The 144,179-nt window shown below is 39.7% G+C and overlaps 5 protein-coding genes across 5 annotated transcripts in view; 2 read left to right on the forward strand and 3 right to left on the reverse strand.

The window, feature by feature from the left end:
• The first annotated feature begins 1,241 nt into the window (after positions 1–1,241).
• ccnb3 (cyclin B3) lies at positions 1,242–15,062 on the forward strand. The gene is made up of 12 exons (XM_055228841.1): positions 1,242–1,409; positions 1,621–1,725; positions 2,609–2,692; positions 4,695–4,813; positions 6,202–6,541; positions 7,443–7,541; positions 7,625–7,717; positions 8,823–8,960; positions 9,613–9,768; positions 10,165–10,314; positions 10,753–10,883; positions 14,508–15,062. Exons 2-12 carry the CDS (start codon positions 1,642–1,644, stop codon positions 14,599–14,601), a joined length of 1,488 nt encoding a protein of 495 aa, XP_055084816.1. The 5' UTR covers positions 1,242–1,409; positions 1,621–1,641; the 3' UTR covers positions 14,602–15,062.
• A 3,210-nt stretch (positions 15,063–18,272) lies between these two features.
• On the reverse strand, positions 18,273–62,218 carry LOC117386692 (uncharacterized). Its single transcript, XM_055229240.1, has 25 exons — positions 62,091–62,218; positions 59,901–59,921; positions 57,480–57,654; positions 55,223–55,488; positions 54,773–54,915; positions 52,893–53,316; positions 49,976–50,053; positions 49,616–49,630; positions 45,338–45,514; positions 44,824–45,081; positions 43,167–43,309; positions 42,012–42,392; positions 41,484–41,547; positions 40,260–40,274; positions 39,096–39,273; positions 38,437–38,684; positions 36,837–36,982; positions 35,485–35,733; positions 27,933–27,948; positions 27,519–27,617; positions 27,081–27,095; positions 25,244–25,427; positions 22,879–23,141; positions 21,964–22,103; positions 18,273–21,180 (listed from the first exon to the last, which is right to left on the reverse strand). The coding sequence occupies exons 1-25, from the start codon at positions 62,146–62,148 to the stop codon at positions 19,660–19,662; spliced, it is 5,277 nt and encodes a 1,758-aa protein (XP_055085215.1). The 5' UTR covers positions 62,149–62,218; the 3' UTR covers positions 18,273–19,659.
• A 6,177-nt stretch (positions 62,219–68,395) lies between these two features.
• On the reverse strand, positions 68,396–81,623 carry LOC117386718 (uncharacterized). The gene is made up of 5 exons (XM_033984127.2): positions 81,551–81,623; positions 75,753–76,016; positions 75,363–75,626; positions 72,006–72,164; positions 68,396–70,008 (listed from the first exon to the last, which is right to left on the reverse strand). Exons 1-5 carry the CDS (start codon positions 81,618–81,620, stop codon positions 69,944–69,946), a joined length of 822 nt encoding a protein of 273 aa, XP_033840018.2. The 5' UTR covers positions 81,621–81,623; the 3' UTR covers positions 68,396–69,943.
• Positions 81,624–82,418: 795 nt separating this feature from the next.
• On the forward strand, positions 82,419–100,255 carry LOC117386430 (uncharacterized). The gene is made up of 7 exons (XM_055228847.1): positions 82,419–82,541; positions 92,412–92,756; positions 92,843–92,875; positions 95,108–95,155; positions 95,485–95,604; positions 96,884–96,916; positions 97,436–100,255. Exons 1-7 carry the CDS (start codon positions 82,484–82,486, stop codon positions 97,489–97,491), a joined length of 693 nt encoding a protein of 230 aa, XP_055084822.1. The 5' UTR covers positions 82,419–82,483; the 3' UTR covers positions 97,492–100,255.
• Positions 100,256–132,721: 32,466 nt separating this feature from the next.
• LOC117386693 (uncharacterized) overlaps positions 132,722–144,179 on the reverse strand; it is a 20,058-nt gene continuing 8,600 nt past the window's right edge. Inside the window, exons 2-6 of the mRNA XM_033984103.2 lie at positions 142,566–142,922; positions 138,248–138,467; positions 136,504–136,568; positions 135,639–135,755; positions 132,722–133,995 (exon numbers count right to left, since the gene is read on the reverse strand). Of these exons, the coding sequence (XP_033839994.1) occupies positions 133,301–133,995; positions 135,639–135,755; positions 136,504–136,568; positions 138,248–138,467; positions 142,566–142,922 (1,454 nt within the window). The 3' untranslated portion in view covers positions 132,722–133,300. The remainder of the gene's footprint in view (positions 133,996–135,638; positions 135,756–136,503; positions 136,569–138,247; positions 138,468–142,565; positions 142,923–144,179) is intronic.

Here is a 144,179-nt window from a genome sequence, read left to right on the forward strand (position 1 = left end):
TAGAGAGTGGTTATTCCTTAAAATCCCAAACTTCCCAAATTTAAATGTTAATCATATTTTATATTGGGAGAATGATGTGGATAAAAATGTAATTGACTCTGTGAATGTTGTTTTCCTATTGGCTAAATACCATATTCATTGTTGTAAATGGAGAGACTCTACCCCTGCTTTCAACATTTTATGAATGAATATAAACAATTTTACTCCTCCTTTAAATTTCTTAAATCTGTCTGTGCCAAGAAAATGTTGTGTTAGAAGCCTCAGGTCCTTTTGTTTTGATTTTGTGTCTGTGGTCTGGGTGTGGTGTGCTCCTTTTTTGTGCCTCGCAGAAGCTGTATTCCCCATGTTCATTGCTTGTTGATAGTTTGTATGTTATTGCCTCATTGTGTTTTTGTAATAATAACGCAAAAAAAAAAATAATAAAAAAAAGTTTGGGCTGCACTGAGAACAACAGTCTATGGAACAGCAGGAAGGACAATATTCAATCATGTGAGATAAGGCGTCCTCAGTGTTTGGACTAAATATTTGGGAAAAATATCTAATTGATTTTAGTAATAGGATTCTGTTCAAAGTTCACATTTTAAACACGCCCAGAAGAATTGACAAAAACAATTAAATATGAACTGACAAACTAACGCAAGAATCACATTTCAGAGCATGTTTGTACAGATCTAAACTACAGGGTTACCAGTTTTTATGCAGAATAAATTAATTTAGAGCTCCTTCTGCAAAACAAAAAAACAAAAAACAAAACCACCTCCTCCTCCTCTGCACGCCACACGGACCAAAACATCAATAAACCGTGAAGTTTCAAAAATCCACTGGTCCTGACTCTGAGGGTGCGTTTGATTTAAAACTTAGGACAACGCGCTGGGACGTTTTTTCAATTTCTGCTACTCGTTTTATACACATTACAATACAAAAAATATGGTATCAAGTTATGTTTATTAGTAATAAGTCTTGAGTGTATAAGTGTGCAAGACAATACACTTAAAAAAAAAAAAAAAAAATTACGTGAGATGGGCGGTGAGCAGTTAACGCCGTGTTTAAACGCTCTCTTTCGAAATATTACAAATTTAAATAGTAATAATAATAATACATAAATTCATATTCGGAAACTAAATGACAAATTCATTCAGTTAAAATATGTTAAATTTTGGATTTCTTTGTTTCCGGGCTCAGTTGTGACACAAAACAAACGCCTCCACAACGGCATCCCTAGCAGCGCTCTGATTGGTCGAGAGCGCTCAAATTCCACTCATTCAAATCTGCGCAGCGGAGGACTCGGCTCCTTCGTTTCACTGCTCCAAATCGCAACAAAGGTGGATTTTAAACGGCTTAACTGAATCACACACGGATTTACGAGCAAATAGTGAATAAACGAAGACGCCTAAGATAGTTTTGTGCAGGTAAATGCGTCAGATCGTGCGTATTTTCTTGTAAATGTTGTTCACATGTTCCAGACCTGCCCACACTGACGCGACTACTTCACTTAACGCGGATTGTTGTGCCCCAATATCAACCAAAAACTAGCTTTAAATCACAAAAGCGGATAGAAGACGGGCTGTTAGCACTATTAGCGTGTGCATGAAGTTATATTGGTGCGTTTTTGTTTTGCAGATCGGCGGAAAAGGACAAAACATGCCGTTTACGAGGGGGAAGAAGCCAACTGTGTCTGCAGCGAGTAGACTGCCCAAACTGAGCTCAAGAGCCAACGAAAACCAAGTAATTCTCAGATAGAATTTATTCATATTTTTTTATGTATATTTTTATATTTATTTATATTTTTTTATTTATATTTATGTACATATTTATTTATACTTTATTTATTTATATTTATTTTTTTATATTTATTTTTTTTTAATTTATATTTATATCAGTAAGTTGTCTAAGTTTCAATATAAATTTTTCTCTATGTGCATATTTAAATTGTATTATTTAAAAATGTTCTGCTAGAAATCTGCTCAGACTACTGTACTTTGTTCATGCTTTATGTTGCTTGTTATGTTGCTTATATTGGTATCAAAGCTGGACAACAAAAGGTTAAATGTTATTTGATTATGAAGTTTAAAGTTTGTATGACAGGCTTTCATGTTTTTCTACTTATCTACTTATGACTTTGTTTGATGCTGTAGTGCCTGTGGTGAATATTTATCCTAGTTTTACATAAGTTAAGTGGAGGAAAGGAAAGTGCAAAAATACAGGAGATGGCATTGAATTCTAAAACTGAATACACTGTCTGTGTTGATTACGTACAGTCCCATGCATTTCAGAACATGTTTTTAGACTAAACTACAGGTTCAACCAGGTGTTTCTTTACAAAGAGTGACTTTGCTTTAGGTTTTGAGAAAGTTACAGAACAGTAGTTGATTGTATTTTTCAATTTCATTTTGGTAAGTGGTCACATTTTAATATAGCGCTTTTCCACGTTCAAGGCACATAAAGCACTTTACATCAACGAACCATTCATTTATTCTGATGTTTTTGTTTTTTAATAAAAATTATTTAAACCACCATTTGTAAATTATATTTCTTTCCCAGCTCTACGTTATTGAATGTAAGACTCAATGATTTTTGTGATATTACCGTGTTTTTGTTGTTGCTTCAGGAGGAGGGGTCACAGGTCAAAAGATCATCGTCTCCGCCCACTGGAGCGCCCAAAAAGAGGACCGCGTTCATTGACATCACAAATGTAAGTTCAGTGGCGCTCACTACTTTAAATACATGTTTGAAAGAGTCTTAAAAATTAAACTCAAGTGAAGTTTCAGGAGATTGAACAATGCGATTTGTTGTTGCAGCTTGTTGCACTCTTGCTTTTGGTGCCAGTGTTTGTCCAGACTGGATCGATTATGCATTTTCTTCAGCTAACATTAAAATTAAATTAAGTTGATTTGAACTTTATCTATTTTTTTGTATTTTTACTGTGTGGTACAGTTTTTAAAGAAGGGGATATTATTCAAAAAGTCGACTTTGTGGAGCTTTCTTCCTTGTTATAACATTGTTCCTTCATCCAGAATCGAGTGTAATAAAAATGTAAAGAATCTAGAGATATCTTTTGAACCCAATCCAATCCCCCTTACTTTTAGCAGTAGTAGCCTGTACAAGGCTCCGCCCACAAGCCTACATCACCCATGCTCCCATACGGCTGTTTTCCATAAAGATACAAAAGCGTGATACAAAACAGTACACTACACAAACCTGATGCCGTAGTTTCATGAACGGGATGTTGTGACTCACTCTGAAAGAGGAGTGACTGCGGAGAGCAAAAGGAGGGGGACTCGGAGTCAAAAATCAAAGTGAAAATACTTACACATTTTAATATGCTGTTTTCACTGAATATGGCATTTTCAAAATGACAGAAGTTAACACGGTGATCTAACTATGTTAAGTGTAAGCAATCATCACCCCTTAGAAGTGTAATACCCCCTCTTTATGTATTTAGTTTTATTTTGAAAAGCCTTCTTGGTTATAATGAATGTGGCTGTAGAAGGCTGATCACCTGTGGCCCTCCTGTTCAGGCTGGCTCCGGTGCACAGGTCCATGGAGCCGGCCGCCAGTGCGCAGTAAGTCATCTGTGGTGGAGGCTCTCACTGGTGCGGGGCAGTGGGCGCTTTAAAAGGGCTGGAGTCTGGGTTAAGTCTACATGAACACATGACTAGAGTTTTATATTGATACTTTGCAGTGACCTCATGCTGGGGATTCTGCATGTATGCCTATGACGGAAGCCTGTGATGGTCCTGTTTAGGTGTTTGATTTTTAACAAAAATGTTTAAGGTGATTAACTGGAAAACTGTTGGCTTTAACGTGTGAGAGTCTTGTCTTAACAGCACAAATCAGCTCATCTGTTGTAGTTCCAACTATGTCAGTTTTGGTCAGATTGTGTTAAAACAAAGCTCAGATTTAACTCTAATTTGAGTAAAACGGCTACAGTGTTCCTTCTCTACATTGTACAGCCCTAGTTGATTGACTTTGACTTTGTAGTTTGCTCAGTTTGTTGGGAAACTCCTCACTGAGCTGTGAATGTGTCTCTGCACTGTGCTGTGAAACCTCTCCACTTTAGTCAAGCAACGCTAAAACCCCAAAACACATGTTGGTGTCACTAGTTTCACTGGAGTTGTTAAATCTCTGTGTATCTGGTGTTGTCTTGTTGGACCCATTTCATTTTTTTCCCTTTATGATATTATAAACATGCTGTACAAAACATCGGAACACATGAACCTGGCTTTCAGTTTGAATTTCCTGAGTGTAAAACTAAACAGAAATTGGTGCCATTCAACACAAAAAGTATAAATGAACCTATGTAAATTAATATTTTTGTATGGCAATATCGATTATTGCATTAACCAGTATTGCAATATTGATAATTGACAGGAATTTAATGTGATATTATGTGACTTTCTGCACGATTCCATGGAAAGAGAAAGTTAAAACCATCAGAACATTCTTCATAGATATAGATGCGCTTCTGCCATACTGTGGATCATTATAGTCAAAGGAACATCATTTCCATGGAAACAAGCAGGAGCAGGCCCTCCTTCAGGTCAAAATAGAGTCAGATTTGTGCAGATGCAAGACCGTTCAGTTTTATTTTGTTTTTTGTTTTTTTTTACTGCAACCGTAATGAAGAACATGCTTTTATTTTGGCAAGAAACTATGGCTTTAAGTATAATTCTTCTGCCTGTGTTCTGGTCCAGGCTCATAAAGTTGGGCTCAGTCTTCCCGGGAGAAAGAAGGAGGCCACAAAGAAAACCGTGAAGAAGCCTGCGGTCGCCTCCAGCTCCGTGTCGGCGAGGAACCAGGCCAACCTCATCAAGTAAGGACCCGGTCTGCTGCATTTCACCACTGTAACTGACAGAACATCACGCTTTGGTTAGATACAGTATAAATCTCACTGAGTCATTCTAAAGGCAAGTCTTTTATTTGTGTGGTATTAGGTAGGATTTTTACTGGGATTATCCTGCATTATTTAAATCTTAGTAGTGGCATATTATCGTTTTTCACAGTATTTCTCCGTAGTGACATATTGTGACAGGCCTACTGCATATGACAGGTTAGACTTATTTCTCTAAAAACAGTTCATATCATTAGATTTAAAATTTGACCAAAAACTTTGCTTAATCTTTTCGAGTTTTGTAATTTTGGTGAAGGTTAAAATTCTACTTCCTGGTTGGACATAGGCAGCAGATATAACCTCGCTACTATAACCGTGCTACTATATTATCGAGGCCCAAAACATGTCTAAATTACAGTTATGATTTGACAAATAAAAATGAATGATAACACATTTTATTTTGTTAAATGAAGGTTTAAACTGCCTTTCTTATGCGTAAATTGTCTCTACATTTTAAAGCCAAAAACAAAATACTGTACTGTGGTCCAGGTTTAGCGGCATAAAAACTCTAATAACAATAATAATAATAAAAAATAAAAAAGATAATAAAGATAATAATAATTTAAAAAAATAATATAAAAAAAAATAATGATAATAAAAAAGATAATAATAATAATAATAATAATAATATTAAAACAGATAATAAAAAAATATAATGACAATAAAAAAATAATGATCATAAAAAAGATAATAATAATAATAATATTAAAACAGATAATAAAAAATATAATGACAATAAAAAAATAAAATATGATGATGATGATAATAATAATAATGTGAAATCTTTAACCAAGCTTGAGTTCATAAAGTGTTTCTAAGTTCATATGTTTTTAAAATCAATAAAAACAATATAAACGTCCCTTGTTTACCTTTTAAATACATATATTTTAAGGTTTTTTTATGGCCGATGTGGATGGTTTAGTCCTGAGCAGCAGATGTCCGATAAACTCTGTCAATCTGGGCCAATTTTGATTTTCTTTAAATTATGTTGCGTAAACTCACCCACAGCCCTTTTTTTTTTTTTTTTTTTTTTTTAAACACAAACCTATAAGAGCTGTTTTCTGTTATCTCTTCGCACTAAAGTGTTCAAATAAAGCTTTGTGTGTTCTTTGTGAGGCAACAGATTGAGCAAAAGAACATATCGGCTTGTGCTGGAGATTTAAGGCCAATAGTTGATGCACTAAAAAGTCCAAATATCGGTTCATCTCTTTCCTAAAACAACAATTTGTGAATATTTTGTGTAAATTTAAGAGCTTTTTCGTAAAGGATTTATAGCAGTTTTTATTATTATTATTTTTTTTGTATCATAGGTCCTCCTCCGTGAGCTCTGAGGATTCGTCTGTCGAGATCGATAAGACTGTAGAGGTCAAACGGGAAGCGCACAAGGTCAAGCAGGAGGCACAGGGGGTCAAACAGGAGGCACAGGGGGTCAAACAGGAAGTGCAGGGGGTCAAACAGGAAGTGCAGGGGGTCAAACAGGAAGTGCAGGGGGTCAAACAGGAAGTGCAGGGGGTCAAACAGGAAGTGCAGGGGGTCAAACAGGAGGTGCAGGGGGTCCAGGAGGATGCGGCGGTTCCGGTCAAAAAGCTGGAGACTGACGCTACGCCCCCTACTGTCCAAAAAGTACCAGCACACCTCAAGAAACAACAGGTAAGACACTGCACTACAAACCCAGAGGCTTGAACAGATTACTCAAACATGTGTCAATGAAACAAAACACAACTCCAGGTCTGTTTTTGATGAGGAAACAACATTCTACAACATTCTCTTTGTGTACTGTGAATTTCAGACTATATGCCATTACTTTTTTGTCACGCTTTGAACCCTGTGGCTTATAGTACGGCTAATTTATAGATTTTTACTGACATCTGCCACCGGGGGGCGCTGTCTAGCAGTAAACGCAAAAGTGAGACAGATGTGGGGAAAGATTATGTGCTCAAGAATGCACTAATTTTGATTTTGAACTGACATTTTCCACATCATGCCACAGCCTCATCATGGAAAACACATGAATAAATGCAGATGATGCAGTTTTTAAGGTAAAGGCAAAGGATCTGTCCATCAAAGAAGGAAATAGAGACACTGCACATAATTTTGGCATTAATGAATCGATGGTGCAACGTCGTGTAAAAAGACAAAAGCTTTCAGAGGAAATAAAAGCAAATGGGCCGTGTTGGTGCTGCTTTATGTTTCTAAACCTGCAGATATGTTCATCCTGTGTTGATGGCGTGTTGGTGCCGATTTTCAGGCACAGTTTAAAAAAAAAGCGTGTCTTAAATTAAAACAAAAAGAAAACTTCCATGTAGCGTCTTTCTGTGTAAATATCTCGTGCTACAACATGAAAACCTTTTCTTTTAAAATTTAGCTGGATGGCTTATATTCAGGTGCACACTATAGTCCGAAATCCAGGATAATATAAGACCTTTAATAATAATAATGCATTGTCTACATCTATTGTTTGTTCTATTGTTACATTTTATTGTTTTGAAAATGCTAGATTTGACAGAAATGGCCAGACATTTTTAAATCTTTTTTTTTTTGTCTTTTCCAGATCCCAGCTGAGTTTGACATAGACGCGGAGAACAGAGAGGACTGTGTCATGTGTCCAGAATACGCCAAAGACATCTTCGACTACCTCAAACAGAGAGAGGTCGGTCACACTTCACTAAACTCTGAACCTAAAAACAACATAAAAACCCAAGGATCAGAGTTTAAGTTGGTTTTGTTTCACAGGAGAAGTTTGTGCTGCAGGACTACATGCCCCAGCAGTCCAGTCTGAACGCAGAGATGAGAGCTATACTCGTGGACTGGCTCGTCGAAGTTCAGGTGAGGGACTCTGCGTTTGGGTATTTAAAGAGGGGGTATTGTGCAAAATCCTTCTTATATAGCATTTTCAAAACAATAAAAGGTAACATGGTGGTCTAAATATTTTATGTATCAGCAGTTAATACCCCATAGGAATAAAAGGCCCCCTAAGATAAGATAATGTAGACCTAATTGTTTGAAGGATGGGTCAAATACAGAGGACACATTTCCCTATAGTCATTACTAGGCCTGTCACAATTATAAATTATGAAGTAAATATAGATGACTCACGCTAATACTGAAACTAATTCATGCCACTGACACAATAACCAAAGGGCAATACCACAAAAACTATCCTAATTTTTATTTATATATTTTTTACATGACCTGGATTAATAAAATGACAGAATGAAACACTTTAGCACTTGGCATTAGTTTGCATTTGTAATGAGTCATAGAAATTATGAATTCAAGGCTTTACAGCTTAAATATTTTCATCTAGCTGGAAAATAACCCCAAAAAATTCCTAGTATTACAAAGAAAAAAGTGCACATGATAAATATTGTTCTATTTAACATATACTGACCGATAAGTGGATATATTAATCATCGTGACAGGCCTAGTCCCTACATTTAAAACGCAAACCAGGAAAACCAGATGTAAAACCCAGAAACTTCAAAATTTGTTATCGTGACAGACCTAGATGTAATTCACGACACCTCAATCGAAGTGCAGTATAAGTAAACATAGATTATATTAAACTATAATGCAGAACTGTGCTCAAAAAGTATTCTAAATGTACAAAATTGTTAAATATTGTTGAGGTGTATAAATGCACCACTTCAGTAATGTGTGTGTAATTTTAGGTCATAATTAAATCTTATCATATTGCAGAAAAAATAATCAAATGTCCCACTGCTACACAGAAAAATTCCCCATGATAAATACTGACCTCTCCAAAAAAAAGAAAATTGTCATATGTATAATATATTGAATGATAATTTAATGAAATTAATTTCTATAGCACATTTAAAATAGAATTTGCGCTGCCACACAACTCAACAAAAATAGATATACAGGAAATACTTGGATCTTGTTGAATTTTTATATTTTTTTGTGTTTCCAGGAAAACTTTGAGTTGTATCACGAGACCCTGTACCTGGCCGTGAAGATGACCGACCACTATCTGTCCAAGACCTCGGTGCACAGGGAGATGCTTCAGCTGGTCGGGTCCACCGCCATGCTCATCGCCTCCAAGTTTGAGGTCAGGGTTTCAGATTGTAGTGGAAATATTTAGCGATCCAGCTTTTTCAGTTCTGATACTTTGATTTTTACGTATATTCTGTTATCCAGAATTGACCGATACCACTGTAGAGATGGAAAATGTCTCTTGATTCCTTAAGAAGCAGTTACTTCATTACACAAGAGATCTGATTGTGTTATTTAACTGTTATGTATCCTTCAAATAACTACAGAACCCTTTTGTATGAATAAAAGTTCAAACATTGAGGCATTCTGGACTTAAATCAGCATGTAAATAGTCTTCTTACATCGATTTTAAAGCCCCAACCAGGATATCGGCTTAACTCATATCATGGAACAGATACCCAATCTAGCCCTTTTTTCAGTATCTGCGCCAATATTTCATACCTGTATTAATACTGATGCATCCCTAGAAATATTTATCATAAAGCAGGCTGTAGTTTGGTAATACGTGTATGTTCTTTGAGACCTAAACCTCTGTCTCTCCATGGGGTTTTATTCTGTGTAAAAGCTACTAATCCTGTAGTTTAGACCTCTACAAACATGTTCTGAATGAGTTTAACAGTTTAGATTTCAAACTTCTCTCAAATGTTTGAAGTTTGTCTCTCCTCTGTCCTAAAAAGCCTCACAGTGGTGGTGTTTGTCGTTTTCAGGAGCGAAGCCCGCCCTGTGTGGACGACTTCCTGTATATCTGCGATGATGCGTTCAAGAGGGAGGAGCTAATCACGATGGAGGGCAGCATCCTTCAGACGCTCGGCTTCGACATCAACATCCCCATCTCGTATCGCTTCCTCCGCCGCTACGCCAAGGTACTGCCACTGATGTTATTATGTGTATATGGTGGAACATGACTGTGTTCAGTGCTGATATGATCTATGGACCTGATGAGCTGGACAAACAGAACAAAAGCCTAAAGGCAAAGGCAATCTCATTCCCAAACTAATCTCGTCAAAAGAAAGTGCTCTGGGACAAATACTTTCTGGGTAGGAGGGGATTTTTTTCACTGTAATACCAATAAGTGGCCGCTAATCAAGGTCTAAACTCGCAATACCCTGTCCAGTTATTTTAATAGATTAATTCCTCAACAGCAGCTGTGAGTGCGCCCCCTGGTGCAGAGGGCGAGGCAGCTGTCTTATCCACCTGATTATGCACTCTGGCTCTGTCTTTTGCCCCTGTCTGATCCTGTGTGACCCTCCTGTCTGCAGTGTGTGAACACGGGCATGGACACTCTGACTCTGGCCCGATACTTCTGTGAGATGAGTCTCCTGGAGATGGACCTGGTTCTGGAGCGCGGGTCTTTGTTAGCTTCAGCCTGTTTACTGCTAGCTCTGCTCACCAAAGACCTCGGCGGATGGGTACGTTTAAACAGTTTTAACTGTGTTAACACAACAACAACTCCAGTTTGTTTCATTTATGTGTGATCAAAGTGCATGTGTCAGGTTAGGCTGCTCCTTTAAGGAAAACACTGTAAACATTATTATTTAGGTTTTCACTAAAAACCTCGCCTAGTTTGTTTATTTATTTAGTTTTTATTTTAGTGAAGTTCCCAATTTTACTTTACGTACTTGGTAAATGAGCAGCAGATATGACATAACTTCATAACTGTAAACAAGGCCTAAACTTGTCTAATGGTTAAACTAAAATGACACCTGTGCTTTGTAAAGGTCACGCAGGAACAGTGCATTGTGTTTTTCTCACAAATATTATACAGCTAAAATTTCACTGAGACATGCCAAACACAAAACTGACAGTTTTAAATGCTCTCCTGACCCTGTGTGTGTCACTGTGTCCAGACTCCGTGTCTGCAGTTCCACTCGGGGTACGACCTCTGTGACCTCAGCCCTGTCGTCAGAAAACTCTACTTCTGTCTGTCTGCACCGCTGGACGAGAGGCTCAAGGCCATACGCAACAAGTACTCACACAAGTATGTATAAAAGTACTACATACAACAAGTACTCACACAAGTATGTATAAAAGTACTACATACAACAAGTACTCACACAAGTATGTATAAAAGTACTACATACAACAAGTACTCACACAAGTATGTATAAAAGTACTACATACAAGTACTCACACAAGTATGTATAAAAGTACTACATACAACAAGTACTCACACAAGTATGTATAAAAGTACTACATACAACAAGTACTCACACAAGTATGTATAAAAGTACTACATACAACAAGTACTCACACAAGTATGTATAAAAGTACTACATACAACAAGTACTCACACAAGTATGTATAAAAGTACTACATACAAGTACTCACACAAGTATGTATAAAAGTACTACATACAACAAGTACTCACACAAGTATGTATAAAAGTACTACATACAACAAGTACTCACACAAGTATGTATAAAAGTACTACATACAACAAGTACTCACACAAGTATGTATAAAAGTACTACATACAACAAGTACTCACACAAGTATGTATAAAAGTACTACATACAACAAGTACTCACACAAGTATGTATAAAAGTACTACATACAACAAGTACTCACACAAGTATGTATAAAAGTACTACATACAACAAGTACTCACACAAGTATGTATAAAAGTACTACATACAACAAGTACTCACACAAGTATGTATAAAAGTACTACATACAACAAGTACTCACACAAGTATGTATAAAAGTACTACATACAACAAGTACTCACACAAGTATGTATAAAAGTACTACATACAACAAGTACTCACACAAGTATGTATAAAAGTACTACATACAACAAGTACTCACACAAGTATGTATAAAAGTACTACATACAACAAGTACTCACACAAGTATGTATAAAAGTACTACATACAACAAGTACTCACACAAGTATGTATAAAAGTACTACATACAACAAGTACTCACACAAGTATGTATAAAAGTACTACATACAACAAGTACTCACACAAGTATGTATAAAAGTACTACATACAACAAGTACTCACACAAGTATGTATAAAAGTACTACATACAACAAGTACTCACACAAGTATGTATAAAAGTACTACATACAAGTACTCACACAAGTATGTATAAAAGTACTACATACAACAAGTACTCACACAAGTATGTATAAAAGTACTACATACAACAAGTACTCACACAAGTATGTTTAAAAGTACTACATACAACAAGTACTCACACAAGTATGTATAAAAGTACTACATACAACAAGTACTCACACAAGTATGTATAAAAGTACTACATACAACAAGTACTCACACAAGTATGTATAAAAGTACTACATACAACAAGTACTCACACAAGTATGTATAAAAGTACTACATACAACAAGTACTCACACAAGTATGTATAAAAGTACTACATACAACAAGTACTCACACAAGTATGTATAAAAGTACTACATACAACAAGTACTCACACAAGTATGTATAAAAGTACTACATACAACAAGTACTCACACAAGTATGTATAAAAGTACTACATACAACAAGTACTCACACAAGTATGTATAAAAGTACTACATACAACAAGTACTCACACAAGTATGTATAAAAGTACTACATACAACAAGTACTCACACAAGTATGTATAAAAGTACTACATACAACAAGTACTCACACAAGTATGTATAAAAGTACTACATACAAGTACTCACACAAGTATGTATAAAAGTACTACATACAACAAGTACTCACACAAGTATGTATAAAAGTACTACATACAACAAGTACTCACACAAGTATGTTTAAAAGTACTACATACAACAAGTACTCACACAAGTATGTATAAAAGTACTACATACAACAAGTACTCACACAAGTATGTATAAAAGTACTACATACAACAAGTACTCACACAAGTATGTATAAAAGTACTACATACAACAAGTACTCACACAAGTATGTATAAAAGTACTACATACAACAAGTACTCACACAAGTATGTATAAAAGTACTACATACAACAAGTACTCACACAAGTATGTATAAAAGTACTACATACAACAAGTACTCACACAAGTATGTATAAAAGTACTACATACAACAAGTACTCACACAAGTATGTATAAAAGTACTACATACAACAAGTACTCACACAAGTATGTATAAAAGTACTACATACAACAAGTACTCACACAAGTATGTATAAAAGTACTACATACAACAAGTACTCACACAAGTATGTATAAAAGTACTACATACTACAAGTACTCACACAAGTATGTATAAAAGTACTACATACTACAAGTACTCACACAAGTATGTATAAAAGTACTACATACAACAAGTACTCACACAAGTATGTATAAAAGTACTACATACAACAAGTACTCACACAAGTATGTATAAAAGTACTACATACAACAAGTACTCACACAAGTATGTATAAAAGTACTACATACAAGTACTCACACAAGTATGTATAAAAGTACTACATACAACAAGTACTCACACAAGTATGTATAAAAGTACTACATACAACAAGTACTCACACAAGTCTGTAAAAAATACTCTATGAATAAAATCTCAAAAGTATTTATAAAAGTACTAGGGATGCACCGATATCACTTTTTCCAAAACACGTAAGAAAACGTCATCACAGTCACACTTTGACCAATATGGACGTGCTGTGCCTCTCTGTTCTGTTGCTAAATTAGTTTGCTAATTACAATAAGTCATAATGTGAGCACAAGTAAAGAATCACCAGCGCCACTTAGCGACATTAGCCTGCTACTTTGTAAAAATGGGTGAGTGAGAAAGTGAGCACAAAGGCACAGTGCAGTTATAGTGGTATCAGCTCTTGTGTACCAGATGCCAGTACTTGTCACTGTGCTACCGATACCAAGTATACTACTACATAGACTCACAGGAATAAGTTTCAAATGTAGAACAAATACAGCATATAAAACGCAAAAAAAAGTATAGAAATGCATGGAGTTGTTCCAGCTGGGGCTACAGAAGTACTTTACCTCTGTGTGGGGTCAAAAACCAACTGAAACTCTTACTTCTGTGTAACTTAAATGCTGCACGGTCATAATTTCTACGTAACATTTATCATTTGAATCAAACAGATAAGTGTTGTTGATGGCAGCTACAGAACTCCACAAATTTAGTTGAATCTTGATCTTAAAATGGGACTAAACACATAAACTCCTCCCAAAACCACATTTCAAATAGAGCTGTTGAACTGGAGAGCGCCTGGAGGACTAAAGGAAAAAATTAGAGGAGAGGGGCGGGGTCTGGAGGTATAAGGAACGGTGTGATTGGTCAAACATGTATCAACACTTCAAACTCCGCCCCTGCAGCCAGCCGTTTGTAATCAGGGTAGTGCTGTGTGATGTCACATAGTACTTGAAATTGCATTGGCCACTGGAGGCAGCCGTTTTTTGACTCTTTTTTTTGACTATTTTTAAATACAAAGCTACAAATATACCTAGTTTGCGCTACAATTGTGAAAAAGGGCTAGAACAGTAGATAATACTATTAAAATGACATATACAAGTTGATTTAGTGTTTAGTTCTACCTTTTTCTGTCTTTTTTTTTCTTGTTATAACTTTAAATTCTTATCTTCCAGGGTGTTTTTCGAAGTGGCAAAGTTGCCGCTGGTCGACCTGGACGTTCTGGAAAATGCTTTGTTGAAAAAAGAGAAAACAGAAGAGCCGATCTGAGCCTAAACCTGCGCTCAGACTGTAAATACCTGTGAATATTTTTATATATAAACATTTTGTGTCTTTTACTCCAAAGTAAATGTGTATTTCCTGTGCGACAGTGTTCAAACGTGGGCATTTATATTCACGTTTTTTTTGCCAGTACGTTTTAGCATTTTTATATAATTATTAACATGATTTTAAAGCCTTTCAGTCGTTTTATAATCCAAATAAAAGAAAAGCCCAGTTGTGTGTAAATAGTGAATAGTCGTGTTGCAGTGTTAATTTTAAACTGACGACACTTATTTTACTGGTAAATGATGTTGTTGCCCGCGCGTTTTAAAGTCTGTTTTGTTATTAACGTATATTTTCAAACCTTGTACAGTTTATTATCATGTCTACTCAGTATTTGTACAAAAGACGACAAAATGAGAAACTATTTTAAAATGCGGTCGTGCATACTCATAATAAAGTCTTTTGATAAAAATATACGTTATTTTTTGAATACATTTTTATAGGTTTTCAACTTTAGGCTTATAGGTGACATTTTGAGGACATGGCACCGCTGAAAAGACACTTAATTTGAATCCTGAATTGAATCACAACCATCTGCAGGCCGATAATATTTAATACAGATGGAGGCAGATTAAATAAATATTGTTAAAATGCAAAAGATGAAGTTTAAATCTGTCAACTGGGCAAATCGTTGTAGGAGTGAAGAAGTTTCGCCGCTCATCCAAGCCTCTTCTTCAGTTTTGGTCAGATTACTGGTGAACACTGCCTTATATGTATCTGAAGGGAGGAGCTAACGTTTAATGGCCCACTCTATTGTTCTCTTTGTTTTTGTTAGCTTTGGGTCTGAGGGTGGAATCATAGATCGATGATAGATTATGTCTCAGGCCCTCATTTCTGTGTTAAAATGCAGATTTCTGTTGTAATTCGGTGAGTTCCTGGTTCTTGCCTCCAATAGAAATTATCAGGTTCAACATTTGTGCGTTTACCTTTTGGATATTTCACGGCAAAGTACAATGTGATCAATAAGAAAATCTGGCTGTTGCGCCCCCATCTGAGAGTATGACGTCATCACCTTATAAAATCTGAAAAATGCTGATCTTTGGGTTTCAGGTGACATCACAGCACAGCTCTATAGTCAAAATAAATTTAATACACATGAGGGCAGTGAAGATTAATCATGTTCAAACGCAGATTTTTGTTGTAATATAATGAGTTCTTGGGTCTAGTCGCTCATAGAAAAGATCAGATTCAACATTTGTGCGTTTATCTTTTGGATATTTCATGGCAAAGTACAATGTAACTTTCCAGGACCATGACGTCATCACCTTCTAAAATCTAAAATCTGACCTCTGCCGATACAGGATCGTTAAATTGCGTTCATGTTCATGATCTCAGATGTGGACAAGGGCCTGTATTACCACTATAGGAAATTTACTTAGAAGGAAATAGAAATCCACAACAATTAAGCCTTACAATTAATGTGAGAGGTTTGTGAAGCAAATTCCAAACAAATAAGCTTCAAAGTCTTTTCAATGGATAATTACACAATCACAGCTTTAGAGTGAGTAATGCCACTTTAAGCTATTGTGAACAAAATAAGTACTTACCGTTTGGGCATTGTTTATGATGTCAGAGAAGAGGTTAAACTTTGTGCCAGTTTAATGCGGGTAAACCCAGTAATTACCAGTATTAACCAGGTCAATAGCTCAACTGTCTTCCAGCGCAGGTTTAATTATAAAGATTATTAAAAAAAATGTTGATGTGACGTGGCCTCAACCTACTTTTCTCAATTTCAAAGTGAATTTCCTGAACATAAACGAGACACTTTTAATCAGAAAAAGTCCCGTTTCTTCCTCCAAAGTCTGAACTCCGATCCAAACCTCATGCTTTTACTGGCAGACGCACACCAAAGTGACCGTGATCGATGAAATGAGCTGATCTCATTTAATAACAATTTATCAAACAAATAAATTATCCACTTTTTCTGACAAATGTGTTTTAAAATGTCAGAATCCCACGGAGGGTTAGCAACTTTTACACAGAAAAAGACCCCCACGGAGACACAGGGAGGGCATCTGACACACACAGGGAGGGCATCTGACACACACAGGGAGGGCATCTGACACACACAGGGAGGGCATCTGACACACAGGCAGGGCATCTGACAAACTGGGACACATTTAGCTCTCATTTTACCCAAACAAGTGCTTTTAAAATTTGCTAACCGTGACCCACAAAACACTTTGCCAATTAGAAATATTGCTTTAGTGATTCATATAATAAATTGTTTTGTGGTTTATTCATATAATTGCTCATTCATGCTTATGTCATTCACTTTGTCACTTTACGGATCAGGTGTGGCACTAACGGGTATCCACCTAAAAGCGGCCGGACTTGTCAGGCTGCATTTCCCAAACGCATATCATCATCTGTAAAAACAAACATTTACGGTCATAACAAAGATGACATAGTTTCTAAAGCGCTGAGATCCATCCGCATAAACAATATTGACACTTGTGATTATAGTGTAACAAATAAGAGCCAGACGACACAGGCGGAGTAATAGTTGGAGCAAAAAGGTTTCTGTTTATTTCACCGGCAGCAGTCAGCTAAACTCAGATAAAAACTCAGGTCATAGTCTTTGGCCACAGAAACGTAAAGAAAGTGTCAGCAGTCACCTCCAGTCTCTCTCTAAAACCTTCAAATCAGAATCAGGTTAGAAATCTCAGGGTAATAATGGACTCAGACTTTAACTTTAACAACATCTGCAGCTTTTTACCATCTAAAAACATGTCAAAAATCAAAAGTAAACTGTCAAATCCAGACTTAGAGAGACTTATCCTGCATTTGTGTCCAGTAGATTAGACGACTGTAACGTCCTGCTCACTGGACTCTCCAAACGAGCCTTAACACAGAACAGAACATCCAGAACATCCAGAACACTGCTGCTCGGGTCAGGACTAGAACCAGGAAGTACTTCACACATGTGTCCTGTGGCTCAGGTCTGTGGCTCCTATGGCTCAGAGACTTTAAAGCAGCTCTGTGTGAACAAGTCTCTCCATGGACCAGCACCAAAGAACATCTCCCACATGTTAGTCCCACATGAACCATCTCACATGAGGAGGACGTAAGGGACCGGCCTCCTGCTGGTCCCAGAGTCAGGACTAAACATGGAGAATCAGTGTTTCAGTTTTACGCAGCTAAATAATTAATAAGTAATTAAAGGTGTGGTGGATGTGAGGTGTTGTCCTGCTCCTTAATCTCAGTCAATCACATTAATTCCATTTAATCTCTCACACTCGCACATGTGCACTAACATGAGCACAAAAAAGTGTCTCACAGCCGCCTCCCCATGCAACAAAAATGTCTCAGTCCAGTGTGTTTTGGACTTTACGATGATATTACCTCTTTAAAAAAAACACCTGGAGTTGTCTTTTGTTTCATTCACACATGTTTTATAATTAATCTGCCCACATCTCCAAAGCTCAAAATGCTCTGTTCCACCTTGTGATGTCATGAGGTGGTAGTTTTCGAGTTAAAAAATATCACGCATTATTCATTCACATACACGACACAAAGCAGTATAACGTTTGTAATGGTTTTATTATCTTTTCAGACAATAAATTACTAGTATAAATAACATACATTTAATTCAGAACATTAGGTTAAAGGTGCACTATGTAACCTTTCTTCTGGTGGTTTGCCACTTGCTCGTCTCCAGGGTGATGACCTACATTTATTTGCCTACTTTGAAAAACAACCCTACAAAGAAGTTTAAAGCCATACTGTGAAACATGCCAGACAAAGCATTAACATTTCCATGGAGACGAGCCAATGGCACATCCAGCACCAGAAATGTTCCAGAGTGCACCTAGAGGTAGAGCTTCAAGAACATGTGAAACAAAAAAGACAATCAGTTAAGAGGGATGAATCACAGTGGAGAAATCAGTGTAATTTAAAACAAAACCAAAAACTAAATGGAAGGAATAATGCTGCGTTCCACTCGCCCTCGGAGATCGGAACTTTGATCTCCGAGTTCAACACCGGGTGCTCGTTCCGGTTGCCAAGTTGGAAAAACGGTGCCCAGTATATTACAGTAAAGATCCTATAAAGTAAATTTTGTATCCCAGACATTGTTCCTACATCGGTGGGGGGAGGGGCAAACTACGGCCCAGGGGCTACACACGGCCCACTGCGTTTATTAATCCGGCCCGCCAAACATGACCAAATTATATTAAAATAGGTAATGGTAAACCGTGTTCAATTTACCACTAAATGGCGCATTTTAACTACATCAACCTTGTTCACGTGTGTTACTCTCTTATTCTCTTATCAGCCCTTCTGCAAAAATGAGATTATCAAAGAAAATAAAAGTGGACAGTAAGCACCGAGTGTTTAATACGGAGTGGACAACAAAATATGTTTCACTGAAGTCCGATCAAAGGTTGTATGCTTAATATGCCAAGAAACTGTTGCGGTCTTCAAAGAGTACAATATCAGTGCTCACTTTGCTACGAAGCATGCTAACTACGCTAGCAAGCAGTCGACGCAGGAACGGGTGGCGACGGCTCAGAGGTTGGCAGCCAATTTATCGACTCAACAACATTTTTTTCACCGGCAAACAGCGATTCAAGAGTCAAGTACCAAGGCAAGTTTTTTGTTGCCATTCAAATTAGCAAAAACTAGTGAATCCTTTCTCCAGTACTCGTTAGCAAATCCAAAAACCCCAAAATCTGACCTCCGAGGACGACTGGAACGCACCATAAATGTCCACTACATAAAGCCACAGTATGTAACTTTCTTGAGTCGGCACGTCACCTGCATGAGTCCTTGGAAATTGAAAGTTAAAACCAAACTTCTCATGGAAACGGGTCGGTGTCTCTCTCTTTGGTGGAATATTTATCATAGTTTTACATCAGTTAAGTGGCAGTTTGTGGGGGGAAAAAAAAACAAAAAATACAGGAAGTAACAGTGAGTTCTAAAACGCAATACCTTTACCTAAATCTTTAACACAGAAAATTCCATATGCACTTAAATACAATTTTGTTTTGACTATTAAAATGATCAATGTACAATAATTAGTATTAGACTAAAGCAAATCGAAAGCATGTGACGAAAATGGGGACTTGTTTTGGGACAGCTGACTGAAACTGAAGGAGCACTGGAAGAAGTACTGGAAGAAGTACTGGAAGAAGTAGGTGGTGCAGTAGTAGTAGTAGGTAGTGCAGTAGTAGTGGTGGTAGTAGTAGTAGTAGTAGTCGTACTAGTAGTAGTAGTTGTAGAAGGCAGTTTAGTAGTAGAAGTAGTTGTAGTTGGTGTAGTAGTTGTAGTAGCAGTGGCAGTAGTAGTTGGCATTGCAGTAGTAGTAGTGGGTGTAGTAGTTGGCGATGTTGTAGTAGGAGTGGTTGTAGTAGTTGGTGTTGCAGTAGTAGTAGTTGGTGCAGTAGTGGTAGTAGTAGTTGGCATTGCAGTAGTAGTAGTTGGTGGTGTTGTAGTATGAGTGGTAGTAGTAGTTGGTGTAGTAGTTGTAGTAGGTGGTGGTGCAGTAGTAGTAGTTGGCGGTGTTGTAGTAGCAGTGATAGTTGAAGTTGGCATTGCAGTAGTAGTAGTAGTTCCTGTAGTAGTTGGTGGTGCAGTAGTAGCAGTGGTAGTAGTAGTGGTAGTAGTAGTAGCAGTGGTAGTGGTAGTAGGAGATGCAGTAGTTGTAGTAGTTGGCATGGGGGTGGTGGTAGTAGTTGTTGTTATAGTAGTAGGTGCTGCAGTAGTAGTAGTAGGAAGTGGTGTAGTAGTAGTAGGCATTGCAGTAGTTGTTGTAGTAGTAGTAGGTGGTGGTGCAGTTGTAGTAGTAGGAAGTGGCGTAGTAGTAGTAGTAGGTGGTGCAGTTGTAGTAGTAGTAGTAGTAGGTGGTGCAGTTGTAGTAGTAGTAGTAGTAGGTGGTGCAGTTGTAGTAGTAGTAGGTGGTGCAGTTGTAGTAGTAGTAGTAGTAGGTGGTGCAGTTGTAGTAGTAGTAGTAGTAGGTGGTGCAGTTGTAGTAGTAGTAGTAGGTGGTGCAGTTGTAGTAGTAGTAGTAGTAGGTGGTGCAGTTGTAGTAGTAGTAGTAGTAGTAGTAGGTGGTGCAGTTGTAGTAGTAGTAGTAGTAGGTGGTGCAGTTGTAGTAGTAGTAGTAGTAGTAGGTGGTGCAGTTGTAGTAGTAGTGCTGTTTGCTTCTGGAGCAACTGGTAGAGGTCTGGGTTGTGGTATATCAATTTCAGTATTAGTAGTAGTAGTAGTAGTAAAAGTAACAGGTTGTGCAGGAGTACCAGTAGTAGCAGTACCAGTTGGTGGTACAGCAGTTGTAGTAGTAGGTGGGGCAGTAGTAGTAGCACCACAGTTGAACCCCAGTTCCCCAGGCGAGCTGAAGGACACAAACGCGGGCAGCCTCTGTGAGTCCTGGTCCACGACGCTCTCGATCCAGTCCTGGAAGTGCAGGACCTCAGTGTAGATGGCAGGTTTATTTGGGAGGGCACATCCGTCTGTCGCACTCACGATCCCGATCTGGATCCAAACACCGTCCTGCTTCACCACCAGGGGGCCCCCTGAGTCGCCCTGTGAGCAGAGAGAAGGATGTGACCTGTGACCTCTGGATTTGGGTAGGTTTAGGTTGGTAAATGTATGATCTTGTTTTTATTAATGTTAGGTTCTTAAATGTTGGCTAGTTGTAACACAGTTATTTATTGTTCCATATTTAGTTGTTTAAAGGCCCATATTATGCTATTTTCAGATTGGTTATATTTTTTGCTCAGATCTTTTGCTCTTATTATAATGTGCAACTAAACCCGTCAGTGCAGTAACGTTTAGTAAAAGAGCTGAAATGTGTAAGATAAATGGATAAATGGAGCTGATTTTGTCTCTACACTGCAGCTGACGTCAGGTGTCTAAGTTGGGCAGCTGGTTTTGGCTGAACTTCCCTACTTCTATGTATCTCCAATGATCTAAAGCTACAACAGTTTAACATTTCCCCTGCTTCTTGGTCAGGCTAACGACTAGCATGAAAACAGTAGCATGACATATAAGATGTCACACCTGCCTAAAGTCAGTTAACCTCTGCACGGGTTTGTTTGCCCAGGTTTGTTACAGTTAAATGTTGTCTTTTTACAACCGTTACTGTATATCATCATATTTAAAGTAAAATAAACTTGTTTGAAAAGTTAAAGTCAAATTAATTGTTAGCATGTCAACTGCAATTTGTCAGTGTATGTGTTCCTGTAATAAATTACTTTCTTGTGCTTGCACAGAATTGAATTTTTTACTCAAACTGGGCAATCACAATACTAATGGTCTTGTGGCACAGTCCGTCTGGTGATGCTAACAGTCCTTTGCTGCACTCACTTGGCAGATGCCTTTGCCTCCCTCTGCGACGCCGGCACAGACGATCTCCGGCTGGATCTGGTTACCGAACAGCCCACGGCACTCCATGTCCCCCACCACCGAGACACACACCTCCTGAAGAGTGTCCGAAACGCTGCCATCTGTGGCAAAGAACGGAAATCGATTGTCTGTAGAGCAGCTAAGAATTTTACCCTTAACACAAAAACTGTTGCTTTATTAAACACAAGGGGTCATTGAAAGCCATAAGATTAGTGATATATGTTTGCGGAACCAAATTGGACCAATTAAATGGTGTATTACACTTCTATAATGTATTATCTGCTAACACATAACCATGTTGCCTTTTATCATTTTAAAAATGGTAAATTCAATGAATATAAGGTATCAATATTAGTTTCAGTTTTGTTTTTTTCACTCTGAGTCCCCCATCCCTTTGCTATCTTCACTTCCCTTTCAGAGCGCTATTACAACACAATCAGTGTGTGTCCTGCTCATGAAACTACTGCACATCACATCAGGTTTGTGAAGTTGTAGTGTATTGTTTCATATCATGCTTTTTTTTATTTGTGGAAAATGGCCATGCAGAAGCATGAGTGACAGACTTGTGGGAGGAGCTTTGCACAGGCTCGTACTGCTAACTGTAAAGAGGGTTTGAATAGGGCCGAGGAGAGATCACAAGATTACTGAAACATGCATGGATGACATCTAAAACTCTTTGGGCGTGTTTTTGATGAGAGAACACATGGTAGAAAGCTGATGTTGAACTTTGGATAGGCCCAATAGTTACACATATTAATAGAATCATTTGCATTTAGAGTTAAAGATGCTACAATATCTGACCTTTCCTGTGGCTCAGTTTTAAATTGGATATTGTTGTGATCTGTGACGTCACATGAACATGTATAGTTCCCTTACTTTCACTCGTTTCCCCGAAGCCCGCCACCCACGAGGTCTGCCCCGACTGGATGGTGCTGTCGTTCTTGCTGAGACACACGGGTTGGATGCGGCTGGTGTACGTCACGGGAGAATCCAACTTGAGTAGAACGATGTCATTAATAAAAGCGATGGAGGAGTTGTAGTCAGGATGGAACACCACCTCCACCACCATCCTCATCACTGAGTTTCTACTGGAAGTGCGATCCACGCTTCCCAAAAACACTTGTGTCTGATTTGTTACCCTGGAAACAAAAATGACTGAGTGAAACTATTTTAATATAGGTTCAGTCTTGATATTTAAAGCTGCCATCGGTAAACAGATTGTGCGACCGGGCCCTGTTGCATTCACATGTCACCACTAGATGTTATTTACATTACTGCTGCCATTTTTGGCCTGACAGAAAACCAGAGAGCACAGCTGAGCCTAAACTAAGGCCAGGTGAGGCCAGGTGAGGGGAGGGGCCAGGTGAGGTGAGAGGCCAGGTGAGGGGAGGGGCCAGGTGAGAGGCCAGGTGAGGGGAGGGGCCAGGTGAGGGGAGGAGCCAGGTGAGAGGCCAGGTTAGGGGCTAGGTGAGGAGCCAGGGGAGGGGAGGGGCCAGGTGAGGGGAGGGGTCTGGTGAGAGGCCAGGTGAGGGGAGGGGCCAGGTGAGGGGAGGAGCCAGGTGAGAGGCCAGGTTAGGAGCCAGGTGAGGGGAGGGGCCAGGGGAGGGGAGGGGCCTGGTAAGGGGGGACATCTGCCATCAACTGGTTAATTATGTAACAAACTTACAGATGGTAGCTTTAAAATAAACAAACAAAAATCAGCTTGGGCAAACATTGGAGGGGTCTAAAGGCTGGTTCTCGATTTCATTTTCAATCCAACTTCTATGGGAAAGTTAGCATTAGCAACTGACAATCATCACAATTGATGCAGCAGTTAGCTAAAATAGGAATAACTGTACCATATTTATTAAATCCAATGATATACTGGACATGACTGGATCAAAAACAGTTTGGCAATCAAATTTTAGTTTTATTTCATTAAGCCCCACAAATCCTTCATATACATGAGAACTTTAGAAATTGGACCTTGATACTGACTCTTAATACTTTTGGTAATTGTTCAAAATTTGGGCTCTTTATTTGAGAATTTCTGGTTTAGTTCTGTGGGGATTCTCTTACATTTGTAGCTTGATGTGAAATGACTGTAGTAATGAGTCTGACGCTTTGTTGTGTTGTATTTTAAAGTTCAAAAATATAATAAACCCAAACATAATAAACGTCCAAAGGCTCTTTTTGTTTTGCTGCTTCATTAAATGAATGATTGTCACAGGAATGACGTCACGACTTGATTTTTATCACCAGATAACCCAACCCTACTGTGCTGATGAAAATATGACCTGAATACAGCTGTAACTATTGATACTTTCCAGCTGATGTCATGAACATTCCCTGGGGGGGTAAAGCTAACTGAAGGCACTGCTCTGTTTGAGGAACTGTTAGGCAAAAGAAACTTTAATTAAGCTTTATTTTACCACATTCATAAAGAACTGACTTGATCTGCAAAAGGTGAGCTGATTTGTGTCGCTAAACTAGGGTGACCAGATTTTCAGAATTCAAAACTGGAACATACCTGGGTTGGGATGGCTGGTATAAATGAAACAGTGACAAGAGCGTGTAACATTATCCATTCTCAACTCACTCATGTCAATCATAATCTGTGGGATGCTCATTTTCAAGCACAATTTTCAGCATTTTGGCTAAACAAATGACAATATCTGCCCCTCTTTATTGTTGGCGAGGATCAGATTGGTCAAAAATAGGGACAGCTGGGACTTTTTTTTTTGAATAAAACTATGACAAATCACTGGTTTTGGATAAATCTGCTGGGACAGGGGACACAGGGTTCAACACTGGGACAGTCCTGGGTCAGTACGGACGTCTGGTCACCCTACGCTAAACAAGTCCCTCACAAATTATGCTTGTGAATGAAGCTAGCTAGCATTATCCAACTGCTTTTCATTTAGTCACCCTTACGTATTTTAGTTGAAAATCAAACACTTAAACAGGACCGTGAACGCTCGTATTGATCACAGGCTTCTGAATATATGATTGATACTCTATTTTGTACTTTCTCTTCAGTTTTCAGACATAAAACGTTTTTGGTGGGTTTCAGATGACATCACAACAGTCTATTCCATTCTCACCCAATAATATTCAATGCAGACGGGGGTCAGGTAACATGAATATTGTTGAAATGCAGATTTTTGTTCTGTGAATTCTTGGGATTTATCATGTTATGTCCAGTATAATCAATAGGGAAATATGATGTTACCGCTAAGTATCAATAGAAAAACGCCCTTACATTCCCTCGTGGCAGTGGGCAGCGGTCATGACCCACTCGCGGTTGATCAGGGAGCCCCCACAGATGAATGTCGTACCCATGCTGTCTCTTGTGAGAATGTAAACCTGCCATGGCCAAAATCCCGGAGAGGCCTCTTGCCCTCCCACGATCCTGGTGTTCAACGGTGCTCTGCCACAAGCTAGTGCTGAAAATACATTTTAAACAATAGAGAAATCAAGCAAATCAAATCAAATTATAATTGAAAATGTAGTTGTTCCCCAGCACAAAGAGGTTGGTATTTGCTTTATTAAGTTCTTCTTTTGTATTTTAACGAGACTGTACATAGCCTGCGCTCCTACGATTTAACAAATGTTACTACAGGTTTAAACCACCTGGATTTCAGCTTTAAAACTGGCAACTAGAAATGTCAAGATTATGAGGTGAATCGATAATTGTGATTTTTCAGGTCACAATATAGTAAGAACTAAAAATAATAATACTCCTGACAATTTTAGAAGTAAAGTCTGTTCTACAAAATCTTGTCTGTTTTTACTTGTCTGTTCATGTTTTCTCAACTTTATTGATCAGAAAGTTTGATGTGATGAACCCGGTCACTGTAAGATGTTACAAAACAGAAATGAACAGGTTTTCACTGTTGTTTGGTCTTGGTGTCAATAATTGTTAAATCGTTTTGTTTTTTCTCACAGTAATCATAAGACGAGGCAACATGTTTGCCTCGTATCTGGTGGACATAGAAAGTTCCTTTCAGTTAAAAGTAATAATAAAAAAGTAATAAGCACTGTGCTTAAGAAGAGTGTTTAGGTATCTGTACTTTACTTAAGTACATTTAAAAGCATATACTTTTATTTCATTACATGTTGACCAAAATATGCATGATTTTAAATCAAGATCACTACAGTTACACTGTGTAGTGTAGTGTAAATTAAAAACACTTGTGTGAAATACTTTTACTTTTTACTCTTAAAGTAGATTTTTTCATGTGATACTTTTACTTCATCTTTTTGCTTCTGTATGTGTACTTTTTTTCCAGTCAGGTTTTAGCCCCCACATCACAGACTGAGACTGCTCTTATCAAGGTGACAAACGACATCCGCCTGAACACTGATGCAAAGTCTCAGTGTTGATCCTGTTAGATCTGAGTGTTTCCTTTGACACTGTGGATCATGGGATCCTCTTACAGAGACTAGAGGACTGGGAGGGCATCTGTGGTACTGCACTAAACTGGTTCAAGTCCTATCTAGAAAACAGGGAGTACTTTGCTGAAATTGGAAAATGTGTCTCAGATAAAATGTCCCTGACCTGTGGGGTTCCCCAGGGGTCAGTCCTGGGACCCCTGCTGTTCAATCTCTACACGCTGCAGCTAGGCCAGTTAATACACAGCCGTCACCTTCAGTCTCTCTCTCTAAAACCTTCAAATCAGGCTATAAATCTAGGATTAATAATGGTCTCAGACTTGAACTTTAACAGCCACATTTTCAGCTTTAACTGCAATAACATTTGCAGCTTTTTACCATCTAAAAACACTGCAAAAAATCAACAGTATATTGTGAAAACCAGACTTGGAGAGACTTATCCATACATTTGTCTTTGCACTTTGAGTTACTTTGTGTATGAATTGTGCTGTACAAATAAACTTGCCTTGCCTACTTTTAATTAAGTAACAACATTGAGTACTTCATCCACCACAGGTAATAATAACTCTATAGAATAGATAAGGATCAGGCCAACGTTGTATAGTATTGAGTCATAATTAAAACTAACCATACACTAAAATTCATAATAATAATAAAATAAAATAATAAAATTAAAGTATTAAAAACATGTGATTGTTTCTTACCTTGTGCGTGAGAACCTGAAAAAAAAAAAAAATCCATCAGTATTTTATGTTGAATCGCCTTATAATCACAATAAATAAAATAATAAAATAAAAATGAATAAATAAAGGAATGCATGAATAAATAAAAAATATTATTATTATTAATAATAATAATAATAATAATAATAATAATAATAATAATAATAATAATAATAATAATAATAATAATAATAATAATAATAACGTACAACGGCAAAGAAAATTTCAATTCTGTGAGTTGGACCAAAAAGTTTCGCCAATCATCCAAGCGGCGAAACATCTTCCCTCTAAACCCTTTGTCCAGTTAACAGAATAAAATTTTTCTTTGACTATGGATCATTCCTGGAGGACTGAGGGTTTACACAGACAGCACAGGCAAAATAATAAAATAACACACAAAAAAATCCCTAAAAAACTCACCTGTCGTTGATAAAGCGATCAGAAGTATTGTCAGATGAAGTCGTGCACCCATTGTGAGGTGTTGAACTGATAAGCCTCTGGTGAGAGTGACACTGTTTTCTCCTCCACCCAAACCAAGCCCTCACTTTGATTGCCGTTATTATATTTGTTTACTGGTTTAGCAACTTCTACGTGTATGTTTACTCCCTATGACACATTTAAATATACGGTTGGAAACTAGGCTAATGAGATTAAGAAACAAGATCTCATTGTGCGAATCTGGAATGCGATTCTTGTGTTAGTTTTTTCCGTCAGCCTGTCATGATAATTATAATATGGATTTAGCGTTGAATGCATGTTAGATAGAACCATTCTTTCTTTAGGAGGGAGGGGACATTACTGAACCAAAGCCAAAAATAACAGACGAGATCGAACCATTGATGAGGCTCCACTACAGCGAACATGACAAGAAATTCAGTCCGGGAAAGATGCGCTTTTATGCGACTAATTATACCCAAATAGAGGTGGATTAAACAAGGTGAAGCACTTTGGAAACCACCGAGTACAATCAGGCCTGGCCCAGACTATTATTGGAAACAGGGCTTGTGTGTTTGCAGCAGACTAAATATCCCTCTCTCAAACTATTACATTTGTTTTGTATCTATAGGAGTAAAATAGTTGTTGCTGCTATGTTTGTTTTTGAGTCGGGCGGAGGTGAGGGCAGCTCTGTGTTTACACCGGTGCAAGGACCCGGCATAATGTAAATGTAACACCACTGTCACCAACTGGAACACATTAAAATCCAACAGAAATGAAGAAGAAATGTCTAGAATTGTAAAAATCTTGACTTCCCTTATATGTTTGTGTACCGTCCTTGTGACTATAGTAGTTCTGGATGTTTTCAGTCTGTTGTTGTTCAGATAAACACAAATACAACTGGTCAAAGTGATGAGAGCAGAGTCAGAATGTGTCAAATGTGAATCACCAATATCTGAGCCAGGAGGTATTGACTGTCGGGGGCCTCCTGAAAGCTAGGGGGCAGTCCTGAGTACGATAGCACAATACATACATAGATGAAGTCAGAGACACTTTTAAATCTTCAGTAGCTCCTATAATTCTTAAGTTATACTCACCAAATTGTAGCAGTAGATAAACTGAACCTTACGAGATTTTTGGCAATATATACGGTTGTAATTGTTCACTTACACTTGAACTTATCACTATTTAATCTAGGAAAAGTAAAAATGACCTCAATTTTAAAACACACTTTGCATTTCCGGCCTTACTGCTCTTATTTGATTTTCGATATTATGTTTTAAGTCGTTTATTGTCTGAGGTTTATTCACAAACATCTTTTATTTAAGATCGCCCCACAGGAAGAAATCGGGACTAGTCAGGTCTGTGGAGATCACATACTGCCCACTGTCTTTGAAAATGACTTATTATTCCTTTAATGCAGGGGTCTCAAACTCAAATGATCTGGGTGAAGCTGGACGGCATCAGGAATTCCACAAAAAAAGCTGTTAAAATCTTCTCAAACATACATGAGGAAATACGCCAATTCTTGTGGATTTTATGAATATACATCGTTATTTGTTGAATCTTTTGTGACGGGAGTACACAGCGCGAGTGACATGTGCGTTTGGGGTTTACTGATTTGGTGGAACCTTCTACATGGTAATGCCACACTAACATTAAACTTTCATATTGTCCTGTGGGCCACAAAATATCATCTCGCGGGCCGCAATTAGCAACCAGGCCACGAGTTTGACAATCCTGCTTTAAAGCCATTTACACTTGGGGCATCTCTGGTGTTAAAATGTGTTGGGTTTGTTCCTCGGTGCTCTATTTGCTCATATTAATGTCGGAAGGGTCGTTTTAAATGCTCTGAAAAAATAAAATAAAAATATTTAGAAACAAAACTTTTCAACTGTCAGTGACTTTTGGGTATTTGTGTATTTTATTGTGTATTTTATTGTAAAGAGACTGTATGGACACCCTGTACTGCAGCTCATGTTCATATTTGTATTTTGGGGTAAAATCCTGCTTCGGGGCGATCGTGTCAGTGGCAAAATGGCTTCAGTATTATCGTTTATCGTCGATATTTTCTTCTCCAATATTTCGTACTTCAAACTTTTAGTAAAAGCCGAAGTTAAATCTGTGAACTGCTGCTCATCCAAGCCACTTCTTCAGTTCTTCAGTTCAACGTTTTGTCCAGTTACAGGTTTAACTTTGGCTTTTACTACGAATCGGACCTGGACGACTACAGACTACTTCAAAATGTGTTATCGTGACAGGCCTATTTGCACGTTTTCAATTTTTCTGGATGTGTTTAAAACGTGAACTTTGAACAGAATCCTACTATTAAAACATAAGTCGTAAATCTAAACGCACACGCTCAATACTTTTCAGGAAAATCCATATAAGATATTCACCCCTCGAAGACAGTACTTAAGTAAATAATCAGGTTACTGCGACAGAGAAGAGATTTAAACCTATATTTTACTCATTAAGTATAATTCTAACTATGTAATTGCACTCATTATATATAAACATTAAGTCCCTGGGGCGACAGTGGCTCAGCTGGTAGAGCGTTTGTCCATTCCCTCGACATAAACGTCTTTATTTGAGCCGTCAATACACAGTACACATATGAATACTGTTGTTGTGTCATTGGGCAAGACACTTGACCCACCTCTGACTGTACGGGTGAGTGGTTTGAGTGACTTGAAGGAGGAAAACAAAACTGTGGTTTAAAACAACTGCTTTTATTTTCATTTTGTTTTAATTGTTTGTTTCAGTTGTGCACAATTATCCAGGTACTTTAAATAAACAAGACCAATAAAAATACCACAAATGAAAGGAGGTAGTAGTAGTAGTAGTAGTAGTCGTAATAGTACTTTGCGGCGCAGTAGTAGCAGAAGGAGGTAGAAGTCAATTCACTTAAGTACAGATTTTGAGGATTTGTACTTCACTTGTGTCATATTTGAGTTGAGTACTTATTACTTTGACTGTACTTCATTTGAAAGATAAATACAATACTTTGTACTTCGCGGATTGTGGGCGTGGTCTCACTAATTAGCCACATTATTATGAGTTGGCTTTAAAGGTCCTATATTACACAACATTGACTCATCTGAACTTTGAGTCATGTTAGATTGATGGTACTTCCTCAAAAACATACCTGGAGTTGTGTTTTTTTTTCATTCTTTTATTATTATTTGTCTGTTTATTATTGCTCTGTTCCACCTTGTGATGTCACTAAGTGGTAGTTTTCAATTTAACAGCTACTACCTTTTCCCTGTTGTTCATTGGAGACTGGAAATTCCATGGGGGAAATGATCCAAATGATTCTAGTAAAGTTGTGTGAGGTTTAAAAAAACAGTAGAGCACTTCCTGTTTTACCACACGATGACATCACAAGGTGGAACAGACTGTTTTCATAGTGAGAGAAGAACTCGGGTTTGTGTGTTAGACTTGTGTGAATGAAACAAAACACAACTCCAGGTTTGTTTACGACGAGGAAACATTATAACAAATCAGAAAATAGTGTAATATGGGCACTTTAATGTATTTACTGTTCACTTTTTTCTTAATTTTTTGTACTTTTCTGGAGATTTGAGCTGTAGAGGGTTGAATAAATAACTTCTATGACTCATTAAGTGTTTCATTGATATATTTCTATGCAGTTCATGTTCATATATAGGATCGTTTTTGAGGTAAATTCCTGTCTATCTAATCTCAATCAAAAAGCGTTTCAGGAAAATCTGATAAGATATTCACCCCTAGGACACAGTACTAAAGTAAATCATCAGGTTAACCCTATACTTTACTCATTAAGTATAATTCTAACTATGTAATTGCACTCATTATATTTAAACATTAAGTCCCTGGAGCGACAGTGGCTCAGTTGGTACAGCGTTTGCCCATTGATCTGAAGGTTGGTGATTCAAATCCCGCTCTTGTGTTTTAATGTTTTGCTCATTTTCTGCTTTATATCGATTGAAAAAATAGATTTAGAGACATGGATGAGTTGTATTATAATTCAGATTTTAAAGTACACTGTGTAACTTTTCTGGTAGTGAGTTTGCTACCTGCTTGTCTCCACGGAGATCTCCTTGCCCGGAATGTTCCACACCATGGCGTTCAACTTGATTATCTTATATTTATTCAATACAAATGATTATCTTGAAAAAAAGCATTTCTGCCATGAACATGAACAAGCTCGCCCACCTCTCCACAGAGCTGACCTGTGACGTGGTTGTGTGGCGTTATGTGCTTGTCTCTATGGGAATAGATCAGTTTAATGCCATACTGGAACATTCTGAGGTGACAGTAGCTCAGTTTTGTATACTGATCTGAAGGTTGACCGTAGTAGTAGTAGTAGTAGTAGTAGTAGTAGTAGTAGTAGTAGTAGTAGTAGTAGTAGTAGTAGTAGTAGTAGTAGTAGTAGTAGGAGGAGGAGGAGGTAGTAATAGGAGGAGGTAGTAGTAGTAGTAGGAGGAGGAGGTAGAAGTAGTAGTAGTAGTGGTAGGAGGAGGTAGAAGTAACAGTAGTAGTAGGTAGTAGTAGTAGTAGTAATAGTAGTAGTAGTAGGAGGAGGTAGTAATAGTAGGAGGTAGTAGCAGTAGTAGCACTAGGAAGAGGTAGTAGTAGTAGTAGGAGGAGGAGGAGGTAGTAGTAGTAGTAGGAGGAGGAGGAGGTGGTAGTAGTAGTACTAGTAGTAGTAGGAGGAGGTAGTAGCACTAGTAGTAGTAGTAGTAGTGGTAGTAGTAGTAGTAGTAGGAGGTAGTAGCAGTAGTAGTAGTAGTAGGAGGAGGAGGTAGTAGCAGTAATAGTAGTAGTAGGAAGAGGTAGTAGTAGTAGGAGGAGGAGGAGGAGGAAGTAGTAGTAGTAGGAGGAGGAGGTAGTAGTAGTAGTAGGAGGAGGAGGACGTAGTAGTAGTAGGAGGTAGTAGTAGTAGGAGGAGGTAGTTGTAGTAGTAGTAGTAGGAGGAGGTGGTAGTAGTAGTACTAGTAGTAGTAGGAGGAGGTAGTAGCAGTAGTAGTAGTAGGAGGTAGTAGCAGTAGTAGTAGTAGTGGTAGTAGTAGTAGGAGGAGGTAGTAGCAGTAGTAGTAGTAGTAGTAGTAGTAGTAGGAGGTAGTAGCAGTAGTAGTAGTAGTGGTAGTAGTAGTAGTAGGAGGTAGTAACAGTAGTAGTAGTAGTAGTAGGAGGTAGTAGCAGTAGTAGTAGTAGCAGTAGTAGTAGTAGTAGTAGCAGTAGGAGGTAATAGTAGTAGCCTTAGTAGTTGTAGTAGTAGTTGTGGTCCTGTAGTAGCAGAGGTAGGAAGAAGTCAATTCACTTAAGTACAAATTTTGAGGATTTGTACTTCACTTGTGTCATATTTGAGTTGAGTACTTATTACTTTGACTGTACTTCATTTGAAAGATAAATACAATACTTTGTACTTCGCGGATTGTGGGCGTGGTCTCACTAATTAGCCACATCGTTATGAGTTGGCTTTAAAGGTCCTATATTACACAACATTGACTCATCTGAACTTTGAGTCATGTTAGATTGATGGTACTTCCTCAAAAACATTCCTGGAGTTGTGTTTTTTCATTCCTTTATTATTATTCGTCTGTTTATTATTGCTCTGTTCCACGTTGTGATGTCACTAAGTGGTAGTTTTCAATTTACCAGCTCCTTTTACCTTTAGTTCAGTAGAGAGCGGCAACTTCTTGGGTGAAATGATCCAAATGATTGTAGTGAAGTTGTGTGGAGTTTAAAAACAGTAGAGCACTTCCTGTTTTACCACATGATGACATCACAAGGTGGAACAGACTGTTTTCAGTTCACTTAAATATGCAGATTTGTGTGTTAAACTTGTGTGAATGAAACAAAACACAACTCCAGGTCTATTTGTGACGAAGAAACAATATTATAACACAGAAAATAGTTTAACGTGGGCACTTTAAAGTATTTTAGGGGCAGTTAAGTGTCTGTAGTTCTGACAAGATTTTATTTGGCTTATTCTTGTTGGTTTTTTTGTGTTTTTTTTAAGATTGTAAATATACACGATGTAGGATAATTGAATCTCTATTTCCATTTCACTCATTGTAACCAAATACGTCTTTTGTCTACTAACCTAATAATCTTACTAACATATACAGACTAGTTTGAAGTACTGCATACAACAAAAATACCATGTGTATCTTGGCTTTAGCAGTAACCTAGTGTATTTTATTATTTTATTATTATTAAGTTGTAATGTTATCATTCACAACCCTTACTTAAATGATTTGTAAAAAAGTATCAGTAGTCACAGTACTTAAGTAATGTATACAGCAAATACGTCACCTAACTTAAGTGATATTTTGACTATGGTACTTTTACTTGTATTGAAATAATATTTGACCAGATGTATCTTTACTCAAGTAATACAATACAGTACTTTGACCACATTTGTGTAGTAGTAGTAGTAGTAGCAGTAGCAGTAATAGTAATAGTAGTAATAATAATAGGAGTAGTAATAGAAGCAGTAATAGTAGTAGTAGTAGTAGTAGAAATAGTAGTAGTAGTAGTAGTAGTAGTAGTAGTAGTAGTAGTAGTAGTAGTAGTAGTAGTAGTAATAATAGTAGCAATAGTAGATACAGTTGTAGCAGCAGGTGTAGTAGTACTAGTTGTAGTTGCTGTCTATAGCTGCAGTAGTATTGTAGTAGTACTACTAATATAACTGATGTTGTAGATCTTGTAGATCTAGTACTACGATACTAGTGGATAGTATTGTAGTAGTGGTACTTCATTATCTGTCACTAATAGTTGTGGTAGTTGGCAATGATGTAGTAGGTGGAGAATGTAATAGTAATAGTAGTATAGTGTAATAGCTATTTTATAGTAGTAATAGTAGCAGTAGTCGTAGTAGTATTAGTAGAAGTAGATACAGTTGTAGTTGTAGTAGCAGCTGTAGTAGTAAAACTGATGTTGTAGTTTGGGGCATCACAGTAGCAGTAGTATTAGTTGTAACAGCCACATACAGTAGTAGTTAGTATTGTAGTATACAATACTAATTGCTACTAGTACTGTGTAGTAACAGTTGTACTAGTTTGGGCTGACGTAGTAAATAGGGACAGTGATAAAACAGCGGAAACTTTTTACTGTGTTTTTGGAAGTACCATGCTTGTCTGAAACATTCTTGTAGTAGTTGGTAACTTGAAGGTGAACTAGTATTTGATGTAGTAGTAGTAGTAGCAGATGTAATTGTTTTTGGTATAGTAGTAATAGTAGTACTAGTAGTTGGTGTAGTACTAGTAGTACTAGTTGTAGTAGGTCTAGTAGTAGAAGTAGTAGTTGGTACACTTGTAGTTGCAGTAGCAGGTGAAGTAGTAGTGGTAGTGGGTATAATTGTAGGACTACTTGTAGTAGTAGTAGTAGTTGGTACAGTAGTAGCAGTAGTATTAGTAACAGTAATAATAGGTTTAGCTGTAGTAGCAGCAGCTGCAGTAGCAGAAGTAGTAGTGGTAGTAGTTGGTATAGTTGTATGTGTAGTAATTGGTACAGCTGTAGTAGTAGCAGTAGTAGTAGTAGTAGTAGTAGTAGTAGTAGTAGTAGTAGTAGTAGTAGTAGCAGTAGTAGTTGCAGTAGAAGTGGTAGTTGGTGTAATTGTAGGTGTAGTAATTGGTACAGCTGTAGTAGTAGTAGCTGCAGTACTAGTAGTAGTTGGTGTAGTTGTAGGTGTAGTAATTGGTACAGTTGTAGTAGTAGTAGCTGCAGTACTAGTAGTAGTTGGTATAGTTGTAGGTGTAGTAATTGGTACAGTTGTAGTAGTAGTAGGTGCAGTACTAGTAGTAGTTGGTATAGTTGTAGGTGTAGTAATTGGTACAGTTGTAGTAGTAGTAGCAGTAGCAGCAGTAGTAGAAGTAGTAGCAGTAGTAGCATTAGTAGCAGTAGTAGTAGCACTAGTAGCAGTAGCAGTAGTAGCAGTAGCAGTAGCAGTAGTAGTAGTAGTAGTAGTAGTAGTAGTAGTAGTATTCCTGCAGTAGTAGCTGTTGTCACTGTGGTCTCCTGTTGATGTAAACGTGACAAATCCCAGATCGTCGTCTGATCCCACCACACTCTGGATCCAGACCTGGAACTTCGACACATCCGTCAGAACTGCAGGTTTTCCGGGTCTGGCACATCCAGCAGAGGCGCTCACGATCCCGGCCTGGACCCAGACACTACCCTGCTTCACCACCAGGGCGCCCCCGGAGTCGCCCTGTGAGGAGACAGAGGAGTGCAGTGAATAAAAGTACATGTGTGAATATTAATCTGCATAACTAAAAAAACCTGTAAAACTGTTTTACTGCATTTAAGATAAAGACGAGTGTCAGAAAAATGTGTCACCTCAGTGCAGATGTATGATATAACGTCAAAAGAAGTCATTTTATTGTCCGATAATCAGGAACTAGGCAATTTGCATCCTAGTCGTTCAGCTTTACCTTCACAGTAAACTCCAGGCCTCTGAAAGATGTGAAAATCACTTATAAACTCATCACCGTGAGTATTTAGGATGCTCCGAGTGCATAAGTTAAGTGAGGAATAATAAGGCAGGGAGCTGCTATAGTTACCGAACTTTGGACAAAACTCATTAAGAGATTTGTTCGATTAAATTCTTTTAGTGATGACATTTTTTAATCAAGTCTTAATATCATCTACAGTTATACAAGTTACAGTTTGATTACATTTTACCCCCTTTTTAAATTCCACACCCCAAGAAAGATAATAAATAAATAAATACACAATAAGGAAAAAAAAAGTAATAATACAATGCAATAATAATAATAATAATAATAATAATAATAATAATAATAATAATAATAACCCACACCCCAAGAAAGAAAATAAATAAATAAATACACAATAAGAATAAAAATATACATATAGTAATAATACAATGCAATAATAATAATAATAATAATAATAATAATAATAATAATAATAATAATAATGATAATAGTAATAATAATAATAATAATAATAATAATAATAATAATAATAATAATAATAATAATAATAATAATAATAATACAAAATCATGCCTAACAGACCAAAGGATTATTTAAAAAAAAAAAGAAAAATAAGAAAAATATAATCAAATTCTGTATTTATGTTAATACAGAAAACAGAGCAGAGCTGAGTTAAGTCTGACTTAAGTAAAACAGTTAACTTTGATGATTCTGGTCAAATGCGATCGTTTATTTCTAAGAATAAACTGAAACAGTCAAACTTTGATATAAAAGCGTTTAAGATGATCAGTGTGTGGGCCTACAGCAGACAGGACACACATACACAAATGGGACAGTGACAGAGGGGGCTGACCTGACACGTTCCCTTTCCTCCCTCTTCAAATCCAGCACACATGATGTTGTCGTACAGGAGCAGAGCGATCCCATAGTCTCTGTTACACTCCGCCATCTCCACCACGGGGACGCACACCTCCTGGAGAGAGTTGGAAACACTGCCACCTGCGACAGAACAACAGCGTTAGCCTTTACGACGGGAGGAAATGGTCCAAAACTATATTACAGTTTCATAGAGCCAGTTTGGAGTATTTGGATTATGTCACGATTCATAAAAACTTTGTGTTTTTCTATTGCCTTAAAGAAGTAAATAAAGTCACCTGCTTCTTCTGAAAGTTCACTGTGATTGGTTAAATCCAGCTGTCACTCAATCAGAGCCTAACAGAGCCAATAGGAGAAAAGGGTGTGTTTGAGCAGACAGATACATTAAACAGAGAAATATTTAACTATGGCGTGACCAATTATCCTTGTGAAAGCCTGGTCAGTGGCAAAAACTGTCATTCTGTCCTTTGGCAAGACACTTCACCCACAGTGCCTCTAGCGTGAACGAGGTGTGTGCAGTTTGGAAACACCTGGCTGCAATCAGGGCAGTCTTGTGTGATGTCACCAAGCACTTAAAATGACTACTGGAGCCAGGATGCACAGTTTTGAACCACAAACATGCAAAATTATCGAGTTGCAAATACAGAATGATATCTCTCTCTCTCTCTCTCTCTCTCTCTCTCTCTCTCTCTCTCTCTCTGTAATATTTTATACAGATTTATTTCAGGCTGGTCCCCACGTCCTTCGCTGTGTCTCGATCCCTGTCTTTCCTGCCTTTTTTTTTTTGGGTCTTTTTCCTCTCCCTTCTGCTGGGGCGAAGAATCTTCTCCCCAGCTCCTCCTGCACACACCTGGAGCTAATCCGCAATCAGCTGCACCTGGGGAGATTAAGATCAGCCAGAACCTGACACTCGGCGCCAGATCGTCTGTGTATCTCTGTGGTACTCCCTGCTTGGCTCAGTTCATGTTTTTTCGCTTTTTGACTCTGCTAAACTGGATTCTTTTGCTCCTCCTCACCAGATCCCGCTCCCTGGACCAGCTCAGCGCTCCCGCCTCTGACCCTGCTCTTCTCTATCTTCGATCTACTGTTAAACTTTTCCCTGAGTTCTGTCTTTTTGGTCCCCCCGCCAGACGTTATGACTGTCTCAAAACATGATCGTCCAATCACATTTGTCTTTAACAGTGACACATGTGAAACGAGTCGCCTATTACAGGTTATTTTTAGAACGTAACCCCCGCGATAAACGAGGGACCACTGAACATCGCACTTTTCTCACCTCAGATTTACAGAGTTCAGTGCTTTGCTCATTGATTCTGCAGAACTCCCCAATGTTTTTTCAATCCCTATGACACTTTACGATACAGACAGACCATGCATGTCCCTGATTGGCTAATTCACCTGTCAATCACGCCCATCTGAAAACAGGAGATTCACCAGAGACCAGACTCACATCTTCATAAAGTATTGATGAAGAAGTGTGTATTCTGGATCGTGGACAAGCACAATGATCTAGTTTGCACAAAAATGACAGACTTTAGTTTAGTCTGGTTCCTCTTTAAACCCCGTCAGAGCCTCACCCTCCTCCACGCGACCCCAGCCGGACACCCAGGCGCTCTGCCCGTGGTCGAAGAAGCTGTCGGTGTGCGCCAAGCAGACGGGCTGGACAAACTGGGAGTATATGACCGGAGAGGACAGTTTCAGGAGGGCGATGTCGTTCCCTCTGCCGCTATATCCTGGATACAGCTCCACCTGGACCACGCCCCTCTGCACAGGTGTGTCACTGAAGGAACTGATGCCCAAAGAGACCCGGGTCAGGCCCATCAGTCTGGAACGGAGAGAGAATTAATCATTTATTTTGACCTAATTACAAGTCCCTAAATCTCTTTTCTAGTGAGATATGCTTCAGCTTTGACGTGGGAATTGACAAAACCCAAGAAATGCAATCAGACGTCCTTCACGCCAACTATATTTACGCTTATATTTACCAAAAACAATCCCGGTGAGTTTGAAATGTGATGTTCCTCTGTGCAGAGTGAGGTCAAAACTACAGAGCATCAGCTTCACAAAGAGTCCAGCCGTTTGCCTCTGCTCCAAATCGGCTAATAAGCAATTTTAGAGTAGACTTAAACTTAAACTGATGTCCAACCACGCCCTAGTTTGAGTTTTCTCCAGTCCCCTGGCAGGAACAAGCTGAAAACCTGTTGCTGTTGTTGCGTTACAGAGAAAAAGCTCATACTTGTCCTCATGGCAGTGGGCAGCGGTCAGGACCCACTCGTGATTTATCAGGGAGCCTCCACAGAAAATCCTGTTTCCCTTCGAGTCGGTCATGAGCAGATGAACCTGCCACGGCCAATGTCCCGGATCGGCCGAATCTCCTCCCACGATCCTGGGGTTGAACATGGCTCTACCACACGCTAACATGGGACACAAACATGACAACAAACATAAGTCTATAAATCTGTCATCTGTCTAAACGCTTTTAATCTGAGCTGGAACAGTATCAATTATCGGGTTGATACCAGGTGCTTGAACTAATACTTATGAATGTGTTGCCGATACCAAGAACCGATACCACTTAACCCTATAGCGTCGGATGCTATTGTCGCCGATAGACTCGCGGTTTTGGACTTTCCATTGCTGTAACTCCGCAACCATTTGTGCGATCATGGAAATTCAAACGGCGTCTCAAAGCAGAGGCATGGGGCTCTTTAAATATGTTACTTATGTTACCAAAGATTACAAACTTATAATCTGCAGAACTTCAGATATTCTTTAGTAGACATTCCAAAAAATATGACGTGGCAAAATCAATGTCTTAGCTGCATAAATGCATGACTTTTTTTTACAGGAAGGGCTGTAAAAACCTAACCCTAAATACAATCTGCATAATCTCTTGTATAAATGTTGATTATTGTTCAAATATGTAATTTAACGTGTTTCGGAGCTGTCCAGATAGTTTTTTCATTGTTTGCTTGCATAAAAGTTACCCAAAAGTACATTTGTTTTTTTGTTTTTTTACATTTTTCTTCTACTTAAACTGGTATTACACTTATTTGATGCAGCAAAGGAAAAATAAGGCTGGATTTGTAAAATAGAGGTAGTTGTGTGAAAAAGGGCAAAAGTACAGGCTGATACCTCCTTTAACATGATTTTTATGACTAAAAAAAGAAAAAATGTCTAGGTGTGCTATAATGGTCGATAATGTACTGAGTCCTTAAAGGGTTAACCGCAGTAGGTCTTATCTGACTGAAGTGAGAGCCGTCACCAAAACTATGACTAACGAGGAACTGAACCTGGACCAGAACTCAACCACGACTGGACTAAACCAACTCCATGACCGCACTTAAGTGAGTTTAAAAGAAAGTGTGAGCAGCCCCTTAAATGTGCCATAGTTCATTACCTTGTGAGTGGCAGCCTGAAAGAGAGAAAAAAAAACAACAACAACATAAATTCATAAAAATACCCAAATAGTGAGCAAGATAAATGTGCAAATATATAAAAAATGTAATTTCACTATACAGGAGCCCTATGCACCTTTGTTCAAAACTAAATCAAATACATAATGTCTTACTAATAATAAAAAAAGTCTGTACCTTTTAGCAGGAAAATGATCAAAAAAACAAACAGTGACGAGCGCTGGTCCTGGTCCATTGTGGCTCTGCTCTGTCCTACACAGAACATTCAAAAATAAAGTTAAACCAAGTGAACAGCTCCACCCTGCTCCTCCCGGGGTTTCTCATACAGCGCAGGTATTGTCTGCTCAGGACGCAGTGGAATCTGACACCACTGTTTTCCAGAAAAACATTTGAGAAAAATATGGACAATAATAATAAGACCACAAGGGAAAATGATGACTGAAACTTGTACCTGCTGCACTTGAGTTTACTTCAAACATTCTTTTATTTTGTATTTCATGCAGTAGATTTCAAATACATTTTATCTGACACAAAGCTGTAGTATTAAACATCTCTGACATATCCACACTTCTCCAGTACTGTTTACAAACATGTGAGTCTGGTCACCAGTGAATCTCCCAGGATTCCAATGGGCATGATTGACAGGTGACATGGACAATGAGAATCAACGAGTGAAGCGATAAACTCTGTTAATCAGAGGTTTGAGAAATGTAATTTTACTCAAAATGATGAGTGACCAATGAGCTCCTTCATTTCACATATGACACTGAAATAAACAAATCTGATTGGACGATCATTTTTGGTTCTGGCAAATCCAGACTGACATACAGAGAGATATCAGTCTGGATTTACCAGACAATGGAGCTAGTAGTGATGGGTGATACCAGTGCTTTTAGTTTCAGTCCTGTACCGACTAATGCAGGACTAATGCGGCTCAGAGAAGTACAAATACAAGACTCTCAGACCAGAACATGATTTCTGGATAGAAGTGTCTCCATTTTAAAAACAGGCCAGATGACGACCTTTGAGAAAGGACTTTATGATAAAGTCTAAAAGTCTAAAGTCTAAGTCTGCTGGTTGTTGCTTGTTATAGCTTTGCCTGGAATATTCCATAGTATGGCATTATATATGACATATATGACTATCTACAGTTATTTTTCTCACTAAAAGTATCGTTCTGTGAGTGGGCTCACATCCACAGATCTGACCTGTAGCTTGTCTTAGTGGCGTCATCTGTTTGTCTCCGTGGAGATAGGCAAGTTCAAAGCCATACTGTGGAACACTGGAAATTTCTAGGCAAAACAATAGGATCTCCATAGAGACAAGCAGGAGCTCCAGGAAAATTACAACTTTTAAGCCCGTGTACCAGATTTTTTCCCCATATATTTGAGCAAAATGTGTCTTGCCAGTGCTGATATATTGTATGAGCAGCTCTCAAGGTCAAAATGAAACTGCTATGTAAGTAAAATATGCTCGATTTAAAGAGTTTTATCATCCTAACATCAGGAAGGGTGTGGTTAAAGTGCTAGTTGGTGTTAGTTTTATTGTCATGGCAAAACTCTGCTCTGGCCTATGAAAGTTGAGAGAAGCACTTATAAAGTCTTCATCATGAATAATAATAGGCCTCAGAGCATAAGGTGAGTCACTTTGAACCACTACAAACAGTCTGACATGAACTAGTTCTATATTTCACATTTTTAAAACAGTAAAAATGAGGTACAGTGTCTTTAATCTGATATTAGTGTCATTCTGACACATGACACAATGGTCCACAGTGTGAGGAGTCGACTGCAGAGCCTCTGGGACCCACTGTCCAGCACAGACTCAGACTGATAATAATCATCTGACTCAGACTCAGACGAATCATCGTCTAAGGTCGTCGTCATCTTCTTTTGACAGACGTATTCCTCATCATAGTCTCTATCCGGAGGGGCAAACAGCACGAAGCTGGGCTCGCTGGATGAGCCCACCATGAGGCTGATCCACTTCTGGTACTCAGGCACCAGGGCATACGCACCCGGGAGGTTTGCATGTGCACAGCCCTGACCGAAGCTCACCACGCCCACCTGCACCCAGATCGAGTTTAACTGGACAATCAGAGGACCGCCCGAGTCACCCTGAGAGAGAAAGAGAGGGGGAGAAAGAGAGAGGGGGAACGAGAGAGAGAGGTCAGGGCTGTGAGCAAAATAATCAATATGTACATACCTTGAATCCAATATATTAACGTTAAAGGAACTTCATATAACCTATGCTCTTATAGTTTTAAAAAAGGCACTACAACCACAACAACCACAACTGAACCTGGGCTGCCAAAGCCTTAAGTCTCTTTCTCAGTTTATGGACAGGCCTCATGTGAAAGCTCTGAACCTCCAGAATTCACTGTGGCTGATGACGGGCTGCAGGGGCTGGGCTTTAGATAGGGTCCTTTATCTGAGGGCAAAGGTCATGTTCATGGAATATTTCAAATAAAAATCTTACATACATTTCCTTTCCTTTAAGTAGTTTTGACTCGTTAAGGAAGACATTATACTTTACTTTTATCTGCTATATAGTTTTAATCTGTGACACCCGAGGATTGATCTAAAACAAGTTACATAGTTTAAAGTATGCTGCTAGAAAAGTACTCTGAAAAATACAATTTCTTTAAAAAGTTACTGAAGTAAATGTAACTGAGTAAATGTAACTGAGTAAATGTAACTGAGTACTTCCCACCTGTATTGTTTTTTGTTTGAATTCCTGTCCAGGTAATCACTGTAAATGAGAATGTGACCTACACGGTGCGTGGTGCATGTGTGGATAGGGTGAGTGTGGCATTTTGTACCAGGCATTTTACCAGGATCTATGTGTGATTTGAATTTGATTTAATTTCCTGTGGGATCATGAGGACTCACTGAACAGCTGTCTCGTCCTCCCTCTTTGAAACCAGCGCAGATGGTCTTGTCTGGGATGGAAATTTCATTCAGGCACCTGCACTCGTTTAACCCCACGATGGGAAGCTCCACCTCCTGCAGTGTGTCCGCAACATCTTCTGCTTCTTCACACAGATACAATACAGAGGTCAGAGGTCAGTGTCTCTCCTTCCATATTCACTATAGACTGTATAAAGAGGTGAACTGAGTGTAACGTCACCCATAGCGTTTGGCTCCAGTCAAATGAAGCTCATAGAGGCTAGTGGCTACAGGGGTGAGTTTGGGGCCAAGTTCCATATTTGGAACTCTGACCCCAAGTATCATAGCAACCATCGAGCCAATCCTGAGCAAGCCTGTTGACATTAACACTCCTTTTTGCCTGCATCGCTGGTTTGGCAGGGAGTAGATGCTTAGCAATGCTGAAATAAAGTGCTTGATTTGTCTGTTATTAATATTCATATCTGTTCATATATTTCACAATAGTGAAATAAGAACACCAGGATTATGCAGAGTAGGTCAATACGAATGTCCATCCATCCATTTTCTTCCACTTATCTAGGGCCGGGTCACAGGGGCATAAGTCTAAGCAGGGACGCCCAGACTTCCCACACCCCAGACACGTCCTCCAGCTCCTCCGGGGGGACCGCAAGATGTTCCCAGGCCACACGAGAGACATAGTCCCTCCAGTGTTTCCTGGGTCTTCCCTGAGCCTCCTCCAAGTGGGACATGTCTGAAACACCTCCTTCGGAGGCGTCTGGGAGGCATCCTGAGCAGATGCCTGAGCCACCTCAGCTGGCTCCTCTCGACGTCGAGGAGCAGCGGCTCTACCCCGAGCTCCTCCTGTGTGACTAACCTCCTCACCCTATCTCTAACGGAGCACCTACCCACCCTGTAGAGGAAACCCATTTCAGCTGCCCGTATCCACAATCTTGTCCTTTTGGTCATTACCCAGAGCTCATGACCATAGGTGAGGGGAGGAACAGAGATTGAGCTGTAAATCGAAAGATTTGCCTTTCGACTCAGCTCTTTCTTTCCCACAAGACCATTACAGCGACCACATCACAGATGTGCACAGCAATGATCCGCCTGCCAATGTCACGCTCCATTAATACAAACATTTTAAGGCCAAAATGACGAGCAGCAGTTACAGATAGACGGGCAATAGTTTTTCAATACAAAGTGAACTAGAGCCAGGGGCAAAGGATCTGGAAGTGCTGCACCCATAATCATATTCATATATATATATATATATATATATATATATATATATATATATATATATATATATATATATATATATATATATATATATATATATATATATATATATATATATATATATATATATATATATATATATATATATATATATATATATGGCCTCCCTTTGCCCGTCGTTATGACAGTATATAAGTTCCACAGTGAGGCATTAAATCTAGCTATCTTGCATTTATTCAATTACAGGTGTATTTATTGAAAAAACAAAAGAAACAAACATAATGGACTCACCTGGCTGTCTACTTGCTTAATGCCCTACTGTGGAACATTCTTGGCATTGCAATGACATCTCAAAAATATCATAAAAACATCATAAAAATAAGATTTTATGACTTATAATATATTGAAGCGCTTTACTCACCCTCATCCATCACTCCCCAGCCTGCGACCCAGGAGGAGAAGCCTGAGGGGAAGGTGCTGCCCTGCGCCGCCAGGCACATGGGCTGGATGTGGGGCATGAAGTGCACCGGAGCTGAGAGACGCAGGAGGCAGATGTCGTTCTCCATCTTCCCTGTGGTGTTGTATTCCGGGTGGCACCGCGTCTCCCACACGTGCCTGGTTTCTGTTGGTGACAGGTCCTCGTCTGAGTGATGCCCCAAGTACACCACCGTGGTGTTATCTGTGTTTAGAGACAGGTGAGGGATAGAGCCGTTAGACTAGATTACAGACACACACAGAAATGTTTGGAACTATTGAACTTCCTATGGAGTCCAGAGACCTGAAGATATCATCTAACTGTGGTCATGAAACAACAGCGCGTTTCATCACAGTTTTCAGCCTGGTTTGACCTCCACGTCTTATTTGAGCTGGGCTCTCTCCTCCCTCTCCCTCCCTCTCCCTCCCTCCCTCGCTCTCCTCCCTCTCTCCTCTCTCACCTTCAGGGATCATGCAGTGTGCGGCGGTCAGCACCCACTCATCGGTGATCAGGGTGCCTCCACAGAAGTGGTTGTGGTATTTCTCGCTGGTACTGAGGCTCACGATCCAGGGCCAGGACCCAGGAGCCGCATCGATTCCGCCCACGATCCGGGGACGCAGGAACGGCTGTCCGCACGCTGCTAAAACACAACATACAAGACTGCATATGGGAGACAGATGTTTCATCAGACCCAACCCCATAAGAAGCAGCTTCATCAGTTTCACTCTGAAACTCCTCCCTTTGGGGTTGGACTTAGTATCTCCAGAGGAGGATAAAGTCCCAGTGGTTCAAGCCCGTTCCATCCACTTGGCTCTGTGCACAGTAATTCTCAGAAACCTCTCTGTTTGCATCACTACTTCCTGTAAGTGGACAGGGAGGTGTGGGTGGGTTAGAGGTCAGGGGTCAGAGGTTAGGGGGATAGGCTCAGGCAGTGGACAGGGAGCTGCAGGTGGATGTCACTGGTGACATCTTAAAAACTACATAAATAAAATGCACTAAAAAACACTTCACTGGAGGACACTGTGTTGAGAGTCTCAATGCTAATGCTAATGCTAATTTTGAGGCATAATAAATATTAGAACAACAAACTGAAGTATTCTACATTTAAAAATAATTAATTGGTCTTTATTTTAATTAATTTGAATTATAATAGGTAGTTTATTTAATTTTTTTGTGATTTTAATATAAGTGACTGTTAGCTTTGACACACAGTGAGTTCAACATCAACAGCTCAGCACACGTGAATATGTGCACACATGAACATGTGCACACATGAACATGTGCACACATGAACATGTGCACACATGAACATGTGCACACATGAACATGTGCACACATGAACATGTGCACACATGAACATGTGCACACATGAAGAACAAGTGCACACATGAACATGTGCACACATGAACATGTGCAGTCATTGTGACAGTTGACCTAAAGTGTGTATTTGCAGTGTGCTCCTGTCTGCTCTGGGCTGAGGTGCTACAGAGGTTGACACAGGTCAAAGTTACAACTAAATATTTTAGCTAATTGTGACGTAAAGTACATTTGTTTAAACGGGGCTGGCTGTTTAGTTTCTGGTTGTCATTAAACGGTGGCTAAAGCTGCTGTTGTTTAGTCATATTACTTTTGCAGTTTTGTTATGTTTTATTTTGTTTTCCATTACATTATTTTTGGTTTATGTATAATTTGTAAACAGATTTTAACCAACTGGCTCATATAATTAACCTTCTTGTCTTTTTGTTTCAGTAACGCTGGGTGCCCCCTGGTGGTTGGGTGAGGCACCTCTGCGTGTGATTTAATGCACTGGGATTATAAGTTTAGTGTTTGCACTTCTCATCTCGATGGTCTCCTCACCACTGGGGGCCCCAGCCTGTTTTGTTTTTTGGTAATCTTAACTTTGCTCATTTTTAATTCTTAGGGCTACTTTAGAAAGTAATTCAACTTTTAGCTTTTTGTAATAAAATTCAAATTTTCTACCTTTTTAACTTTTACTTAAATTTAGTTATAATAAATATAAATTTAGTTATAATAAAAATACCTTTAGTTGTTTTAACTTTAAACAATAGATGTTTCCAGTTTCAGTGTAGTTAGCTCCTCCTTCAGCAGTGAATCTGACCAGAACTGAAGAAGTGGTTTGGATGAGCAACCAAACATTTCAGTCCTACACTTTTCTTATCCAGTTGACACATTTGAAGTTTTCCTTTACTATGGAAGAGAGCGTCACCAGTGGTAGCACACTTTGTTGGTTTCTGTTGCATTTTCTTTAGCATTTTGAACTTAAAGGACCCACATTACGCCATTTTCTGATCTATGTTATAACAGACCTGTAGTTTCACTTACACAAACCCTGCATATTTAGGCTGAGTTCTTCTCTCAGACTGAAAACTCTCTGTTCCACCTTGTGATGTCATCATGTGGTAATACAGGAAGTGCTCCACTGTGTTTTTAAAATTCACACACCTTCACTTGACTCATTTGGATAATTTCATCTCTGGAATTGCTAATCTGTACAGAACTAAAGGTAAAAGGAGCTGTTAACTTGAACTACCACTTACCACTTCATGACATCACAAGGTGGAACAGAGCATTTTGAGCTTTGGAGATGTAGACAGACTAATAAAGTGTTACTCAAACATGTGTAAATGAAACAAAATACAGCTCCAGGTAACAACATAACATGGCTTAACGCTCACATGTCAATTTTGTGTAATATGAGATCTTTAAAATACGAGATCTTTAAAAAGTAAAGTAACAAAACAAAATGAAAACATGCCTCAAATTATTTGCACTACTCCACTGCTGTTTCAGCCGATGTCGAAATCATGCTGGACTTCCCGTAACGTACACATCAGGAACTCATCAGAATGTAATAAACAGGAACATTTCAGAATCAGCCTGGGATTCTGCACAATCTCCTTTTCAGAGGAACAATGTTTGTCTTATTGACACACTCGTAGTTGTACTTAGAGCAGTGGTGGAACGTAACAAAGTACAAGTAATAAAGTACTGTACTTACCAGTAAGTAAAATTTATGCATCTGTACTTTACTTAAGTACCTTTTACAATGGACACTTTTTCTCTCACTTCACTACATTTGAGAGCAGTATCTGTATTTTCTACTACACCACATATTTGAACAGGACTGAAAAGTAAAAGTATTTTTGTTATGGTTTGAGACTTGCTGAAAATGCTGAGGATTATTTTTAGCACATTTAATTTGAGTCAATGTTAAAACTAAACTTTGAACAAACTAAATACACAAAAAAAATACACAGAAATTGATCAAATCATTTAAAATCAGCTCAATTCTTTATCAAAATCATTACATTTGATGCTTTAATACTTCTAATACTTTTAAATCTCTGCAAAATACTTTAAACAGTTTTTTTTTTTCATGTGATACTAGTACTATTTTGCTCTGGTATCAGGTACTTTTACAGTAACAAAACTGAGTTCTCATTTTAGATCAACATTGTGATTTAAAATGCCCAAAATGTAACATAATAATGAATGCAACAGAATAGAAGTGTGTCCAGATAAAAGCACGTGTTCTTCAGGTCCATGTTTGTCTTTAGTCCTGGTTTAGTCCTGATGGTTTGTAATGTACTTCTGATTAACTAGACCTGGTTTAGTGCTCACCCAATCCTGGTTTAGTTCTGGTTTAGTCCTGGTTTAGTTCTTGTTAATCCTTATTTAATCTTAGTTTACTCTTGGTCCAGTCCTGGTTTAGTCTTTGTTTAGTCCTGGTTTAGTTCAGGTTTAGTTTTTGTTTAGTCCTGGTTTACTCTTGGTTCAGACCTGGTTTAGTCCTGGTTTAGTCCTGGTTCAGACCTGGTTTAGTCCTGGTTTAGTCTTAGTTTACTCTTGGTTTAGTCTTGGTTCAATCCTGGTTTAGTCCTGGTTTAGTCCTAGTTTAATCTTACTTCAGTCCTGGTTCAGTCCTGGTTCAGTCCTGGTTTAGTCCCAGTTTAGTCCTGTTTTACACCTTGAGGTCCACACAGGAGTATAAGTGGTAAAAGTGTCCCCTCCCTCTCAGTGTAACCTGATGATCGTAGATAACACTGTAGTAAATGTGGGACATGTTTTCATTATGTTTTTTCATTCTGTCAGGTTTGGCAGAATTATCATAAACAAAAGCCTGACATGTTTCTTTCTCCTATTGTTTATCTCTCACACACAATCTACTGATCCAATGTGGTTCATCTGGTTTTACGATAATGACGTTTTTCTAGATTCTTTTCTCAGACCGAGGTTCAAACAGCACTGTCTTCTTACCTCCGTCTGCAGCCCGACTTCTTCAGGACAGTACTCCAGGTGTGTGAGAGGCAAAAGGCCCCCTCGTCCAGGTTTAAAGTCCTTAGTTTGTCCTGGTTTAGACTTGGATCAGAACTGGTTTCGTCCAGGTTTAGAACTGGTTTTCTCCTGGTTTAGACCTGGTTTTGTTCTGGTTTAGACCTGGATCAGAACTGGTTTTGTCATGGTTTAGACCTGGTTTTGTCCTGGTTTATACGTGTGCTTCTCATAAACGTTCACTCAAACACTTAAGTGCACATGTATTGCACTGAAGTCAACGTGAAATTTAAGAGTTTCCAAAAAAATATGTTTGTAAAATTAGAACAATATCCACATTTGAATAACATGCAGTTTTACCTTCAATTTTAAAATGCATAACTTTGAAAATAAACCTGAAAGTCACATACAGTCCTATGATATCATTAATGTGAATGGAGCTCACCTTGTGCATGAGAACCTGAAAGAAAACAGACGCAATATTAATACTAATGAATTAAATAGAAATAATCATAGAGGATATAAAGAGCTGTGTTTATTACTGCTTCAGCACTCACGGACTAAAGTAAAGTACCATGTTACCATAGCAATTAACAATTCAAAGCACAATATTCTGTCCTTTTAAAAAGACAGACGGACTATAAACAATACCCTGAAGAACATATACATCCTGACAGTGGAGTTACTCAGTACTCTTGAGTAATTCCCTGACTCACTACCTTTACTTTTCCTACTGCTCTTACTTCAGTACTTCACTCCACCAGCCTACACATGAAAAAGTAGAAATATTGAACTTTTTCCTCACCGTAAAGAGCCGAAAGAACCAGAGCGAAGCCCAGGAGCAGATGGGAGCAGGACATATTGGTCTGACTGTAAACCGCTGCTGTCAAAGTGGTTGTATTTGTAGGACTCCACCCACCAGAGCTTTAACTTGTAACTTTCCCCAGAGGTTTCACTATATTAAGAGCACATACCTCATGTTTCTCTTTGCTCTGGACCAAAACATGTTTTTTCTAGGCTTTGGATCAATAAAAATACTTTTCAGTTATAGGTTTTTGCAAAATTTTAGATGATGCTGGTGGGAGGCACTGCTCTGTCTGAACCTCAGCCAGTACTATACATGATGTCATAGTGTCGAATGAGGACAGGGGTTAGTATTTGCCCTGATATCTGTGTATTTTTGATACAGAGGGTTATCAGTCTGGTCCCCACTTCCTCTCTCGCGCCAGAACCGACTGACATTATAACCGACATTTTTTGAAGTACCATAATTTCCTCCACAAACAGCACAATCTCCTGTCTTATTCTGCATAAAAAAACAGCAGAAGAAGTACTTCATTTTGTTAAAAGTACAGATACCGCAGCAAAAAAGAATACTCAAGTAAGAGAAAAAAAATCTAGAGTAAAAAAGAGTAAAAAGTAAAGATTTTGTGGTCTTATAAAGCTTCAAATATAATGATTTTGATAAATATTTGTGCTGAATTTTGCTCAAAAGAAACAACTGAATATATTTTTTTATTTTTTTATTTGTATATTTTTTGCTTTAATTGTGAACATGTTAAAAATAAACCCTCAGCCTTTTCTGCAGGTCTCAAACAATAATACAAATACTTTTACTTTTCAGTCTTGTTAAAAAATGTAGTGGAGTAGAAAGTACAGATACTGCTCTCAAATGTAGTGAAGTAAAAATGAAGTATTCACTTGTACCACTTAAAAATGACTACTTCATTACTTTTCAACACTGATAAAAACTGAGAACCCTTTAGTTTAGATTTGTACAAACACGTTCTGACTTCTGATTTTTGTATTAGTTTCTCAAAATGCAAACTTTGAACAAAATCCCATTGTTAAAACATAAATCGCCAATCAAATTTTTCCCCCAGTTCAGACCAAGTTTAGAATCTTGTGATGAATAATTTATTATATTATTTTCAATATAAATGTATTGGCTCATGGGGGCCCCCTGGTGGCCTCGGGGCCCAAAGCAGCTGCTCAGTCTGCTTATACGCTGGACCGGCCCTGAACGCAAACAATGAGGAGGCTATGGAGTCGTCTTTGTAGATTTTTTTTTATTATTTTCATCATAAACTAAAATACACTCACAGTTAAATATAAGACAGAAAGTGTGTCGTCTGTGCAGCTCTGCTTTAATGTGACGCCTCGTTAAAAACACGTACGGTCGTGACAACAATGCCATTAATAACACAAAGAAAACAGAACGAAAATAAACCAAGGAGTCAGTGCTTAAAACCACAGTACGTAACATTTTTATTGCACTTAAAACAAACAAAATCACGCGTCCTCACCGTAGACTGTATAAAGAAGTGGACTAAGTGAGTGTGACGTCATCCACAGCGTTTACAGACAAATGAAGCTCATCGAGTCTAGCGCAGGTATAGGAGTCGATATGGAGCAGAGTTACATGTTTGGAATTCCCACCGCGAGTATCATAGCAACCAAAGAGCCAACCCGGAGCGAGGCATTCCCCCTGCACCGCCGGTTCAGCAGGGAGCACGCACCTAATTTACAATTCTCTGTCAAACCTGTTGCTAACGCTAATGGGGGCGTCTGATTGGTCTGTTATTGATGTTCATATCGTGAGTTACGGACACAATAGCGAAAAAAACTAAAACAAAACAGGATCACGTAGAGCGGGTTAATACGAACGAACGAAAAGAGCCCGTGAGCACTTTTTATTTGGAACATGGCGGCTAGCAGGTTAGCTATGTCCATTTACATATACAGTGGTCCCTCGTTTATCGCGGGGGTTTTGTTCTAAAAATAACCCGCAACAGAAGAAATCCGAAGTATCAGCTTTACTTTTTACAATTATTCTATATGTTTTTGCAGCTGTAAAACCCCTCACCACACACTTTAAACACTATTATGCACTAAAGAAATCTGCAAGACCACGAAAGTCTATGGTCTTTACTTTGAGTGGGCTTGCATCTCCACAAACCTGACTCGTATTTGGCCTGGAGGTGGGCTTCTCACTTGTTTCCATGGAAATGTTGCTCCTTTGGCTATAATCACAGCATGGAATAAAACTTCTATATACCTTCTTGTATCTGTCTCCGTGGCGCATTTCCATGGTTTTAACTACATGGAAACGCGCAGGTGACGTGCCGCCTCCAGAAAGTGACGTACTGTGTCTTTAAATTTAAATTCATCTGATTTCTGTAAGTTCTGCAATACAACCCATCCTGCGTTGAGTTACCGAATCAGCGGATTATTCTACTTATCTGATTTGAATTTAAATATATACTCCTCTTTTCATAGTTTGAAAATCAGGTTTCACAGTTTTTTTTTTAAAACTCCACACTATCTCAGAGGTAGTAGTAGTAGTAGTACTAGAAGTAGTAGTAGTGCCTGAGTAGCAGCAATAGTTTGACTTAGTAGTAGTAGTAATAGTTTTAGTAGTAGTAGCAGTAATAGTAGTGCCATAGTTGTAGCAGTAGTTTGCAGTAGTAGTAGTAGTAGTGCCATTGCAGTAGATGTAGAAGTAGTAGTAGTAGTATTCTTGTATTCTATGTAGTAATAGAACCTCTAGCCCAATGCGAAAAGTGACAAGGCTAAACCGCACAAGTAGAGCACCTGACTCAACATAATGTTTTCCCCATTGCCAAATACACTTTTATCGTCATCTGTAGTACTTTCTGTGGTAAAAGTAGTAAAAGGTGTAGTATTAGTAGTAGTATATGTAATATTAGGAGGAGGAGGATAAGTAGTAGTGGTAGTAGTATGTGTAATATTAGGAGGAGGAGGATAAGTAGTATTGGTAGTAGTATATGTAATATTAGGAGGAGGAGGAGGAAGAGTAGTAGTAGTGGTAGTAGTATATGTAATATTAGGAAGAGGAGGAGTAGTAATTTGAGTAGTTGTATTAGTAGCAGCAACAGTAGTAGTAGCAGGAGCAGGTGTAGTACAGGTAAAGCTTTTGTCTGGATCTTCTCCCGTTGCCTTGACGCTGACGAAGCCGGGCGTGTTGCCGGAGGTCGTCTCATTCTTGACCCATTCTTCGTACAGAGACACTTCGCTGTAGACGCCCGGACTCTTAGCGCGACCGCAGCCTTGGCCGATACTGACCACGCCCACCTGCACCCAGCGCGTGCCCTCTTTGACCACCAGGGGGCCTCCCGAGTCGCCCTGCACACACAAGCACAAAGTCATACATCCAGTGACACAGGGGTGAGTCAGGTAAAATATCTCTGTTTGTCATTTTAAAACTGCTAACCCTGTAGTTTAGAAGTGTACGAACATGTTCTGAAATGTCCCTGTGTGTCAGATGCCCTCCCTGTGTGTCAGATGCCCTCCCTGTGTTTCCTTGGGGCTTATTCTGTGTCTTATTCTACAAATATGTTCTGAAATGGTTGAGATTCTTGGATTAGCGTACAGTTCAGGTTTCATTTCTCCTCTCAGATGTTAATGCTCCTAGAAAGGTTTAAAATGGGAATGGGAACATAAATTGCAAATCGAACTTGCTTTTGTTGCTTTTGTTTTTTTGTTTTTTTAGGCATTCAGTTCCTTTTCCTTGTTCATATTTGCTCATTATGTTTCATGTGTGTCCCTGAATCTGTCCCTTTCCCCCATTAAATCCTGGCTGTATGAGCTCTTGCTGATGATTGGAGGAAGGTTTTCCAGCCTGGCCGATCCTGGGGCCCACCTCCTGCCGCCATTTGATAAGATTCAGGACACATGTTCGGGGCTGCTGGCCTGTGTGTGACCCGTCTGCCATTTTGTATGTGTATTGTGTCTCTTTTGTTACGTCACTAATGTGAAAGTGACTTCGTTTTGAAACACTTGACTGTGTACTGTTTAAGTATTTTAGATTACTTCCACAACCCTGTTCATTAAATTACTTCTTACTTTAACATTTTTCCATCCTGTTTTTTTGTTATTTCCCTGACCCTATATGAGCTGGATCGTAACACACACACACACACACACACATTGTTAACATTATAGTTGCTAGGTAACAGTTATAAAATTACCTCTATGTCACATTTGCCGCCCGTGTCCAACCAGAAGTCAAATTACAAACTTCACTGAATTAAGTTTGGTGAAAAAGTACTCTAACCAGTCACGTGTACTTCAAAATCACATACCCCCTGAGAATCCTAAAATGACTGCCCCTCTCTTGGTTGCCCCTGTCTCACCTGTCAGAACCCTTTGTCCATGTCTCACCTGTCATGCGTCCTTGCCCTCGTCTCACCTGTCAGACGCCCTTACCCTTGTCTCAACTGTTACACGCCCTCGCCCCGTCTCACCTGTCACACGCCCTCGCTCCCGTCTCACCTGTCACACGCCCTCGCCCCCGTCTCACCTGTCACACGCCCTCGCCCCCGTCTCACCTGTCACACGCCCTCGCCCCGTCTCACCTGTCACACGCCCTCGCCCCCGTCTCACCTGTCACTCGCCCTCGCCCCCGTCTCACCTGTCACACGCCCTCGCCCCCGTCTCACCTGTCACACGCCCTCGCCCCCGTCTCACCTGTCACACGCCCTCGCCCCCGTCTCACCTGTCACTCGCCCTCGCCCCCGTCTCACCTGTCACTCGCCCTCGCCCCCGTCTCACCTGTCACACGCCCTCGCCCCCGTCTCACCTGGCAGGTGTCTTTGCCCCCCTCCTGGAGCCCGGCGCACAGAGTGTCCGGTGGGAGGAAGAAGGGGATGGCACATTTACACTGGTTGTCTCCGATGATCGGGATACTGACTTCCCGCAGAGTATTTGGAAACGTGAAATTTCCTACAGACAGAAAGAAGAACATGGTTTAAAACACTTAAATACATCTCCAGAATCATGAATAACTGTCGCTTGTTTGTGAGAGCGAGACTTCTATCTATGATGTAACAATCCGGGGACATTTTAAATAATTCCAGGTTTGTTTCAAGCAACGTTATAGTAATGTTAAAAGCTAATTGTGTATCATATGTGTCTTTTAAAGGGACTGCATGTAACCTGTGCTCTTACAATTAAAAAAAAAAAGTTACTAGAATCTCATCTGAACCTGTGTTGCCAGATAGAGACGGTGTACGCTGCGCCGTGTACTCACCCTCCTGCGTGTATCCCCAGCCTGCGACCCACGCGCTGACCCCGGCGTGCACAGAGCTCCCCCCAGAGGCCAGGCACACGGGGTATATGTACTGGCTGAAAGGGACGGGGCTGTCCAGCTTCAGGAGGGCCATGTCGTATTCGTTAAACACGTCGTCGTACTGCGGGTGGCGCTTCATGGTGATCACTTTCCGCTCCACCTGGTTCGGGTTTGGGTCGTTGTAGTTGTGCCGACCCAAATACACATAGACAAGATCTCCGTCAGCTCTAAAGGCCAGAGGAGAGAGCAGGGACTGCGTTAGACTACATATTACATCAGCGATATTGTATAAAGCTGTAACATTTTCTCAGTTTAAAAAAAATATATATATTTAAATACATCAATATTCTTTGCCCTTTATTTGTCTAAATTCACAGTTAAAATATTTGCAGCAAAGATCCCAGATGTCACACTTCACTCACTTAGGATGGATTGTTAATGCCATGCAATGCTGGATTTTTTTTTTTTTTTTTTGTGTGTGTGTGTGTGTGTGTGAAAATGTAACAACGTTAAATAAACATTGAATTTTTACAATCTGAATTTTCATTTTGAATTTATGAAAAAAAAAAACCTTGATAATGTTTACTGCAAAAAACACTGAAATTCAAAGTAGATTTTCAAACTTGTGCCATTTTGTTAGTTACATTTGGTGTTTTTTTGGACGCAGTTTATTCTCCACAATCCAAATTCAAACATTATGGTAGATGCATTTTAAAGAGCCGAAATTACGCAAAATTGACTCGTGTGAGCTTTAAACCGTGTTATAATGTTGTTACCTCATCAAAAACAGACCTAGAGTCATGTTTTGTTTTATTCACACATGTTTAAGTGAACCTGTATTAGTCTGTACATCTCCAAACCTCAAAATGTTCTGTTCCACCTTGTGATGTCATGAAGTGCTAGTTTTCAAGTTAACAGCTACATTTTACCTTTAGCTGAATAAAGATGGGCAATTCCAGGGCTGAAATCATCCAAATTATTCTAGTGAAGGTGTATGGAGTTTAAAAACACAGAGGAGCACTTCCTGTATTACCACTTGATGACATCACAAGGTGGAACAGAGTATTTTCTGTGTAAGAGAAGAACTCTGGCCACACACTGCAGGATTTTTTAGTCTTAAACAGCTTTTAAATGTGCAACAAAAAGCACAGAGCACATTTGGCCCTGATGCTTTGTTTTAGAGCTGTTGCCGTGGTGATGTTGTTTTGGTTGTATGACCGGACATGGACTAAACCAGGACTAAACCAGGACTGATCCAGGACTGATCTAGGACTAAACCAGGACTAAACCAGGACTAAACAAGGACTAAACGTGGACTAAACCAGGACTAAACCAGGACTAAACCAGGACTAAACCAGGACTAAACCAGGACTAAACAAGGACTAAACCAGGACTACACCTGGACTAAACATGGACTAAACACGGACTATACATGGACTGAACCAGGACTAAACTCGGACTGAATCAGGACTAAACCAGGACTAAACCAGGACTAAACCAGGACTAAACCAGGACTGAACCAGGACTAAACCAGGACTAAACATGGACTAAGCCAGGACTGATCCAGGACTAAACCAGGACTAAACATGGACTACACCTGGACTAAACATGGACTAAACACGGACTATACATGGACTGAACCAGGACTAAACTCGGACTGAATCAGGACTAAACCAGGACTAAACCAGGACTAAACTAGGCCTAAACCTGGACTACACCTGGACTAAACATGGACTAAACACAGACTATACATGGACTAAACCAGGACTAAACATGCCTCTACTTTGTCCATGTTTAAATCCAGACAGTTCTATTTATCTGTACCTACGACTGAAAGGTTTTTATTCTGCCTCTTCTCTTTTAATGTTAATTTTATGATGATTATTTATGTTTAGCTTCATTTGTGTTGTGATTTTAACATCTTTCTTGTTGCGTAAAGGACTTTGAATGACTTTGTGTACAAATTGTGCTTTACAAATACACACAGGATTTGCGTGTTAAAAGCGTGTGAGAAATTATGATGAGAAAACAACATCATAACAGATCAGAAAATAACGTAAAATGAGAACTTAAACATTAAAATAGAAAACACTGCTCTTGTGGCGTGTGATTTTTCCATTTGGAATTAAAGAGGAATGAATGTGAACCAGCCACAGTTATTTTTAAACCAATATCCTGATCGGTGTGAAAGTATTTTAAGTATTCAGAATAAACTCACATTGCGTCTAAGCAGTGCGCGGCCGTCAGAACCCACTGCTCGTTGATGAGGGACCCTCCGCAGACGTGGTCCTTTCCTCTCTCTCCAGGTCTGATCGAGACTATCCAAGGCCAGGAACCGGGGGACGACTCCTGCCCCCCCACGATCCGAGTGTTTAGGGGGGCCTGACCGCACACTGGAACAGAACGCACGAGCTTAGGACCATAGACGGGATCGTAAAAGCGGGGGATGAGGGAGTGTGACGTCGCCCGTAGGCTAGCAGTTGTAACGGCTAATCTGCTATTTTGGAAATCCGAGTGTGAAACCAAAGAGCCAATCAGGAGCGAGGTTGTTGAACGTACACGCCCCTTTCTGCCTGCACCATTGGTTTCGCAGGGGGCGGGTGCTAAGCAATGAGGCTGTCAATCAAACCTGTTGCTAACTAGCGATGGGACAATAACAACAATGCAATAATATCGTTTAGCGTGGCATTTTATATAATCGTGATAATCGCCAACAAAGATAATCGCCATTTTATCACCAGAATGTGCCAAAAAAAACAAAAAAAAACATATCCACGGGCGAGTCAATGGGGGGGGGACAAACGGATCTATTGTCCCAGGTTTTAGGGGGCCCAGAATTGGACTTTCTTCCTTTTAATTTGCATTAGAAGGGGGCCCATGCGAAACGTCTTGCCCCGGGCCTCCAAATTTCAGTTGACGGCCCTGCTCGTCCAGAATATTCTCTATTTTTTTAACTGATAAAAAAGTACAATATTATAACGTTTTTTTAAACATTGAACTTATTCATAATTATTCATGTCCATAACATTTTAAACTGTCACCAACTTTAATAATTAGCATGTTATAATAGTTAATCGCAATTATTTTGGGCTTGATAATCGTGACATGCTAACGCTAGCGGGAACAATCTCAGGGAAAGCAGGCACCAGATTTGCCGGTTATTAATGTTCATATCTTGATTTAGGGAGAAAATTGTGTAATAATCACGTAGCGCGGGTTAATACGAACATTTTAAGACCAAAATGACGAGCGTGACAGCAGCAGTTGCAGAGAGACGAGATTTTCAATAGAAAGTGAAGTGCAACCACAGCTCAAAGGAACCACTTTGCGCCCACGCTCACTTCCTGTTTGGAACGCGGCGGCTAACGCGTAGTCTGTGGTCCACACACCCTGCAAGAGAATACACAAAAACTGACATAGCAATAAAGGGAGGTTCTTAATCTCAGCGGGACTGTGGTTATGTAAAAGTCAATGAAAAATAAATATATCGCAACAACACAAACTTCTACGTTGTTTTTGCAAAGTTAAATGGACAAAAAGGCAGTTTCTATTCATGATTTTCCTTATTGAAACCTACATTACACTTGAGTTTGAGTTAGTTTTGTTTTTAAGCTTCTATTTTGACCCAGTTTGACTAGTAAATGGAGACATGTGAATTTTTGTTTTAATTGAACTGAACGTATTGTGGCAAAAAGTATGTTAAAATACTGCAAAATGTCAAATATCGCATCTTTTTCTGATCTCATGCAGCCCTAGAAAGTCCAAGGCTTCAGAGGGACCTGGACGCACTGGAGCAAGAAGCAAATGGAACCTCAGAATGTGAAATATCCTGAGAGGAAGCACAACATGAACTGTGTGACATTTGTATCACGTTATATTTCTGCATTGGACCTGCCTGGTGAATCCAAAATGATCTGTTTGTGTTTTTTATTCAGAAAAATATCTGTCAGGTCAAGATTTCCTCAGTCTCAAGCCAGAGCCAAATATATTTACTTATTTGGCACATTTTGGTACATTGCACATTTTGCCATATTTTGGCATACTTTAACATATTTTGCACATTTTGGTATATTTTGGTATAATTTGCACATTTTGGCACATTTTCCAAATTTTGGCACATTTTGGAACATTTTGGCATATTTTGCACATTTTGGTATATTTTGGAACATTTTGGCATATTTTGCACATTTTGGTATATTTTGGAACATTTTGCACATTTCGGTATATTTTGGAACATTTTGCACATTTTGACATATTTTGCACATTTTGGTATATTTTGGAACATTTTGCACATTTTGACATATTTTGCACATTTTGGTATATTTTGGAACATTTTGCACATTTTGCACATTTTGACATATTTTGCACATTTTGGTATATTTTGGAACATTTTGCACATTTTGACATATTTTGCACATGTTGGTATATTTTGGAACATTTTGCACATTTCGGTATATTTTGGAACATTTTGCACATTTTGACATATTTTGCACATTTTGGTATATTTTGGAACATTTTGCACATTTTGCACATTTTGGCAAGTTTAAAGTTGTGTTGCATTTTGGCGAGTTCGAAAAGAATCGTGTGCAGGTAAAGCCCTTGGTGACTCACGATGTGAAGAATGCGCCTGTGTACTCACCCCACGACTGTGACCGACACCCTGAGACACACAAAAGAACACAACAGGTTGCAACAATTAGACGACACAAATCAGAAGCATTTAAGTGTGTCAGAGCCAACGTGTTCACATTCTATAAAAAGATCTGACCCAGATCATAGACGGATTATGAGAACTTTGATAACAAGAACAAAGAGCCTGTATCAGTGTTTTCTGATCTGTGTTTTCATGTTGTTTCCTCATCACATACATACCTGTTTTTTTCCATTCAGACAAACGCTGCATATTTAGGCTGAGTTCTTCTCTCAAATTGAAAAGATTATTTAAAATATATAAACAGGACTGAAAGGTTTTTATTCTGCGCTTTTTTCCCTATAATGTTAATTTTATGATGATTATTTGTGATTATTTATGTTTTGATTTGTTGTATTGTGGTTTTAATGTCTTTTTTAATTCCATAAATCACTTTGAAAAAAAAAAAAAAAGAAGAAAGAAAAAAAAAAGAATAATAACAAAAAAATAATAGAAATCATTGTTTGAGCCCTGTTACAAATTCTGGTCAAAATAAACACAAACGTGGCTGGTAATATTTGGAGATCATCATTAAATCTCTTTGTCTTTGAGGATTTTCAAGCTCATTTAAAATCTTCCTGGGTCCGTCAGATGCCCTCCCGTGCCGCTATATCCCTGTGTATCAGCTATGAAATGATTGACCTGATTAATGTTTTGATTCCTTTCTTTAGTGAAAATGATAAATGTATAAAAATAAGAATTAAAAGTTGAAACGAAAAGCGTGTTATAAGGACTGGCCACATTATGACTGAGATGGGATTAATTGCTTTGGGCTGTTTTGCTTCACAAAAATGGAAAGCATTTCAAAATCAAGCAAAACTGGAGACTTTGGTGCCACAAATGTAATAATCACAATTTAATAATAATCTAGTAACAAACTTTTACACTTTTACATGCACACACCTGCACCTGTTTTTAATGTTTTATATGGACTTATATGCTTTATTATTATTATTATTATTATTATTATTATTATTATTATTATTATTATTATTATTATTATTATTATTATTATTACTTTTTATTATTATTATTTCTTTTATTATTTTTATTTTTTTCTTTAGTACTTTTTTTAATATTTTTTTTTTGTCTTGTATTTTGAACAGGGCACCCATGGCTTCTTTTGTATAAATAAAGATAAAGAGAACATCCACATCAAAACTTAAAGACGTACTGTGAAACTTTCCTGGAGGGAGGGTCTGTCACCTGCTCGTCTCCTTTTATTGCCTCGATTGAAATGTTCCAGAGTACGACATTAATCTTATCTTTGTAGCATTTATTAAATTACAGCTATTTTAATGTGTAATCTGTGTCTCGTATCCATAGAGATAGATTATGTTTAATGCCATACTGTGATACATAACGGCAATAACATCCCCATGGAGACGCAGGGAGCAGACTGTTCACCAGAAAAGTTCCGTAGTGCATCTTAAAGCATTTTTTTGACTTGTCAGGAGATTTTCTTTTGACTTTTAAGAGTAAATTATCATGTAAAATGGACTTTTGTGAGATTTTAAGGAGGTTTAAATGTCATTACCTCATCAAAAACAGACCTGGAGTTGTGTTTCGTTCACACACGTTTGAGTAACACTTTATTATTAGTCTGCCTGAAGCGGTTGTTTTCAAATTGATGGCTACGTTTTACCTTTTCTCCAGTAGAGATTAGCAGTTCCAGGGCTGAAATTATCCAAATGACTCTAGTGAAGGTGTGTGAAGTATTACCACGTGACATCACAAGGTGGAACAGAGTGTTTTCTGTTTGAGTGAAGAACTCTAAAAGTGTGTTAAACACGTGAGAATGAAACAAAACACAACTCTAGGTATGTTTTTGATGAGGAAACATAGGAAACAATACAACACAGATCAGAAAATAGCGTAATATGGGCCCTTTGATAAAACAAAAAAATAAAATAAATAAAAAATTCATGGAGAGATAAATTTGCTGAAAAACTGAAAAATTCAACAAAGAAAAAATTCAAAAATATTGGCAAATTGAAATGAGTCTTTAATCAAAACTATTCGAGACAAATCGGTTTAAGTTTTTCAGTTTTTCCGGTGTATCTGATATCAAATGAACAAAATATTTAAATAAACATCCCACGTTTGAGATTTTAATGAAATAATCGTTACTGTTCTTACCCTTTGAGGTCAAAACGATGGCCAGTATTAGCCCGACGAAATCCCACCTCGAAGCCATTCTTGGTTGTGTTCAGTCGTTCAAGTTCCGTTCGATGTGTGACTTCTCTCTCCATCTCCATCCCATGTTTAATCCTCCAGAAAAAACTTCCTGGTGTCAGTAAACGCGTGGCTCACCTGTACCGAGAAGAGGCATGCGGTTTGACGTGTTCGACGGCTCATGCGCCTTTCAAAATGTTCTAACCTGTAATTTAGAACAGGAAAACCAGACTTTCACGTTTTGTCTCGAATCAAATCAAATCTGGACATGAGGGATGGTGGAGAAATATGACACTCGGTCTGGACAAATGTGTCTTGTTAATCTGCAGATCCCTCCTGTCCTTCTATATCCCTGTGTGTCAGATGCCCTCCCGTCTTCCTACAGCCCGATGTGTCAGATGCCTCGTGTCACAGTTTATGTAGAACAAGCGAGAGGAATTTTTCTGACATTATTGCAAGTTTCAGTAACAACTCTCATATCCTGTTTGCAATAGTAAACAGATTAACAAACCTTCCAGCTACATTGCCGTTGAACAAATTCCCACAGTCTAAATTCACTGAGTTTGCAGTGTTCTTTAAGGACAAAGTTCAGGGCATTAAAAATTCCACAATGCAAATAACAATCCTGCAGCCACTTAGAGCTGACTCACTCTGCACCTGTAACTGACAAAACTGTCCCAGAGATCGTCACCAGTTTGAGTTCATCTACATGCTGCCTCCATGTGTTACCCACTAAATTTCTATCCAAGTCTTTGCTCAACAGTTTACTATCACCACTCGCTTGTATAGTTAACATGTCGCTTCAATCTGCAACATTCTCAAGAGCTTTGAAAACTGCGGTTATCAAGACTCTCCTGAAGAATGCCACAGTACTGAACAATTACCGACCGATTTCAGATCTGCCGTTTTGAGGCAAAGTCCTTGAAAAACTAGTTTACCAACAGGTTATTAACTTTCTCCAAATGAACAACTCCTGTGATGTTTCCCAGTCAGGTTTTAGACCCACCACAGACTGAGACTGCTCTTATCAAGGCGACAAATGACATCCGCCTGAACACTGATGCAAAGTCTCAGTCTTGATCCTGTTAGATCTGAGTGTTTCCTTTGACACTGTGGATCATGGGATCCTCTTACAGAGACTAGAGGACTGGGAGGGCATCTGTGGTACAGCACTAAACTGGTTCAGGTCCTATCTAGAAAACAGGGAGTACTTTGTTGAAACTGGAAAATGTGTCTCAGATAAAATGTCCCTGACCTGTGGGGTTCCCCAGGGGTCAGTCCTGGGACCCTTGTTGTTCACGCATTCTGAATTACTTTTTTGTGGTGCATTACAAACAATCTTGCCTTAATCTCGTGCTCCTATATCCTTCTATCCCAGATGCCCTTCCATCCTCTTGATGACCCTGTGTGTCAGATGAGGATAACTCTGTTCACTATTTTATTAACAAACTGTAGTCATTTTTTGGAATATACAGACTCTAACAGACATGCCAAACACATTTAATAACAAAGATGAATGAAGACATACTTTGCTCAAAATGTACAAATCAATCAGGTACTGGCCCTTTAACGTAACAGAAACAGCTAACTCTGACTCAGTTTGGTGGGAAGTACTTGTGTTAAATATTTACCATAGTTTTACATCAGTTAAGTGACAGTTTCTGGGAAAAAGCTGAGTAAAAAGTACAAAAATCCAGGAAGTAGCATTCTAAAAAACAATGCCCCTGTCTATGTCATAAATTCAATCCAAAATGCACAAAGAAGACATTTTTCTGACAGTTTAAACCTTCATTTAACCAAATAAACATGTTGTCTTTTATTTTTATTTGTCCAAATCATATCTGTAGACATATTTTGGCTCTTGTTAACATTACAGTTGCTCGGTAACACACCTCTACATATGTCATATCTGCTGCCTCTGTCCAACCAGGAAGTCAAATCATAACCTTTAACATAACATAACATTTTTTTGTAAAATCTTAAATATAAAGATGTTAACTGTGTTTTAGAGGAGTGAGTAGTCCAGTGTTGATATTGCAGCACGTATAATCACATTTATTAATTTATCGAATACTCTTTCCTCATTCCTAATAGTCCAAACTGAACCTTAACTCTCACCGTTCTTTTCCTGACACTTTCTTGCTGTTGAGTAATTAAAATGCCTTTATTCCGGATTGTCGGCATGCTAGCGCAGTTAGCGTTAGCCTCTGGTATGTCATCAGGGAATGTGTGACAGTATTTTATGATAGAATAGTAGATTAGTAAATGTCCCGACGCCTGCTCTGTGCACAGTAATTACATTTAAACACTGAGTAAAACTGAAACTACAAACACATGAATTAGGCCAGGTCTGTCCAAACTACGGCCCAGGGGCAAAATGCGGCCCTCAGACCAACTTTTGCTGGCCCTCACGCCTCCTCCTAAACTGGCCCAATTGATCAGGAAGTATTTTTTACTACAAACTGAAGCGATTCTACCTCTATAACCTGAATAACATCACATTGCATTATGACACAGACCTAAAAATGATCCTCCAAGTCGTATTAACGCCATTTTTCATTTATTTCCATGATTATTTACGTTGTAGATTCTCACTGAAGGCGTCAAAACTAGGAATGAACAAAAAAACTCAAACTCAAAATAACTCCAAACTTGATTTAGATTAAACAGCTTCAGAAATAGCTTATATCCTTTGTGTCAGATGCCCTCCCACTCTCCTGTATGTATCCGTGTGTCAGATGCCCTCCCGTGTCAGATGCCCTCCCATTCTGTATTCCTGTACGTCAGATGCTCTTCTATCAAAATATTTAGTTATTTCACTTTTTCCTTTACATAATCCAGTTGCGTCTGTTGATTCCACAGATTGAGTTTAATGTAGTTAAAATAGTGAATGTTTAATGTAATTTGCCTTTACATTCGTTTATCTTGTGTTCATCCATTATCCTTTATTTTTTATTTTGTTTCTTCTGTGCAGAGACAGAGCTGCAGACACTGTTCTCTTTTTGCTTCTGAGTATTTGTGTGACAGATCCTCACTTCTGCCCATAGACTGTATATATAAATTGATAGCTCACTCACTTTTTTATTTATTTATTTATTTTTTTGAATTAGGACAGTACATATTAATCAATGCGTCTACAAAAAAGTTTCCACATAAATATGCCGGAGTTAGCGCTGGAGCTAAATTTCATCCGTTGTCCTAAGGCACAAACATGAAACATTCAATATGAAAACACAGACACATATCACTCACATAGTTGTTTTTGTGTGCGTGCGTGTGTGTTGTCTGGAGCGTAGTGAGTATTTTATTTCCATTAACAGTTGTTGGCCTCTGCTGATAACTCCGCTGCCGGCAAGTCCTGAGCCTTTAACTACCTTTGGCCTTTTAAAAACAGTACATTTTCTTGTAAAAAGTTGTTGTCTTGTTGTAGTCGCTATTTGCCCGTTTGCCGTTATTGCTGTTTTGTTTCATTCACACATGCTTGAGTAATCCTGATTTATTAGTCATTACTGTTCCATCTCCAAAGCTCAAAACGCTCTGTTCCACCTTGTGATGTCATGAAGTGGTACATTTCAACTGGTTTAGCGGCTCATTTTACCTTTTATTCAGTAGTAGATTGGTGATTCCAGAGCTAAAATGATCCAAATGATTCTAGTAAATGTGTGTGGAGTTTAAAAACGCATCAACATGTTACATAAAGAGCCCGTACCTGATTTGAACCGTGATTCAGGAACGTTTTAGTTTGAACTTTTAGCCCCGCTGACTCTTTTCTGCTGCTGTGATGTTGCACCATGATGCAGAAACAAGGGCTGGAATAGTGTCAGGCTGTTGGTTTCCCTTTATTCTTAGTAACAGTGTGTCTGATTGGATGATGAATGTGACCATTTTGTAACTTCTTGTGTCAGTAATTTCCTGAGATATGATCAGATTTGTTCTTTATTAGTGACACATGTGAAATAAAGGAGCTCATTGGTCCCTGGAGTTTAGTGTTTTGCTCATTCATTCTGCAGAAATCCACAGTGTATTTTTCTGTCCTTTATTATTCCCGTAAAGGACAAACCATGCATGTCCCTGATTGGCTAATCCACCTGTCAATCACGCCCATTCAAAAACATAGATTTATCAGTGAGGGTGCTGGAACAAAGTCAAAACAGCGCCACCTTCTGGTTGAGGGACAAACATGTATGGGTACAGAGACAACCATCCAGAATACAAAGTTATGATAATTTTAAATAAAACCTTTACAGTTTGGTCAAATTCCAAACAAGAAATAACAATCCTTAATGATGTTTAAGATGTCTAAAGGTCTGAAAATACTGAAAATATTGTCATAAATGTCAGATGTGAACAAAAAAGGACAACTTGAGAATGAATTAAAACATTATTTCTACTCTAAATGTGTACAAACAAATGGTAATCTAAAAGTGTTTGAGTTTCTGTGTAGTTAGCGCCTCCTTCAGACAAATATAAGTCAGTGTCCAGCAATGAATCTGACCAGAACTGAAGAAGCGACTTGGACGAGCAGAGAAACGTCTTCACTCCTACAACGTTTTGTCCAGTTGACAGATTTTATATTAGGGATTACACAGATTTCTTTATACAGTCTATGTTTACACTGAGCAAAATGTAAAATAATATGTTTATGTTATAGTTTAATACTAAATTCCACCAAAAATATGTCTCGTCTAAAGCTCAAATAAGTCATTTAAGTTTTATTTTCCAGATCTTCTCATTCTTTCACCATAAAGATCAATTATTACGCATTTATAGTTTTGTTCCTGGCCTTTACACATGGTCTTGAGCACCTTTACTTGTCTTTTCATGATGTACAACTTAAGGCTTATTTAAAAAACACAGGCATCATTTCACAGCCTGCAGCTCGCCACCTACTGGCAGCAGAGGGAACTTGATTTGGTGGCAGAAATGCTTAAAACAAATAATGTGTGTTCTTTTAATGTTTAAACTCCAGTCAGGATTTACTGTAATTCCGCTAATCTTTGTACAAATCCCACAAAACAAACATGAGCTTTACAGAGCGTGAAATCATTTTAAACTCCAAACAACAGTGAGGTCACATCTGCAGAGATCTGTCAATGCAAGTACATAGTAGGATTGTCAAAAGTATCGGAAATCAGATGCTAATTGATACCAAAACTAGGATCAAAACTAGATAGGGTATCGATACAAAAAAAAGGCCCATTCATGAGACAAAAACAAACCTTTCCTGAATATTTTTATAATGATTTTGTGCCGTAGAACAAGTATAAGACACATAGACTAGTGTAACGTGGGTTGGTGAATTAGGAATATAAGTGTTAAAATCAAGTGAGGAGAGAGCAGAAAGAACCAGTAACGGCCAAAAATGTTGAATGAATTACAAGTTTAAAAGGTAAAATCAGCGGGCTATAAAAACAATCTTCAAACACCCGGTGGGTCTGGGTTTAAACGATGAAGAGGCAGTTCTTATCTCTCTGGTCTGGTCCATGTCCCTCTTTCCCTGCAGACAGAGCAGAAAGGCCCACAGCACAGGCTTTGGTTTGGTTCAGGGAGCAGCCTATTTACTGTGGTGCTCTTCTTTGTTCCCTCGGATTGGCCCGACCTCAGGTTCTCTCGGCCGAGTCCACCGTGACGTCTCCAGACCCAGAACAGAGACACAGCCAGCGCCAAACGCAAAATGAAATTAACAAAACATTGCAGATTCTTCTCTAAACATAAAGGTTTTGGTAAGTTCTCAGCTGCGACTGTGTCTGGATCTTGGTCCGGTTTGGAAACGACCAAGTCATTTATCTGCAGCTGGGAATCAGGAAGTATCTCTAGAAACCGGATCTCATTTTTGGATAAGAGCCGAATCTTTTTCTTTGTGTTTTTTATGCATTTTTACACCGTTTAACGTTGGACTAACACAAGAATCAACACAGAAGCAGAGCAGGCGACACGACTGACAGCTTTTTTGAACATATTTGGGATCATAGCTTATGGTAATAGTAAAACCCAAAGTAAAGTACTATGGATCAGACCTGGACGACTGAGGGATTACACAGACATCATGACTTATGATTACCCGTAATTCATTATTGTAGTGCAGCATTTTATTTAGCTGTTGTAGTTTGAACCATTTCAAACAGATCTGAGCTTTGGTTATTTCTCTCTGTTATTAGTTTGTGGATAAATTGATTTAAATAATATAAAAAGCCAGTCTTTCAATTGGCTTTGTTATATGAAAAAGATTCGGATTTCATAAAAGAACCAAAAGTCCCAACACTAATATGAACCTGAATGAAAACGTTTTATTGAATTGGTTTGTCAGCTTTATTTGTCAATACTGATAACAGGAAATACATGAGCTTTAAAAAGGCCTGTACCTGATTTGAATTTAGTCTAATCAAAATAAATGCTCTTTACATCACACACTATTCAGTAAAAACATTTTCTCAGGTAAAAACTGTTGTTGAAGCTACAAACAGGGTCATCTTTTATCATCCAATTGTCAGTAATGAGCACATTGTTACTAGGAATCATGGGAAACCACCACCTGACTCTCTCACAGAGGCTTGTTACTCTGTCATGGTCCATTTTTAAGCATGAAATAAAATGAAATTACAGATTGAGATGAATAACTATAAAGCGACACCTGCCTGACATGATCCCACACAGCAGAGTTTGTGTCATGGTGCAACATCACAGGACGATGTGGGCGGGGCTAAAGGTTCAGACTAAAACATGGTTTAAAATCAGGTACAGGCCTTTAAACATATGAATCCAAATGTACAAAGACAGATACAGAAATATGTACATACACAGTGGCAGAGTGGTTAGCTTAAAAGGCCTGTGTATTCTTGAGCTTTTAACAATATTTAGTTTGAATTATGTTTTGTTTTTGTTTTTTTAAGTGCATATGACTGGTTAGAATACTTTTTCACTAAAACCTGGTTAAAATCATTGTCCTTTAAAAAAGTAAGTAGTTGTAGTAGTTATAGTTACCCGCTACTATACCCCCAAAAGTAACTGTGTTAGTTACTGCGTGAATTACTGCGTTAGTCAGTGCGTAAGTTACTGCATTAGTAACTGTGTAAATTACTGTGTAAGTTACTGCGTTAGTTACTACGTTAGTAACTGTGTAAGTTACTGCATAAGTTACTGTATTAGTCACTGCATTAGTAATGTCGTAAGTTACTCCATTGGTCCGTACGTAAGCTACTGCATTAGTCAGTACGTAAGTTACTGTGTTAGTCAATGCATTAGAACCTTCGTAAGTGAGTACGTAAGTTACGGCGTTAGTCACTTCGTAAGTTACTGCGTTAGTTTATCTGGTAATTAGCTACTTTAATCATACACAACCTATAAAATTACTAACAAAGAAAATGTCAAAAATGCACTTTGTTCCTTTTTTGTCAAACAGCCACTTCACTGATGTAAAAATATGATAAAGTTTTTCTACAGGCACAATCCCACAAACCAAGTCAGAATTATAAAAACATAAAAACCCACTTTAAATATAAACATGTGTCTGATTTTTAAAGGTGCACAATCCAGCAAGTGGCACCACCAGACCAAGTTACATGTCAGGTCTGTGGAGAGTCGACCCCACTCACAGAAAGAAAGCAGAAGATTTTATATTTTTAAGCAATAAAAACACAATAAACACAATAAATAGATATAATGCCACACTGTGACGCATTCCAGGGAAAGTGATATAATTTCCATGGAGACAGCGGAAAAAAGACAGAGTGTAGCTTTAAGAGCTCAAAGAACAGGCAGATGTTGATCTTAGCTTTATTTTAACTGCCTTGATCCATTCCATGCGCCCTCTGCTGGCGTCAGGCGTCTCTGATTCTTCGGAGGGAAATTTGCTCGGACGCCTGCTGCTTTTGTTCAGCTCGTGCTGAAAAAAACAAACCAAAACAAAAAACTAAATAACATTTTCAAACCATAACAATCCAGCTGCTCATCTGACAAATGCTCTGATTATATTTGCAACCGTCTAACCAGCGCCCGGCAGCCTCAGAGTTAGCGTCGTTACTTCCTGTCTAGTTGTATTTCTATAGAGTTTTTACCACGTCACACTAAAATGTGTGAATATTCACAGATCAGGGACAGGAGGCTGTGGGTGGATGGAACGACACATTAAACACTTTACACATAAAAGGAGAGCTTCACCGGAGCACACGTCTGTGTTTAAAGAGAGATGTGCCTCAGTGCTAATGCTAATGCTAATTTTAGGTATAATACATGTTGAGTGGACACTGGTGCACGAGGGTCAGACACACTGAGCTATTTGCAAATGTGCAAAAAATGAAAATATAATAACATGCAAAATGTGTAGATGTTCTGTATATTTAGGTGTATATTTTATTATTTCACATTTGCCTCTTTGACAAAAAAACCCCAATTTTTTTGCATTTATTGTCAAGGTCGTCTTAAAAATGTCATTCCATGAAATGGACATAGATTTAAAATGTTATAACATTCCCACTAACAACATCTGTCTACTTTTAATATATTTATTGTGAAGTTTCATTTTCAGTTATTGCTAATTAATCTACCAAACCTATTTTCTTTTATTTATGTGATTATTTAACATTTTAAATAATCATTACTTTAAAATAGCTGCATATATAGTTAGTTAAATAATAAAAAATAAATTGAATGAATGTTTCACCAAATGGCGTCCAAAACTGTGTGATCTGTGCTTCTTTAGAGTCGTCCAGGGCCGTCATCACGACACATGAAGAAAAAGATCACTGTCCAACATGTCCCTTTAACTTGTTTTAACAATATATCAACTATATTATCTATATTATCTATATTTAAAATATTAAACCTGTTTTTTAGTCTTATATTTTGTGTTTGTGTTATTTCCATTTTGAAAATAATTCTATATGTTCATGTCAAGGCTTTTTAAAATTTTGTCACAGAGAAAAGTTTGTCACTTTGTATAATTTGTGCGATCAAATATTATCTCTGATTCTGTGTGACCTGTTCCATTGACACTGACATTTCATTGACATTTCAAAACTTTAAACCTATAATATTCTTTCAAATTTGGTTTCTTATTCCAAATGTGTATTTGTACAACTAAAGTGATATAAAAAACAAATCCATTTAAACAATGTAGCTTTACATTGTTTAAATGGATTTGTTTTTTATATCACTTTAGTTGTATATGTTATATGTTAATAATTATAAAAGTTGTGGCTTCTGGACACAAAACTGCAAATGTCACGTCACTGACACGTGTGTGTGTGTGTGTGTGTGTGTGTGTGGGGTGTGTGTGTGGGGGGGGGAGTGTGTGTGTGTGTGGATGTGTGTGTGAATGAGTGTGTGGTTCCTTGATGTAAAAAGCTTTTTCTGCTTAGAAAGTAGAAAAGATATATAAATGTGACCATTTACCAGTGTCCCACCTGCACCTGACCAGAACTGAAGAAGCCCCTTGGACGTGCGGCCAAACATCTTCACTCTAACACTTTTTGCAGTTGACAGAATTGAAGTTGTTCTATTTCAGTTTTAAGTTTCATTAAAGGTGAGTGTCGACTGAGACACAGTGGGCTGTGCACAGAGACTTTGTGTTTTTTAGACTCATATACTTTAAAGGTGCATTATGTAACTTTTATCATGGAAGGATCTCCACCTGCTTGTCTCAGGATGTGACTGCTTTGCCTGGAATGTTTCACAGTGTGGCATTAAACTTACCAGGTGAAAGAAGACCTTTGAGGCACAGTTACCACACGTGTTTTCAAGTTATTTTTGAGTCATAAAAACTCCTGTAATTGAATAAATTACATATGATTTTAATTTAATGCCACGGTGGAACATTCCAGACAAATCAATAATGGACCCTCCTCCAGAAAAGTGACGTAGTGCAGCTTTAAATGGCTGTACCTCGACTCCACTTGCGGTAAATGGAGATGCTGATGCAGAGGATGATGGTGTAGAGGAGGACCAGCACCAGGAAGCACACCAGTCTGGGCACAGGGATTCCCATTAGCAGAGCAGCAGAGGAGGGTGGGGCTGTGGGCGGGGCAGAGGTCAGCGGTGGATCTGTCAATCAAAACCAAAGTATGACGTTGTCTGCATTTAACCCATCCTCACCACGATGACATGCACGACATCATTCAGGGTCACAAGAGAACACAGTGTAAAATGTTCACTGCCTGGACAAAAAAACACCGCCACCTGGATTTAACTGAGCAAACAGGTCTGAGCCTCCTGCAGTTGGTCAGGTCTAGGTTCAGCAACAGTCTGTGCTCAAAGAATGAGGTCAGCTGACACCTGAATATACTGAATGACCAGGTTATTCCTTCAGTGGATTGTTTCTTCCCTGATGACACGGGCATACTCCAAGATGACAATGCCAGGATTCATTGGGCTCAAATTGTGACAGAGTGGATCAGGAGCATGAGACGTCATTTTCACACATGGATCGTCCACCACAGAGTCCAGACCTTAACCCCATTGAGAATCTTTGGGATGTGCTGGAGAAGCTTTGTGCAGCGTCAGACTCGACCATCATCAATGCCACATCCTAATGAAAAATGAATGCGACGCTGGATGGAAATAAATCTTATGACGTTGCAGAAGCGAAATCGAAACAATGCCACAGCAAATGTGCGACGTAATCAAAGCTAAAGGCGGAACAACCAAATATTAGAGCGTGTGACCTTTTTTTTTGGCGGAGACTTTTTTTTGGCCAGGCATTGTATTTATAAAGGACGGACGAAAGGAAATATGCCCTAAGCATAGACTGTATAAATAAGAGGAATGAGGGAGTGAGAAGTCACCCATTAGGTTCAGGTCCAGCCAAATGAAGCTAATCGAGGCTTGCAGCTATCGCATATAATCTGGAGCCGAGATGCATATTTGGGAGTCCAAGTGTGAGCATCATATCAACCAAAGAGCCAATCAGGAGTGAGGTGGTTGAAGGCAATTGCTAGTTTGGCAGGAGACGGGCACTTAGCAAAACTGGCAATTAAACCTGTTGCTAATGCTAGCAGGGGTGACCTTGGCGAAAGAAGGCACCTGATTAGTTTGTTATTAATGTTCATAACTTGATTTACAGACACAATCGTGAAATAAGAAACCCAGGATCATGAAGAGCAGGTTAATATGAACATTTTAAGTTCAGAGAGATGAACCTGACAGCAGCAGTAACAGAGAGGCGGGAGAACAGTTTTCAATAGAGAGTCGACGAAGCCGAATCGCGCCCATGTTCACTTCCTATATGGAATGCAGAAGCTAATGAGCTAGCAATGTCTATTCATTTATACAGTCTATGACCGTAAGTAGGAAATAGTGTGTGTTGTGGTATTTTGCATCCCCTACATCAGGGGTCTCAAACTCAGTTTACCTGGGGGCTGTTGGAGGCAGAGTTTGGATGATACTGGGCCGCATTAGGTTTTCCACAGGAAATGCTGTTAAAAAAATGCACCGTTCGAAGTGCCGTTCGAACGGTGCATTTAAGGGCTTACGTAACTTCCGCCGCGACAAGTGCTGCTGAAAATGTGTCATGCGTTTCCATGAAGATCGGCCGTAGCCGGAGCGTGCATCCGAGCACACTTCACGCACTGCTATATACCGTCATGCACCGCGCCTACGCAAATGGAGTGCGCTACGCAGTACATGTTCAAATGTAAGTACTGGTTTATGTCACCTACAACACTGCGACATGAAACTGTTGCTACATGAAACTGTAAAATCTGAATAAAGATATATACAGGCTGTGTGTTTAATGATTAAAAAACCTGTGCAGCTCTGGCACACTCACGTATAGAAGGCATAGAAGGTAAACAGCGCCCTCTACTGGTATTAAAGTGGTTTAGCTACAGAACCCTTAAACTGCAATATCCCACTTTATGTACAACTAATCTGTGTTCTCTGGTTTATAGACTATGAATGTAAAAATGATATTGTTACCTCTGTCTCTGGTAATATGTTTTAACAAGGTATATTTTGTTAAAGTTATGTAGAAGCTACAATTGGGAAAAAAATCAGCTCGAACCTTATATTTGCCTATTGATATTCAAAGGGAAAGATTAATTCCTTTCTTCATTCAATTTAAACAGAAATAAACGGCTGCGACGATGACACCTTGACTCTTCTTCTATTAAATAATAAATAGTTAAAAATATAACTAAGACAGACAGAGGTTGAAGTTCGCTCCATGTCCCATTTCAGCACAAAGGCGGGTACACGGAGGAGTCCCCTTCGTTGGCGGGTACTTCGAACGGCACTTTGAACTGTGCATGTGGCGAATTGGGACACGGACGCACCGTGGGTTTGACCCACAAACCCACAGTGCAACCCTATAATTGGTCCGGGTTATCGGGGACTGTTATTGCTGATGGACAGGTCACACTTCATCACACTGCACTGAGCTCCTTACTTTTCTTTTATCCTGCTGCGTATGCATCACTTTGATTTATTTTGTCAGAGAGAGAGAGAGAGAGAGAGAGAGAGACCTTATATTAACTCTCTAAGTGCCATTCATGTGTGTGTATAAATACATGTATACAGTTACACACATTTATATACGTATATATATGTATAATGTCCTGCTCGGCAGCAACTTAAGAAAACGTTTTTTGAAGTGCTGTGAACATGCTGGGACGAATGTGTGTCCAATAGAAACGAGGCACCAGTCAGACACGGAAGAAAACACTCCATGACAACACTGCTGTAACTTTCACTCATTGAGAAATGTTTCTCTGCATCAAGCCTGATGTCCTGAGAGCCATATACACCATACTAATATTAAACTTTCATATTAAGGCGGGGGCCACAAACTCGGGGCCCCCGGGCCGCAATTGCTGCGAGTGTGAGACCCCTGCCCTACATAGTCTCAGCAAGGACACCTCCAGTTCACTGTTGAGATTTCTCTGGTAGTTATGGTGTCATCCCACTATTACAGAATTTGTCCTTTAAATTATCATTTTCTTTGCTCAGCTCGTTTCACTGAAGCGGTCTGCTATGTACTTCACAGTCTATCTGGGCCAGCTTGTCTCCAGGCTGCCCTTCTTAGCCCTTAAGTAAACCTCCTTGTGTGGAAGTATAGTCAGACTTGAATGGCCGATAGGAATGTGCAGTGCCTGAAGTTTCAATTCTAGCTGCAACCGATACATGCTCTTATGTCCTTGGGCAAGACACTTTCCCACCTTCTCCATGTGTGAATGTGGTGTGAGTGATTGCCAGTGGTCGTGAGGGCAGAAGCATTCTTATAATTATTTCACTAATGTCACATACCTTTTGGCTTTACAACGAGGCGACTCTGCAAGGACCGGGCCTTCGTTGGGTGCTCACAGTGATACAGGCCCTCATGCTCCCGGGTCACAGAGGAAAGCACCATCTGACCTCCAGGAAACTCCCCCTTAAAGTCTCCGTTTAAGAAGAAGGAGGTGTTGAAGTTTGAGGTGGCAACAGCAGATCTGGTCTCTTTAAAGGAACATGTCAGTGTGATCTGCTCTCCCTCTTTCACTGGGAACAATGGACTCTTCAGGATCAACTTCTCTGGAAATTACAAGAGACAGGATAACCACTTTACCACAATAACTCAGGGAGGACATGCACACTCCACTCAGAGAGATCAGGAGTCTAACCCACGACCTAATCTACTCTTTGATCCAGTCTTCTTACCTTTGCTGACGGTGATATTGGCCGCAGGACTACACTGGGTTTGGTCGTGGTTCTGACACCAGTAGAGCCCAGAGTCCGAGACCAACAGTGGACCCTCCTTGCAGCCTCCCTCCTCAAGAACACCCCAGGACCCTCCACACTTTTCTGGGGTGACCTCGTAGCGGGTGCTCCTGTAAACCGTCCAGGACTTGGAGGGGCAGGAGACGATGAAATGCTCATAGGGGTGGAATTGTGTGCTGTCCGGAGACACACTCAGAGTGACAGCTGAGGAAGAGAGAGACATATTCTGCTAAATAATTTAGGACGCACCAATTCAATACTGGTATTGGATATCGGTTCTGGTACTGAAAAAATGTGTGGATCAACGATCAGTTCAGCCGATATCCTGATATCCTTGTTTTAGGTCAATGAGGATTACCAAAATTATTTCTATTTGTAAATACCAGACTAATGAGAGAATAATTTTTTTGACTTTTTATTTTTAGATTTTTTATAATTTTTTCAAAGTCAGAAGTTTACATACATTGAATTAGTATTTGGTACCTTTGCCTTTAAACTGAATGACTTGGGTCCCATCCTCCTGACAGAACTGGTGTAGTTGACGCATGTAGGCCACCTGGCTCACACGTGCCTTTTCAGGTCTGCCATACATTTCCAATAGGATTGAGATCAGGACATTGAGATGGCCACTCCAAAACACTGACTTTGTTATCCTTAAGCCACTTTGGTACCAGTTTGGCAGTATGCTTCAGGTCATTGTCCATTGTTAACATCCTGAATGATGTCCTTAGATGTTGCTTCAGTATTTCAACATAATGTTCTTTCCTCATGATGTCACCTATTTTGTGAAGTGCACCTCCTGCAGCAAAACAACATGATGCTGCCACCCTCATATTTCACACTTGGGATGGTGTTGTTTACTCCAAATAAAACAATGCTCAATTTTAGTCAGACCACAGGACATGTCTCTAAGGCTCCAGGTCTTTGCAGCTGTGTTGCCACCTACGGGCTAATAATTCATTTGAAGTTTTTCTATCAGGATTCAGAGCTCACCAAAGCACAGAAACTGCACTACACAAGTCACAAATGACCTGCTATTTGCTGGTGACAATGGACTGGTCTCAGTCCTAATTCTGATGGACCTCAGTGCAGCGTTTGACACCATCAACCACAACACTCTACTGCAGAGGTTAGACTGTGACAGGTGTCAGAAGGGCAGCCCTCAGTGGGTTTGTTCTAAGGTAGCCTATGGTCTGCCACGGGGTTTTGGGCTTGGTCCAATCCTGTTCACACCTTATATGTTGCCGTAATATCATCATTCCAGTGCTATGCAGATGACACACAGCTGTACTTATCAATGAAGTTCTCTTTCTGACACATAAAGCCATAAAGAGCATGGCCCATCGTATCTGCACGATGCTATAGCACAATATTATCCAAACAAAGCACTCTGCTCTCAAAATGCTGGTCTACTGGTGGTTCCTAGACTGTTTAAAAGCACAGTAGAGAGCTTTCACTTACCAAGCTCCTGTGTTATGGAATCAGCCCTGTCCATGTTAAAGATTACCCCACAGCCTCTACATTTAAGACCTGGTTTATAATGTTCCTCATTGAATATGCTTCTGGCTTATGGCCAGACCAGTAATGAGCACAAATTAAACCTGCAGTTTTATTTGAATTGCCTTAGGAGCACCTATGCTGGGGGAATTATGGTAACCTGAGCACTGTCCTTTCTCCTGTTTCCTCCTATTTTCCCTGTCAGTAACATTCACTATTCCTGGAGTTCGTTCATTGATATTCACATGTTGTTCCCTGTCCCGCTCCCCTCTGTGCAGTTGTTTCACATGCCTGGTCGCTGACCGCCTGGTGTTGACTGGACCCTAGATGCCTCTCCTGTGCCCTGATCTTGTTCCGTGGAGCTGGATCCTTCCTTCCCTCACCTGGCTGTATGACCCAATACCTGGCTAGGATGACCCCTACCCTACTGTGGATAAGCCTCCCTCTGTCCCTTAGTTGAGTGGGCTCTGGCCCTAGGCTTGAACTCTATCTGGATGTACATTAGTCCTGGACACATCTGCAGCTGCCTGTCCAAGGGAGTGGATCTCTCCTTCACTGTGGTTCTCCTCCAGGTTTCTCTTTTTTCCACTGTTTTTTTTTTTTTTTTCCTTGCCGAGAAGGAGGGACTAAGGACAAGGGATGTTCTGGGACAGTCCTCTATTTTCTTGTTTCCTGTTGATTATTCTGCTTGTCTTTTATTGACTGATGTCTGTTTCATTGTTGTTTCTATCTTTCTGCTGTTCAATTCTCATGTTCAGCCCAAAGTGACAACTGCTGTTGTGATGTTGGGCTTCATAAAAATACATTTAATTGAATTCTCTCACTCCTCAGTGACAATAACACCATATCTGCACCAGTCTGTCACCAGCTTCACCAAGTGGTGCTCCAATAACTTTGGAGGTCGGCACGCTTCAGTAACAGCTTTATCCCTTCTGCCATCACTGCTCTCAACAGTCTGTAATCCTAAAGAGGTGTGTATGTGTGTGTATGCATGTGTACGTGTGTGTGTGGGTGTGTGTGGGTGTGTGTGTGTGTATGTACATGTCTGTCATTGAATTTGTGTAGCTACATATTGGTTTGGTTTGGTTTGGCACTGCACATTATACATTATTTTATCTGCAGTATGTGAATATCAACCTTGTGGTGAATTGTTCACCTGCTGTGTCTTTGCAGCAAAACCGCCAATATAGTTATGATTATGAAGTAATGTGTGACTTGTTCACAAATTGGATTCTCGTGAATGAGGAAAGCGAATCACTCATGAGCATAATCCAGCATAATCAAAACAGAATCAAAGTTGATCAAGTTGTTTCTGGACAGGAAGGCCAAAGATACGTCTTTGAGAGTTGGTTGGTTCTCATACAAGGCACAGGCACAACTAACACAAAAACTCTGTAACTTGCGCAATGTTCCTTTTGATGTACAGTTGAATCCAGAAGTTTACATACACCATATAAAAAGACACATACACTTTTTTTTCTCACTGTCTGACATGAAATCAGACCAAATGTTTCCAAAATGATTTCTATTTGCTAAATGGCAGAATAATGAGAGAAGGATTTTTTTATTTTTTTTGGCAATTTTCAAGACTTTCTTCAAAGTTAGAAATTTACATACAGTATGATTACTATGCATTTAAACAATTTGGAAAAAAACAGATGATGTTGTCATGTCTTCTGATAGATTTATCTGAGTTCATTAAAGACACACATGAGGACGTATCTGAAGACACATCTGAAACACACTCCTTTGTGTAACATCATGGGATCCCATTTAGTTGGGCACTGGGAAATATCAGGAAGAGAATTCTTGACTTGCACAAGTCTGGTTCATTCCTGGTGCAGTTTCCAGATGCCTGAAGGTGCCACGTTCATCTGTTCAAACAATTATACAAAAGTATAAACACCATGAGAATGTCCAGCCATCACACTCTGGAAGGAGACAGGTCCTGTGTCCCACAGATGAACATGCTTTGGTCTGAAATGTGCAGGTCAGCCCAAGAACAAAAGCAAAAGACTTTGTGAAGATGTTGCTGAAGCTGTAAGAGTGTGTCATCCTCCACAGAGAAACGAGAACTGTACCTACATGGGCTGAAAGGACACTGCAGGAAGAAGACATTACTCCAGAAGAAACATAAAAAAGACAGATTACACTTAGTAAATACACACAGGGACACAGACCTTAATTTTTTTAGACGTGTCCTGTGGTCTGACAAAACTACAATTAAACTGTTTGGCCATAATGAGCATCGTTATGTTTGCAGGAAAAAGGGGGAAACTTGCAAGGCTGAGAACACCATCCCAACTGTGAAACACGGGCGTGCCAGCATCGTGTTGTGGGTTTGTTTTGCTGCAGGAGGGACTGGTGCACTTCACAAAATAGATGACATCATGAGGAAAGAACATTATGTTGAAATACTGAAGCAACATTTAAGGACATCAATCAGGAAGTTAAAGCTTAGGAGCAAATGTGTCTTCCAAATGGACAACGACCTGAAGCATACTGCCAAACTGGTAACAAAGTGGCTTAAGGATAACAAAGTGTTTTGGAGTGGCCATCACAAAGCCCTGATCTCAATCCTATTGCAAAGGCATGTACGAGCAAGGCAACCTACAAACTTGGCTCAGTTACACCAGCTCTGTCAGGAGGAATGGGACCAAATTCCTGTCAGCTATTGTGAGAAGCTCGTGGAAGAATATCCAAAATATTTGACCCAAGTAATACAGTTTAAAAAACAGATACTTATGAAATGTATGAAAACTTCTAACTTTGAAGAAAGTAATAAAACATTGTCTAAAAAATCCTTCTCTTCATAATTCTGGCATTTTGCAAATCATTTTGTTAATCCTAATGGACCTAAAACAGGAAAAGTCATGTCAGACAGTGAAAAAAACAAAACAAAACATGTGTCTTTTTATATAGTGTATATAAACGTCTGGTTTCAACTGTACATTTTTATACACTGTTAACCATGATACAATGATTTTACAATAAGACTTGTAATATCCATCTCCCACATCAGACAAGGCAAAAATGCAAAAACCTCCAGCTAAGGTAGTTCTGACCAAGACTCACGATCTGGACATGGGTCCCACTGCACCATGAAAGGAAGAATCAAAAGCAGAGATTTCCCTACGGGGACAATAAAATGCACTTTATTTTACCTCATCTAGAATGACACCCGGGACAATTTGGGAAGAGGAGAAACTTTCAGGAGCCGATTGACATGCTTCAATAATAAAATAATATATTTTTGGACTATAGGAATGTGAAGCCTCGTTATTGTTAATAAAATGTTTTTGTCAGAAAATATACAGGCTTTCTCTGCACCAAAAGTTGTGTGGACTCAAACGGATCTGGCAGGAGCTACAAGTTTCAAAGTTTGTGGTTATTACATTTGTATGAGTTATTAACTGTTAACACATAACACACATGATAATACAGATTACCATGTTATTGTTTGTTTTGAAAATGCTATATTCAACAAAACCAACGTATTAATATGTTTTATAACATGAGGGGAGAAATGGCTAAACTATTCAAACATGCATGGATGACATCTTAAACCTGTTTATGATGAGGGAATCATGTTATTACATGTGAGATTTGACACTGCCAGTCAAAGTTTGGACACACCTCATTCAATGTTCACTACTTTGTACATTTTAGATACATACAGATGTCAACTATATGAAGGATGTATGGACTTATGTAGCAATGGAATAAATCTTAAATAAACTAAATATTTTGTTTATATTTTCTGTTCTAATTGTCAGAGTGTCCTCCCTTTGTCGACAGAGCTGCAAACCCTTGTCCTTCTCTCAAAGAGCTTCATGATGTAGTCCCTGAAATGGTTTGTACTTCACAGCTGAGCCACATCAGGGTCAAGTAATACCAAACTTTCAAACCAGAATTCAAAGCAAAGGGTGGATATTTGTTATGTTTTCAGTCTAAAACAAGTCTTGAGTTCTTCTATCTTTTGTTTACTACACTCCATACGTGTTCATTCATAGTTTTGATGCCTCCTGTGGTAGTGCAGATATTTTCTTAAATGTGAAAAGTTAGAAAAGTTAATGTGTGAGTAAATGTTACCTACATGAATCAAAATAAACATTCTGAATTAAAGTGACTGAAGTCATGATAAAACATAACTATATCCAATGGGCTTTTAATGAGAGAAACATCATTTAAATTAAAGAAATATTAAATATTATTAATTAAAACTGAAAAAGTCTTGTTACCTGTCACTGCACAGACCAGAGCCGCTGCCATTCTCACTGTATGAAGCTGAAAACAAAAGTTTAGCCACATCCTCATTTCTCCTGAACAGGAAACTGCACATATATGAACTGACACTGATGCTGTTAACTGAGCCTCAAGGTCACAGCATAAACCACAAAAACAAAACACAGTGACAGTTACATCTGCAGCCACTGCGTCTATAGGCAGACACTTCATCCACCTCATCATGATGACAGTGTGTCACTCTCTCCTCAGAGCAGGACGCCCTCCATGTGTCTGTGAACGTCTCCTCTGCATTTGACCCAGTCTCTGGGTTAAACCTGTCAGGAGCAGTGGGGCCCGTCTCCAGATCTTGAGCTAATCTTGGTCAGAATTACCTTTGCTTTGGATTTGTCCTATTGTGCATGTTTTGAGTTGATGAAGGAAGCCAGAGTCCTGGAGTAATCCGCACAGACAGGCCTGGGTGTCCCTGGAGTCAAACCTGAATCTAAATCTGAAGCTGCTCAGACCCGTCTGTGTCATCCATAGAAACACAACGACAAGTGCAGCATTAATTTGAAGGTTTGAAAGTGCATTTTTATAAAAGAAACAAAAGATCATATCTGCACGGCCAACAAATGTGTGAAATCACAGAAGCAGCCACTAGAGGGCAGGATTGATTAACAAGAGGTTTCACAATAATCAGACATCACGTTTCATTTAGTAAAGTCTTTTTTAAACAGCTTGTTTTTTCAATAATAAATAAGTAAATATCACCTAAAAACTTAAATAAGCTGCTGCTTTAACACGTTTAAAAAAAAACAGTTCACAGTTGTGTTAACTGTAAAGATCATGTGAATTTAGAAAGTACTTTCTCTTTCGACAAAAGAGAAAGTAAAGTACCTTTTTCACCACGTACCTGGTTTGGCAAAGACGAACGACATTAAAGGACAATGTGGACATATGTCTTTTTTCTCGTGGTGATCATCGTGTCCCCTGCTCTGAGTACAGGTAAGTCTCTTAACTGTTTTTATTCATCTTCCCTTTTCATTTGAGAAGAGTTGAAACAGTCTAAAGTCAGCGGCTTTTCCTGTGTCCGAGAAACGTCCCCACGGGCCTCTGGTCTGTGTCCCCACGGGCCCTGTGTCCCCACGGGCCTGTGTCCCCACGGGTCTGTCCCCACGGGCCTGTGTCCCCACGGGTCTGTCCCCACGGGCCTGTGTCCCGCATCAAGGTTGGATTCTCTTTTCTGAAATCTAGGAGCACAACGTGATTGAAAATATAATGTAAATTACATTATTATAAGAAAAACTGGAAACTACACATGTTGGGGCTGTAATATACGACGGAGAATAAGGGTCACTTAAATAAAATAAATTATGCGCGTTACGAGAATAAAGTCGTATATTTATGAGAATAGTCTGCTGTGTGTGAATGAGTGACCAGTGCTTTATGAAGAATTTGGAGCATTTTGTTCAGATATAGCAATTTCTCTCAAACCTGTTTGGTTCCTTTGACTAAACTAACTCAAATACTTGCAGTGTCCTTATACATATAAGTACTTATACTGATGATAGTTTGGTGATCGTGGACTAAAAGACACAGTATTTCATCGTGTGTAAACCCCAGTTGAAAGTTTATCTGAACAAAATGCTCCAAATTCTCCATAACACACAACGCACTGGTCACTCACTCACACACAACAGACTATACTCATAAAATATGACTTTATTCTCATAATATTACGACTTTATTCCCGTAAAATTATTACTTTTGTCTCGTAAAATTACGACTTTTTCTGGCTTCAACTTTATTCTTGTAAAATTACGGCTTTAATGTCGAAATGCTACGACATTATTCTCGTAGCGATATATATATATATATATATATATATATATATATGTGTGTGTGTGTGTGTGTGTGTGTGTGTGTGTGTGTGTGTGTGTGTGGGGGTGTGTGTGTGTGTGTGTGTGTGTGTGTGTGTGTGTGTGTGTGTGTGTGACCCTTATACTCTGTCGTAGTAATAATAAAGACTAATGTTTTTTTTTATAATATAATCACCCAGCTCACTTCAAACTAGAAAGTCAATGTTACTACTCTTACTTAGATTTTTTATTATAATTAGTTCATTATTTTTGCTATGTCACTGTTGTTGTTTCGTCCTGGTTTAGTCCTGGTTTAGTCCTGGTTTAGTCCTGGTTTAGACCTGGTTTAGTCCTGGTTTAGACCTTGTTTAGTCCTGGTTTAGTCCTGGTTTAGTCCTGGTTTAGACCTGGTTTAGTCCTGGTTTAGACCTTGTTTAGTCCTGGTTTAGTCCTGGTTTAGACCTGGTTTAGTCCTGGTTTAGACCTTGTTTAGTCCTGGTTTAGTCCTGGTTTAGACCTTGTTTAGTCCTGGTTTAGTCCTGGTTTAGTCCTGGTTTAGACCTGGTTTAGTCCTGGTTTAGACCTTGTTTAGACCTTGTTTAGTCCTGGTTTAGACCTGGTTTAGACCTGGTTTAGTCCTGGTTTAGTCCTGGTTTAGTTCTGGTTTAGTCCTGGTTTAGACCTTGTTTAGTCCTGGTTTAGTCCTGGTTTAGACCTGGTTTAGACCTGGTTTAGACCTGGTTTAGTCCTGGTTTAGACCTTGTTTAGTCCTGGTTTAGACCTTGTTTAGTCCTGGTTTAGACCTTGTTTAGTCCTGGTTTAGTCCTGGTTTAGTCCTGGTTTAGACCTGGTTTAGTCCTGGTTTAGACCTTGTTTAGTCCTGGTTTAGTCCTGGTTTAGACCTGGTTTAGTCCTGGTTTAGACCTTGTTTAGTCCTGGTTTAGTCCTGGTTTAGTCCTGGTTTAGTCCTGGTTTAGACCTGGTTTAGTCCTGGTTTAGACCTTGTTTAGTCCTGGTTTAGTCCTGGTTTAGTCCTGGTTTAGACCTTGTTTACACCTTGTTTAGTCCTGGTTTAGACCTGGTTTAGTCCTGGTTTAGACCTTGTTTAGTCGTGGTTTAGACCTTGTTTAGTCCTGGTTTAGTCCTGGTTTAGTCCTGGTTTAGTCCTGGTTTAGTCCTGGTTTAGACCTGGTTTAGTCCTGGTTTAGACCTTGTTTAGACCTTGTTTAGTCCTGGTTTAGACCTGGTTTAGACCTGGTTTAGTCCTGGTTTAGTCCTGGTTTAGTTCTGGTTTAGTCCTGGTTTAGACCTTGTTTAGTCCTGGTTTAGTCCTGGTTTAGACCTGGTTTAGACCTTGTTTAGTCCTGGTTTAGTCCTGGTTTAGACCTGGTTTAGTCCTGGTTTAGACCTTGTTTAGTCCTGGTTTAGTCCTGGTTTAGTCCTGGTTTAGACCTGGTTTAGTCCTGGTTTAGACCTGGTTTAGTCCTGGTTTAGACCTTGTTTAGTCCTGGTTTAGTCCTGGTTTAGTCCTGGTTTAGACCTGGTTTAGTCCTGGTTTAGACCTTGTTTAGACCTTGTTTAGTCCTGGTTTAGACCTGGTTTAGACCTGGTTTAGTCCTGGTTTAGTCCTGGTTTAGTTCTGGTTTAGTCCTGGTTTAGACCTTGTTTAGTCCTGGTTTAGTCCTGGTTTAGACCTGGTTTAGACCTGGTTTAGACCTGGTTTAGTCCTGGTTTAGACCTTGTTTAGTCCTGGTTTAGACCTTGTTTACACCTTGTTTAGTCCTGGTTTAGACCTGGTTTAGTCCTGGTTTAGACCTTGTTTAGTCCTGGTTTAGACCTTGTTTAGTCCTGGTTTAGACCTTGTTTAGTCCTGGTTTAGTCCTGGTTTAGTCCTGGTTTAGACCTGGTTTAGTCCTGGTTTAGACCTTGTTTAGTCCTGGTTTAGTCCTGGTTTAGACCTGGTTTAGTCCTGGTTTAGACCTTGTTTAGTCCTGGTTTAGTCCTGGTTTAGTCCTGGTTTAGACCTGGTTTAGTCCTGGTTTAGACCTTGTTTAGTCCTGGTTTAGTCCTGGTTTAGTCCTGGTTTAGTCCTGGTTTAGACCTGGTTTAGTCCTGGTTTAGACCTTGTTTAGACCTTGTTTAGTCCTGGTTTAGACCTGGTTTAGACCTGGTTTAGACCTGGTTTAGTCCTGGTTTAGTCCTGGTTTAGTTCTGGTTTAGTCCTGGTTTAGACCTTGTTTAGTCCTGGTTTAGTCCTGGTTTAGACCTGGTTTAGTCCTGGTTTAGACCTTGTTTAGTCCTGGTTTAGTCCTGGTTTAGACCTGGTTTAGTCCTGGTTTAGACCTTGTTTAGTCCTGGTTTAGTCCTGGTTTAGTCCTGGTTTAGACCTGGTTTAGTCCTGGTTTAGACCTTGTTTAGACCTTGTTTAGTCCTGGTTTAGACCTGGTTTAGACCTGGTTTAGTCCTGGTTTAGTCCTGGTTTAGTTCTGGTTTAGTCCTGATTTAGACCTTGTTTAGTCCTGGTTTAGTCCTGGTTTAGACCTGGTTTAGACCTGGTTTAGACCTGGTTTAGTCCTGGTTTAGACCTTGTTTAGTCCTGGTTTAGACCTTGTTTAGTCCTGGTTTAGACCTTGTTTAGTCCTGGTTTAGTCCTGGTTTAGTCCTGGTTTAGACCTGGTTTAGTCCTGGTTTAGACCTTGTTTAGTCCTGGTTTAGTCCTGGTTTAGACCTGGTTTAGTCCTGGTTTAGACCTTGTTTAGTCCTGGTTTAGTCCTGGTTTAGTCCTGGTTTAGACCTGGTTTAGTCCTGGTTTAGACCTTGTTTAGTCCTGGTTTAGACCTGGTTTAGTCCTGGTTTAGACCTGGTTTAGTCCTGGTTTAGACCTTGTTTAGACCTTGTTTAGTCCTGGTTTAGACCTGGTTTAGACCTGGTTTAGTCCTGGTTTAGTCCTGGTTTAGTTCTGGTTTAGTCCTGGTTTAGACCTTGTTTAGTCCTGGTTTAGTCCTGGTTTAGACCTGGTTTAGTCCTGGTTTAGACCTTGTTTAGTCCTGGTTTAGTCCTGGTTTAGTCCTGGTTTAGACCTGGTTTAGTCCTGGTTTAGACCTTGTTTAGTCCTGGTTTAGTCCTGGTTTAGACCTGGTTTAGACCTGGTTTAGTCCTGGTTTAGACCTTGTTTAGACCTTGTTTAGTCCTGGTTTAGACCTGGTTTAGACCTGGTTTAGTCCTGGTTTAGTCCTGGTTTAGTTCTGGTTTAGTCCTGGTTTAGACCTTGTTTAGTCCTGGTTTAGTCCTGGTTTAGACCTGGTTTAGTCCTGGTTTAGACCTTGTTTAGTCCTGGTTTAGTCCTGGTTTAGACCTGGTTTAGTCCTGGTTTAGACCTTGTTTAGTCCTGGTTTAGTCCTGGTTTAGTCCTGGTTTAGACCTGGTTTAGTCCTGGTTTAGACCTTGTTTAGACCTTGTTTAGTCCTGGTTTAGACCTGGTTTAGACCTGGTTTAGTCCTGGTTTAGTCCTGGTTTAGTTCTGGTTTAGTCCTGATTTAGACCTTGTTTAGTCCTGGTTTAGTCCTGGTTTAGACCTGGTTTAGACCTGGTTTAGACCTGGTTTAGTCCTGGTTTAGACCTTGTTTAGTCCTGGTTTAGACCTGGTTTAGACCTGGTTTAGACCTGGTTTAGTCCTGGTTTAGACCTGGTTTAGACCTTGTTTACACCTTGTTTAGTCCTGGTTTAGACCTGGTTTAGTCCTGGTTTAGACCTTGTTTAGTCCTGGTTTAGACCTTGTTTAGTCCTGGTTTAGACCTTGTTTAGTCCTGGTTTAGTCCTGGTTTAGTCCTGGTTTAGACCTGGTTTAGTCCTGGTTTAGACCTTGTTTAGTCCTGGTTTAGTCCTGGTTTAGACCTTGTTTAGTCCTGGTTTAGTCCTGGTTTAGTCCTGGTTTAGACCTGGTTTAGTCCTGGTTTAGACCTTGTTTAGACCTTGTTTAGTCCTGGTTTAGACCTGGTTTAGACCTGGTTTAGACCTGGTTTAGTCCTGGTTTAGTCCTGGTTTAGTCCTGGTTTAGACCTTGTTTAGTCCTGGTTTAGTCCTGGTTTAGTCCTGGTTTAGACCTTGTTTAGTCCTGGTTTAGTCCTGGTTTAGACCTGGTTTAGTCCTGGTTTAGACCTTGTTTAGTCCTGGTTTAGTCCTGGTTTAGTCCTGGTTTAGACCTGGTTTAGTCCTGGTTTAGACCTTGTTTAGACCTTGTTTAGTCCTGGTTTAGACCTGGTTTAGACCTGGTTTAGTCCTGGTTTAGTCCTGGTTTAGTTCTGGTTTAGTCCTGATTTAGACCTTGTTTAGTCCTGGTTTAGTCCTGGTTTAGACCTGGTTTAGACCTGGTTTAGACCTGGTTTAGTCCTGGTTTAGACCTTGTTTAGTCCTGGTTTAGACCTGGTTTAGACCTGGTTTAGACCTGGTTTAGTCCTGGTTTAGACCTGGTTTAGACCTTGTTTACACCTTGTTTAGTCCTGGTTTAGACCTGGTTTAGTCCTGGTTTAGACCTTGTTTAGTCCTGGTTTAGACCTTGTTTAGTCCTGGTTTAGACCTTGTTTAGTCCTGGTTTAGTCCTGGTTTAGTCCTGGTTTAGACCTGGTTTAGTCCTGGTTTAGACCTTGTTTAGTCCTGGTTTAGTCCTGGTTTAGACCTGGTTTAGTCCTGGTTTAGACCTTGTTTAGTCCTGGTTTAGTCCTGGTTTAGTCCTGGTTTAGACCTGGTTTAGTCCTGGTTTAGACCTTGTTTAGTCCTGGTTTAGACCTTGTTTAGTCCTGGTTTAGTCCTGGATTAGACCTGGTTTAGACCTTGTTTAGTCCTGGTTTAGTCCTGGTTTAGACCTGGTTTAGTCCTGGTTTAGACCTTGTTTAGTCCTGGTTTAGTCCTGGTTTAGTCCTGGTTTAGACCTGGTTTAGTCCTGGTTTAGACCTGGTTTAGTCCTGGTTTAGACCTTGTTTAGTCCTGGTTTAGTCCTGGTTTAGTCCTGGTTTAGACCTGGTTTAGTCCTGGTTTAGACCTTGTTTAGTCCTGGTTTAGTCCTGGTTTAGTCCTGGTTTAGACCTGGTTTAGTCCTGGTTTAGACCTTGTTTAGACCTTGTTTAGTCCTGGTTTAGACCTGGTTTAGACCTGGTTTAGTCCTGGTTTAGTCCTGGTTTAGTTCTGGTTTAGTCCTGGTTTAGACCTTGTTTAGTCCTGGTTTAGTCCTGGTTTAGACCTGGTTTAGACCTGGTTTAGACCTGGTTTAGTCCTGGTTTAGACCTTGTTTAGTCCTGGTTTAGACCTTGTTTACACCTTGTTTAGTCCTGGTTTAGACCTGGTTTAGTCCTGGTTTAGACCTTGTTTAGTCCTGGTTTAGACCTTGTTTAGTCCTGGTTTAGACCTTGTTTAGTCCTGGTTTAGTCCTGGTTTAGTCCTGGTTTAGACCTGGTTTAGTCCTGGTTTAGACCTTGTTTAGTCCTGGTTTAGTCCTGGTTTAGACCTTGTTTAGTCCTGGTTTAGTCCTGGTTTAGTCCTGGTTTAGACCTGGTTTAGTCCTGGTTTAGACCTTGTTTAGTCCTGGTTTAGTCCTGGTTTAGTCCTGGTTTAGACCTGGTTTAGTCCTGGTTTAGACCTTGTTTAGACCTTGTTTAGTCCTGGTTTAGACCTGGTTTAGACCTGGTTTAGTCCTGGTTTAGTCCTGGTTTAGTTCTGGTTTAGTCCTGGTTTAGACCTTGTTTAGTCCTGGTTTAGTCCTGGTTTAGACCTGGTTTAGTCCTGGTTTAGACCTTGTTTAGTCCTGGTTTAGTCCTGGTTTAGACCTGGTTTAGTCCTGGTTTAGACCTTGTTTAGTCCTGGTTTAGTCCTGGTTTAGTCCTGGTTTAGTCCTGGTTTAGTCCTGGTTTAGACCTGGTTTAGTCCTGGTTTAGACCTTGTTTAGACCTTGTTTAGTCCTGGTTTAGACCTGGTTTAGACCTGGTTTAGACCTGGTTTAGTCCTGGTTTAGTCCTGGTTTAGTTCTGGTTTAGTCCTGGTTTAGACCTTGTTTAGTCCTGGTTTAGTCCTGGTTTAGACCTGGTTTAGTCCTGGTTTAGACCTTGTTTAGTCCTGGTTTAGTCCTGGTTTAGACCTGGTTTAGTCCTGGTTTAGACCTTGTTTAGTCCTGGTTTAGTCCTGGTTTAGTCCTGGTTTAGACCTGGTTTAGTCCTGGTTTAGACCTTGTTTAGACCTTGTTTAGTCCTGGTTTAGACCTGGTTTAGACCTGGTTTAGTCCTGGTTTAGTCCTGGTTTAGTTCTGGTTTAGTCCTGATTTAGACCTTGTTTAGTCCTGGTTTAGTCCTGGTTTAGACCTGGTTTAGACCTGGTTTAGACCTGGTTTAGTCCTGGTTTAGACCTTGTTTAGTCCTGGTTTAGACCTTGTTTAGTCCTGGTTTAGACCTTGTTTAGTCCTGGTTTAGTCCTGGTTTAGTCCTGGTTTAGACCTGGTTTAGTCCTGGTTTAGACCTTGTTTAGTCCTGGTTTAGTCCTGGTTTAGACCTGGTTTAGTCCTGGTTTAGACCTTGTTTAGTCCTGGTTTAGTCCTGGTTTAGTCCTGGTTTAGACCTGGTTTAGTCCTGGTTTAGACCTTGTTTAGTCCTGGTTTAGTCCTGGTTTAGTCCTGGTTTAGACCTGGTTTAGTCCTGGTTTAGACCTTGTTTAGACCTTGTTTAGTCCTGGTTTAGACCTGGTTTAGACCTGGTTTAGTCCTGGTTTAGTCCTGGTTTAGTTCTGGTTTAGTCCTGGTTTAGACCTTGTTTAGTCCTGGTTTAGTCCTGGTTTAGACCTGGTTTAGTCCTGGTTTAGACCTTGTTTAGTCCTGGTTTAGTCCTGGTTTAGTCCTGGTTTAGACCTGGTTTAGTCCTGGTTTAGACCTTGTTTAGTCCTGGTTTAGTCCTGGTTTAGTCCTGGTTTAGACCTGGTTTAGTCCTGGTTTAGACCTTGTTTAGACCTTGTTTAGTCCTGGTTTAGACCTGGTTTAGACCTGGTTTAGTCCTGGTTTAGTCCTGGTTTAGTTCTGGTTTAGTCCTGGTTTAGACCTTGTTTAGTCCTGGTTTAGTCCTGGTTTAGACCTGGTTTAGTCCTGGTTTAGACCTTGTTTAGTCCTGGTTTAGTCCTGGTTTAGACCTGGTTTAGTCCTGGTTTAGACCTTGTTTAGTCCTGGTTTAGTCCTGGTTTAGTCCTGGTTTAGACCTGGTTTAGTCCTGGTTTAGACCTTGTTTAGACCTTGTTTAGTCCTGGTTTAGACCTGGTTTAGACCTGGTTTAGTCCTGGTTTAGTCCTGGTTTAGTTCTGGTTTAGTCCTGATTTAGACCTTGTTTAGTCCTGGTTTAGTCCTGGTTTAGACCTGGTTTAGACCTGGTTTAGACCTGGTTTAGTCCTGGTTTAGACCTTGTTTAGTCCTGGTTTAGACCTGGTTTAGACCTGGTTTAGTCCTGGTTTAGACCTGGTTTAGACCTTGTTTACATCTTGTTTAGTCCTGGTTTAGACCTGGTTTAGTCCTGGTTTAGACCTTGTTTAGTCCTGGTTTAGACCTTGTTTAGTCCTGGTTTAGACCTTGTTTAGTCCTGGTTTAGTCCTGGTTTAGTCCTGGTTTAGACCTGGTTTAGTCCTGGTTTAGACCTTGTTTAGTCCTGGTTTAGTCCTGGTTTAGACCTGGTTTAGTCCTGGTTTAGACCTTGTTTAGTCCTGGTTTAGTCCTGGTTTAGTCCTGGTTTAGACCTGGTTTAGTCCTGGTTTAGACCTTGTTTAGTCCTGGTTTAGTCCTGGTTTAGTCCTGGTTTAGACCTGGTTTAGTCCTGGTTTAGACCTTGTTTAGACCTTGTTTAGTCCTGGTTTAGACCTGGTTTAGACCTGGTTTAGTCCTGGTTTAGTCCTGGTTTAGTTCTGGTTTAGTCCTGGTTTAGACCCTGTTTAGTCCTGGTTTAGTCCTGGTTTAGACCTGGTTTAGACCTGGTTTAGACCTGGTTTAGTCCTGGTTTAGACCTTGTTTAGTCCTGGTTTAGACCTGGTTTAGACCTGGTTTAGACCTGGTTTAGTCCTGGTTTAGACCTGGTTTAGACCTTGTTTACACCTTGTTTAGTCCTGGTTTAGACCTGGTTTAGTCCTGGTTTAGACCTTGTTTAGTCCTGGTTTAGACCTTGTTTAGTCCTGGTTTAGACCTTGTTTAGTCCTGGTTTAGTCCTGGTTTAGTCCTGGTTTAGACCTGGTTTAGTCCTGGTTTAGACCTTGTTTAGTCCTGGTTTAGTCCTGGTTTAGTCCTGGTTTAGACCTGGTTTAGTCCTGGTTTAGACCTTGTTTAGTCCTGGTTTAGTCCTGGTTTAGTCCTGGTTTAGACCTGGTTTAGTCCTGGTTTAGACCTTGTTTAGACCTTGTTTAGTCCTGGTTTAGACCTGGTTTAGACCTGGTTTAGTCCTGGTTTAGTCCTGGTTTAGTTCTGGTTTAGTCCTGGTTTAGACCTTGTTTAGTCCTGGTTTAGTCCTGGTTTAGACCTGGTTTAGACCTTGTTTAGTCCTGGTTTAGACCTTGTTTAGTCCTGGTTTAGACCTGGTTTAGACCTGGTTTAGACCTGGTTTAGTCCTGGTTTAGACCTTGTTTACACCTTGTTTAGTCCTGGTTTAGACCTGGTTTAGTCCTGGTTTAGACCTGGTTTAGTCCTGGTTTAGACCTTGTTTAGTCCTGGTTTAGTCCTGGTTTAGTCCTGGTTTAGTCCTGGTTTAGTCCTGGTTTAGACCTGGTTTAGACCTGGTTTAGACCTGGTTTAGTCCTGGTTTAGACCTTGTTTACACCTTGTTTAGTCCTGGTTTAGACCTGGTTTAGTCCTGGTTTAGACCTGGTTTAGTCCTGGTTTAGACCTTGTTTAGTCCTGGTTTAGTCCTGGTTTAGTCCTGGTTTAGTCCTGGTTTAGTCCTGGTTTAGACCTGGTTTATTCTGCCAAAGTAAATTCAGAGTCATATTTCACATGTGCTTCCTCTTTCCACAGATTATAAAATGATGGGTCATGATCCTGTTGAGGTTGAACGAAACAAAGACGCCATCCTGCCATGTCACGTGGAGCCTGAGACGGACCTGACCCAGGATTTTGTGGAATGGCATGTAAAATTAACAAATGGCGAAGATATTGTTGTGTACATCTATAGAAGAGGTAAAGAGATATTACCTCTGGATTGTCATTTCATAAACCGAACGGAGATCTTAAAAGAAGATTTGTTACATGGGAACATTTCTGTCAAAATCCGCAACGTAACAGAAAAAGATGAAGGGAACTATACCTGTGTTGTGGAAATCGGTGAAACCAAACGAATACAAAGCTCTGTCAAACTTATCGGTAAGACGGGCCATTGTTTCAGTCACAATCCCTTACAGTGTTTTCATGTTTTCTGTTGTGGCTCATTGTTTGTGCTTGTTCCACAGTGAGGAGTAAGGATGATCCGAGTCCTCTAAAAGGTTTGAATCCCACCGCACAAACTATAGCATCATTCTCACTCAATCAGACCATGACCCTCCTTTTATAGATAATAAAAGGATTCTATTACCTCTCACCCTGTTCACTGAGCATCAAGTATAGTACTTTACAGTGACATGGATTTAAACAACACAAGCTCAGGAGCCGGTGATCAATAAGAGCGTCCATGGTCCTATTTAGAAGTTAGATTTGAGTGACTAACTGAAAAACTGTTTGCTTATGCTAGCTGTAGATTGCAATTTGTGTTAAATTATATATAATGTTTTATTATTACCACTCTCGCAAGATGGATTCTCGTGATATTTGTGAGAACCCAAACTCACAAGAATCCATCTTGGTGTGCAACTTCAGCCTGTTTTAGTGCCATTATGGACTATTTAGTTTGTGAAAAACGTGCACAATTAAGAACTTTGTGCGTTTTTGGACAGAGCGTCTTGTTTAGCTGTTGTGATGCTTCGGCCAATCAGATTCAAATAATCGTCATGACGTTCAGCGTTTTGTGATCACTTGGTATGGTATGGTCTGCTTTTATTTGAAACAGGGACAGTGCACGACATTACATTGACCTTAAAAACAGGAGAGATGTCTGGTGCCAGGTTATAGCATAAATACTAATTTCCACCTGTCGTCCCTGGACAGGCTGATGTTTAATAAAAATAAGTTTGGTGTAGATGGATGAGAAACCTGTACATCTATGATACATATATCAAATACAACACATCTCACATTCAAATATGACATTTCTAAAAACATTCAACTCACACACACACTTCCATACCAAATTATTCACACACAAACACTGAGTTTCAAATATGCAGATACTCTTTCTTTCATACACATTCACTAATGAGGTCAAATTTGCTTTGATATTAACCATTCCTTTGTCACCTGTGCAAACCTTTGAAAACTTGTGCATGTTATAATCTCATTTGGCAAAACTATTCCACTGACTCACAGCAACAATCGAGAAAGCTGATTTAGCTTGTCCTCCTCTTAGAGGAGGACAAGCAATACCATGAATAATTTTAAAAAGTAGACAGATGTTTGCATATATTAACAGATTATTAAAGTTTAGAAAACCATATTTGGAGAGGATCTGACAGTGGTGATACTGTCTGGATTTTTTGTCATGAATCTTTAGTGCACATTTATACATTGATTCAAGAGGCTTTAAAGCTGTTTTGCAGGCCTGCGACCAGCTTGTTATGCAGTAAAGAAAACGTGACAAAATCATAGAATTTAAATACATGTTTGATGCCTCAGTTGTAAGAGACCCTGGTATGAATCTAAAATTTGCCAGATTAAATTTTAAGGAATTACAGTTTTTTTTTGAGCTTTCAGCGAGGGCCGTCCCAGAGTGATAATGTGTAGAACTCAGTTCTGACACATAAACAGTATCACTTTGTGTGAGCCAGGTCACTCTCACTTCACAGCAAGAAGGTTCTGGGTTTGAATCATGAGTCACTTAGGCCTTTCTATGTGGATTTGCATGTTCTCCCTGTGTCTGTGTGGGTTTCCTCTGGATGCTCTTGTTTCCCCATCAGCCCAAAATCTGTACAGTAGCTCAAATCCTCCAGCTAAGGCTGTTCAAGATGGATGGACATGGACCCCCTGCTTCTGATGAGATTCCTTTGACAAAGTTTTCTGTGAAGGCCTCAGAAAAAAAGTGTTTCTTAGATATAAAAAATATGATGATTTGCCGTGTTGTTCACAGACGTGGGAACAAACTTTGAAAAAGTTTAGTTTAACAGTGTGTCCTGTACACTATATGTGCATGTGAATGTGAACACAAGTACTGAAATATGAGCACTCTCTCCTCATGTACATGTGTCTCCTCCTTATTCTACTTCAGAGGAATGTCCTCTCGTCCCCTCTCATACCAGTACACACGTACATCCAGTGTGTGACTCATGACACATCAGAAACCTGCAGAGTCAAAGAGTCGGACCCAAAGTCACTCCACACCTTCATGTTTCTGATGTTGTACTTTTCTTCATGAGGCTGTATTTGACAGAGACACTACATGTGCAGCTCATGTGAAACCGAATGTTCTTAAGACGTAACATTTATAGTTTTATAAAATACACAAAGCACCGGATCCACTATTGGAAAATATAATGTAAATGTCACTAATATAAGAAACTTCTGGGGCTGTAATAATGTAGGCTCATGTTTCTTTATAATGTTCTCTAATATTTTCTTTGATCATGCAGATGTTTCTTATACAGCACCATCTCCCTCGTCCAGCTCACCTCCACGTCGTAAGTCAATGTTTTAAATTTACTGTAAACTTCTACATTTGAAACAGATTTAAGTCATTTTAATGTTTTTATTATAATTAAATCATTATTTTTTCCACGTTGCAGCTGTTCTGATCATACACATCAGACACATTCAGTCTCTTGTGAACCTGGTTTAGTCCTGGGTTAACCTTGGTTAATTCCTGGTTTAGTCTTTGTTAAGTTCTGGTTTAGACCTGATTAAGTCCTGGTTTAGTTCTGGTTTAGTCCTGATTCATTTGTGTGTGACTAAAGGAAAACTGTGTTGCACCATCAGTGTTGATTCTAAAGTTCTGACTTTTTTTTTCTAGCTACAAATGTTGGAGCGATTGTTGGTCCTATTGTTGCTGGTCTTGTTCTTGGTGTTGGAGTCTTCTTTCTCCTCAAACACATAAAGAAACGTAAACCACAACAGGGGCTTGATGCAGCAGGTGAGCAAAATTTAAATGTTTTAGCATAAAATATGAAAAATTGTCATTAGGCTGATTGTATTTTATGCAGTCAATAAAAGTGACCAGGACTAAACCAGGACTAAACCAGGACTTATCTAGGTCTAAACCAGGACTAAACCAGGACTAAACCAGCTGAAGAATAGACTACTGCAATGCATTTTGTCAATTTGTTTTTATTTCATTTAATGTTTTGAATGTTCTTCTATTGTGTCGGTTTTATTGGAGAGCTCTTTGGTCACCTTGAGTGTTGTAAATGGCTCGATGAATAAAGTTTGATTGAGTGAATAATGTGAAACCTAAATGTTCTTAATCAGACGTAACATTTATAGTTTTATAAAATACACAAAGCACCAGATCCATGATTGAAAATATAATGTAAATGTCACTAATATAAGAAACACTGGGAAATACAGATTTATACACTACAACTTTTGTGACTGTAATAATGTAGGCTCATGTTTCTTTTATAATGTAGGCTCATGTTTCTTTTATAATGTAGGCTCATGTTTCTTTATAATGTAGGCTCATGTTTCTGTATAATGTAGGCTCATGTTTCTTTATAATGTAGGCTCATGTTTCTTTATAATGTAGGCTCATGTTTCTTTATAATGTAGGCCCATGTTTCTTTTATAATGTAGGCCCATGTTTCTTTTATAATGTAGGCCCATGTTTCTTTTATAATGTAGGCCCATGTTTCTTTTATATTGTAGGCCCATGATTCTTTTTTATTGTAGGCTAATGTTTCTTTTATAATGTAGGCTAATGTTTCTTTATAATGTAGGCTAATGTTTCTTTATATTGTAGGCCCATGATTCTTTTTTATTGTAGGCTAATGTTTCTTTTATAATGTAGGTTAATGTTTCTTTATAATGTAGGCTCATGTTTCTTTATAATGTAGGCTCATGTTTCTTTATAATGTAGGCTCATGTTTCTGTATAATGTAGGCTCATATTTCTGTATAATGTAGGCTAATGTTTCTTTATAATGTAGGCTAATGTTTCTTTTATAATGTAGGCCCATGTTTCTTTTATATTGTAGGCCCATGATTCTTTTTTATTGTAGGCTAATGTTTCTTTTATAATGTAGGCTCATGTTTCTTTATAATGTAGGCTAATGTTTCTTTATAATGTAGGCTCATGTTTCTTTATAATGTAGGCTCATGTTTCTTTATAATGTAGGCTCATGTTTCTTTATAATGTAGGCTCATGTTTCTTTATAATGTAGGCTCATGTTTCTTTTATCCCTGTTTCTTACACAGCACCATCTCGCTCGTCCAGCTCACCTCCACGTCGTAAGTCAATGTTTTAAATTTACTGTAAACTTTTACTACATTTGAAACAGATTTAAGTCATTTTAATGTTTTTATTATAATTAAATCATTATTTTTGCCACGTTGCTGCTGTTCTGATCATACACATCAGACACATTCAGTCTCTTGTGAACCTGGTTTAGTCCTGGGTTAACCTTGGTTAAATCCTGGTTTAGTCTTTCTTTAATTCTGGTTTAGACTGAACCAGGACTAAACCAAGATTTTACAAGTACTAAACAGGACTAAACCAGGATTAAACCAGGACTAAACCAGGACTAAACCAGGATTAAACCAGGACTAAACCAGGACTAAACCAGGACTAAACCAGGATTAAACCAGGACTAAACCAGGACTAAACCAGGACTAAACCAGGACTAAACCAGGACTAAACCAGGACTAAACCAGGGGAAAACAGGACAATAACATTACAAAATACTAAATGTTAAAAAAAATAAAGACCTTTTTTTCAAGTTATGAAAAAACAAATGTATGTTTGTGCAGGATCATCCCAAGAACCTCCCAGTGATGACGACACGGAACAAGACGCAATGCTGTAGGGAAGAACATCAGGACCTGAGTGAATATGGCAGGTTTAGTTTTTCTAATTCTGACTTGGTTTAGGAGGATAGTGTCTGTGCTGAATATTTATCATAGTTTGACATCAGTTATTACAGTAAATGACACTGCAGGGACAATTTATGGTCAAAGAAGACATTTTTATGGCTGCAAATATCTTAACAACACACATTAGGTGTTAATTAGCCTGATCATAATCACTGTGTAAGTCTTGGCCCATGTTTACTTTATATTTACTACATCACAGTTACAGAATTATCTCTGTGTGTCACATCTGCTGCCACTGACCAACCAGGAAGTAACATTCACAACTTTAGTAACCAATAAAAACAAACAAACAAACACAACAAGAGACAAATTAAGTAAGATATTTATTCAGATCTTAAATATACTTTCTTAAACTGAATTGCAGTTTTCTGTGTTGATGACGTAGGCAGAGGGATTCAGTTTTAGGACTCAGTGATACTTCCTGCATTTTTGTACTTTTCATCTTTTAACTGATGTAAAACTGTTATAAATATTTATCTCAGGTACTATAATACTTACACGATACTATTAGCTCTGTAGTAACGGCATCTGGTGACGTCCGGTCACATGGAGACTCTGTGGACTTTTACACTTTTACACTTTATACATGAGGAGAAAACTTCTCTTCTCCTCTTTTACCTACAGGTAATCAGGTCGTTTTTACTACAGATGAAGTTTTGTTATGTTATATTGAGCGTTTTAACCTCCTAAGACCCGAGCTCTTGAGCGGCTTTATTCATTTCTCTTTGTTATTTAGGCTGATTGGACCTGATCAGTGTAAAAACACAGAATTACCTTTTTACATTATGTAGTTTGTGAGAAAACTGATGTAAAACAAATGTCCTCATATGTGGACATTTTAATAATTTTGATAGAACATTTGAATAATGATTGACAAAAACTATTTAAGACCCTGAAAACAGGAACATTTGTCCTGAGTAAAAACAAAATTAGAAACAACAATTGTGCCTCATGTGAAGAGCAGGAGCAGGAGACATGTGCCTTTACACAATAAATAAATAAATAAATAAATAAATAAAAATGTTCTAAACATTCTAAACTCTTAAAAATGTTCAAAATTGAATATATTTGCATTGTTGATGTTCTTGTTACTGTTATTCTTCTTTTAAAAATCTGCACTGTGGCCTAGACCACCCAAAATGTGTTGTCCACATATGAAGACGCCAGGTCCTAGAAGGTTAATAAAAGTTAGCATTAGCATTGACTAACTGTTCTAAAGCAAAAAGTGTCGTCCAGTGAAGTTTCCTCCTCATTTTTAACGTTCTAATTATGGATTTTTTTGTTTTGTTTTACTTTGTGTTTACTTTAAATGAACAGCTCTAATAAGGTTGTGCTTTTTACAAGAACACTATTTTTTTTGTTTTTGGGCATTGGTGTGACTGTTTTTTCACTCAGGAAGTGTGTATTCTGTTTGTGCCAGAGCCTGCTACAGCTCAGACTCAGCTCACAGTTTGGTGCTTGTGACTCCAGGTTTGTTTAATGTGAAATACGACTTAAAAGCGTATGACAGGTTTTAATGATTCTCTTATTTTTACTTCATTTTGGGAGATAACAATTGTTGTAAATATAAATTATACCTTTACACTAATCAGGAAGCAGTTTACCAAGAAAAATAGAAAAATGTGTTGAAAATGACAATAAGCAGAGTCCTCACATTTATGACGTCACACTAGAGAGAATCTGTCCAAACGTTGTGTGTGTGTGAACAAGTCTCTCCATGGACCAGCACCAAAGAACATCTCCCACATGTTTAGAGCCACATGAACCATCTCAGGCTCTGAGGACTTCAGGGACCGGCCTCCTGCTGGTCCCAGAGTCAGGACTAAACATGGAGAATCAGTGTTTCAGTTTTATGCAACTAAAACCTGGAACAGGTTGAAGATGTGAGACAGACCTCTACTTTGACAATGTTTAAATCCGGGCTCAAAAAACGTACAGTCATATGCCAAACTCAACGTTCTGTTGAGTTGTGCATATGACTGTACGTGTTTTATTCTGCACTATTCGCTTTTAATGTTCATTTTATGTTGGTTATTCGTGATTATTCATATTTTGATTAGTATTGTATTGTATATTGTGATTTTAATGTCTTTCTTATTCTGTAAATTACTTTGTGTACGAATTACACTGTACAAATAAACTGAGCAGCTCCTCCTGAGTGAGCCAAAGTCCAGTGGGACCTCAGAGGCCCCGGGCCTCAGCGGTGACACTAAAACTGAGGAATGAGCTGCATTTACACGTCAGACTGGCTCCTCTGTGGACGTTTTGAAATCTTGTCTTAAAACACTTATTCACTTTGGCCTTTGACACAGTTTGACATTTTACCATTTTTTTGTTATTAGATTCTGTTTTTATATGCATGTTCTTTTTATTGTTTTTATGGTTCTTTTTTGTAGCACTTTGGTCAACCTGTGCTGTTTTTAGTACATTATAAATAAAGGTCCCGTGGCAGTGGTCTTGGAGCTGGAGAGTCTGACCTGTTGTCTTGTGTTGACGGGGAAAAGGGAGCGCTCAGAGGAAACACACACAGACACAGGGAGAACATGCAAACTCCACACAAAAAGACTCAAAGCTGAATCCTGTGGCTGTAAAGAAGTATTTCTGCTACTCTGAGTGTATTTGTCAAACATGTCTGAACTGCACAAAAGTGACTTCCTGTGGGTGTTTTGGGGAAAGTGTCACATTGTCCTGTTTGTTTTCTGAGAATCATCTTTTGGCCCATTTATGAAAAAGCTCAAACCACAGACGAATTCAGGTCAGAATCTGTAAAAAAAAAAACAACAAAAAAAACAAAACAGTTCAAACGTTCCAGACGACTGAAAAGTTTACACCATAACTGAAGATTTATGTTTTAGGAAATCGTTCAATATTTGAGTTTATTTAGCCATAAATTTCTTATTTTAAGTAATAATATCTCCTACTGGGACCACAGGAAAAAGGAGGGAATAAGAGAAAAAATATGTTCCCAACATTACTGAAAAATGTAAGAAACAGGAACTCCAGGTATGAACTACAGTTTATGTATAACAGTCTGTTCAAGACCTGTGTGAAACCAGACCTGGTTTAGTCCTGGTTTAGTCCCGGTTTAGTTCTGTTATAGTACTGAGTCAGTCCTGGTTTTGTCCTGGTTTAATTCTATTCTGGTCCCTGTTTAGTCCCAGTTGAGTTCTGTTCTAGTCCTGGTTCAGTTCTGTTCTAGTCCTGCTTTAGTCCTGGCTTAGTCCTGATGTAGTCCTGATTTACTACTAGTTTAGTCCTGATTTACTTCTGGTTTAGCCCTGGTTTAGTCCTGCTTTATCCCTGCTTTGGTCCTGCTTTGGTCCTGGTTTAGCCCTGGTTTAGTCCTGCTTTAGTCCTGGTTTAGCCCTGGTTTAGTTCTTGCCTTTTTAGTCGTCTATTGTCGTAGTTGGAAACATGTCGTGTCTTGTGGTCTAGTTTTGTTTCATCTTTGATAAAAAAAAAATCTGCAAAACAAACAGAAAAAACTCACCAAGACGACGAGGTTTGAAATCAGGTCAAACTTTTAAAGAGACAAACTCTAAACTGCTCCTTGATCCTCCAAACTTACTCCAAACTGGAACTTTAAAGAGACGTATTGTACAAAAATGACCTGCACATTTATAAATCGTTTCCCCTTCTCATTTACCCTTTATTTAGAGTGATTCATGCACGCTTTTTCCTACTCATTTTAGAAGAATTTGGCGATTTATAATGTCCAAACTATAACAATAATCCACAGGTGTCATAGATTGTAACTCAAACAGAACTAAATATATATCTTGATCTGCAGGTGGGTCCGGTCACACCTGTATCTCCATAATGACATCATGGCGTCCTCTCTGTTTGCTGCTGGTTTGAGCGGCTGCAAAACAAAACACAATTTTTATTTTGCTTTTAGTTGTATAATATTAGTTGTGTATTTGAACAGGAAGTCAGTGCAGCTGTGTCAATTATCAGGCAGTTTTAGATCATCAGTGGTTTACGATGGACAGACTGTAAAATAATTATATCGTTATGTTATAAGTTAATACTAAATAGAAACGACAAAATATGTTTTTTCTAAAAGCTCATGTTAGCTCGTTTAGTCCAGGTGTAGTCGTATTCACACTAGCACTGGTTAGTTCGCTTTAATCGAACTCATACGGTCCAAAAAAGCGAACTCTGGACCGCCAAAAAACCAAGGTCTGGGTCCGGTTGAAGTGAACTCTGGTCCACTTGGCGTTCACATCTGCATTTGAACCGTACCACAGGCCGCTCCAAAGACAGGAAGTGGATTACACGCAGAGCATTCTGGGTAAATAAAACCAAAACAAACACGGGTGCAAAGCTAGCGGAGCGGAGAAATGGCTCGTGGTCAGACGTGGAGTGAAGAGGAGGTAAAAACCCTCACAGAAATATGGTCTGACCAAAATATATGTCAGTTACTCGTGACCACGCACAAAAACAACGAGGTTTATAAATTAATAAGTGAAAAAATGAAAGCAGTAGGATTCCCCCGCACTGTAGCATTTTGTTTACATTTCCCTGCGGAAAAGAAGTTGCGTTGTATTGACCAATAGACGAGCGGCGTTTCTTCTTCATGGTTTTTTGTCTCGTTTCCTTCCATGGTTTTTGGTACAGCGCCACCACATGTGAAGGATTAGACAAGCTTCTCAAAAGGTTTGGTTCGTTTGACAAAAAGCAGAGTGAAAGCAAACCGCTCCAGTTAAAAATGATAACAATGTTTCAATTTTGGTCCCGAATCGAATCGAGTCTACTGGACTATTGGTTTAGACCTGGTTTTAGTCCAGGTTTAGTCCAGGTTTAGTCCAGGTTTAGTTCTGGTTTAGTCCTGGTTTAGTCCTGGTTTAGTTCTGGTTTAGTTCTGGTTTAGTCTTGGTTTAGTCTTGGTTTAGTTCTGGTTGAGTCCTGGTTTAGTCCTGGTTTAGTCCTGGTTTAGTTCTGGTTGAGTCCTGGTTTAGTCCTGGTTTAGTCCTGGTTTAGTCCTGGTTTAGTTCTGGTTGAGTCCTGGTTGAGTCCTGGTTTAGTCCTGGTTTAGTCCTGGTTTAGTCCTGGTTTAGTTCTGGTTTAGTCCTGGTTTAGTTCTGATTTGGTCCTGGTGCAGTCACAGTTTATTTTAGATAATTGGCCTGTATCTGATTTTACTTCGTTCTTTTCAAGTTAAACGCTTTTTAAATCATGTTTTCTATGGTACAAACCGCAGAATAAGAGAAAACTAAGACTAAAACATCATTCATTTTTTGTTTCTATTCATTTTACAAAACATTTTCTCAGATCATAACTATCACAGAAGCTACAGACAGGGCCACCGTTTATCGTCCAATCAGGCACATTGTCGCTAAGAATCATGGGAAACCAACTATGTGCAGTGACGTCACATCTACAGAGAAACTCAAATACATAGTAGGACTGCGAAAAGTATGGAAAATCAGATACTAACCGATAAAACTAGTATCGAAAATACATACTCAATTAAGCAGGTATCGATGCAAAAAAGCCACTATGGAACCTACCTGGACGCCTGAGGGAGTACACAGATATAAAGCCACATGGGAATATACAAGAAAGTACTAGTATTTACTGTTAGTATCAAAATGGAGCCTCTGCACAACGTTTTTATACAGACAAAAAAAGTGTCATGTGAGATACCGATTCTCCTGTCTCTGTAGATGAGCCCGAGCAGTACTGTGGAGACCAGATAGGGGGCGCTCACAACCACATGGCACAGCACTCGCAGCACGGACGGAGAAAGGGAGGGCGCTAAATCTAGAAAAAAAAGAAAAAATTTATGGAAAAAAATGCAGATTAACAACTAAATATAATTTTAATTTTAACATTTTTTTAATAACCTGTGACTATGACTGGATCTTGGTCTGGTTCGGAACCAGTCGGACCAGGACCAGTCGTTAAGTTTCCTGAAAAACAAAGAAAAGCTTCATTTTTGTGCAATTATTATTTTTTTTTTCTAATAAAACACTTTTTCCCTATGTATAATCAATATAATCACTTCAGCGTCTCCTGTGTTAAACAATGGTATTTTGTATCCAGAGAATTTGGGATTGAAGTTTTACCTGCATTTTATGCTCTGACAATCAGGAAGTCTGCTGTTAGCATGCTATACACCAGGGTTGTCAATCTCAATTTCACCGAGGGCCGTATTAACAAAATGGTCTGTGTAACTGCGTAACTCCTGATAAACTGACATTTTAAGACAGTCGTACATTTAAATTTACCGTGTCGCAGGCCACATAAAAATGACATGGCGGGCTGCATTTGGCCCCCGGGCCTTGAGTTTGACACATGTGCTATACACGGTGAAAAGCTTGACACGGTCCAACCACAGCTAATTTGTATCACGAGTCTCAAATGTAGAAAACATCTCCTCTCGATAGTTCTCGTCTCATTCAGGACCAAATATATTTCTTCTTCTTTTAACTTGTTTTACCTGACATAAATAACAGTTTGGTGCTGCGATTGTTGATTCTGAAAAAATTATGGTATAATCTGGCCTCTGATAGCATAATCTCACTCTCATGGTATAATTCAACCTCTGATAGTATAATCTGACCTCCAATGGTATAATCTGACCTCTAACAGTATAATCTGACCTCCGATAGTATAATCTGACCTCTGGTAGTATAATCTGACCTCTAACGGTATAATCTGACCTCTAACAGTATAATCTGACCTCTGACAGTATAATCTGACCTCTGATAGTATAATCATCAAATCAAATCAAACTTTATTTATATAGCACTTTTCATACAAAAAAAAGTAACACAAAGTGCTTTACAAAGCATTAAAATCAGTCCCACCCACCAAACCCACCCAGCCACCCGACAGCCCAACAACCCAACCCCAACACATCAATAATCATAACCAAACAACCCCCCACCCCATGCCATAATCTGACCTCTGATAGTATAACCTGACCTTTAACAGTATAATCTGACCTCTGATAGTATAACCTGACCTTTAACAGTATAATCTGACCTCTGATAGTATAATCTGAACTCCAATGGTATAATCTGACCTCTAACAGTATAATATGACCTCTGACAGTATAATCTGACCTCTGACAGTATAATCTGACCTCCAATGGTATAATCTGACCTCTAACAGTATAATCTGACCTCTAATGGTATAATCTGACCCCAACAGTATAATCTGACCTCTGACAGTATAATCTGACCTCTAACAGTATAATCTGACCTCTGACAGTATAATCTGACCTCTGACAGTATAATCTGACCTCTGATAGTATAATCATCAAATCAAATCAAACTTTATTTATATAGCACTTTTCATACAAAAAAAAGTAACACAAAGTGCTTTACAAAGCATTAAAATCAGTCCCACCCACTAAACCCACCCAGCCACCCGACAGCCCAACAACCCAACCCCAACACATCAATAATCATAACCAAACAACCCCCCACCCCATGCCATAATCTGACCTCTGATAGTATAACCTGACCTTTAACAGTATAATCTGACCTCTGATAGTATAACCTGACCTTTAACAGTATAATCTGACCTCTGATAGTATAATCTGAACTCCAATGGTATAATCTGACCTCTAACAGTATAATATGACCTCTGACAGTATAATCTGACCTCTGACAGTATAATCTGACCTCCAATGGTATAATCTGACCTCTAACAGTATAATCTGACCTCTAACAGTATAATCTGACCTCTGACAGTATAATCTGACCTCTGATAGTATAATCTGACCTTTGGTGGTATAATCTGACCTCTGATGGTGATGTTGACGCTGGCGCTGCGTTCTCCCTCTTCGCTCTCGCACCAGTACGTCCCGATGTCAGAGGAGTAGATGTTCTTAATGACGCAGGGGCGGCCCGGTTCTACTGAGCCCCACCCGAACAAACACGGGCGCACTCCCATGGACCGCGTGCTCCTCTTCACCTTCCAGAAGGTGGCGCTGTTCTGGTCGTCGCAGTGCAAGGACACGGATTCGTACGGCAGGAACGTGGCTTTGTCCGGATTTATGCGGATACAGGAGAGAGGGAGCAGCACGGAGGAGAGGGAGGACAGAGCTGTAAGAGGAAACATGGAAAATAAAAATGAACAACAAATAAGATAAAAAAACCCAAAAACAACAAACAATATTTGTCTCACAACTGGTGGTTTTCAGATACTAGAATGTGATGATGTCATACTCCCAGATCAGGGCAAGAAACACTTTTCTCTATTGATCACACTGTACTTGGCCGTGAAATATTCAAAAGGTAAATTCACAAATGTTGAACCTGATCATTTCTATTAACGACTAAACCAGGAGTTGGAGCCGCAGGTGGCGGCTCCAGAGCCACATGCGGCTCTTTCATCCTTATACTGCGGCTCCAAGTGGCTTGGGAAAATAAATTGAATATAAAATAAGTATTCAATTGAAGTGTATTTTATTTGTGTTAGGTTTTTTTGTTTTAATTGTGGTTCTAAATTGGAAGATTATTGTGATCTTGAAATATTAAGACAAAATTATATTTTATTATTTTTCATTGCTCAAAATAAGCGTCACACTGGTGGAAGCCGGTACCTGCCAAAATGCTGTGTATTTATCGAGACTTTACATCCCTCACATCTACATAACATACGTCTGTGAGCAGCTTTTCTCCATCATGAACTATGTCCAACACAAATGCAAATATTTGGCAAATATTTATTTTTTATTGTTAAGTGACATTTTTTTTTATTCAGGTCAAGGCTCTGCTACACACTCAAAGCTCAAAGGTGATATGAAGATGAGGCTCACGGCATTTTTTGTTTGCTACATGGATTATATAAGTTCAACTTTTTAATTCATTTTAAAGAGACCATTAACTCGGCCTGTTTTTCAGTTCAAGATGTTCAAAATGTGTTCATTACATAAATAACATTTTATTTTCTCTGTAGCACTTCATGGATTTCATAGACCGCACACTATAGTTGTATAAAAAACTATATATACAGTGTTATCTTCATTTTAGATGCTCCCGGTGTTTTCTTTTCCGTGGGAACCGGGTCCAAATGGCTCTTTGGGGGTTAAAGGTCACCGACCCCTGGACTAGACCAAGAACTCACTGTGTTAGAACAAGAATCTACATTTAAACTATATTCATTTTATCTGCCTCCATCTGTGTTAAATATCACTGTGATGTCGTCTGAAAACAAACTGTGAGGAAACTGCAGCAGACGACACGACGCAACAGTCAGCTCTCATTTTTAAAGGTGCAATATGTAACTTTTCTGGAGGGAGGTCCACCACCTGTGTCCATGGAGATGTTATTCGTTTGAAATATTCCTTAACCATTAACCGACTTACATGAATAATAATATATGTTTACATGCAATATCAGCCGAATTAAAATAAATACAGTTCAGTGCTGTAAAGAGCGTGTTGTTGTTTTAAATGTTCACAGTGAAAGTGTCACACAGGAAGCTGAGGTGACAAATGTGTGAAATCTCAAAGCTCTCATAATAATGTTGTATAAAAATATAATGCGAACAAGACGTCAGTGTAAAACAAAAGATTACAGGCAGCAACGACGAGAGAAATGTGTTATATCACTGTTTTTTACACGCAAAATCAGAAAAATTAGAACATCTACGGTGTTCCAGATGACATCAGCGCATTCTATAAGACAAAAATATTTAATACAGATGAGGGGAAACTAAAATGATTATTCAATTGCAGATATTTGTGGTACTGCAAGAAGTTGGATCTAGTTAATAATAGAAATCACGGATACAAAAGGTTCCTCTAAGAAGCACATGGGAGGAGCTCGGAGTAGACCCGCTGCTCCTCCACGTCGAGAGGAGCCAGCTGAGGTGGCCCGGGACCTGCTGAACACCTCCTCAGGTACTCCAGGTATGTCCCACTGAGAGGAGGCCACGAGGGGAGACGCAGGACACACTAAAGGGACTATATCTCTCGGCCGGTTTGGGAACGCCTTGAGAAGCTGGAGGAAGTGTCTGGGGTGGGGGAAGTCTGGGAGCCCCCACGACCCAGCCCCGGGTAAGCGAGAGAAAATGAATGGATGGAGTAATAGATTTTTCAAAGTTCAATGTGATTAAAAGAGAAAAGTGTCTCTTATCCTTAATTTGAGAGTATAAAATCATGACAGTCTAACATCTGAAAAACACCAATAATTATACAAAGAACGATTTTTAAAAAGCTGCAAATAATTCTGATTAAAACATATAAAATTAAGTGATATTTCTGCACTTTTGTTTGCAGTACTTGACATTTCCAGGCTCATTTGAAAACATCTCAGCACATTATTGTAGCATGGGCCTAATATATCATCAAAATATATAACAAAATCAAAGTGGATATGACAGATTTTCATTATTTTTTTTTTCTAATTCTGGTTTGGTTTAGTGGGATAGTACCTGTGCTAAATATTTATCACAGTTTTACACCAGCTGAGCAACAGTAGTGATGAGTTTGAAAAAAAAAAAATCCAAAATAGACAATTTATACGCAAGGAAGACGTTATTCTGACAGTTTTAACATTTATATTTAACAGAATATGAGTAATTATTGTGTAATTTAGACACGTTTTGGCCCCTGAATTAAACTATAAACTTCACCCAAATTGTCAAACTAAAATAATTAGGCAGGAGTGATGTTAAAATCTTAATTATAATGTTAAGTAACTTGTTTTTTTCTACATTGTCCAAGGCTAATTTAAATATATACAAGAAAACGTCTAGGGCTGTTTATTTGTGCACTCACCCAAAATCAGAGAGAGAGGAGGAGGCGGCATCCTGTCGGCCCTCTGACACTTAAGTGGCAAATTTACAGAGAGAGAAGAGAGAAAGAGAGGAGAAGGAGGAGGAGGAGGGGGAGGAAGAGGAGGAAGGTAGAGCAGAGGTAAAGAGAGAGAGAAAGAGAGAAAGAGGACTGACAGGAACTCAAATCTAGTCTAGGCTGTCATACTTGTTTTCATCACAAGAGGCGCTACTGGTCTGTGCGTGTCTTTTTATATAGTGTATGTAAACTTCTGCTTTCAACTGAATACACACACACACACACACACACATATATATATATGAGGAGGAAGTGAGAAACGTGAGAAAAGAGAGAGGAACCATCATGGAAGGACAAGCCCCTTCGCGGGATGTACCACCAGAATATATATATATATATATATATATATATATATATATATATATATATATATATATATATATATACACCCACAATCAATAAATAAAGTGTAAAAATACATCAATAAATGCAGCTTTATTTTAGCGAAAAACTCCCTACAAGCGGCCAGTGCAAGGTGTGGGAGCCCAGCGCTTCAATTATCATCATTCCATCATTTGGAATGATGAAAACAAGATTCAGGGCCATCTTTTTTCATGCTCTGGAGGTCCACCACACTTTTGCACCACATGTAAGTGAAATATTAAATATCATGAAATATGTGATTATGAAAGATTAAATCATATTTTCTTGTCATAGGTCATCACTGCCTGTGCCGTCCTCCACAACATCTGCCTTGGGGCAGGAGACACTGTGGTCCTGGAGGACGAGCCACAAGAGAATGTAGTGGAGGACGAGGGGGACAATGAAGTGGAGGCCGTCGCTGGAGCACAGTGGCGGGACCAGCTGTCTGCTGAGGTCTCTGCCTTGGAGGAGGTGCCCATGGATCATGATTATGACTAGGTATTCACATAATACCAAGTTTGAAATTGTTATTAGAAGTGTTTCAGGGTGATTACATGTAAACACTGTAACTGTAAATAGATGTGATGTAACATGAGCAGTACTATCAATATTCTTTCTGATTCCTTTTAAGTGACATGCCAGTCATCTATGGGCCCAGCCAGCCCTGCAAACCCAGCCCATGAACGATGCAGTTGTAACGCTTGTAGGCTAGGAGTTTGACAGCGACCTCGGTGAGTAAAGTACAATTACTACTGGCAGTATCAGAAGGTTGGTTCTTTTTGGAGCCTGGGGTGTAAATAAAACACAAACACCAATATTAAATTTTTTAAGCAGAAGTGTATTGAAATGTATAAAATAAGAGTAATACAGTGAGTGTGTAGTGTGGGTAGGTGCAATAGTTCAATGTGTGATTTTATGACTTTATGTCAAAGTTCAAGAGTTCCCAAAGTTCAAGAGTTCAATGTTCCAGTTTTGATCCAGAGTTCAAACATAAAATGATAGATTCCAGGAGGGTAAATCAGCAGTAGGATGAGTTAATTGGTTTGTCCTACCGCATATCTGGGTAGCTCGCCATCAAGATGTTATTTCTTGTTATAGTCCCTGGAAAAAAACCTGACCTATAAAAAGGTCAAAATAATAAATTAACATTTACATAATAAACAAAACCATCTACATTAACACAGTAGAGATAATACATTTCATCAATATATACCCTTTAAGGCTATTAAACACAATCAAAATACGTAGTTCTTTAAACAAATAAGTGCACTTTTTCCATATATTCAAAAATTAATCAAATCAGAATTCAATAATTAAGCAGATTCTTAGATTACATTAAAGTTGCGCAACCAATCAAAATAATTGTAGCTACAGTCAAAACAAAACGGAGTTGTATAGCTGAGTTAGCGTTCACACAAAACATTATAAAAAGTGGACAAAATTTAGTTAGAAGTGCAATATAAAACAATGCTCCTGGTAAATGTATTATTATTTACAATTCGGCTTAACCAAAACTTAAGTTAGTTCTATAATTAATTCAAAATGAGCAATGTTTTAAGAAACTCCAAGCGCTAGTAAACGTCGCTAGTATACACGAGGCTCTAGGGAGTTTGGAATGCGAGCGGTAGCGAGACTAACAAAACAAAACGATGAGTGTTATGTAAACAACATAAATGCGACCGCTAATCTCAAAGTAAAAACGCCGATGTGCACAATAACTCACCGTTGAGAAGTGGAAAGTTTGGAAATCGCGTTTTGTCCAAGACGCCAACCTGAGCCACAGCCACAGTGAGGAGCGGAGGAGGAGACAGGGAAGTGACCTCTGTGACCTCTGTGACCTCTGTGACCTCGCAACTTAAAGGCAGAGGGGACCGCAGCACAGGAAGTGGCATCCACAATAAAAGATTTTAGGAAGTGCGGGTTACACGGTGGACAGTGGAGCAGCACCCGGTGTGACAGCCCCACGTACCAGCCAGAAGATGAAGACCTCAATCTCAGCACTCTCAAGTCAGTCCAGGCAGAGAAGGTTGATTAGCACTGCCAAGGTCCCTGGAAGTGTGTCTTCATGATTAAAACCTGGCACTGGCACACTCAGGTTTATTCATTTGCACTTTACTTTAGTCTTTAAACTTGTTATTTTAATACATTGTAAATAGTACTTTATTTTCCTTTACGACATGTAAGATGAATGTAAATATTTGTAAATAAAAACTCATAAATGTTTCAAAATCAAACTTTATTGTTTATCTATTAATTTTTCTAACCACCCAAATAACTTGTCAAAACGCTCCTTCCTCTCCTCCGCATCCCTCTCATAATGTTCCTTTTGCATCTTTAAATCCTCCCTGTACAATTTGACCAATTCACTCTCCCGCTTCCTTTTCCTTCCTTGGCCTATTCTCCTTGCTTGTGGCTCATCCTCTTCCCGCTGCTGTTGCTGCTGCTCCTGCTCCACCTCCTCCTCCTCCTCTTCCTCTTCCTCCTCCTCCTCCAGCGGCTGTGGCTGTGGCTGTGGCTGCCAGGCAGTACTTGGCCCTGGTGTGTCCTCAGGGATAGAGGCAATGAGGACAGGGGGGGTTCATGGAGGCTCTCTGCCCCAACACCTCATCCATGAGGACAAACCAGGGCCAAGTTTCAGCTGTGGCCTTCCCTGCCACACCTTCCCCGCTTTTTGGATACTTGCAGTCCTTTGACAGAACAAATGTTAATACAAGACATGTGAAAACAAGATTAACACAATGGTTTATAAGTACAAATGAAAGCAGTACACGTTCAGATCATGTACATACTTTATATGTAGGAGCCATATGATATGTTAGTTGCCGTGGCAATGCGTAAGGGGCGGGGTTCACGTGGGCAAGGGTGACGTACTGGGAGGTACAAAGGCACCGGGTTTCCTGCTGTCTGACAGGTGGAGAGGGGAGACGCCGGGTAGCCGTATTTTTCGTTGACCGCTTTATTTTTCTGCTTGTTACCATACCAGTTTCTGTAGGCCTACAACTTACCATCTTTGTATGTGTAACCTGCTTAGACACTGGAACCAACTGATTAAAACACCATAAAACGCACTTCGTGAGTCATTCAGTTCTTCCAAATAATAGCGCGTCAGAACGAGGTACTGGACCCGGACTCCTCTCGAAGCGACACAGGCATATGGTCGCTACAATTTTGTCAACGAAAAAGGCATTTAACTAAAGGGAAGCCAGCGCTCGCAATATTGAACACGCGCCAGGACGACGCTAAGTGAGTACAGCTGTGCCAATCAGCAACGGGGCAACCAAACGCCATTCTGCGGAGTGCAGGTAAGCTCACCTGCTGCGTTGTCTGTGGACAGAGAATCCGTGCATCAAATACTAGACCTAAGTGTCTTTGTTTGTTTATGGACTTTGAAAAGGAAAGTGCTTGGATAAGAAAGTTTGTGCGCTTTGGTGGAGGTTGCGGGGCGCGCGCTCTGAGTGACGTCACGTTGCCGTGGATTAAATAATACGATGTCCTGGAGTTTCAATGGAAATGATGATTGTGCCAATTTGTTGAAATGGAAAGTTATTAATCATACACTGTGTGTTTATATTTTATGAGTGTATTGCAACGTTTCACTGAAAAGAAATGAATAAATAAAATTGAAAGAAAAATAACAATAAAATGAGCGAAACTAATGGTGCGGCCTCTCGGCCCGAAATGAAGCCTGGAAAGCGTGAACGCAAACTCTCTGAAAAGGCACTAACGTATAAGGTGGAAAAACTACAAAATGAACGCAAAGGTCACGTGAATAAAATAAAAGGCTTGATACCTGCCATAAAAGCTCTCATGAAACAAAAGGAAAATGTGTATCAAGTAAAGGATTCTCTGGTGACATTGAATAAATGGTGTGACTGTGCCAATACTGTTCAGAGTGAACTTTTGCCTTTAATGCCTCAAGATGAAGTTGTCAAACAAAATGAATGGTTTGCAAGCATAATGAAATACACAGAAACATTTCAAAATGATGCAAAACAATGGATTGAGAACACTGAACAAAACTCAAATGAACAAGGTTTAAATGAAATGGATGAAATTACATGCACTGAACCAAGGGAAAATCCACAACGAAGTACACATGAACAAGTTTTTACTGAAAATGAAGAATTTATATGTTTTGAATCAAATGTGGTAAAAATGTCTGACAAGTTTTTAACAGAAGATGACGTAGAACCAGGAGACAGCGCTTCAAATGCTGGAAATAATAAAACCTCACAGTCCCTGCTCTCTACAGCCTCTTCTACACGCCTAAAGGCCGAAGCTGAGCTAGCTGCATTAGCTGCAAGACAACAGCTACTCAATGAGAGACATGCACTAGAGGAAGAGGAAGAGCGGCTGCGAAAAAGGAAGGAAAAATTACAACTTGAAACTGAAATGGCAGAAAAAATGGCAAAACTGGAAATTCTCAGAACTCAAAGCATAACAAGTGGAAAAGGAACTTCAAGAGTATCAGATGGAATGAATTCCTATCTGAAACCGCCATTAAATGTGAATGCACCTATTTTCACACCAGCATCTGCAAAACAAAGTACAACAATAAACAAGCACAAAGTGCCTTCAATAAAACAGACTGGTATAGCAAATGCTACAATTACAACTAACAGACAAGGCTCCCAATGTTTAATGTACGGTGCAGAGCCAGTTATTTCACAGCACGGACAACTTACCTCAGATATCGACACAAATGCACTGAATATGGACAATAAAAACTATGTTTTTGGTATTATGGAAAGACAAAATGAAATAACAACTTTGCTAATACAACAGCAATGCCTTGCAGCTCTGCCAAAAAGAGAGATCCCCGTATTTGATGGTAATCCTCTGAAATACCACACATTTATAAAAGCATTTGAAAATGGAGTTGAGAGGAACACATCAAATGATTCTGATCGTTTGTACTTCCTGGAACAGCATACAAGAGGCCATGCAAAAGAACTAGTCAGGAGTTGCCAATACATGAATCCAGAACAAGGCTACACAAAAGCTAAGAGTTTATTAATGCAACAGTTCGGTGATGAGCAAAAGGTGGCGTCTTGTTACATGGACAAAGCTCTGTCGTGGCCTCCGATTAAAACTGAAGATGTAAAGATGCTGCAGGACTACAGCCTGTTTCTTAGAGGATGCTGTAATGCTATGGAGGATGTACAGTATCTCCATGATTTGGACATGCCTTCTAACATGTTAAGCATAATAAAGAAGCTGCCTTATAAGCTCAGAGACAGGTGGCGGAGCCACGCCTGCGAGCTCCAGGAACGGCAGAAACGAAGAGCTCAATTTCGAGATATTGCTGATTTCATTGGAAAACAAGTGCGCATACTCACCGATCCAGTCTTTGGAAACATTCAAGATCCTCCCATATTAAATAAATTAAACAAACCTAAGCCACAACTTCGATCGAAAGGTACCAGCTTTGCTACCACCGTCGGTCCAGCAGGGAACAAGCCTTGGTCTTCAAGAAATGAAAAGGAAATAAAGACACCGGAAGGTAATGCTTGCATCTGTTGTGGAGCAGGACATACATTGGCTAATTGTGCACAGTTGGGAAAAATGGCACATGAGAAAAGGATGGACTTCCTGAAGGAGAACGGTATTTGCTTTAGTTGTTTGTGCACAGGGCACATAAGCAAGCATTGCCGTAAAAGGTTGTCCTGTTCAAAGTGCAGCCTGAGACATCCCACTGTCCTCCACAAAGAGAGAATGCCTGGTGCAATGAGTGAACGCAGCACGGAGGCTTGCAACATTCTGGTGTCGAGTGGCCTTACAGGGGCTGGAGACCAAGACTGCAAACTACCTATCGTTCCAGTTCAAGTTAAGTCCAAAATGGGAAGCAGAATAATTACCACGTATGCGTTCTTGGACCAAGGAAGTACTGCAGTGTTTTGCACTGAGAGCCTGCTACATAAACTTAACATAACAGGAAGAAAAGGGCATATTCTTCTACGGACGATGGGCCACGAGAAGGTTGTAAATAGCAACATGGTGTCTGGACTGGAGGTTGCGGCATTAGATGGAGAAGAGTTCCTCGGGTTGCCCAAAGCCTACACGCAGGAGTCCATGCCAGTATGTAAAGGAAATATCCCAACAAAAAGGGATATTAAGCAATGGCCTCACTTGAGACATATTCATTTGCCACACATCAATGCAGGAATCGAGCTCTTGATAGGAACCAACGTGCCAAGAGCTCTGGAGCCATTGGAGGTGGTTTGTAGTGTGGATGGAGGACCGTTTGCCACTAGAACGATGCTGGGATGGACAGTAAATGGACCACTGGGCGGAGGCAGTGAAGAGATGGACAGTGAGCAGCCAAACATAACTGTTAATCGTGTTTCTGTTGTTCAGCTGGATGAGTTATGGCAGCAGCAGTTTATAAATGACTTTCCAGAGAACAGTCTGGATGAGCAGCCTGCCATGTCAAGAGAAGATTTAAAGTTCATGGAATCCGTCACCACTTCTGTAAAACACCTGGATGGCCATTATCAGATCAGTTTGCCACTGCGGCGCAGCACCACTTGCATGCCAAATAACAGGAAAATGGTTGAGCAGCGTTTAAAACATCTCAAACTAAAGCTGCAGAAAGACCCAACATTTTTCTGTGAATACAAAATGTTTATGGAGGAGCTGCTGCACAGACGTTACGCTGAGAAGGTACCCGAAGAGGAGCTGATTCGTGGAGATGGAAAAGTGTGGTACATCCCACATCATGGTGTTTACCATCCCACCAAAGGAAAGTTAAGAGTCGTGTTTGATTGTGGAGCTTCTTACCAAGGAAAATCATTGAATGCTCAACTCTTGCAAGGTCCAGATCTGACCAGCTCTTTGATCGGGGTGGTGACCCGCTTCAGAAAGGAGTCAGTGGTGATAATGGCTGACATTGAGTCTATGTTCCACCAAGTGCGAGTCACTCCCGACGATTTGGACCTGCTGAGGTTCCTCTGGTGGCGGGACGGTGATCTGGAGCTAGTACCTGATGTGTACCGGATGAAAGTGCACTTGTTTGGGGCTACATCGTCACCTAGCTGCGCAAACTATGCCCTCAGGAGATGTGCAGAGGACTATGGGCACCTCTACAGTCAGGATACAGTAAGCGCGCTGTATGACTGTTTTTATGTGGATGATTGCCTTGTCTCGGTGGCTACAGAGGAACAAGCACTCTTGTTATACAAGGAACTAGTCGACTTGTGCTCTAAAGGAGGGTTTTGTCTTACTAAGTGGAGAAGTAACAGACCTGCCGTGATGGATGCCATTCCTTTGCAACACCAAGCAAAATGCATGGAACTGTTTAACATGGAGTTGGATTCTGTGTTTGTGGAGAGAGTGCTGGGAGTGGAATGGTCTATCAAATCGGACTCATTCAAGTTCAATGTCAGGCTCAAGGATAGACCAAGTACCAGACGAGGTATACTTTCCATCATCGCCTCCATTTACGATCCTCTGGGAATGCTGAGCCCTGTGATTTTGACGGCAAAGAAAATCCTGAGAGACCTGTGCAGAATAAAGGTGGGATGGGACGACACTATTCCCGATTCAATCTCGAAGCAGTGGTCAGAATTCATGGAACAGCTCCACCTGCTGGAAAATTACAAAGTGAGTAGGTGTCTGAAGCCGCCACACTTTGGAGAAGTCTCCACAGCTCAGCTACATCATTTCTGTGACGCCAGCGAGAGTGGATATGGAACCGTAACTTACCTGCTGTTAAAGAATAAGAATGCTGAGCAACACACTGCATTTGTGATGGGAAAGTCACGAGTTGCTCCCCTCAAATCTTTGACCATACCAAGGATGGAGCTTATAGCCGCAACTATGGCTAGCCGTATGGATATGCTTTGTAAAAGGGAGCTGCAGATGGATCTTCTGGACTCAGTATTCTGGACAGACAGTGAGTCAGTGCTGAAATACATTCGAAATGAAACCTCACGATACAAAGTATTTGTGGCAAACCGGGTCTCACAAATCCTTAAGGCATCCAGTCCTGCACAGTGGAGATATGTGGTCACTGACAGTAATCCTGCAGACATAGCCTCTAGGGGTTTGAAAGCTGAAACACTACTTAAGCATCCTACGTGGCAGTCAGGCCCTCACTTCTTGTTACAGCCGGAGAGTCAGTGGCCTGTCAGTCCACAGAACATCGGTCAGCTTTCCCCTGAAGATCCTGAGGTGAAGAAGATTGTCACAGTAAATGCTGTACAGACAAAGGAGGAACCAGTGTCCCGCCTGGTTCAGTATTTTTCTACTTGGACGCGCCTTAAGAAGTCAGTTGCCTGGATTCTAAAGTTTAAAGAGTGGCTTCGGTCCTGTATGAAGGAAAGGAGAGAGTTAAAGTTGAGCTTAGAACATTCTAATCTCACGAAGGAGCAGCAGGAACGTACAGTGGAAGTGGAAATGCAAGGATACAAGAGGACAAAGATGGCTTTCAGTCTTGATGTTGAGGATTTGCTCAAAGCTGAGCTTGCCATAGTAAAATACTGCCAGCTGAAGACTTACGCTGAGGAGCTGGTTAGTCTTGAAAAGGGGCAGGCAGTAAAAAAGTCCAGTCATCTCCGCAAGCTTTGCCCACAGTTGCAAGATGGAGTCCTGAGGGTTGGAGGTAGACTCAGTAATTCGTCTATGCCTGTAGAGGTAAAACATCCCATAATACTGCCTAAAGATCTGCACATTTCAGAGCTGCTTCTTCGACATGTTCACCAGGAGGTGGGGCATGGTGGTCGCAACCATATGTTGTCCAGACTGAGGGAACGGTACTGGATAACTGGTGTGAGTACTGCCATAAGAAAGGTGCTGTCCAAGTGCGTTGTCTGTCGCCGCCTGAATGCGATGCCAATTCAACAACAGATGGCAGACTTGCCATATGATAGAATTGTGCCTGATGAACCGCCATTCACTCGTGTGGGTGTTGACTATTTCGGCCCTTTTGAAGTTAAGAGCAGGAGGAGTATGGTGAAAAGATATGGTGTAATTTTCACATGTTTGGCTATCAGAGCAGTTCATATTGAAGTTGCACAGTCATTGGAAACTGACTCGTTCATCAATGCACTGAGAAGATTCATTGCCAGAAGAGGACAAGTCAAAGAGATTCGTTCTGACAATGGAACCAACTTCACAGGAGCAGAACGAGAGTTGAGAACTGCTATTGATCGGTGGAACCAGGTGCAGATTAGTGATGTCATGCTGCAACGAGGAATAAAATGGAGCTTCAATCCTCCAGCTGGTTCACATCATGGGGGAGCATGGGAGCGCCTCATAAGATCTGTCCGCAAAGTCCTTAATTCCACCTTGAAAGTGCAAAGTCTGGACGAAGAAGGCTTGCACACAGTGCTTTGCGAGGCTGAGGCTATTATCAACAGCAGACCACTCACAAAGGCTTCCTTGGATGTGAACGACCTAGAAGCGTTGACTCCTAACCACCTGTTGTTATTAAAGACATCACCATCCTTGCCACCAGGTGTGTTTGAGCCCACGGACATGTATGTTAACAGAAGGTGGAAGCAAGTCCAATATATGTCCGATTTATTCTGGAAAAGATGGGTGAAGGAATACTTGCCTCAGCTGCAAGAACGTCAACGATGGATAGGCGTAAAAAGAAACTTGGCGGTGGGAGATCTCGTTCTCATTATGGACAGCACAGCCCCCCGAATTTCATGGCCCATAGGACGTGTGATACAGACCTTTCCAGACAAACGAGGATTTGTTCGTCGGGTGCAGATAAAAACAAGGACTAGCTGTCTGGACCGGCCCATCACAAAACTCTGTTTGCTGCAGGAGGCTGAGGCTGGCTAAGGACGTGCTGGCTTCAGTAGTATTCTTTTATCCTTTGATCTTGCCTTTTTGGACCCCTTTTTAAATGGCTCGGTTTTTTGTGGATTACTTTTTTGTGCCTTTGGACTCAAGACTTTGGACTTAAATCAGTTTGACTGAACTTGCCATATGGGTTTGGACACTTTCACATGAACATTGTTCAGAGTGGACACTTAAGTGTGAGCATCATCAATGTTGTTTCTACATGTTTATGTCTCCTATTTGTATTATTGATTGTAATTGTGGTAATTATTATGTAATAATTAAGGGGCTGGTTGTGTAGGAGCCATATGATATGTTAGTTGCCGTGGCAATGCGTAAGGGGCGGGGTTCACGTGGGCAAGGGTGACGTACTGGGAGGTACAAAGGCACCGGGTTTCCTGCTGTCTGACAGGTGGAGAGGGGAGACGCCGGGTAGCCGTATTTTTCGTTGACCGCTTTATTTTTCTGCTTGTTACCATACCAGTTTCTGTAGGCCTACAACTTACCATCTTTGTATGTGTAACCTGCTTAGACACTGGAACCAACTGATTAAAACACCATAAAACGCACTTCGTGAGTCATTCAGTTCTTCCAAATAATAGCGCGTCAGAACGAGGTACTGGACCCGGACTCCTCTCGAAGCGACACAGGCATATGGTCGCTACATTATATTTCTTCTGTAGGTTTTCACACTTTTTCTTGGCCTGAAGGGGGGTGACCTTCCCCTCCAGGCCCATCTTCTGCAGTACTGTCCTGAGTGACACAGAAAAATATTGACAGTTTACCCAATTATATTTATAATTGGGTAAACAGCAGCATATAATACATAGACAATCAGAATATTCTACAACACTGTTACAGATGTCCTAGAGTTATTGGAAGCATTTGTTGGATTACTATGCAGCACATTCTATCATTCCATTTATGTATGTCATTATGTGTTTTTTCATATATTTTAGTCTTCTTAGGTAAAGAAGATACTTTTGCTGATGATCAAATGAATAATTCCCACGTTTTTCTGATCAACAGTGTACTTAAAAACAAGTACGTTTAGTTCTCCACTCAGATAAGCATCTTCAGGGCCATCACTTAGCCTCTTCTGTACTTCTGCTCACAGAAGTACAGGTTGCGGATAAAACGCAAATGAAATCGGGAAATGCAGCTTAAGTCATTACTATCCACATATGTACAAATGTAAATGTATGAAATTCGCAGTAAGGGCAACTGTTATGTATTTATAGGGTTCTTCTTAGATAATCTGGGAGTATATCGCAGTGTTTTTGCCCTTACTTCCAAGCCGCCTGAGCGGAGAATTTGGCAACTGTAAACAGGTGCGCGTTCTCCCCCCTCAGGCGGATGAACTCCTCTGTCTGCTCCTTGGTCCCTAAAGACAAAAGAATGTTCTTAAATCAAAAACAATATTAAACATAACGATTAATACACAAATATAGAAGTGTAAGTGATAATTTGCGCCTTCTTTGGTCAGTTACACAGCGATTACTGTAAACTCTATTTAACGGGACTTCACTAAGTTGAGTCGCCTCATACATATCTGAATTTAATTCTAACACATTCATGTAGCAACAGTTTCATGTCGCACTGTTGAACCAGTTGAATCCATGTGAACCAGTACTTACATTTAAGCGTGTATTCCTGCGCGCTCTCCATTTCGTATCTTTTTGCGTAGGCGCGGCGCATGATGGGATATAGCAGTGCGTGAAGCATGTATGGATGCACGCTTCGGTTACGTCCGATCTCCGCTGGAAACGCAGGGCACATGTAGGCCGTGTCCCAATTCGCCAAACTGGCCTTAGAATCACCATTCGAAGTGTGCATCGAAGGGCAGTTACGTAATTTCCGGCGCGACAAGGGCTGTCCCATTTCAACACACCCTACTGAATGCGGCCGACAAACCTGCCCTTCCCTTTCCACCGTTTCCATGGAGATCGGACGTAACCGAAGCGTGCATCCGTGCACACTTCTCGCACTTCTATATCCCATCATGCACCGCGGCTACGCAAAAAAGAGAAGAAAATGGAGTCCGTTGCGCAATACACGTTCAAATGTTCGTACTGGTTCATCTACAACAGAGCGACATGAAACTGTTAAATCTGAATAAAGATCTGTACAGTGTGTTTGATGATTAAAAAGGAGTTACATGGAATAAAGGAATGTGGAGTTATTGGTAGACAATAAGAGACATTATTATCATTAGAAATTAATACTGCAATAAGAATAATGTAAGAATGTTCATTTCTATTGTAAGTGTCAAAGACCAAGAGACTGAAACGTAAAGACAGAAGAGTTTAATGATCCACACAGGTAAAGTGAACAATGAAGCAACGGACTCTGAGGAAAGGACAGAACAGAGTCCTGAGACGTGCACAAAATCTTCATGAGTTCCGGTACATTCCATACGTCTGCGCCCCTCGTGGGCACGTGTCATTTACTTTCGTGTTAGTAAATCAAGACACAAGCTTGATGTAGCGCTGCACTGCTAGAAAATACCTTATAATAATCAGATGAAAAGAACTGGCACGGCATAGAAGGGAAACAGCGCCCTCTACTGTTATTAAAGTGGTGTAGCCACTGGCCAAAATACCGAACCATTAAACTGCAATATCCCACTATATGTACAACTAATCAGTGTTCTCTGGTTTATAGACTATGAATGTAGAAATGATACTGTTACCTCTGTCTCTGTTATTACGTTTTCACAAGGTATATTTTGTTTAAGTTATGAAGTAGCTACAAATGAGTAAAAAAATCACCTCGAACGTTATATTTGCCTATTGATATTCAATCTAAACAGAAAGAAACGGTTGTGACGACGACATCTTGACTTTTCTTCTATTAAATAATAAATAATTAAAAATAACATACGTAATGTACGTATCGTACGCTCAAGGACAGAGGTGGAAGTGCGGTCCGTGGTGTGGGCCTGTCCCACTTCAGCAAGATGGCGACTACACTGAGGAGGGCAGATTCTCGACCGGAACCTTCAAACTACACTTTGAAGAGTACTTCGAAGGGACCCTTCAAGGTCCCTTCAGGGTGCATTTGGCGAATTGGGACACGGCCTTTGTTTTGCTCGTTCGTCGGGTGCATTGAAATGGGACAGCCCTTGTCGCGCCGGAAATTACGTTCTGCCCTTCGACGCACACTTCCAATGGTGATTCTAAGGCCATTTTGGTGAATTGAGACACGGCCCATGGGCGCTGCATAAGGGGATAAACACTTAGCATCATTAGCGAGTCTTCACTCCACATCGGCTAAAACTCTGGTAGCGGGACATGAGGAGCCTGTCAATGACGTGGATAAGCTGCGCAAATACATGTGTGAATCACATAATTGGCTGGAGCAGCTCGTCCCCGGTCACACTCACTGAATCACATTTAAAAATAGCGCAGAATGAATCGTTGTGTGTTTATTTTATTTTCAATTCCGGTTCGATTTGTTTGTGCGCAGCACAGATTTTCTGTGCGAGGAGACCGTGTCAGCAGTGCGCCATTGCGCACGCGCGCAGTTTAGAGGGAACAGTGGTCACAGCTCTAATCCTCTTATCATTCACTCTATGGTACTATTATTCCTGATTTATGTTTATTTATTATCCTTATTATATTTATTCCATTCTAGGGCATGTATCTGCGCCACTTTCACTTGGGCCTACTGGAGCAAAGAGCAGTAGTCTAGATGAAAGTGGACTAGAAGCAGTTAGTAGTGACAGTAATCCTGTGATAACTAAATGAAATCTTAGTTTGGTTAAAAAAAACAAAAACCGCTAAATCGCTAGATCATATTTTACAGGCTGTTATAGATGACGCAAAGATGCGCGCGTGCTGACGTCAGTGCGCACATGCGTGTTGTTGTTGCCAAGCACGTGTTTCTAACACTCTCGTATCTATGCAAACATTGCAAACCGGCTGCGACCAGAAAACTGTTTTGACGAACTTTTTTCGACATTTTCTTCGGAAAGAGAGATAACTTTTGAACATTTTCACCTACACTTCTGAACATTTTCACCTAGACTTCTAGACTACAAGACTTCTGGGAGAAAAAAACGTGAGGTTTGTGACTTTCCACATTCACGTTCGGGGTAGTTATTTCACAGTGCTTTTCTAGTAGCATACTTTTACTTTTACTTTACCTATTATTGAAGTAACAGTACTCTTACTTGAGTGAAAGTTTTGGCTACTTTATCTTCTCACTGTGAGTAAGATTACAAGCTTTTGTTGACAGTACTACATTATTTGAACATTTGTGTTTCTTGCAGTACTCTTTAAGATATGATTTCGTTGTGCTATTTTTGTGGTCTGTCATTTGAAAATACCACTTTTTATGCATTATTCAATATTTTATCTTTTAAAAAAACAAACAAAACAAAACTATTAACCTTCTGGATTTAACCTTAGACTACCAGAAGACTATATGTTTTCACCTACTGCTTTTTGCATTGTTGCCTTTCAGCAGCTGAGAATACAGTGTTGTACAGGACACTTTAGAGCAGGGGTCCCCAACACTGTGCCCGCGGGCGCCATGTCGCCCCCAAGCCCCACATGAGTCGCCCACAGACCGGTTCTAAAAATAGCACAACTCACTAATGAGCTGCATCTAAAATTTTATTTTATTCTGTTGCTATTTTTTTAATCACCCTTGCGTTTATATAGATTTAAAAATGACAATATCTTAAACATATGTTCATTATACGTGAAGTTTAGATAAGTTAAGGTGAACTTTGACCTACTCACTTCAAAGGTCAGTATTGTGCACCTGTGACAAAACCAGTGCTCCGCTCGCGAGCGCTGTGAGGATGCGCTGAATGCAGTTTCTTTGCAGGTACTGGGTACCCCTGTGCATAAAAGCACTGTAACATGTCTTCACTCTGCAAATATAGTTGACCTAAAACATGACAAATTCACTATATTAGTTCAGGGTAATACATTAGAGTTAGATAAATAATCAAAATACTGTTGATCAAAATCACTGTTGATCTAGTACTGCAGACATGTTAGACACTGAGAGGCCAGAATAACTGGGTTAAGCCAACTACCAATGTATTATTTCAAAACATTCACATGCATTTGGGTTTATTAAAACATAACAAAACAGTATCTTCTAATTTAACATGTATGCAAAGAGCTCAACAATTGCTGTTTTGCCATGTGCGTTCAGCTTTTGGCATAAACTGAAATTTTAGAAACGAACATGAGAAGCGTTTTGGTCTCTACAGTTTTGTCATTTTGGTTCCTTCTGTTGGGTTTGCTGTATTCTTGTATGTTTGTAGCATCAGTGTCTGACACAAATGTTTCTCTCCACAGATCTGTGTGAGACAAAGCCCAGCTCTGCTCCGGACGTCCAGACCTCCTGCACACGTCCTCACATCAGGAGCTAAGTCCTCACACACTCTTGCACATACAGACATACACATTTACACAAATACACACACACGCCTCCGCCTTGCCTACCCCCGCCGTGTCCCTCCTTGCTACCCTCGCTATGCCCCTACCCGCCACTTCCGCTATGACCCTCCCCGCTACCCCCGCCATGCCCACCTCTGCTGCCCCCGCCATGCCCCTTCCCACCGCTACGGCTACGCCCCTCCGTGCTGCTCGTGCTATGCGCCTCTCTACTCGTGCTAAGCTGCGCCGTATACGTCTTGCTGAGGCCCGCGTTGCTCCACATGCTAAGATCCACCCTGCTCCTTTTGCGATGCCCCTCCCTGCTCATCTTGCTAAGCTGCTCCGTATTCGTCTTGCTAAGGCCCCCGTTGCTCCTCCTGCTAAGGTCCTCCCTGCTCATCGTGCTAAGGTCCTCTCTGCTCATCGTGATATGGTCCTCTCTGCTCATTGTGCTATGCCCCTCCCTGCTGCTCAGGTGATCCGTATTCATGTTGCTAAACCCCGTGTTGCTCCCCCTCCTGAGGTCTTCCCTGTTAGTCCTGCTATGCTCCTCCCCGCCGCTCCCGCCATGCCCACCTCTGCTGCCCCCGCCATGCCCCTTCCCACCGCTACGGCTACGCCCCTCCGTGCTGCTCGTGCTATGCGCCTCTCTACTCGTGCTAAGCTGCGCCGTATACGTCTTGCTGAGGCCCGCGTTGCTCCACATGCTAAGAGCCACCCTGCTCCTTCTGCGATGCCCCCCCCTGCTCATCTTGCTAAGCTGCTCCGTATTCGTCTTGCTAAGGCCCCCGTTGCTCTTCCTGCTAAGGTCCTCCTTGCTCATCATGCTAAGATCTTCTCTGCTCATTGTGCTAAGGTCCTCTCTGCTCATCGTGATATGGTCCTCTCTGCTCATTGTGCCACGCCCCTCCCCACTGCTCCCGCCATGCCCACCCCGTCCGCTCCCGCCATGCCCACCCCCATTGCCCCTGCCATGCCCTTCCCTGCTGCCCCCTCCATTCCCCTCCCTGCTCCTCCCTCTAAGCCCCTCCGTATTCGTCTTTGTGAGGCCCGCCCTGTTCCTTATGCTAAACCCCGCGTTGCTCCTCCTGCTAAGGCCCTCTCTGCTCCTCCTGCTAAGGCTCTCCTTGCTCCCTTTGCTACGCTTGCGGCTGCTACTGCAGGGGCCCTCAGATCATCCATGTCCCGTTTTCTGTCATTTCTGACTCCACGGATGCCAACTAACTATGACATATGACTGACTAACTATGACACTGTATCATAATATACATAAGTGTTTTGTTGTAAATAGTGTGATTCTTGTGTTCCGTGTGAAACAAAAAAAAAAATAAATTAAGAAATCTGCAAAAATATGCCTGATGTTAAATTAAGTATAGTGTTGTGTGTATTACTGATCATTCTGTGATTTATGTTGTAAATAGCATGTAAATAGTGTGTGTTTAGTTCTTGTGTTTTAGTGTGAAGCAATCAAACAAAAAACATATAAATAAAATGTTAGGTATAAGATATTTTGTTTTCTGCTCCCCCTCTTCTTGTGTCGTGTGTTTGTTCCCACAGAGCTGGTGGTGACGAGGGCTCCTCCTGGAGCAGACCAGACCAACCCCTCTTCTCTGTTTTTGTGTTTTTGTGTTTGGGCAGCACGGTGGCAACTCTCATGCCTCACAGGAAGGCCTGTGTGGAGTTTGTCATGTTTCTCCCCGTGTCTGGATGGGTTTCCTCCGGGTACTCCGGTTTCCCCCATCAACTAAAACATGACACCCCCCACCCCCCCCACCCCCCTTTCAAATCTTTCAAATAATATAATATTCTTAAAGCATACATGTTGTTTTTGTGATTCTTGTCAAATGCCAATTGAGTGTTTTTGTCCTTTGTGTTCAATGCACTTTGTTCAGTGGAATAGTTCTTGTGAAATATATATAACAGTTACAAACTAATAATACATTAACTTCCAGTACCTGGTTTTCATGATTAAGAGGTGACTATTGTATCATTTGTGTCCACTGCACATAGAGCTTTAATGTGTGGATTTGCATGTTTCTCTCTGTGTCTCAGTGGGTTTCAATGAGCAACACACTAAACTTTGACGTGAGAGAATTTTCCTTGTGTTCAAATTGAGTGACCAATGAACACCTTTGTTTCACGCATTCCCTAAAATAAACAAATCTGATTGCACAGTAGCCTACTGTCTGGCTCAAGGCACGACGAGGGAGTGGTGTCCAGACAGCGACCGATATCCTGTTTAAAAATACAGAGGTACATAATGTGGATTTGCCAGGTGACTAGTTAATAGTATTTCCATAGTTTGCACAACACCCTTGAGGTCATCATTCAATACTCTGGCATGTGTCCTCTGTTTGATTAGAAGGTGGTTAATTTACCAAGGATACACGTTACATTACCCATAATGCATCAAAATAATTTAAAGAAAAAAGGGGCATGGATATATATTGCATTGAATATATTTAAGTTTGATTAAATAGGCTAAAAACTAAAACAATAAGCGATACATGTTCAAATGTTCATACTGGTTACATCCCCTACAACAGTGCAACATGAAACTGTTAAATTTGAATAAAGATGTGTACAGTGTGTTTGAGGATTAAAGGGATTTAGATTAAGAAGACATTATTAACATTAGAAATTACTGCAATAATAAGTATAATGTAAGAATGTTCATTTCTGGTGTAAGCGTCAAAGACCAAGAGATTGAAAAGTAAAGTCAGAAGGTTTAATGAGTTCTACAGGTAAAGTGAACGATGAAGCAACAGACTCTCAGCAAAGGACAGAAGAGAGTCCTGAGATGTGACTGTGACAGCTTTTATATGGTCCCCCAATAAAATGAAATGAACTGGCACAGAGCATAGAAGGCAAACAGCGCCCTCTACTGGTGTTAAAGTGGTTTAGCCATAGATCAAATTAAACCTGCCCAAATACAGAACTGTTAAACTGCAATATCCCACTTTATGTACAACTAATCAGTGTTTTCTGGTTTATAGACTATGAATGTAAAAATGATATTGTTACTTCTGCCTCTGTTATTACGTTTTAACAAGGTATATTTTGTTAAAGTTATGTAGAAGCTACAATTGGGAAAAAATCTTGTATTTGTCTATTGATATTCAAAGGGAAACATTAATTCCTTACTTCATTCAGTCTAAACAGAAATAAACGGCTGCGACGACGACACCTTGACTCTTTTTCTATTAAATAATATATAATTAAAAATAACGTGCAAATACAGTGGTGGAAGTACAGTCCATGGTGTAGGCCTGTCCCATTTAGACAAGATGGCGGCTACACTGAGGAGTACACATTCTCGGCCGTGTACTTCGATGGGTACTTCGAACGGCCCTGGACTTTGGATGAACTGATGAACAGCGGAACTTTATATTGTAGGTTAAAAAAAAAGAAGAAAAAGAGAAAAAATACACACATCTGCCACTAGATGGAACCAAATGACTGAAGGCTGAACAATGTGTCCAACCTTCCACACCAAGTATCACCAAAGAAAAGATTTGGTTTTCTGAGTATACAACAAGATTAAAAACCAGGTTTACAAAAGGACTATTTCAGGTCTAAACCAGGTCTAAACCAGATCTAAACCAGATCTATAACTGGACTATTCCAGGTCTAAACCAGGTCTAAACCAGATCTATAACAAGACTATTCCAGGTCTAAACCAGATCTATAACTGGACTATTCCAGGTTTAATCTATGGCTAAACCAGGTCTATAACTGGACTATTCCAGGTCTAAACCGGGTCTAAACCAGGTCTATAACAGGTCTATAAAAGTACTATTCCAGATCTAAACCAGGTCTATAACAGGTCTATAAAAGTACTATTCCAGATCTAAACCAGGTCTATAACAGGTCTATAAAAGTACTATTCCAGATCTAAACCAGGTCTATAACAGGTCTATAAAAGTACTATTCCAGATCTAAACCAGGTCTATAATGGGACTACATCATTATCATTGTAGATAAACTAGAAATTATCCAACGGAGGATAAAAAAAAAAAAAACTGTATCAAATGAAGTCTAAATTCGGCAAACCCACCTGCTTGTCTCCATGGTTATTGCTTTGTCTGGAATGTTCCACACTATGATATTAAACATACCTATTATGTGGAGAGGCAACCCTGCTCACAGTAAGAATGCATGTTTTTGATGGTATTTTTGAGCATTAAAAACGCTAATAATGAAACAAATGGAAGATATATACATTTAATGCCATACTGTGGGACATTTTAGTGAAAGCAATGACATCTCCATGGAGACAGTTACGTGGCTGACCCTCCTCTAGAAAAGTGACACAGTGACTTTTGGAGAATGAGCTGTAATAATTCACTTTGATCAGTCCTTAAATGAAGTAGTGAGGGCCCATTGTGTATTAAAGTAAACTACAGTTACATGGCTAAAAATGAACTCAAATTATAGTGTGCATGAAAAAATACTAGACCTACTCAAACTAACCTACTAGTTACTAATAATTTTTTTATTCAATTTTGGTTGAATTTTAGACTAATTGTGATACAAAAGTACTTCACGGTCACTTGTGCTGTACTCAACTCTCATGACTTAAATGTAGCAGATAATACTGATGTGCTAGAATTACAGTCATTTACAAGTACAAGTACCACATATATGATGCTGTTCTGTATGTAAGTGCTCCCTCTGCTGGTCAGGTGCTTTTAAAACTGCAAGAGTTTAATGAAATCCAAAATTCCCTTATAAATCTTAAAGTGTCTTTGAATGTAAATAAAACCAATGTAATATGATTTTTTTCTAAAAATAAAATTAAGTAACGTTGAAGCTACACATTTTTAAACGCTAAATCAGGGGCGTCAAACACATTTTCATCAAGGGCCACATCAGCAAAATGGCTGCTCTCAAAGGGGCAGATGTAATAAATCTAACTACTTTTTAAACTTGTTAATTAACTATTTCTGTATTTATGACTTATTCAAGTCACAAATATTGCATATGTATTTTCCTAGATGTAAAAATATGTCTGTGTAACTGTGTATCTCTTGATAAAATGACATTTTAAGACCATCATACCTTTTAATTTACCCTGTCGAGGGCCACATAAAATGATGTGGAGGGCCACATTTGGCTCGCGGGCCTTGAGTTTGACACGTGCGCTAAATGGTACATCCATTGAAAGAGTCTTTATCTTGGCTTTTGTCTAGATTCAATTACAATAATCAAATAATGGACTGATAGATGAGAAACAGAACATAGGTTGAAAACTGCACTGATAATAATAAATCTCTTTTTTTCCGTTAATCTCTTACCATGAGGCCATTTCCCTTAAAACGCCTGATTAAGATTAGCCCCAGTTCAAATTGGTTCTGTGTCTGGACTCTTTGGAGCAGGGGCAAACGGCTCTTTGTGAAGCTGATGCTCTGTAGTTTTGGCCTCTGTCCCATTATAAGTTTAAACTCGCTCTGCACAGAGGAACATCACATTTCACACTCACCTGGATTGTTTTTGGTAAATATAACCATGAGTAGAGTTGATGTCTGTGGGACGGTCTGATGGAGAGCAGACGGAGCATTTGTTGGGTCCTGACACGTCCCTTTTCCAGGCTGACGTGGATAAATAAAACACAAATTCTATTCAAATATTATGAGACGTTATTATTTGTGAAATGTGTGTAGTTATTTTGAGTATATTCAAATCACCCATAAGGTTTCTTCATCCTCCTCAGTTCTGTTATTTCTCTTTGCTGCGTCAGTTTAAATCCTGGTTTTGTGAGGAGGCTTTAGTCGGGGCGTAGTCTGGGATCTGACCTGGTTTAGTCTTGATGGTCGTGGCTTTAATTGTCTCAGAGGTTTTGGTTGTGTTTGGTTTAACCCTGACGTCTTTTGCACTGCCCAGTGGATGTCTCTGAAAAAATCTGTGCGAGGTAAAACAAAAGTGAAAACAGGAAGATCACAAAGCTGCACAAACACAGCTCACCCTCAGAGTCACACTTACACTTGAAGAATTTCCCTTTTAACTGTCAGATTACAGTTTTGTTGACCTGGTTTATGCATAATTTATTTTAACGCCCTTATTTTTATTTGATCATAGTTTATAACTTCATACTCACTGATTTTGTCACCACATTTACGATAAAAAAGACAATAGAATGTTTGTTTTTAACTGAAAATCATAGGAGTTGTGTTTTATTAATAGTAGTTGTTAATTGTATAAAATAACTATTCTTGTTCTGACATTGATCAAGATCTAAATCTACTCAGGCATCAGGATGGACACATGTTCAGATTAGCACAGCACGAGCCCTCCTTACCTCACAGGATAAAGAAGAGCTGCTGTACTGGAGCTCATGTGGCTTAGGCTTGTCACAAAATAATGACATTACAGCGCCATCTGATGGAAAACATATAAATTGCATTTTTACAAAACTTAATACACATGTGTCAAACTCAAGGCTTGGGGGCTAAATTCGGCCCACCACGTCATTTTATGTGGCCCGCGACAAAGTGAATTAAAAGGTATGACTGTCTTAAAATGTCAGTTTATCAGGAGATACACAGTTAAACATTTTTTTCATGTCTATGCAAATCCATATGCAGTATTTGTAACTTGAATAAGTAATAAATATAGAAACGGTTAATTAACAAGATTAAAACGTAGTGATATTTATCTTACAGTTACATCTGACCCTTTGAGAGCGACCATTTTGTTGATGTGGCCCTCGATGAAAATGAGTTTGACGCCCCTGACTTAATAGGACAACAACAGATTCTAGTAAGTAAATATTGTCAGTGACTCACAACTTTCTATGACTTCTGCAAAAATATCTGGCAACAATTATTCACACAGCTAGCTCCTCTTGTGATTAGCTCCTTATGAAACTTTTGTCATGTGAAAGAGACTTTGGTCCTGTCGCTTTAACATTAGCGGTGATGAAAAGCTTTGAGAGGCTTGTTCTCAGGAGACTCTTGGAGACAGTCAGCAGTCCAACAGACCCGCTCCAATGTGCACACAGGAAGAACATGATGCACAGTGAAAGACCAGGAAGTGCAGCCGGGCTGGTCTTCGTTGACTTTTCCAGCGGTTTCAACACTCTGCAGCTGCACATTATGGAGCAGGACGTACAAATGCTGAATGTTAACACTGATTTGATTCTGTGGGTCTCTTCGTCCTGACAGAGCGACAGCAGGTTGTGAGATGATCGTTGTAGCTCAGTCAGGACCATCTCAACTGGACGTCCTCAAGGGTCAGTGGTCTGTCCCGTCCTCTTCACATTATACACAAATGAAAAGTAATTATTGACACACGTGACGCTGACAGGCATCTACAGAGCTGCAGGACTTTGTGACTGGTGCAGAGAAAACCACATGGACTTAAATGTTTCCGAAACAAACTTTGGTCGTAGTGTCCACCCGGCACTTCAATTAGATGGACACATCATTTCAAGGATGTAAGAGTATAAGTGTTTAGGGTCAATTATTGATCATAATCTGACTTTTAAAAACAACACTGAGCGGATCTTTAAAAAGTGTCAGCAGCATTTACACTTCCTCTGGGAAACCAAAGGGCCACAGGTTCATAAATCCATCCTTCAGTTGTTCAGTTCAGTTTTGCAGATCATGTCCTCTTCAGTGACTTTTGGACAAGCATTAAAAGAAGGAGTAAAGCATTTTTAAATTACTAACCCCCATGTTTTATTTGTATATTTGTATTGTCTCTCTTAACCAATGTCATGAATCCCTTCTTTTCATGTTTTGTATGATGCCATGAAGTTCCCTAATGCGTTAAATAAATTTCAATTGAGCTGAAAAACAGGAGCATCAGATTCACAACGATCTTCAAGTTGGTATTGGTCATTTTGATATTAGCACATTTTGTTCAAACGTTTGTTAAATGCCATTTTTTCTACATCCTCCGCTCCATCTGCCCCTCTCCTCTGTATTTGCTGCTCCTCTACCCTTCACCTCTTCCTCCTCTCCTCTTCTGCATCCAGAGAGGAGGAACAGAGAGAAGAGGGAGAGAGAAAGGAGGAACAGAGAGAGGAGATGGAGGTGGGTACGCAAAACAGAGAGAGAGAAGAGGGAGAGAGAAAGGAGGAACAGAGAGAGGAGATGGAGGTGGGTACGCAAAACAGAGAGAGAGAAGAGAGAGAAAGGAGGAACAGAGAGAGGAGATGGAGGTGGGTACGCAAAACAGAGAGAGAGAAGAGGGAGAGAAAAAGGAGGAACAGAGAGAGGAGATGAGGTGGGTACGCAAAACAGAGAGAGAGAAGAGGGAGAGAGAGAAGAGATGAGGGTGGGTACGCAGAAAAGAGGGAGACAGAGAGGAAGAAGAGAAAGAAGAGAGAGAGAGAAAGCAGAAGGGTAGGGAGGGTAAGACAAAGAATAAGAGGAAAAAGAGAAAGAGGGCAGGTTGACAGAGAGGAGAGAGAGGTAGAAGAGAGAGAGAGCAGAGATAGTGGTAAGACAATGAGGAAGAGGAAAAAAGGGAGGGAGGAGAGAGGGAAGGAGAGAGAAAGGAGGATAAGACAGAAAGGGAGGAAGCAAAAGAGGTAGAAAATGAGAGCGAAATCAGACAAAGGATGGTAAGACAAAGAGGAGAAGGAAGGCGACGATGACGAAAGAGAAGAGAGAAAAGGGAGAAGCCGGTTTGGCAGCGAAGAGAAAAAGGTAGAACAGAGGTAGAGCGAGAGAGAAAGAGGACTGACAGGAAGTCAAATCTAGTCTAGGCTGTGATACTTGTTTTCATCACAAGGGGCGCTACTGTTCTATGTTTACTTCATGAGAATAAAAACCAACAAAGCTTATTAAGTTTAAGTTTATTTCTTCTTCTTTAGATTGAGAAATATAAACAGTTCCCTTAAAATAGACAAACTGTACATTATTTACAAAAAAAAAAAAAAAAAAGAAGGAAAAGAAGTATTTACACATAAAATACATTTACAAACTTAAGTACATATTATACATCATGTACATTTTGGTTTAACCATTTTTAGTAGCATCTGGGTTAAACCTGTCAGGAGCAGAGGGGCCCATGTCCAGAACTTGAGATTGTCTTGGTCAGGGCTCCCTCTGCTGGAGGATTTGACCTATTGCACATGTTTTGAGTCATGGAGGAGACAGGAGTTGATGTGTGTCTAACCCTCTTGACTTGAATTCAGCTGGTTTTGAATATTAAAACTGGCAACCGAATATAAAGACTCAGAAGAGGCTCTTAACAAACGAAAACACTAAATTATAACAAAAAACCTCGCCATCATGTTTTTATAATTAAGAAAAAAACAAACAAAAAAACAACAAAAAACTATGCTGAAACATTAGGAGCGTTTTTCCTCAAAATGTCTGCTCACAAATGATGCTATGACTTGTACACAGGGTTATGGTCAGCTCAGTGCTTCCCTCGGTTGCCAGGTTTGGGTGTAGAGGCCTCCTGTTCAGACTCTGATTCTGAGAGTTTTTCAAATTTTGATAACCCTGCGGATGAATAATTGCGACAGAGCGCGTCCAGAGATGATGCCCCAGAATATGGCATTGAATAACGGCGACATTGTTTTACTGCGTCCAGAGATGGTGCAGCAGAAATTGATGCTGATGCACTTTTTGAGCGAATGAAGGGGTACTTCTGGGCCGGAGGTTTGCTAATGCCGTTAGCTTGATTTTGAGTGACGTTTGGGAGAGTTCCATTAGCCGAAATGCTGGCATCAGTCTGAGCATTCTGTCGAGTTAGCTTCGTCTTTTTTCCTTGTTCGGTCTTCTTAAATTTAATGGTTTTCGAAGCGTCGTTTACTTCACAAGTTGCTGGTTTTGAGTCGGCTTCGTCACAAAGATTGTTAGCATTAGGAGCAAACAGAGCCTGCATGTTGATGCTTTTGCCGTCTCGTGTTGAGCTAATCGAGTTAGCAGTGCTGATCAGGCCCGGTGCTTTGGTCAAAGTGGACTGAGTTTGTTCTGGGATTTCTGAAAGTTCTGGGATGACGACTGCAACGGAATCTTGTTCATCTTTGGTCAATAAACTGCGACTTTCTGACAGGTTGCTTGGTTCAGATTCACCTGAAGATTGACGAGGAATCCCTGTTTTTTCACCTGTAAACAAAATGTAAAATGCTGTCAAGATACACTGGGTAAGTTTACATGACCAGTAAAAATAAAATAACCAGAATAATCATGTACATTTAATTACAAAATACACATAATCTGACTAAACATAGACACAAAAATGAGACAAACTAAATCATGTCAGAAGGGGCGCTGCAAGAAACACCGATGTTCAAATAATTTCATATTGTCAACAAGGAGCTAGCATAAATTCAGCCTGGACGACCTAGCAGACTCCTGTCTACCTCACCACTTCTCCAGAGTTTACCTGCTCCTCAGCCTTCCTCACCTCACTCTTATTACCCCTCCCCGCTGCACCTCCCCTTCGTCCAATCAGCGTCCAAGTCTGCTCAGTTTAAACCCCCATCACAGACGCACGGCTGCTTCAGTTTGCGCCGCGTCCAATCTCCTCCCCAGCGCCTCCTCGACGTCTCATCCTCTCATCGTCCCCGTCATTCTCCTCACTGCTACCGCCTCCAGCACTAGTAACACCTCCAGTAACATCTCCAGTAACGTCTCCAACACTGCCTCCAACACCGCCTCCAGTAACACGTCCTCCAGTAACACGTCCTCTAGTACCACCTCCAGTAACACCTCCAGTAACACGTCCAGTAATGTCTTCAACACTGCCTCCAACACCGTCTCCAGTAACACGTCCTCCAGTACCACCTCCAGTAATGCCTCCATTAACGTCTCCAGTAACACCTCCAGTAACGTGTCCTGTAACGCCTCCGGTAACGCCTCCAGTAATGTGTCCTGTAACGCCTTAAATAACGTGTCCTGTAATGCCTCCAGTACCACCTCCAGTAATGCTTCCAACACCGCCTCTAGTACCACCTCCAGTCTCCACCAGTCGCCTCCAGTAATGCCTCCAGCACTGCCTCCAGTACCACCTCCAATCGCCTCTAGTAACACCTCCAATAACGCCTCCAGTACCACCTCCATTAACGTCTCCAGTACCACCTCCAGTAACTTCTCCAGTACCACCTCCAGTAACGCCTCCAGTAGCACCTCCAGTAACTTCTCCAGTACCACCTCCAGTAACGCCTCCAGTACCACCTCCAGTACCACCTCCAGTAACGCCTCCAGTACCACCTCCAGTAACGCCTCCAGTACCACCTCCAGTACCACCTCCAGTAACGCCTCCAGTACCACCTCCAGTACCACCTCCAGTACCACCTCCAGTAACACCTCCAGTACCACCTCCAGTACCGCCTCCAGTACCGCCTCCAGTACCACCTCCAGTATCCAGGTCCCGGGGGTAAAAAACATCTAAGCGTCATCTTAACTGGCCACGCCCCCTTCATCGCAGTGTCTTCTGCTGAGGTAACCCAAAGATAACTCATTCAAAAGACCAATACTTTGTGTCTGTCTGAGACTCTGTGGGTTCAAATAAAGCTTTTTTCACTTGTAAATTTACTCACAGTGAGAAGAGTAACCACAACTTTTACTCGAGTAAGAGTACTGTTACACTGTACAATATATTACTGAAGTAGGAGTAAAAGTATAGGGTGTGAAAACTCTTCAGAGCAGTACAGTTTTATTAAAAAGTAAATGTGACTGAGTACTGAGTAGCTGAGCGTGACCATTCATTGCAATTCATCTTGGGAGTCTTGGATTTGTAAACTTACGTGATTTGCTGCAGAGTTTGTGTATCAGAAAAAGAAGTCCCATCAAAACTAAGACGGCCACCCCAGTTCCAGCTACAGCGTAGATTACGGGAAACATGCACGATTCTTTAGCAACTTCTGCAAAAAAACAAAACAAAAAAACACAGGCGTAAGAGTCATCTGATACAACCTAAGACAAATTAAATGAAGCAGATCAGCAACAAGAGGAACAAGAGGACAGTAAATGATTCTGGTCTAAAAATAGCTGTTTGGGCGTGTATTACTACGGTGATATTAGATAAACACAAGATTTACTGAAAGAGAGATAATAACAGCTAAAAAAAATAAACTCAAATCAAGTTACACAGCTGGTTTTTAATAATTCAGTTGTTGCTCCAGTACAGATATATTGTACAAGCAGCTCTCGAGGTCAACATAAGTCCGCTGTGTACTGTCTGCATCTAATTATAAAGTTTTAATCTGATGTACCACGTTAGCATGCTAGTTGTTGACCTCAGAGCTGTGAAAAGCACTTATAAACTCATTGCGGTGAATCACTAGGACGCTCAGAACGCATAAGGTGAGTGAGGAATAACTTTGATTAGAGGAGTGTCGTCACGATGCTAAAAGTCGATTTCGATATTAAGGAATAGACTCAATATTCGTAGTACTTTCTTGTATATTCCCATGTGGCTAGTCTGTGTGTCTTATATTTGTTCTGATACAGCTCAAGATCATTCTAAAGCGATTCGGGAAAGATTCATTTCCATCCTCTATCGATATCTGCTCAAAGTATCTGATTCTTGATACTTTTGACAACCCTAGCTCAGAGGAAGCTAGTTTAGCATTAGCTCATTGGGTGTGTTTGATTACAGGCGTATCTTACCTGGGATTAGCATGTGCACTTCTTTGCTTTCGCTAACCTCGGCTAGACTGGCTCTGCACACGACACTAAGCACAAAGTGAAACAAACTGTTAGTAGTGACTCACGACTTTGGAATCAGCAGCAGAAAAACACGTGATGATGTAATGATGTAAACTTGGAGTGTACAAGGGTTTGAATGACCATTTGAAGTACTGGACCTTTAAGTTCACTTTTTGATTTAAGATAATTTTCACTATTATATTGATGCAAAATATGAAGAATGCAAAAGAAAGCTCATTATGCTATTTTAGAAGATGAGGGTGGGATTAAATAAAATCTCTTCTTCTCGCTGATTTTTGGGCTAAAGTAAAGACAACCATGCATACTACTTATATGCTTTTTTTAGTCCTGGTTTAGTCCTGGTTTAGTCCCGGTTTAGTCCTGGTTTAGTCCTGGTTTAGTCCTGGTTTGGTCCTGGTTTAGTCCCGGTTTAGTCTTAGTCCTAGTTTAGTCTAAGTCTTGGTTTAGTCCTGGTTTAGTCTTAGTCCTGGTTTAGTCCTGGTTTAGTCCTGGTTTAGTCTTAGTCCTGGTTTAGTCCAAGTCCTGGCTTAGTCCTGGTTTAGTCCTGGTTTAGTCCTAGTTTAGTCTTAGTCCTAGTTTAGCCTAAGTCTTGGTTTAGTCTAAGTCTTGGTTTAGTCCTGGTTTAGTCTTAGTCCTGGTTTGGTCTAAGTCTTGGTTTACTCCTGGTTTAGTCTTAGTCCTGGTTTAGTCCTGGTTTAGTTCTAGTTTAGTCCTGGTTTAGTCCTGGTTTAGTCTTAGTCCTGGTTTAGTCCAAGTCCTGGCTTAGTCCTGGTTTGGTCCTGGTTTAATCCTGGTTTAGTCCTGGTTTAGTCCTGGTTTAGTCTTAGTCCTGGTTTAGTTCTAGTTTAGTCCTGGTTTAGTCCTGGTTTAGTCTAAGTCCAGGTTTAGTCCTGGTTTAGTCCTGGTTTAGTCCTGGTTTAGTCCTGGTTTAGTCTTAGTCCTGGTTTAGTCCTGGTCTGTCTACATCTCCCAAAGCTCAAAATGCTCTGTTCCACCTTGTGATGTCATGAAGTGGTAGTTTTCAAGTTAACAGCTACGTTTAAGTTTAGTTCAGTCGAGTTTGTCAGTTCCAGAGCTGAAATGATCCAAATGATTCTAGTGAAGGCGTGTGGAGTTTAAAAACACAGTGGAGCACTTCCTGTATTACCACATGATGACATCACAAGGTGGAACAGAGTGTTTTCTGTTTGAGAGAAGAAGAACTCAGCCTAAATACACAGGGTTTGTGTGTTAAACATGTGTGAATGAAACAAAACACAACTCCAGGTCTGTGATGATGAAACAGCCTGAGATCTTTAAGTTCCCTCATGTGTGACTGGAGACTCTGGTGGAGTTTCCTGTTTTACTGTCAGACTGCAGATGTGTTGATCGGGTTTACGGTTAATATCTCTGTGATTACTGGACCACATGGAAAAAAAAACAAAAAAAAAACAAAAAAAACTGGCACAAAGTTCAACGTTTTAGTCTGGTCCTGATTTTATCCTAATTTAGATTTTAAACCAGTATGAAACTAGGACTAAACCAGAACTAAACAGGATTCAACCAGGCCTAGTCTTGGTTTAGTCTTAGTCCTGGTTTGGTTCTGGTTTAGTCCTGGTTTAGTCTTGGTCCTGATTTTAATTTTTTTTTTAAATTATTTTTTTAGAGAGCGACCAGTGACCAGTGACCTAAGACGAGCTCTCACCTCTCTGCTCCGGCCTTTGCGACGGTCCGCCGCTCCACTGTGTAACATCTGCTGTTGTTTTCCTCACTCCGTTCAGTTTTTTCCATCTCTAAAGCGTTCCCGTGCTTGTCGTACAGCGTGACGTGAGGTACGAGCGGTGAACAGGTGCTTACGACACACCTCACGTCCACTTGTCCGTCCTCAGACCACGTCATGGACAGCACTGGATGGGGCAGGTCCACTAGAGGGAGACAGAGGACAGGCTGAGTTCATGGACAAGGGCACAGTGGTTTTTTTGTTTTTTTTTAAATTATCATCGTGGTACTGGAACCTGGATTGAGTATTGTGTCTATTCCCTAGAGCAACTGAGTCTGGAAAGTTCCACAGTATGGCATTAAACTACAAGACAAGCTTACAGTAACGTCATACTGTGGAGATAAACGGACAGCCCATCAGAAAAGTTGCACATTGCATCTTTAATATTTTGTCATTTAGCTCACAGTAAAAGTAAATAAATAAATAAAATATATATAAAAAAAAACATATAAAAATAAATTATATATATGCACGAGACACATAAATGATAACACAGGTGCACTGTTCGTGGAAATGATGCACTTTGAAAATGCCTCATGTTCTAATGTTGATTTTGTTGAACTCAGTGACTTTGAGTGTTTTGAATGTTCTGGACACCATTGAAGGTTAAAATGGTTAAAGATGAGCAGAAAGCACCATGGAGGAGTGATGACTCGGTCAGGGCACAGAAAAGGGAGTGCCGGAGGACCGAGCGGGAATGAAGGAAGTCAAAGCTCCAGGTTCATTATGAAATTTACAGAGAAAAGATGCACATGAACAACCACAGTTTATGTAGAACAAGGCAAAGATATTTTTCTGACATTACTGGAAGATGCAGTAACAACTATTCATGTCAGTAAACAGATCAACAAACCCCCCAGCTCCACTGCCGTTAGAACTAATTTCCACATCTAAGTGCAATTAGTTTCCACAACACAAATAACACCTCAGCACCTACACACTCAGAGCTGACTCACTTTGCACCTGTAACTGACAAAACTCTCTGACTCCAGTCTGAGTTCATCTACATGCTGCCTCCATGTGTTACCCACTAACCTCTAAAGTCTCAACAGTTTACTATCACCACTCACTCACATAGTTAACATGTCACTTCAATCTGTAACATTCCCAAGAGCTTTGAAAATTATAAACCAATCTCTAATCTGCCGTTTTGAGGCAAAGTCCTTGAAAAAGTTGCTTACCAACAGCTTATTAATTTTCTCCAACTCCTTTGATGTTTTCCATCAGGTTTTAGACCCACCACAGACTGAGACTGCTCTTATCAAGGCGACAAATGACATCCGCCTGAACACTGATGCAAAGTCTCAGTCTTGATCCTGTTAGATCTGAGTGTTTCCTTTGACACTGTGGATCATGGGATCCTCTTACAGAGACTAGAGGACTGGGAGGGCATCTGTGGTACTGCACTAAACTGGTTTAAGTCCTATCAGGAAAACAGGGAGTACTTTGTTGAAATTGGAAAATGTGTCTCGGATAAGGTGTCCCTGACCTGTGGGGTCTCCAGGGGTCAGTCCTGGGGCCCCTGTTGTTCAGTCTCTACATGCTACAGTTAGGCCAGTTAATACGCAGCAATAATGTGTCTTACCACAACTCTGCAGACGACACTCAGATCTATGTCTCACTGCAGCAGGTGAATCCAGTGGATTCACTCACTGCATCAACAGATCAGTGTGTGGAGGCAAAACAACTTTATTTAACTAAACTCAGACATGACTGAAGTCATCATCTTTGTCCCACAGAAACATAGAGAAAGTGTCAGCGTCACCTCCAGTCTCTCTCTCTAAAACCTTCAAATCAGGCGAAAAATCTAGGGGTAATAATGGACTTGAACTTTAACAGACACATCAAATCAGTAACATCTGCAGCTTTTTACCACCTAAAAAACATGTCAAAAATCAAAGGTAAACTGTCAAATCCAGACTTGGAGAGACTTATCCTGCATTTGTCTCCAGTAGATTAGACGACTGTAACGTCCTGCTCACTGGACTCTCCAAACGAGCCTTAACACAGAACAGAACATCCAGAACACTGCTGCTCGGGTCCTGACTAGAACCAGGAAGTACTTCACACATGTGTCCTGTGCTCAGGTCTCAGCACTGGCTCCTTTAAAGTAGCTCTGCTTGTGTATAAGTCTCTCCATGGCCTAGCACCAAAGTACATCTCTGAAATGTTAGATCCATATGAACCATCTCACATGAGGAGGACTTCAGGGATCGGCCTCCTGCTGGTCCCAGAGTCAGGACTAAACATGGAGAATCAGTGTTTCAGTTTTATGCAGCTAAAACCTGGAACAGTCTTAATTTTATTATGTTTTTATTTGTGTGATTTTAATGTGCTTCTTATTCTGTAAATCACTTTGAATTACTTTGTGTACGAATTGTGTTACACAAATAAACTTGCCTTGCCATAAAAATACAAAAAAATAAAAATAATAAAAATAAATAAATGAATAAATAAATAAATAAGAAAGAAAGAAAAAAGAAAGAAAGCTGCCCCAGTCTCTATTAAATAATATTGGCCTGTAGAATGTTGTGCTATCTTCCAAAACCCAGCAATGCTAATTATGTGTCTGGGAGAGCCTCTGGTTTATATATGTATAAAACTATGCCAACGCGATGTTCACATCTGTGTTCATGTGTGTTACGGTAACATTTTAACAATGGCTTTGCACATACAGTTCCCGGTGAAGAGCATTCCTCCTTCTGTTGGAAATCCCGTGGGTTCTTCTGAAACTGCCACACCTCAAGACGCATTATTTAACCAGCTTTTAAAAGTCCCTGCGTTTTGTTAACAAGCTACGTACAGGTGGAGGAGCTCGTTTCCAGTGACATGCTATGACTTTAAACATACAGTGCATTCACTTAATAAAGAGACACAATTTTAAATTAGGGGTGTGTAAACAGTAGGGCTGAACAGTATCAGAAAAATTAAAATTGGATATTTTTCCCACGAGTATTGCGATTACGGTTAGATTTTCCATTTGTTTTAAACTTCACATTTGAAACACGCCCAGATAAAATTACAAAGAGTGAAATATGAACTGACAAACTAATCCAAATATCCTCTCAGAGCATGTTTGTACAGATCTGAACTACAGAGTCAGCAGTTTTTCTCCAGAACAAGACAGACATTTTCTTGTTTGTGGAGAAAATGATGCTACTTCTGAAACTGCAGCCTTTGTGATTTTCTTATTCCGTCCATTCAAATGTTCGATTAGTCTTGCAGCCACAATAAACACTTTGCAAAGCTGTATTTTTCCTGCTCAAAGATGCTAATTAACGTCAATGCTAGAGGCTATTGTCATGCAAACACAAATAAATAGGAAGAAACTGTTTAAAGGGAGAATACGTTAGCCTATCTGTGTCCCGAGATATGAGCTAAACATGCTCAACGTCCATGACAAAAACGTGTATGTGTCTCTGTCTGCAGGTTAAGGCGCTGGCAACACAGGTTTAGTTCTGAGTCTAGCGCCTTTTTAAAAATGCAAGCGCGCAGGATACATACAGGTAAATAAGATGACATAGTTTGCACGGAAAGGAATGTGCCGATGTAGCGGGTTATGTAGGCTAAAGGTTTGTCTTTTATTGTTCTGACAGTGACTCATTGACTTAATGATTGAACAATGATATTTAGTACTGCTTCATTGCCAAGTTACCAGGACTTTGTGCTTCTTTGCTCGCTCGTAATCGAAATTAGAACACAATAAGCAAAGCGCAAACAGACAACAACACACTCTCCTGTCTTATTCTGCATTAAAACTGCTAATCGTGTAGTTTAGATCAAGAGAACTGACAAAAAGACTGAAAAATGAACTGGGAAACTAACATGTTTCTACAGAACATGTTTAAAATATGAACTTAGAGCAGAAACCCGACATTAAAACAGACATATTGTGCTCGCGTCCGCTCCGTAGTTATAATCTCGGACACTCGTGGATTATTATGTTATAATTTGCATATTTTAAATCACAATATTCATCGAAAACGACTTAATAAAAGAGACGAGTCCGCTGACGTCGCCATAAACGTCGTCACAACAAAGAGTCGGCTCCTCTGATGGATAACTGCAGATCACACGAGGGAACTGTGGATTTTTTTTTTTTATTATTTGTGCCAAAATGGATCCCGTGAGTATGAGATTAAGAATATAAAACTGGAGAACAAAGTAAATTCAGAGCAGTGCATATATATATATAAAATGAATATGACGTCTTCAAAATAAGCGATTTAAAGATTGTATTTACCTACTACCAGCTCCACCCGTTTGACATCTTGGTTGTCTCTGTCCCAGATGGTTTTGCAGAGATATACCCCAGCGTCCTCCCGCCTCACGTTGGACAGCCTCATGGAGAAGTTCCCATGTTGCAACAGTGTCATGAAGAGATGCGTGCGGAACTCAAAATCCCTGTGTTTTTCTGCGTAAACCTCAAAGTTCTGGCGATAGACGAAGACGTAGGGAGGCCTGAGGTGGCGCTTGGACCATTCGATAGTCGGGACCTCAGAGTCTTTGGGCAGCGTCTGGAGACAGGGCAGGATCACGGGCTGACCGATGAAGGCAAACACCTGCTGTAGAGGCTCGTCCCCCGACACTCCACCAATAACTGGAAAATAAGAAACAGTAAATAATGTTATAGTTGTTCCCCTCAACATCTACCCTCCTCAGCTTGTATTTGGAGTGATTCATACGTGTTTAACCAAGCTTTAATCGATTATTTTCAAGACGCCATATTGCCGATTAAGCCCCGTTTTCATCACTACAAATATGCTCACTACTCAATTTTTTTTTCTTTAACAGCGATACGCGCCGTTGTGTAGTCATTTTGTTATGAATAAAAATAAAATAAGATCTGCTAATCGCTAGTGTGATGTGCAGCTATCCAATTTGGCTTTTTGTTGTGATGAAGTTTACGGCACCGTCAGCTCCCATTTGACACTGCAGAAGTCAGCTGATAGGTTTCTTTTTTAATTTTTTTTAAGTCTAACATAAGATCCACAGATGTCAGATTATAACATGCACGATAGGACCTTTATGTGATTGAAATCATAAGTGTGGAACATGTTATTGTTAGCTCCACTTACTTTCTACCACTTTGATTTATTTATTTTTTTATGTATTTTATTTATGTATTTATTTATGTATTTTTTTTATTTTATTTATGTATGTATTTTATTTATGTATTTATTTATGTATTTTATTTTTTATTTATGTATGTATTTTATTTATGTATTTATTTTTAATGTATTTTTTTATTTATTATGTTTTTTATTTTTATTTATTTAATTATTTATGTAGTTTTTATGTATTTATTTATGTATGTATTTTATTTATGTATTTATTTATGTATTTAATTGTTTTATTTATGTATGTATTTTATTTATGTATTTATTTTTAATGTATTTTTTATTTATTATGTTTTTTATTTTTTTATTTAATTATTTATGTAGTTTTTATGTATTTATTTATGTATTTATTTATTTATGACAATGCATGCTAATAAACAGACATGATATTACATAAATGTATACACACCGGATTGTAGCCACCGGATTATTGTCCCAAGGGCCAAAATAAAAATAAATAAATGAATTAATTAAATAAAATAAAAAATTGCACACTTCCACCCATTGCACAGTTTCCATAATTGCACATTACATTGATATAGAAAGGACCGTTTCATATCGCTGTTTCCATGCAGTATTCTCACTCTTGAAATTGCACCACAGATACTTTCAGGGAGGTAGTATCTCATGATTCTTTGCAAACAATAGTAAAAGAAAAATTCAATTCTGTTAACTGGACACAATGTTTATAGAGTGAAGAGGTTTCGCTGGTCATTTCTTCTAAAGGGAGGAGCTAA

The sequence above is a fragment of the Periophthalmus magnuspinnatus genome, chromosome 18 (assembly GCF_009829125.3).
Source record: "Periophthalmus magnuspinnatus isolate fPerMag1 chromosome 18, fPerMag1.2.pri, whole genome shotgun sequence".
Classification (NCBI taxonomy): domain Eukaryota; kingdom Metazoa; phylum Chordata; class Actinopteri; order Gobiiformes; family Gobiidae; genus Periophthalmus; species Periophthalmus magnuspinnatus.

Excerpts from the sequence above, each read along its gene's own strand:
- ccnb3 (XM_055228841.1), top strand. The coding sequence starts at position 1,642 with ATGCCGTTTACGAGGGGGAAGAAGCCAACTGTGTCTGCAGCGAGTAGA. Across the intron at positions 6,542-7,442 it reads CACACCTCAAGAAACAACAG|ATCCCAGCTGAGTTTGACAT; the intron begins GTAAGACACTGC and ends TGTCTTTTCCAG. Across the intron at positions 10,884-14,507 it reads CGCAACAAGTACTCACACAA|GGTGTTTTTCGAAGTGGCAA; the intron begins GTATGTATAAAA and ends CTTATCTTCCAG.
- LOC117386692 (XM_055229240.1), bottom strand. The coding sequence starts at position 62,148 with ATGGCTTCGAGGTGGGATTTCGTCGGGCTAATACTGGCCATCGTTTTG. Across the intron at positions 59,922-62,090 it reads CATCGTTTTGACCTCAAAGG|GGTGTCGGTCACAGTCGTGG; the intron begins GTAAGAACAGTA and ends TGTGTGTCTCAG. Across the intron at positions 41,548-42,011 it reads GTGTCAGAATGACACTAATA|TATGGCTTTGAACTTGCCTA; the intron begins TCAGATTAAAGA and ends AGTGTTCCACAG.
- LOC117386718 (XM_033984127.2), bottom strand. The coding sequence starts at position 81,620 with ATGTGGCTAAACTTTTGTTTTCAGCTTCATACAGTGAGAATGGCAGCG. Across the intron at positions 75,627-75,752 it reads CAATATCACCGTCAGCAAAG|AGAAGTTGATCCTGAAGAGT; the intron begins GTAAGAAGACTG and ends TGTAATTTCCAG. Across the intron at positions 72,165-75,362 it reads CCTCGTTGTAAAGCCAAAAG|ATCCACCGCTGACCTCTGCC; the intron begins GTATGTGACATT and ends TTTGATTGACAG.
- LOC117386430 (XM_055228847.1), top strand. The coding sequence starts at position 82,484 with ATGTGGACATATGTCTTTTTTCTCGTGGTGATCATCGTGTCCCCTGCT. Across the intron at positions 92,757-92,842 it reads AAGCTCTGTCAAACTTATCG|TGAGGAGTAAGGATGATCCG; the intron begins GTAAGACGGGCC and ends CTTGTTCCACAG. Across the intron at positions 95,605-96,883 it reads ACAGGGGCTTGATGCAGCAG|CACCATCTCGCTCGTCCAGC; the intron begins GTGAGCAAAATT and ends TTTCTTACACAG.